Source organism: Hyperolius riggenbachi, chromosome 6 (genome assembly GCF_040937935.1).
Source record: "Hyperolius riggenbachi isolate aHypRig1 chromosome 6, aHypRig1.pri, whole genome shotgun sequence".
Taxonomy (NCBI): Eukaryota; Metazoa; Chordata; class Amphibia; order Anura; family Hyperoliidae; genus Hyperolius; species Hyperolius riggenbachi.
In genome coordinates, this window is record NC_090651.1 from 52,946,425 (window position 1) to 53,060,055 (window position 113,631).

A 113,631-nucleotide genomic window follows, 5' to 3' on the forward strand; every position below is an offset into this window, starting at 1 on the left:
ACAGCAGGGAGCACGGATGCAAACTTCAAGGGGGGGTTGCATATTCAGACTAGGGATGATTTGTTGAGTTTATGCAAAATTATGCAGCTTCAAAATGGACCAATTAATTTAAACTTGGGTTTAAATTGATGGGTCCATTGTCAAACTGCCTATATTTGAATAAAAATGTGCATAAACAGAAATATTTGCATCTCATTGATCATCCTAAACCAGACTCCCGATTGATTTGTGCTTTCCTAGTACAACCTACTATCCTACCATATTCACTCACTACGGACTTATCAGAGGCTGAGCTGAGGTTGCAGATCACACTAGGAGAACGCTAAGTAGGTAGATGCCTGGTTAACCAGTGAACAGAGATGATCCATGAATTGCAACTTCTTCTGACTCAATGCAAATTTGGTTGCAGTTTGTATGCAGATCGAAACTGGACCAATCAAAATCTGCTGCCAAAGCAAAAGATTGATCCAGTTCAACACTAAATAGATATTGTAACTAGATTTGCACAAGCTTTTCGATCAGCATCTCACTGACCGGTAAATAATCAAAATATTTTCCAAAGGAAGTGCTGAGCAGAATCGGCACAGGAAGTGGCAGGTGTACAGAGGCGGGACTTCTGTGCAGTCTGCTGCATGATCACAATGGAAGGCACCACATGCTCTTATCCAGCTTTTACAAGAAAAACCAGCAATGCAATTGCATTATCGAAGAATTGGGCGTTTGAACACATTTGCAAAATGTCTTTTAAGGCTGCAGTTGTTACACCTTAAACCAGGCTTATTAGTTTTACTGGCCCTTCAGCCCGACTTACAAAGCACTGATCTTCCTCGTTGTAGCACTAAAGCCACGACATTTACACTTGGAACTTTTTCTTCTGTTGGTAAAAGGCTGATGATCCCCAGTGCGGCGATTGGAACGCTTGCTCTGCAAAATAAAATCTATTCCGAAAGTGGGTTTAAAAAAAAAAAAAAAAAACATCTGGCTCTCGGTCTTTGTTTCATAGTTGTAAATTTGCCTCTGAAGTCCATTATGTGTGTGAACTGAAACTGTGAACCCGATCTGTCTATGGTGGATGCTTATTGAATTAAAAGTTAATTTTCATGCTCTCGCCGGTTTCATGACAGATACTGCAGCAGCTTTCTCTTTACATTTCATCTGTCGGCTTCAATACAGGTGACAAGCAGGGCTGATGAGCGGCAGTAGGAAGAGATGATGTGTGGCATAACTTAAAAGGAACCTTAAAGTGACCCAGAGACAAGAATTCGCAAAGATTTTTACTTATCCGGGGGCTTCCTCCAGCCCCATAAGCACGGATGTGTCCCTCCTCTTCCTCCATTAAGCTGCGGTCAGCTCCGGTATTCTGCTCAGTCGGCGCACCAGTCTGACTCAGTGACGTCAGCTGGGGTCTTCTGCGCTTGGAAGGTCCGCGCATGCGCAGAAGGCCACCTGCTAACGTCACTTATCCGATTATCGTAGCTGATTACCGGGTAGTGGAGGACTGCGGTAGAACGGCGAGAGATGCATCCCTGCTAATGGGGCTGGAGGAAGCCCCGGGTAAGTAGAAATCTTTAAGAACACTCGTCTCTGGTAGAATTTAAAGTAAACCTGAGATGAAGTAATAGAAAAAAAATGTACATGCCTGGGGCGTCCTCCAGACCCCTTCAGACTGATCGCTCCCTCGCTGTCCTCCGCCTCCTAGATTGTCCGGTAGAAGCCCTGTTAACCTCGCCATTAGAGACATACTGCACATGTGCTCCCCGTCGCGCTCACGTCGCCAGAGCATATTGCGCAGGTGCAGAACACTCCCAGTCGCGGAAGTGTACAACTGGACTGCGCCGACTGGTGAAGACAATGGGGGCATCTACCGGATGATCTAGGCGGAGGAAGACTGCCAGGGACCAATTAGCCTGAAGTGGGCTGGAGGTATGTATATATTTTTTCTATTACTGTACTTCATCTCCGGTACCCTTTAAGCAAAAGGGATATGGAGGCTGCCATAGTTATTTCCTTTGGAACAATACCAGTTGTGAAAGCTCCTATACAATATAGGATAACTACCGGTTACTTATTTTAGGGAGCTTAACTCTATAAAGCGTTACTTCTCCCAGAGACAGTTATACGGGTTACAAGAACACAGTAAGCCACAATATAGATTTGTAAACAGTTACAGGGGTGTAACTAGAAATCACTGGACTCCCCCCTGCAAAACTGTCGTTGATGGAGGGAGGAGCCCTAATGGGGGAGTTGGACCCCCCTACCAACTTCTGTTTGTGCCTGCTGCTGCTCCTTCCTGTGCTGCATTTTTCTCCCCCTAAAAATGGCCCTGGAGGGCCCCAGAGCAAGAGGCCATTTTCAGGTTTCTCCCCTTAAGGGCCCCCTTGCGGCTGCATCCCTTACGGGGGCCATTGTTACGCCCCTGAACAGTTACCCCTCTTTATAATATCGCCACCACTTAGACCAGAATAATTTTGATGTCAAAATATATTCCTGTAGTTACATACATAGAATATACAAAATCTACATAGAAAAGGGTTACAATCAGAATTCACATAAAAATACTGTATTGAAATACATTGGAAAAAGTATTGGTTGTTAAATATAACTACATTACCAGCCCCTCTGTTTCTCCCTCATTCTGTCTCTCTTATTTCATTTTCAGGATTAAGCAGCCCCCACTCAATCTAAGTTTCCATGTTTCTCCTCAGCAATGGACTTGCTCCTCCCATAATTGCAGACATATGCATATAGCCCTATCCATCACCAGAATACTTTCTGTTTCTAGTAGCAGACTGCCTGCTTTCATTTTCCTATTTTCCCACACTGTTGTCTTAATTATGAGTCATACAGGAATTCACTTACTTAATAAAGCCATGATTCCTACACTGTCTGGGAAAAGTAGAACATTTTTTTCAATGGCTATTTTCACACCATTAAAAAGACTCTTAACAAAATAAATCTCTGGGGGACACTTACCTTGGGAGGTGAAAGCCTCAGGGTCCCAATGAGGCTTCCCTGTCCCCTGTAGCTGCAGGGAATCCAGCACTGGCTCCCCCGAAAGTCCCTTGACAAATCCTGACAAGGACCGCGGCTGCACGACCAATATTTACCTAACACGATCCAGCGCAGTAGCGTCTCTTCGTTCGGCCTAAGGTGGAAATGGCTGAGCCCGATCGATCCACTACGGCACAGGCACAAAGGATTTGTGTCTGCACAGTAGAGCGGATACGATCGGGCTCAGCTATTTCTGCCTTACCCCGAACGAAGAGCTGCTACTGCTCCTGCGCTGGATTGCGGTAGGTATTAACCTTGCTGCTGTTCGGGGAGTCATAGAGCTGGATTGCCGGGACAGTGGAGGACGGGGGAAGACTTGTTAGGATGCCGAGGCTTACTCCTCCCAAGGTAAGTATCCCCCAAAGGGGTTTTTTTATGTTACAGGTTTTCTTCAAATAAATCAATTATACAGTATTTCAACACTATATGACATCTTGAAAAAAATCATAAAGAATAAGAGCCTTTTACACTTAATCAGTTGCTTTCAGTTATTACTGAAAGAAAACAGATTTTCAAAGTAATGCCCATGTTTTCCTATGGCTCAGTTCCCACTATACGGGTTTCAACTGAGATTTTTCACAATGCACTGCTATGGAAAAAACGCATTAAGTGTAAAAGGGCCCTTATGCAGTATTTTTACACATACCAAAATAGACGGACCCATCTATCCCTCACACACCATGCAATCTCTCACATCCACTCAAGTACCGGTACTTATGGCCAGCTTGTTATGAGAGGAGAGAGGGTAGCAACTATAGCGGTGCAGAGGCAGGGCAGAAAGGGCTTGCAAAGTGGACATGTCAGTTCACATGGTTCACCGCTCCTTATCACAGTCAGGCCCGTTAATTAGGATGTCGCATCTCTTTCTCTCCACAGCTTTGTGTCAATACAAATCTTCGGTGTACACCAGAATAGCAGTGTTCCGCTCAACCTGCGCGGCCACCAGAACGCCAACATGCCCGGGGAGCAAACGCACATGGCCGCTAACAATTTTCCCTTCACAGAGCAATCGACAAGAAACCCCGCCCACCTACGCGTTACGTCCGCCTTGGTGCAGACTTTGTCAGGGTGTGTGTATTTCTGACATTTGCTGGGCATTATGCTGATCTTTTATGCATCAGTAGTGTCTGAATCACACACCTGAAACGAGCATTCAACTAATGCAGTCAGACTTCATCCAGAATCATCTGATCCGCATGTGTTCAGGGTCTAAGGCTAAAAGCATTAGAGGCTGGGGATCAGCAGTGAATCCAGGCAATCTGCGTTGTTCACAAATAAATATGTCAGCCTCCACATCCCTCTCGCTTTAAGGATGCTGGACTGTACGGAGAAAATTATACGTAAAGCCTAAAGGCCCTTTTCCACTGACCATATTTAGTTACGAAAATCTGATTGCATACCAGTACATTGGTGATCACAGGGCACTATATATAATTCACTAAGCTTTATCAAACACTTTATCGAACGTTTGATAATTTACCTCACGGGTAAAATCTAATTTTGAATTCACTAAGGTGTTATAGCTTTATCGATAAAATGTTCAATAAATGTATAGGGGCGCGATTCCACTTGAGCGGCGCGCGTCTGCAACGCCGGCTCTTCCGGGTCTGCGGGGAAAGCAGACGAATCCCATCAGCCGTGCCATGTACGGCTATGGGATCCGCAGCCTCCCGCGCCAATTCGGATGGAAAAGCCGGCAGAATCGCTTGCGGTAGCGATTCGGCCGGCGTTACCATTGCACCCTATGGCAGAATTTCCCCGCACTATTCGACTGCAGGGAAACTGCGGATTCCGCTCAAGTGGAAACGCGCCCTAACACCTATACAGGCCCTTTGATCTCTGCAGGATACCAGCCACAGCCGTGAAAGTTCACACCTTGACTTTAAATAGGGCCTTTCTTAGCAGGAGCCCTGAGCTGTCTCTTGTCCATCCTAATATGTAAACATCAATATTCAGCACAGACACTTCTAGCTGTATACCAACTAAGAAATATATATCCAATTGACAAATCAACAATAATTCTACTTAAGTCTGTTGGAATCTACAGAAAGACAAAGAGAGGATCCAGGGGACGTGGGAAAAGACGTTCTTCACCGCAGAACCAAAATAACTTTGTGACTATATCTACAGAGTACACCCAGCCAACAACCCTAATAGCTCCAGCACAATCCAGCAGAGATGACAGCCACACATCTGGAGACTGTTCCCTCCTGGAGTCCTCAATCTCAGACCTCAGCTCCCAGGGTAGCCCCATCAAGGCTGTCCTCTGCAAGGTCAGATCAATAAACAACAAAACAGCAATCATACATGATCTAATAGAGTCTTCTGATCTGGCCTGCCTGACTGAAACCTGGCTTTCTGAACCTGTTGGCCCCACCCTGGAGGCAGCTGTGCCAACAAACTATTCCGTGATATACTGCAACAGGAAAGAACGCAGGGGAGGAGGGGTTGCACTTTGCTTTAGATCAGCTTTGAAAATCAGACTACTTACTGTAGGTCCTACCAACTCGTTTGAATGCTTGGGGGTGCAACTTTCAGCTGAGGAAAACATTAACATATTGCTGATCTACCGCCCACCAGAAAAATACTCAGACTTCCTTGAGGAACTTGTAGACCTCCTATGCAACCTAACACCGGAACACCCCAGATGGATTGTTCTTGGAGATTTCAATACATGGGTGGACGACTCCTCTTCACAATTTGGAAAAGAGCTACCTCGTGCCTTACATGAACTGGGCTTCCTCCAATCAATCAGCTCTGCTACTCACAGGAAAGGTCACACTCTGGACCTTATATTCCATACTGGGCTGTCAATAGCCAATGTGGAAATTAATCCTGTTGCCTGGTCAGACCATCACACTATCCACTTCTCCCTCTCAATACCAGCCGTCAAACACCAGGTCAAGAATCAAATAAAATATCGCCGCTTAAAAGGGCTAACACCTCAACATATCCGAGATAACCTTAGCTTTGATGAATTGACTGACTCCAGCTTGGACCCTGATACTCTGGTGTTTAAATACAACAAATGTGTGTCCTCCACCTTTGAGACCATTGCTCCTCTGCGCACCAAATATCTTACTCCACACCATCATGCACAGTGGTTTGATAACGCTATAAAAGAGCTGAAAAGACAAGGCCGAAAACTTGAGAGGCTGTGGCGCAAATCTCAGTCCCCAGAAGACAAACATGCCTTAATCTTCCACTTGAAGAGCTACCAAAAGGTAATCACGGGAAAAAAATCATCCTTTCTATCACAAGAGATTGCAAATGCAGTTAACAAACCAGCCCAACTGTTCCGCACAGTGGGAAAACTCTGCAACCCAGCATGTCAAAAACTTAATATCGAGTCTTCAAAGGACCTCTGTGACCAATTTGCCCATTTCTTCACAGACAAAGTCTCCGCTATAAGGCCCGGTTCACACTTGCGGTGGCCCTCCGGAATCGCCGTGCCGGAGCCGCACCGCCTGCAGAACGGACGGAACGGACGCACGGCATAGCAATTAAAGCCTATGCGTCCGTTCACATGGGTCCGTTCTGCAGAACCGGAGCCGGATCCGGGCCGGATCCGGACTCCGGCCTCCGTTCCAACATGCGCTATTTTTTCATCCGGCCCCTCCGGCAGCCGTATCCGGGGCGGAGCCGGACTGCACCATCCGGCCAATACAAACAAATGGGAACCGGAGGCCGCACAACACACTGGCTGAGAAATCCGGATGTTCTACCCCACTTCCTATGCGGATTTTTGTGGCGATATTGGCTGGGGACACCTGGGCAAGCATTTTGGAGTGGAGCAGCACGAGCTGGAGGTGTTGGCAGGATGTTGGCAGCATGTCGGAGGTGGAGGTGAGTGCTAAACAGCAGAGGGCCTGATTCCACAGGTCCCCCTTCTGCTGACCTCCCAGACCCCAACATTTTTTTTTTTTTTTTACGTTAACTTTGCCAAACGGATCCGGATCGCATCCTGATTACCACCTGATGCAACCTGACCGGATCCGGATCGGATCCGGATCAGAACCGTACGGTTCCGATCCGGTCAGGTCATCCGGTCCGTTTGGCAAACAACCGCTAATGTGAACCGGGCCTAAGGTCCGCCATCCAACTTACAGCATCTGAGCCTAATATAGCGCCGAAGACCATTAGCAGAGACAACGTAACACCTTGGTCAAACTTCAAAGAAATTGATGAAGAAGTCACATCAAGCATCCTCCTTCACGTCCGCCTAACTACCTGTGACCTGGATCCTGGCCCAACACAGTTCATGTTGAACTGCCCCGACCTGTTCGTACCGGTATTCCTCAAAATTGTTAACTGTTCCTTACAATCAGGGATATTTCCTGCTTTACTGAAGGAAGCAATCATCAGGCCTTTCTTAAAAAAACCCTCCCTGGACCCAGATGCAATGACCAGCTACAGACCTGTCTCTAACCTCCCCTTTCTGGGAAAGCTAATTGAAAAAGCTGTATACCTCCAGCTAGAAGCCAGAATCCTACAAAATAACAGTTATGACCCATTCCAGTCTGGCTTCAGGAAACACCACAGCACTGAAACTGCCCTCATCCAAATATGCAACCACCTGCTCATGGCAAGAGACAGAGGAGAGTGCTCGATCCTCATACTGCTAGACCTTTCTGCAGCCTTTGACACAGTTGACCATGACATCTTGATAAACAGGCTACAGGAATACTGCGGCATTGATGGCATAGTACTTCAGTGGTTCCAATCCTTCTTGAGTGGCAGAACCCACAAAGTGTCTATGGGGCCCTTCCTGTCCACCCCTGTAACACTTAAGTATGGGGTGCCCCAGGGCTCAATCCTCTCTCCCCTGCTTTTCACGATTTACATGCTACCGTTGGGAAAACTAATCCAAAAACATGGCCTGACATACCACTGCTATGCAGACGACACCCAACTATATCTTTCCTTCAAGCCTGGTGTGACAGACCCAACTCTAACTATAAACGCCTGCTTACGTGAACTACAGCAATGGATGAATGACAACTGGCTGAAACTAAATGCAGACAAAATTGAAGTCCTTCTGATTGGAGGGCAGAGCATGATAACAAAACAACTTAACTTGCAGTCTTCACCACTGGGAATAGGAGGCACGGATCTACGCAGCTCTGATCATGTGCGTAGCCTGGGAGTTCTAATTGATGGGGATTTAAACTTCAGAACTCAAATCTCTGCTGTGGTGAAATCATCCTATTTTCACCTGAAGAACATTGCAAAAATCAAGCACCTCATACCCCCAGAAGATCTGCCAACCTTAGTCCACGCCTTCATCACATCCCGACTGGACTACTGCAATGCTCTCTACACTGGCCTTCCAAAAAAGGCCTTGTACCGCCTACAGCTGATACAGAATACTGCTGCCAGACTGCTAACCAACCAACCCCGTCACTGCCACATAACGCCAGTCCTGCATTCCCTTCACTGGCTACCTATAGAATGGAGGGTCCTATTCAAGATCGGCCTACTGACATTTAAATCCCTGAATAATCTGGGCCCTGGATACATGAAAGATATGTTACAGCTGCGAACCATTCCTTGCATTCTCAGATCCATAGGTTCCAATAATCTAGTCATACCCAGAGTCCACTTAGAAACTTTTGGTCCCAGAGCCTTCTGTCATGCTGCCCCTACATTTTGGAACTCCTTACCTCAACAGATCAGGACAGCCCCATCCCTGGACGTGTTTAAATCCAGACTGAAAACCCACCTGTTCAGTCTGGCATTTGCAGAAATATAACTTTTGTTGTGTGAATACTTCATCCTACTAATTACTGAATCTGAGAGAGCCTAAGCGCTTTGAGTCCTATGGGAGAAAAGCGCTATAGAAATGTTATTGTATTGTATTGTATATAAAATTAGATTTTACCCATGAGGTAAATTATCAAACGTTTGATAAAGTGTTTGATAAAGCTTAGTGAATTGAGGCCAAATTTAATTTTGTTGTGATTCTCTCCCCCACCCCCCCTTTCTTTATGGGAAATTGCAACATGAAACCCTGCTGCTCACACAAATTGTGCCACAAAGGAACGGGAAATTGTGTGATGGAATCAGGTGAAACTCATTATTGCAGATCATCTGATCATCATCTTTCAGTGGAAAAGAGCCCCCAGTCTGGTCTCTGACAGGGTTATGGTTCTCCACACATCTCAGCAAATCTCTGAAGATGTAGTACACTACATGACACTAACTTGTGCAGGTGTCACATTACACCAGATACTCCAAGTCACCACCAGCCAGCTGCAATCCTCCCGGTCTCTAATGCTGGGCATACACGAGTCGACCCTGTGGCCCGATTAGCCGCCGGATCGACTCCCGACGCGTCCCCGCGGGCATTTCTTATCTTCCTTTCGTTTGTCTTCTATTGTTCACCTGTGGGGATCGAGCGCGGAATCGATCCGCCGCGTGATCGGACACGTCGGAAATTATCAACCGAGCCATCAGAGGCTCGATTGATAAGGGCCCGTCGACCTGTGTATGCCCAGCATAAGGCAAGGACCACTCTTTTCTACCCCAGAACCTACAGGTCACCACCAGCCAGCTGCAGTCATCCTGGTCTCTAAGGCAAGGACCACTCTTTTCTACCCCAGATCCTACAGGACACCACCAGCCAGCCGCAGTCATCCTGGTCTCTAAGGCAAGGGCCACACTTTTCAGTGCAGAAAATGAAAGTTGTTTCCACTATAAAGCGCTGCCGCAATTGCTAGTTATTTGTGGTAGGGCTTTGGGAGCGATTTCCCTGCTCCTATACAATACATTAGAATTGAAACGTTCCCAAAATGCTGCACGTCCTGCGATTGCGATCTCCCTAATCGCATTCCTTACAGTGAAATCTGCTTCATCCCCTTACATTGGCAAAGCGTTATAGGAAATCACTAGTGATAGAAAGTGATCCCCAAATTGCTGCCAAAAACTCTCTAGTGGGCTCCAGCCCTGAAAGTTGAAGCCAGCTCTGGCACAACCTGCTGCAGAATCTATATGAAGCGTCATTTGTTTCCCATGGTCCAACCACTTGGGTTGTATATATAGCAAGTGCACCCAAAGCTTAAGGGCCCGTTTCCACTATCGCGAATCCGCATGCGTGCGGATGCACATAGCCAATACAAGTGGATGGGCCTGTTTCCACTTGTCCGAAGTGCTGAGCGGTTTTCTGTGCGGTGAAAATCTGCACGTCAGAGCCGTTAGAATTCGCTCTCCGCATACCGCTATGTGAATCGCACGCGTTTTTGGCATGCGTTTTTTCCTGTGATTTCGCATAGAAACGAATGTAAATTAACACATGGTTAAAATCGCATATACCCTAACCTATGCGAAATCGCAGCAAAAAAAACGCATGTGTAATCGCATCCACATGCGATTTCGTCAGCGGTGAATTACCGGCGATTCCACACGGCAATAGTGGAAACGGGCCCTAAAGGAGAACTGAAGCGAGAATGATATGAAGGCTGCCATATTTATTTCCTTTTAAACAAAGCACATAGCCTGGCTATCCTGCTGATTCTGTGCTTCTAATATATTTAGCCATAGACCCAGGAAGTGATTTCACTGACCTTGCTATCGATGTTCTCTGCATTAGAAACTAGTATTCACAAATAAATACTCAAATGCAGAGTGCGTGCGGTAGGGTTTTTTTTATGATGTTCTTGGTTACCCAATTTGGTAGATAAAATACTGCAAAAGTTATCTATTTGACAATTGCATTGTTTTTATAAATGTTCAGGTGCATTGTGGGGATTTATGTAGGTAGGGACATTCTAGTCACATGAGCATGGTTTGACGCTAGATGTCGTGTGGAGAAGCTGAAGGAAGCACCCATCGGAGTGACGGAGAGAAGGGAGCAAGAACATTCCAAGATTGTTAAGACTACAGTATATACCGGTACTCAGTACAACGCTGTGGAAGATGTAGGTGCTTTGTAAATAATAATTATGGACGTTTCTGTTGATGCTATGGTACCTTACAGGGTACATGGAGGAAACCCACGTGCCCCGGGGGAACCCATGCAAATGGGGAGAGAACATACAAACTCTAAACAGATATCGTGTCAAAACCTGGGCCTCTTCCGCATCAAGGTGGGAGTGCCAGACAACATATGTGGCAGAGCCCAGGGTAGAGATGCCATAGCTCCCAACTGTCCCTCTTTGGGAACCCAATCCCTCTGTCCCTCTTTCTTCCTTATTTGTCCATCTTTCAGGACTCATGTAGAAATCTATGTAAATATATGTATTTTTATAACAGAAAAGGGGGTTTTCTTGACTAAACTATTCCCATCCTTTAAAATTATAAATTTATCTTTTTCAAATGTTACAACGAAGGAAAATGACTCAGGATAGAAAAGACCATTGTGGTTTAAAGTATAAAATATCATATTTTCCTATGAAAGCTTTATGGTATGCGTGACTAGGGGTGTGGTAGGGGGCGTGGCTTAAGTGCCCCTCTTTTCTTATATCAAAAAGTTGGGAGGTATGGAGATGCAGCATGCAGGCTTTGCATCTGTATGTATTCAACTCGGTCCACATGGAACACAACTGGAACCATGAATGGATTAAGATGAAATAAGGCCCTAGGCAAGATAGCAGTTTTTTTCCCACCGCTGATGGTCACCTGACTTTTTTAGTAAGATTTATTGGGTGCTAGCGTCCACCACACACCTAGACTCTCTCCAGGCCCTAGCCAGCTGCCTAGAATTGGATGATTGTAGATGATCCGGCTCTGACTGTAACTAGTAGTCAGGGGCGTAGCAATAGGGGTTGCAGAGGTAGCCACCGCATCGGGGCCCTTAGTCCAGAGGGGTCCCGAAGGGTCCTCCCTCAACTACAGTATTAGCTCTCTATTGGTCCTGTGCTGGTAATAATCACTTCTATAGATACTTTGAATAGTAGTAATCATTAACAAACTGTTCCCCATCCCCTTCTTGCTCCTCTGACACTGTAGTTGCCATTGGCAGGTTTTGGTGCGCCGTATCAATTGTGATGTATAGAGTGCTTGGGGGGACCCAATGTAAAACTTGCATCGGGGCCCACAGCTCCTTAGCTACGCCACTGCTAGTAGTTTTATAAACCTTTAAGTTATGCAAAGTGTGCTTTACACAAGCTGTGCTTGTAACACAACCTTGGTGTAAGCTGAGAGCACCCTGTATTCCCTTCTCATACAATCCAGCTTGCCTGACTCCTGTGCTGCTAATACTGGCTGTCACTGACCCAGAAACAATAATGCAGGGTAGATGAGCACAGACTGGAGCGTACACTGGCCTTAGTCCTTGGCATGATGGATCCTGGCATTTCCCTGGTTGGGCCCAGCAGTCAGTGTCTTCCCTCTGATGGTTCCGAGATTTATTGTATTTTTTTCACTGCAGCAGATACTGGCAGCCAGGTCCAAACAGGGAGATCATTGAGTTAATTTGCCTGAGGTGAGTATGGTATATTTTTTTCCCCCTAAATCGGACAGTGATACATGGACTATTCCCGACATCCCCCCTTCCATCCCCCACTTGTAGCTTTTCGACTGGATTCCTAACATTACCGTCCGTGTATTGTCTTTTTTAAACCAACACTGAGACAAGGTCTGGTAATTATTGAGCTCTTTACCGGAAAAACCTGTAAAACTGCCGGATTTGTTACGGTTAGAGGGATATGGAGGCTTCACAGCTGTATCTGCAGCCCACTCCACACACTTTTTTCAAATATTCTGTGGCTGCAGCAGGTATACTCGGTACCACCTCACCTGAATTGTACAGTCCAACCTTAAGGGCTCTTACTCACCGAATGCATTGCGCTACAGTAGCGGTAAAAAGAAGTTGCACCACAACAGTCCCAAAAAGTTGCATGTTACAACGCACAGCTGATCAATATTGGGTGGCAGTTACCCCTCTATATGTACGCAGGTGCCCCTTAAAAGGTGCAAGCTTCACAAACTGGGCATGCGAACTGCAAAAAGTGACATTATTTTCAGGCAAACGTGCATTGCCATTTGTTAACATTAGTGCGACTTGAGGCATAATGCATGACAACTGTGCATTGGGTCGCAACGCAATAAGTGTGGGCTGCAAACAGAAAAAGTCACATCGCTATGGCAATGTTCACACTTTATGGGGAGAGAAAGCACTATGGGCTTGATTCATCAATGAGAGGAGTGCACGCTATGCTGGCAAGTGACAGGCAGCCTACTGGGCCTATCAAAATGCCGGGAACACATCCTAGAAAGCCACTGGACCCGAAGGGGTTCAGGGCGGGACGAGTGGAGGGGCTGTTAGTTACAAGGAGCAAGTAAGTTAGCAGTGCTCACATAGCATATACATTGCGGTATAGCATATACATTGCCTCTACAGGGAGCCAATTTCCTGCTTCCTGTCTCTTCAAAGCAGCCGCAGGATGCGCTGCTGTGAGAGAAATCTATGACATCCCACTCACGGAGGAGAGGGGGGAGCTATACTGCAGCAACTATACTAGCTATACTGGGGGCAGCTATACTACCTATATACTAGCGGCAACTATACTAACTATACTGTGGCAACTATACTATCTATGCTGGGGGCAACTATACTAGCTATACTGCAGCAGCTATACTGGGGCAACTATACTAGCTATATACTAGCGGCAACTATACTATCTATACTGGGGGTGGCTATACTAGCTATATTATAGTGGCAACTATACTACCTATACTGCAGCAGCTATACTGGGGCAACTATACTATCTATACGGGGACGGCTATACTACCTATACTGCAGCAGCTATACTGGGGCAACTATACTAGCTATATACTAGCGCCAACTATACTATCTATACTGGGGGTGGCTATACTAGCTATATTATAGTGGCAACTATACTACCTATACTGCAGCAGCTATACTGGGGCAACTATACTATCTATACGGGGGACGGCCTCTACTACCTATACTGCAGCAGCTATACTGGGGGCAACTATACTAGCTATATACTAGCGGCAACTATACTATCTATGCTGGTTGCAACTATGCTATCTATACTGGGGGCTATACTATCTATACTGCAGCAGCTATACTGGGGCTACTATACTATCTATACTGAGGGCGGCTATACTAGCTGTATACTAGCGACAACTATACTGCGGCAACTATACTATCTATGCTGGGGACAACTATACTACCTATAATGCAGCAGCTATACTGGGGCAACTATACCTATACTATCTATACTGGGGGTGGCTATATTAGCTATATACTAGCGGCAACTATACTAGCTATACTGCGGCAACTATACTATCTATACTGGGGACAACTGTACTACCTATACTGCAGCAGCTATACCGGGGCAACTATACTATCTATACTGGGGTCGGCTATACTAGGTATATACTATCGGCATCTATACTAGCTATACTACTGCAACTATACTATCTATGCTGTGGGCAACTATATTATATATACTAGAGCAGCTATACTATCTGTGCTGGGGGCACCTATACTACCTATACTGCAGCAGCTATACTGGGGCAACTATACTATCTATACTGGGGGTGGCTATACTTGCTATATACTAGTAGCAACTATACTAGCTATACTGCGGCAACTATATTATCTATGCTGGGGGCAGCTATACTATCTATGCTGAGGACAACTATACTATATATACTGGGGGCAGCTATACTATCTATGCTGGGGGCAACTATACTAGCTATACTGGGGGAAACTATACTAGCTATACTGGGGGAAACTATACTAGCTATACTGGGGGAAACTATACTATCTGTGCTGGGGGCAACTATACTATATACATGGGGAGCAGCTATACTATCTATGCTGAGGGCAACTATACTAGCTATACTGGGGGCAACTATACTATCTATGCTGGGGGCAACTATACTAGCTATACTAGGGGCAACTATACTAGCTATACTTGGAGGGGGGTGGCACATCCTCACAAGTTTGCCTCGGGCAGCAGAAAGTCTAAACCAGCCCTGCCTTTAGTTGCACATTTCCTCAGGTATAAAGTCCTAATATGCGTAGTAATGTTTGTCACCAGGGTGAAATGAAAGGCTAGCCTAAATTCTGTTCCACCCAGTGGTCAGAGGTATTGACACGTCCTTAATGAAGCAAAGCAAGTGACCAACAAATGCCACATCTCCACCTGTTCCGGAACTATAAATCCTGGCTGACTCGTTCGCTTTGGGTGGCAGAAAGGGAACTTGGAAAGCCCAGCAATCCAGCTTCAGCTGTCGCAGAAGACCCAGGTGCAAAAATAAACTGACTGCTGAATGGAGTTGCACAGGAGGCAGCATGAAGACATTACTGTGGGAAAGGGTCATGCTCAGAACTTTCATGCAAAGAAAAAAATCCCTGCTGAAAACTGGCATGCAGAAACTATCATAGAGATGTGAGGAGCATTGCTATAGTTGGGGTGTGGTGAGAGCTGTGAGAAGACTGACAGATCAGCAGACACTGGTCCCAGCTGCACTGTGTATGGATACAGATGGTTGGTAAAGGGTAGAAAGTCAAGCCACAGCAGCCAGGTGAGTCTGATCTCTTCCAAGGGGTAAAATCAGGAATGTGTAAAGCCTGGTACACTTTCAAATATGATTGGCCAATCTTAGACCAATTTTACCACCTCCATGTAGTATGAGAGCTTACCTACACAATCTGCTCTTAGTATTCAAATCTGTTGACCTTATACTACATGGAGGTGATAAAATTGGCCAATCAGAATTGAAGGTGTATTCCAAGCTTTAGGCCTGTTTACACTTAAAGCATACATCTGGCAAACCTGAAAAAACCTGGGGCTTTTTCCAGCCCCTAGAAGTCAGTTAGGTCCCATGTGCAGCTGCACTCTCAGGCCTGCTCTCCCTCCGCTCTCCCGCCGTAAAATTGTGACCAGGGATGGGCTCACGAATAATCAGGAGTCCGTAAGTAAAATGAGCTGTAATTGCCGAAGCTGTACGGCTGGATGATAAGGGGTTATTTACACAATTCCGCCGTCCTGCCTGTGCTCCAAATAGCTTGCCTTGCACGCTTCCTATTTACTTTCAAAATAACATCTAATAACGAACAAGAAAAGGAGTACTTTATTACCTTGAGCAAATTCCATTTTTTTTTCACAGGTCAAAGTGCAAATCCTCCACCATCCTCCCAGGTTTGTGACATCATTACTTTTTTTCCTGCATCATCAACACTAGGAAATATTTGCTATAGAGAGGGCAATTCATCTTTGGTTGTAAAATTTCTACCACTATAGACAGTAGCTAAAAAGTATTTTTGCAATTTCGTTTTGATAAAACTGATGGTACATTTTTTTCATTACTCTCTACCTAAGAGAGTTAACTTAAACTTAAAACTGAAAAATCAAATTGCCAACAGCGCTCTGTCTACCCAATCTACTGCCTCTTTTTGGGGGCCTCCTCCTTCCCGCAAGCTAGCGCCGTGTCTGTACAAAACTTGCAATTCTAGTGGGCAACAGTTCTCATAGAAGATGTGTAGAAGGTTTATTATTATTATTATTATTATTTAAAAGGTTTAAAAGGAACCTAACATCCCCTTTACTCAAAAATCTATGCTAAATATCAAATTGCCTTCTAAAAACAGAAGGTACTTACAGGAGTTCCTTTTGTTCGCATAAAGTTTGATAACTGCGAGTTGGATTTTTAAATCATAAAAGTATGATTTGCATACTCTCACGCTGAGCGGAAGTGACACATCATGGGACAGTCCGTTCCATCACTGTCTCCGCTAGAAAACCATCAACAACGGCTTGTCAATGGCTGGCTCATGCGTAGTAGCACAAACTCAATTGGGCTACTGCACATGCATGAGCCCTCTGTGCATTAGAACGAATCCAACTGGCTTAGCTTTTTTCGCTGAAGCCTGAGCGAGTCCCTGCTAAGGCACATATGCAGTGCAGCTGCGCTTCGGGGCTCCCAAAGTTGGAAATGCCTAGCGTAGGTGGATGGGGAGGACTCTGGAGGACTTAGAGGCTTCCTCCTCACGAGGTAAGTATCTTAATTTGTCCATAGTTAATTAGTATATTTCCATAAATGTTATCTTTCAGGCAGGGGCATATCTGGGTAATATAGAGCCTTTGGCAAACACTGAAATTGCCCCCCCCCCCCCCACTTCACTTGGTCAGAGCCTTCTTCCTCTCTAAAATCAGCATGCTTTCTCATGTACATGTGTTTTCTGGAAATATCTCTGTCCTCTTTTCTAACACTAAGCCAACTGCACCTTACATACATAAATCAAGTTGCCATGCTCCCCAGATAACAGAATTAATGTGATCTGAGGTCTGAGTGACGAGGAGTCACAGAGGCGGGCATGGCAGTGCAGCATAAGGCAGGCATGGGGCATAGCACAGAGGCAGGCATGGCGCCCATGGTTCTGTGGCGCCCATGGCATGAGCGATGCCTGCACCCTGCTAGATACGCCTCTGCTTTCAGGCTATAATGCTGATCCTGTAACTGAGTTACTCACCTGGGACTAGTAAAGTGTTATGACTAGGAAAGACAGAATATGTGTCCCTGTAAGATAGTACTGTACAGCCTTACTATGGCATGGTGGCTAAGTGGTTAACAACTGTAACCTTACAGTGCTAGAGGTTTACCCTCGTATCCTGGCCAGGACCCTATCTTCATGGATGTTTCATATATGTACGCTGCCAGTGAGCTGGGCGCAGGGTGAACCGAATGTTGGCTCACCCTGCTGCAGCTCAAATCCCTGACGTTGTTAAATACTATTCCCTCTCTGAGTTATAGCAACTCAGAGGGAGATGTAATTCAGGGTCTGGTCGGAACCCAGAATTACCCGGGCCGTGGACTATACTGCTGCTGTTATAGTAGCGCCCAACTGCGGTGCTACGCGGCCGGTGTATGGCGCTGATACCACCTGCTTTGTGAATCTTCTCATATTTGGTCACTCCGGTAACATGCCAGAACCCAAAAAGATAGCAACAGGTTAAATGTCTCTCCACAAAATTGTCCCTAAAAAATATATAGTTACAGTAATCCATGTTCTCTCCACGTGAGGCTGACTTTTCTCTTGACGTTGGCTTCAAAGCCACATAGCCACATTCCTAGTGCTAATAACTGATACATTTCGGTTTCCATGGCAGAGCGGTTGCTATTAAAACAGTCAAATAAACACAGTCGCTTGGAATAAATTATCAATTTCTTGAGTTCAGGAGAAGTCGAGCCTTACAGTGTCCAGTCTGAGTGTCGCAGAAGTCTTAGCCAAAGATGTCAGGAAAAGTTGTGGTTGCAACTGGTCCTCTTCAATCTCTCTCTCACACTTATTCACGGTGTTTCTCTGCAAATAGTCCATAGTGATGACATGGTTGACTAAATAGTCTGTGGTTTGCTCTGTGATGCCTCCTCCAGGGTGAATGGCTAGCGACCTATACTGCGTTTCCTCTGGATGGTGTAAGGTCATGGTGGGCATCAGATCCTCTGACTCCACTTGATGAGGTATGTCCGCCACTATGGTTTGTACCGTGTTTATGGTGTATGTTGGGCAATAGTGAAACTCCTCTTCACTGCTCACCAACTCAATTTCTAGCGTCTCTGCTTCATCGCAGTCTGATGTGCTGGAGGGGTAGCTGGGAAAACTCCTTAATCTTTCCTGTAAGGAGAAGAATATACCAGCAGTTTTATCATACTTAAAATTACTAAATCTTACTAAAATGATACCGTACAAGCAGGGCCGGTCCTAGACTTTTTGCTGCCTGAGGCACACACTTTGGAATGATCGCCCCACACCCGACAATTTACTCCTGTCTCCCCCCTCCTCACTCACGGTCAGAATCCTCACACAGCACAATAAGCTGCTTTTCCCCAATGATGACCTCTTCACCTCGCTTGCTCTCCTCTTGCTTCTCCTACTACTCTGACTGCATGCTGTAAGTGTAAACACACAGTACAAACATGCCGCCCCTGGAATGCCTGCTCCTGATGCAAGTGTTTCAGCTTGCTGCATGAGAGAACCGGCCCTGTTTACAAGTCAATAAAGCACAGCTTCTAAACTGCATTAGTTTTAAGAAAGCACACTCTTTCTTGCCATGAATGAGCCTCAACTCATGGCCAGATTTCTGAAAAGGCCACAGAGGCCGGGCCTTGGGCGGCTGCAACTCAATGGAGCACCAGGACATGAAATAGGGGTTGCTACATGTGAAAGAGGAGGCTGAAACTGGAGAGCAACACACGACAAAGGCAAAGTGATGCTAAAGGGAGCTGTACAGGAAAGGAAGGAGCTGCAGTACATGGATGTTAGCACAAGAAAGGGGAGCCACAATATACTTGGCCTAGGGGCACAACAAGTATGAATCCGGCCTTGTCTCCACTTCAGGGGGTAAAGGAAGTCTGATATATGATGCTATTAAACCTTGTCTGGGGTGAAACAAAGCATACGCAATATGGCTGCCCCCTTCTACATACATTTAGTCAAAAGTAAGGAGGCGCCAGAAGAATAAAAGGAGGATCAGATTTAAAAAGTTAAAATTGTAGGTGGCAATGGTGGACTTGCTCACCTCACAAAGAGCACAAGCACTGGTTCAGTGTAATAAAATTATACAATTTAATTATTACTCCTTATCAGAAAAAACAAAATTGGCAATTTTGTTTTTTCTGATAAGGAGTAATAATTAAATTGTATAATTTTATTACACTGAACCAGTGCTTGTGCTCTTTGTGAGGTGAGCAAGTCCACCATTGCCACCTACAATTTTAACTTTTTAAATCTGATCCTCCTTTTATTCTTCTGGCGCCTCCTTACTTTTGAGTACATTTTGATCCACCTGGTGGATGGGTGTTGACACCCCTCGTTTTTTCTTCTACGGAGAGCGACTTTCTTAACCTGAGCGAGGACAGGTCTAATCTCCTCGCCTGCGATCGAAGTGGTTGCCCCTATTGGCAACCCATACTTGTGAGTATAAACTCTTCTTTTCCATAATTGTGCCTTATACCAAACGATAATACACCATTGGGGGCTCTCGATCTCTTCTCTTTTTCTTGTTACTACATACATTTAGGGTGAGGTCTGTAAAACTCGCCTTATAAGCCCTCCACATATTTTTTAAAGTCTGATACACATATACAATTTAATTTTGTTTGGCCAATTTTACCACCTCCATGTGGAATGAGAGCCATCAGGTTTTAAATACTATATGTAGAGACTGCGTAGATAAGCTCTCATACTATTGGTCAGTCAAAGTTGGATGTGTGTACCAGGCTTAAAGGAAACCTGTAGGGAAAATAGTGACCAATTTGGGTACTTATGTAGATCCAAGATAGACCTTATAGAATATTTATCTATAAGGTGTGTGTAACTTTTATGTTGCACTTTTCTCCTGGTGGACTCATGTGGCAGAGCTGAAGCCACTAGGGCACGCTCTGTAAGCAGTAGCAGTGTTAGGGAGTCTTGCGCAAGGACTCCTTACTGAATAGGTGCTGGTTTACTGTGTCAGAGGCAAAGCTCTTCCATTACACTATCCAGCCACAGCAGGAAAAGCAGAACTCTGAATACCATTCTAACAGACTAGGAACTATTGTTCGGATATGCAGTTTTCTCTGAAATTTTCCTCTGATTATGTATTTTTTCAGCCACTAGCTCTGCCTGCATTGTCTCACGTTATAGTTGCCTATAGAAGGTGAAGCACGATTAAACACATATGCTTGGTGTGTGTATAAGCCCCCCAAGTGTCCTGAATCCTGTGAGACTGTCCCAATTTGGGTGTCACCCTCCATGTGTCCTGTCCCGGCGGGCAGAGAGGGGTAAAAAATGATCAAGGCGCCACCCACAACAATGAGGTATGCAGTATGTGGGGCCGGCATCACATTAATTCCTCCCTCCCTTCCTCCAAATGCCCCCCCCCCCCCCCTCCTGCTTGCAGAGTAAGTGTGCGGCAGCGGAGCTGTCATCTTACCATTCATCCACGCATACCAGCAGCCGGCTTCACTCTGCTTCCTGTGATGTCACAGGAAGCAGAGTGAAGACGGCTGCCGGTAGGCGTGGATGAATGGTAAGATGACAACGTGCTCCGCTGCGCACACTTACTCTGCAAGCGGGGGGCACATTTGAAGGAAGGGAGGGAGGAATGTGATGCCGGCCCGGCCCCGCATACCGCATTGGCGTGGTTGGCGCCTCGATCATTTTTCTTCGCCTCCTCCCCACCCACGGGCACCTTCCTCCCCAACCACACACGTTTTCATATAAAATCTTTATGGTATGCATAACTAGGGGTGTGTCGGGGTAGGAGTGTGGCCTAAGTGACCCGCTTTCTGGTTTCAAAATGTTGGGAGGTATGTGTGTACCTTGGTGCTGATGAACTCCTTGGCCCACTCGCAGTTGGCTGGATCAGGGACGGTCTTCATGCACCACTTCTGCAGGATTCCAGAACTCAGCTTAAGAAGGCTGGAAAACAAGAGAGGATGGAATTGACTCCAAACATCAGCATCCACCATTTCATCAGGTCTCTATCATGGTGGCTACACGTGGGGCAATATCTGAAGGATCTCATCAGTGTGTAAGTCGTATGAAGGCACACTGAGATCTGGTAAATATTAAACTGCTCCCCTGTGCTACTGTGCAGAAGGGGGAGGAGCTGGCTCCCCATGGTCACTATAGTTAGTTTGAGTCTGTTCAATAAATGTTAACTCATAATAAACAACTTTTATTGATTATTGCAATTTTGTCCCCTTATGTGATTGAGTTTTACACGCCTGGTCTAGAGTCTCCAGCCAGGTGCCTCTCTCCTTTAAAGCAAGTTCTACCATAGCTCCCAACTGTCCCTCTTTTGGAGAGACTGTCCCTCTTTGGGAACCAAACCCCTCTGTCACCCTTTGAAGACTGATGTAGTACAGATCTATGTTTATATATGTGGTTGTCTACTGAAAAATGTGTTTAACTGACTCTAAACTTAAAGGATACCCGAAGTGACATGTGACATGATGAGATAGCCATGGGTATGTACAGTGCCTAGCACATAAATAACTAGGCTGTGTTCCTTTTTCTTTCTCTGCCTAAAAGAGTTAAATATCAGGTATGTAAGTGGTTGGCTCAGTCCTGACTCAGACAGGTATATGTAGAAGCTTTCCAGAGGCGCCAATAGAATAAAAGTCACTTAAACGAGCTTAAAACCGATGGGGCAGTGGTGGGCCTATCCCATCCATGCGGACAAAGCAAACAAAGGAAGGACTGTGGCATCAACAGTCAAACAACAATTTTATTTATACTCCACAGTAAAAATAGGCAACGCGTTTCACGGGCTCAATCCCGCTTCATCAGGCCAATCAAAAAGGAGCATACAGCTTAACAGCATCAAAACCACACTGAGCGCCTCTGTGCGTGAGTTTGTGAGTATTAAATTGTTATATTACTCATTATTAATTATCATCTATACAATATCACACTATTGGGCTCTTGGTGTCCCCCCTCCCTCTGACTCAGACAGGAAGTGAGTACAGTATGACCCTCACTGATAAGAAATTTCAACTAGAAAACACTTTCTTAGCAGAAAATGGCTTCTGAGAGCAGGAAAGAGATAAAAAGGCTCAACAGTTCATAGATTTTAGCTCTGGCATACTATAATGAATGCATCATTGAGCAAAAACAATAAAAACAATTAAAACTTAAAAAGTACATTTAAACATAAAATACAACTGTAATATCTTAAAAAATCATTCTTAGGAGAAGGAGGATAGATGCAATTGTTTATTTCATTAGTTTATTTTCCCTTCAGATGTCCTTTAACATTATTAGACCTGAACAAGGAAGGGAGCAGATAATGACTTGGGTGGGGGGGGGGAGTATTTGATGATGCTACAATGTTCGCACACTACCTGTTGATAAAAATGTATGGTAAATGGTTTATAGTTTTGGAAAAATGAATAAAATATTGTATAAAATTAAAAAAAAACCCTGACTCTAAACTTTATTCCCATTTTCAAATGACAAAGACCTGTGTGGTTTGAGGCCTCGTTCACATCATAGAGCGCAGATGGCTGTGCGATTGGAACGCAACGCGTACGATTGCACACCATCTGTGCTACTATGCGCTGCGCTGCAGATCCCATTCATTACAAAGAATGGGATCTGCGCTGCGATTCCCAAAAATGCGTGCAGCACGCGATAGCGCAATTACGCATATGATGGGAACTGTAGAAGGGCTGTCTATGCCTTTCTACCGTTCTTGCGTGTCCAGGAACGGATCTAGACCAAGTTGCGCCTGGGGCAAGGTCAGGTTTTGGCGCCTAAACTGCCATTCCCCATCCAAAGTTTGCTGCCTTTTTAAGAATTCAACAAACTGCGCCTGGGGCAAGTCTCCGCCCTAGATCCGTCCCTGTGTGTGTCGCACACTATACGCGCTGCCAAAATACGCACGGCAGCGCATATAGTCTGAACGAGCCCTCAATGATAAAACTGCATCTTTTGAATCCGAATTCTTTGTTATATGCATGACGAGCTGTGTGGTGGGGGCGTGGCTAGAGGTGTGGCAGGGGTGTGGCTTAAAGCATCCTTCTTTCTTATCTGAAAAAGTTGGGAGGTATGGTTCTACTGATAGAAATGTGCCTCACTGACTTAGAGCTCAGCCACACAATAATCGCTTTTCTGAGCGCTTTGTTATTGATTAGCGCTTTCTAAACAGTTTTTAAAAATCGCTCCCCTTCACTTTCATTAAAATCATGATAAAAATCGCCGCAATCGCATACACAAAAAAATCGCTTTGATTTTAATGAAAGTGAATGGTGCGATTTTTAAAAAGCGCTCAGAAAGCGCTAATCAATCACAGGCAGTCAGAAAAGCGCTTATAGTGTGGCTGAGCCTTAATTACCATGTAGGTCCTCCTTCAGAGCTGGGCCAAGGCAGAGGTGAGAGAGGCCCCGCCCTTGGGTGTGGCAGTGAGGAAAGATGGGGGGGAACAGACAGTGCATATGAATCAGTGCAGCCACCAACGGGAACAACTGTACAGCAGCCGCGATGCCCTGCATCACCCAGGATACTGAGATCCCTTATGTCAGTAAGTTGACCTGAATGAAAGGCTGGGGTTGACAGGTGGCACATGTGCTGCTGCGCCGTTGCTGCCCTTCTGTGATACACGTGGCACCATCAGAAGGGTTGGTGAATGCATGCACAGGTAATTCTGTGTTGGGGCAGAGGGGTTAAATGCAGAACATTTTTTTCTCAGTCAGCTGCAATCAGTTCTCATCTGAAGAAGGGAGGAGCACTGGCAAGCTGAGGAAATATTTGGGTGGGGTTACCTGAAGCAAGCAATCAAGGTGTGATGCGTTCATGTATTTGTTATGAAAGGGCGGAATGCAATTTAGCAATTCTGCCCCGGACACTAGAGGAGCTTTTCCTGGCCAACGCCTCCAGAGCGGGACGGTCAATGGGATGCAACTTGTTTTGAGTTGATGCAGGATTATTCAAATTTGGTGTGCAAATGTATGCAGCATGAAAATCGAATCCCTTCTTTGCAGAATAAGATTGGTCCACTTTCAAGATACATATATTTGCATACAAAATTAGCATAATCATACATCAACTCGTATCTCATTGACCATCACTAACACATACCTTCCTCTGTCCCTCTTTTGGAGGGGCAGTCCCTCTTTGGGAATCCTGTCCCTCTTAAGGGGCCCATACAGCTAAAGATTTTCCCACCGAAATACGGCCGTTTCGATCACAGTGATCGAAACGCCCGTGAAAGCGCCGTGCACACCGCTGACAGAACGATGGATTTCCATCTGAAATACATCGTTCCCGTCGATCCATCCGTGCGGAAGATTTTTCTCGGTCGCCGGCGGGTCGGGAGTGCGTCGATAGCGGCGTTCGAATGCCCGACCACCGACGCAATACAGCGGAGATACATTACCTGCTCCGCCGGCGCGAGTCCCCTGGTCTTCTTCTCCGCTTCGGGCTCCAGAGCTACACAGAACTTCCTGTCCCGGCAGGAAGTTTAAACAGTAGAGCGCCCTCTACTGTTTAAACTTCCCCTGGACAGGAAGTTCAGTAGCCGGAGCGGAGAAGAAGACCAGGAGACTCACGCCGGCCGGAGCAGGTAATGTATGCAGGGGGGGGGGGGGGGGGGCGGCGTCAGCTCCACAGATTGTGATCGGTTGCAGGCTGAAATCGATTCACAATCTGTTTGCAGTAAAGGCAGCCATACGATCCCTCTCTGATCAGATTCAATCAGAGAGGGATCTATTTGTTGGTCGAATCTGATGGCAAATCGACCAGTGTATGGCCACCTTTACTTCCTTATTTGTCCCTCTTTCTGGACTGAAATACAGATCTGTTTTAATATATGTATTTTTCGACAAAAAAAATTTGCTCAATTTACTCTAAACCTTTGTTTCCAACAATTAAATTTCTCTACTTCTTATTTTACATTTTAAAGTGAAGAAAAGCTAATGATGATAGAAATGATCAGTGTGGCCTGACTGATAAAACTACATGTTGCGGTTCTGAATTCTTTGAGAGATGCATGGCAAGGAGTGTGGTGGGGGCGTGGTTAGAGGTGAGGCGTGTCTTAACGGCCCTCTTTTTTATCTCAAAATGTCGGGAGGTATGCCTAACATACGAAATCAGCAAAATACGAAGCAAACCAGCAGCTCACCAGAGTGCTATACTGTATAAGGGCGTTTTGCTTAATAGAAAATATCACATGAAGGGGTAGCAGCTGTCACACACATACAAATGTAACTGTTGACAGCTGCAGCCCCTTGGAGAGAGATTTTGAAAACAAATAAAGTTCTCTTATATACAAGATTCCAGTGAGCTGCGGGTAAAGCTCCCCTCCACTAGAGTCACTGTGGGACATTTATCTAGAGTGTCTGAGACAAAATATTGGTAGGTTTTTAGAAATCCATGCAGAACAGTCTCAGAAGCATTAAGAAATCACTAGATAGGCCCAGTGCACACCGGGCGGATCCGCTGGCCGAATCCGCCTGAAAATCCGCGTGGCTAATGTATCTCTATGGGCTGGTGCACACCGGCGGTTTGAGGTTTTTAGCAAGCCGCAAACGTGCCTCTTGCTGCACGTTTGCGGTTTGCTTACAATCTCAAACCGCCGGTGTGCACCAGCCCATAGAGATACATTAGCCACGCGGATGCTGATGCGGATGCGGCCGGCGGATCTCATACAAAATCCGCTCGGTGTGCATCCGGCAAATATCGGCTCTCTGCTCCCAAAACCGCTAGCGTTTTGATGATCTGCTAGCGGTTTTGGTGTGCACTGGGCCATAGTGCAGATTCCTTTTTAAACTGTTAGGAAAAGGAGGAGTTAGGATGGTTTCTCAGACAGTGCAGTGTGTGAGGGAGATTGCTGTTGCTGGGGTAACCAATACATCTGCTGTATTGCATCAATGCCCAGCACTGGAAGGGTTAAGCACAGAACAGCTTCACAGGACACCTGGCAGCAGGGGGGAGGAGCCCTTCACAAATCATGTCTAGCCTGCACTGTTGCACTATCTGTAGAACTGTAGAAGTGCTGTAGAAAAGCACTTCTTAATCTGCGACAGTTTAGGGATGGATTTGCACTTTTCTTAACTGTAGTGCAGCTCTAGAAATTCACACTAAACTGCCCCTATCACATAGGGTTTTAGAAGTTTCTTATTATCATACCGCTGCTGGTTAGAACAGTTTAAGAAAAAAACTGTCAGTAATGCCTTGATAAATCTGGCCCTCTGATTCAAAAAATGTCAAATTATTTCCCAACTTTTACTCCCTAATCTATTTCCAATCATTTTGCCAATGGTACCTAGAGATGGCTCGAACCTCCGATTTTCGGTTCGCGAACCTCGAACGCGAACCTCCGCAAAAAGTTCAGTTCGCACGAACTTCCGTGAACCGCAATAGACTTCAATTGGGAGGCGAACTTGGAAAATTAGAAACATTTATGCTGGCCACAAAAGTGATGGAAAAGATGATTCATGGGGTCTAACATCTGAGTTTTTGCATGGGGGAGTGGGATACACGCCAAAAGTCCCAGGGAAAAATCTGGATTTGACGCACAGCAGCATTTTAAGGGCAGAAATCACATTGCATGCTAAATTGGAGGCCTATAGTGCTTTAAAACATCTTGCATGATAGTGACGGCCGTGCTGGACTACTGCGCACCATGGCCAGATTGCTCTTCCTCACTTAGTGATGTCAGGTAATGTCTGACTGCCTTATCAACTTTTTTTTTCGTTTAACACAAATTTTTATTGATGAAATTCACATAGCTTAAACAACTGAATAAGAGATAGTGCATGATCAATGTATTTTAAACACATACAAATGCCTCTTATGAGAAACAAAAGGGAAAGCAATGTGAGTAGTAAAAGATTATGACATATTGGTATCATTCTAATAGTAATTATTTCTGCTCATATCGAAATGATATTTAAAGCTATGGAGACTTATAGTACTCTAGCTCAAGGGAGAGCAATATAGAAAAAAAAAGAAAACTGAGTAAGAAGAGAAGAAAAAAAAAACAAAAGGGATAGAGAGATAGGTCTATTTATGTGGGTCTGTCCATTTGTCTATTATCTGGTATTTTAAGACGTAGTCTCTTCAGGTCCTGGTTGATAGAGCAGATATCTATTATAATCATGGAGGGTTGTAGTTCAGGAAGTATGTTTCCCATGGATCCCATATTTTATCATACTTGGATTCTGTGTCTCGCAGTATAGCTGTTAAAAGTTCCATCAGTTTAGTCCATCTAATTTTGGCCATAATTTCGGAAGTTGAAGGAATAGAGAGACTTCGCCAGTGTGAAGCCAGGGCGAGTCTGGTAGCCGTCAAAATATGGGTTATTAATCTCATGGTGTGTTTTTTGGTTTTAGGAATGGGTTTACCTAGCAGCATATATATAGGATCCATGGGAATATGAGTACCCGTTACGTTTAGGATCAAGGTTTGAATTTCTATCCATAGAGGTTGAATGACAGGGCAGGCCCAATAGATGTGTTCGAGTGTGCCTATATGTCCACAACCCCTCCAACAAGTATTAGGGAGTTCATGGTAGATCTTAGCCAATACTTCAGGGGTTCTGTACCATCTAAACAGTATCTTGTAAATGTTTTCTTTTATCTGTGTGCACATAGAAGTATGTTTGGCGTTTTCCCATATAGAGGACCAATCCTCCAAGCTTATGGGTCGGCCTAAGGCTTTTTCCCATCTTGTCATGTAAACATGTTTGGGTTTAATGGAGCCAGATTTATCAAGTAACAGAGTGTATATTGATGAGATGAGGCCTTTTTGATGCCCTTTGTGATCACATAGACGTTCAAATGGGGTATATTCGAGTAAGGGACTTTTGCCTTTGGAGAGGGATCTTAGAAAATGATAGGTTTGATTATATTCCATATTGAGCTTAGCTGTGAGTTGTATTTTGCCTTCTAGTTTTTCTTTAGTCACAATATTTCCCGATAGTACATCTATCCAATTGCTGAAGTTAGTGTATTTAAGAGTATACCATCTAGCCATAAAGTCTTCTGCCATCCCAGGGATAAAGGCTGGATTTCCCAATATGGGATATAGTGGAGATATGGGGGATCTAAGATTGGCCGTTTTTGCAGTTGCCCGCCATATTTGTAAGGTAAATTTGATGGTGGGGAGTAGCTGGTCGGTAGGGATCTTAGGTGGAATCTGGGGCCAAATTAATGCTGGGAGGGACATTGGGAAGATGCTCATTGCTTCAATGAGACCCCATTTGGTATATACCTTGAGGTCAGACCATTCAGAGAGTTGCCTTAAATGAGCCGCCTGGTAGTATAGTTTTAGGTTGGGTAATCCTAGACCTCCTTGCTCCCGAGATGCCATTAGAATAGTGGAGTTAATTCTGGGATGGGAATTATTCCAAACAAATTTTAAAAAGGCACGTTGTAGTATTCTGATTTGTGAGGGTGGTACTCTAACAGGGAGGGTCTCAAATAAATATAATAGCCGCGGTAATATGTTCATTTTGAGAGAATATATTCTGCCAATCCATGATATTTTAAAAGCAGTCCATTTGTGCAAATCTGAGAGTATAGACTGAATTAGAGATGGGAAATTTGCTTTATATAGGGTAGAATAAGAGTGGGTTAGGTTGATACCTAAGTATTTAATGGTCTGTGTCTTCCAATTATAATGGAAAGAGCTTTGTAAGATATCAAGTGAGTTTTGTGGGATCTTGATAGGGAGAGCTTCAGTTTTTTCTTGATTGAGTTTGAAGCCTGAGATGGACTCAAATTTCCTTAATATAGTATGTAGTATGGGGAGTGAGGTGAGAGGCTGAGTCAAGGTTAACAGGATGTCATCCGCGAAAAGCGAGATTTTATATTCTCTGGTTCCTTGTTTAACTCCTGTGATGTCCGGGTTCTGTCGTATTGCACACGCCAGTGGTTCGATACTAAGGGCGAATAATAAAGGGGAGAGGGGGCATCCCTGGCGTGTACCATTAAGAATGGGAAAAGGTATTGGGGATGCAAAGGGTAGTTTAACTGAGGTGGATAGGGAAGAATAGAGGAATCTTATTAAGGTTAGGAAAGGTCCGCTAAATCCCTGATGTTCCATAACTTTGAACAAAAATGACCAGGAAAGCCTATCAAAGGCCTTCTCTGCGTCCAAACCCAGGAGCAGAGAGGGCCGGTTTGACCTGTTCATTAGTTCTATCAGATTGATTGCTTTCCTCGTATTATCACCTGCTTGACGGCCCATTATAAAGCCCACCTGGTCATTGTTGATCATAGTTGTGAGGATCGGGTTCAGGCGATTAGCTAAAGTTTTTGTAATAATTTTAAGGTCAGCATTCAAGAGGGATATTGGGCGGTAGCTTTGTGGGAGTTGTGGATCTTTCCCTTCTTTAGGGATCATAGTGATTAGGGAGTTTAAGAATGACTGAGGAACAGTTTGTCCATCCATGAGTGTGTTGGCTAGTATGGTCAAATAGGGAGCAAGGATGTGTTTAAACTTTTTGTAGTAGGAGTATGTTAAGCCGTCAGGGCCAGGAGCTTTAGAGGAGGGTAGGAATTTGATTATTTCTGAAATTTCCTCTGTTGTAATAGGGGAGTTTAAGAGCCGGATATTATCTTCCGTTAATTTTGGTAGGGACAGTTGGCTTAGGAATTCATCAATTTTAAGTAAATGCGCAGAATGGTTGGGCGGTTGGGGGAGATTATAAAGTTGCTGATAATATTCTGTGAAGATTTGAGCAATCTTTTGAGGGTGAAAATGTGTAATTCCCTGAGGGTCTTTTACTGAGTGAATGAGTGGTTGGGATGATTTTGGGTTGAGTTTCCTAGCAAGAATGGTGTGGGGCTTATTGCCTCGTTCAAAAAAAAGTTGTCTGGTCCATCTCAGGCTTTTTTCTAACTGTGCGGATTGGAGAGTTTGAATTTCATATTTTACAGTTTGTAAGGCAGTGTAATGTGTTTGGGAGGGGTCGGCCCTATAGAGGTTTTGTGCCTGTTTGAGTTTTGAATGAAGATTTAGGAGTTTAGATGACATTGTTTTTTTACGCTTAGTAGCTTCTGAGATGAATAACCCTCTAATAAAAGCCTTGTGTGCTTCCCAGAGTGTCCCTACAGAGGAGACCGAACCATCATTTGTATCAAAGTATGCTTGCAGCTCCTTTGTAAATTTGGATAAGAGTTCTTTGTCTTGTAATAGGGTTTCGTTTAGTCTCCAGAAATTCGGCTTGTGACTATAGGAATATAAATCAATCTCTATGACAACTGCTTGGTGATCTGACCATGCAATGGGTTGTATTTCAGCCTCTCTCAGCAGGGGCAATATGGTAGCTGTTGAGAACAGGTAGTCCAGTCTGGAATGAGATGCATGAGGTGGAGAGAAAAAGGTGAATTCTATAGAGGTGGGATTGGAGATCCGCCATAAATCTAAAAGTCTATATTGTCTCAAAAGTGTTCTAAATTTGCGGGAGTTACGGCTATGTAAGGGTATGGTAGTTTTATTGGGAGGGATATGTCGGTCTTTTATATCCGAGAAGGCTAAATTAAAATCCCCTCCTATCAGCAAAGTGCCCTGAGTTACTTTAAATAGTTTCCTAAAGAAAGTTGTTAGGAATGATATTTGATCCTGGTTAGGGACATAAACGTTAGCTAGAGTAATGGGTTTTCCTAGCAAGGTGCCTGATAGAATTAAATAGTGGCCTTTAGGATCAGGGGTGATTTTAGAAATCTGTAGAGGGAATGTTTTTTTGTATATAATGGCCACCCCTGCTTTCTTCTTAGGACCTGAGGCCAAACACACCTCAGAGTATAGTTTGTTATAGAGACGTGGTGGGTCTTTTTTGCATATATGAGTCTCTTGTATAAAAGCTAGGTCAATATTTAGTCTCTTTAAGTCTTTAAATAAAGAGAACCTTTTCTGAGGTGTGTTTAGTCCCTTAGTGTTCAGAGTCAGAAAATTAACCATAGTCTAAGATGATGTGAAAGATTGCCGATAATCCAAGGACAGACCTAGTAGACCTAAAAACATAAACTAGCATATACGGAGAGATAACAATAATAAGAGAAACATTTAACATAACAATTGCAGTGAGCTGGTAAGAGATGCCACCGTTGTTCCAGTGGCGATGTATAAGGGCAACATAAAACTGTTGCCTGTATGGAGACCTCTTCAGGTTGACCAGCCGCGGGGGCGGTTGATCAAATTGAGGAAGGGTCCCCCGGAGGTACATGAGGAGTCCCAGAAGAAGGCAATAAACATCAGTCATTATCAACATAAATGGAAAAGAAATACTCATTCCACCGCCTGCATAAGAAGCATAATCAGTTCAATGTGGAATTTGAGGAGTAGACATTTAGTTAAGGTATAAAAGTCATAAAAGGGGGAGAACAGGGAGCCCAGGTATAAAAAATAAGTGGGCATGGTGAAGGTATTTTCATTTTTTCTATGAAAAACATATAGATTGGAAAGAGGCTGAGGCCTTTGGTCAAGTTCCAGATGGTTGGTCTTCCATGTTGTCAGCTCTGTCAGGGTAGGTGATACTGCGAACTGGAACTTTCGACCATTCTGAAATGTGTCGCACCTTCCGTGGGGGTGAAGACGTAGGTGATGAGCGAGATATAGCTGTGTTCGGAAGTTTTAGCCCCATTTGTTTGAGGAATAGAGGGGCATCATCAAAGTCAGATAAAGTGAGGATCAGGCCCTGTTTGTTTACAATCAGACGAAAAGGAAAGCCCCACTTATATGGGATATTAGCGTCTCTGAGAAGTTGTGTAACCGGTCTGAGGGCTCTGCGCTTTGCCAAAGTAATCAGTGAGAGATCATTGTAGATGGAAATATCATCTCCTTTAAATGAAATAGTGGCTGTATTTCTAAGAGCTCTGAACAGGGCGTCTTTAGCTTCATAATAATGTAGTTTCGCTATGATGTCTTTAGGCCTTTGAGCGCCAGGGCGTCGTTCACCTAGAGATCTATGGGCTCTGTCAATCCTCCACATTTCCTCTGGGATGTCAGGAAGAATGGTGTGAAACAGTTCTTTCAAATGGGCCTCAATGTGTTCATTTTTCAGAGACATGGATACCCCTTTAATGCGAACATTTTGCCTCCGTTCCCTGTTTTCCATGTCCTCCTGTGCTGTGCGTATTGATTTTATGTCATTCTGCATAAGTTGCTGCTCCTCAACTAAGTCGGCTTGCTTTAGAGTTATGGCTTCCATCCTATCTTCTAGTGCCTGTGTACGCTCCCCCAGCCCTGATATGTCAGCCCTCACCTCCTGTATAGCAGAGCGGATAACGTTTTGTAGGGAATCATGGAGGCTGTGGTAATGTCTGGCCAGTGTTTGTTCCAGCAAGGCTGCTGTGAGAGGCTGTGTGTCCCCCCCTGCACTTGCCTGATCAGAGGGATGTGTTTCTGGGAGGGCTGCGTGCTCAGCGCCATCTTGGCTGGGAGGAGGGCGGAGAAATTTCTCCATGGTCCCCGCTGTGGTCGCGGTTTTCTGGGCCCCTTTGCCGGTCATGTGGTGCTGGAGGTGTTGCGGGGATCGTCCCCTACGAAACCGCCCGTCTGTGAGGCTGGGGGAGCGGAAGGAATCGCTGTTAGCGGCGGCGGTGGACGGAGCTCTCGTCCTATGCGGCCATCTCCCGCGGCTCGCGCATGCGCCTCCGCCTTATCAACTTTTGATGATTCTTTCTCTACCATTGTTAAAGCTTACATCTATTTTTTTAAATACTTGTTCTGCTTGCTGTTCAGTACCTTTAACGAGAATCTGTTATGGAGCGCAAGTCTGCCATTCATTCAACTGTGTGACTGATAAACAAGTTTCCATATTACTTTCTCAGTACCATGGTGACCACTGGTAATGGCCGGGGAATCAGGGTTCGTTTCCAGTCCGGAGTGGGAGCCTGAGAAATGGCTACCACCACCACACATCCAAGGAAGGCAGCAGGCATGCTGTTGGCAAAGGAGCAGGAACGGCTACCACCACAAATCCAAGGAAGGCAGCAGGCATGGCACGCAAGTCCCGACTCAGGGAGGTATTGACAAAAAATAACAATACAGGAGGACTTTCGAGGCCCTGCTGTATATGAGACGAATCAACTTTAAATCCTTTAACGAGAATCTGTTATGGAGGGCAAGTCTGCCATTCATTCAAGTGAAAGGTATGCACTGACTGCCAGGTATAATACAATGTGCAGTCACAGATGCAGTGAAAGGTATGCAGTGACTGCAAACAGCTGTTTGTGAAGTGATGGCCATGATGGACTAGTGTGCACTCTGACGAGAGTGCAGGTGATGGCAGCTTTCCAGCCCATATGGTCGCCGGGCTGAGGTAGCTCAATGACAAAACAGTGACTGTCCAGCTGATCGAATTTGGTCTGTCCACAATGAAGCAACGACCTTAGTATCATGGGTGTGCAGCCCCCCCCCCCTCGAGACACTGATATAGCTGTCGGTCATTGCTTCTTTGTGATATACAAGCCCCTTCACTGCGGCAAGGTAACGATCACGAAGGGGAATTGACACATGTATATGCCTTTTGTTTTGCTGTTGCAGCTGCACTGCAGCCAGAAAAATTAGGCAGGCATGTACACACACCAGAAATTTTTTTATAGCAGCCGCTGCTAGCAGCGGCCTTAAAAATTCAGTAATCCGCCTGGACTCCTGGACCCTGTTGGTGGTGGCGGAGAAGGCAGTCAAGCGGCCTGCGGGCAGAGATGCTGTGTGGGGAGCGACTTGGTCTTGGGGCAGGCAGTCACACAGCATGCAGGCAGAGATGCTGTGTGTGAGGACTGACTTAGTCTTCGGGCAGGCCTGACCGTGCTTTGCAGACCACGTGGACAGATGGACCCTTGACCCAACGCTGTGTGCCAGAGATGACACCACTTGCCTTTCAACATCACGGTACAGTTTGGGTGTCACCTTTTTTTGAGAAATAATTGCGGCCTGGTATCTTCCACTGCGGTGTGTGGCTTTGCTTTTGTGTTTTGTGCTTTGTCATCATGTGCCTTCGTAAGGAAGTTGTCCCTACGCGGGTCTTGGTCTTTCCACGGCTCAATTCTTGGTGGCAGAGAGTACAGATGGCATTGCTCTCATCTGAGGCAGACACACCAAAAAATTTAGACACCGCTGAGCCCTGGGGTGATGGCACTTTGGTGGTGGCGGCCGACTGAGTGTTAAGTGGGGTGCCAGAATCACAGCAGGAGGAAGAAGATATGTCACGGTTCCGTGCGGAAGCTGAGGAAGATGAGGTGTTCTGTGTTAAATGGTCAACTACGTTCTGACAATCTTAGGGGTTGATGGCACGCGCCTTCTGAACACTGTACTTTGCTCCAGGGCCGCACGAAATCATGACAGCACAACCTCGAACAGACCTGCCGGGTGGCCTGCCTCTGCCTGTTTTTCCCATATTGGGGGGGATGAAGTGAAAGGTATGCAGTGACTTGACTAATACAATGTGCAGTCACACAGGTGCAGTGAACAGGTGGTATGCAGTGACTGGTATCAATACAATGTGCAGCTGTCACACACACAGGTACCGTGAACAGGTGCAGCGACTGACTGGTATATAACACTGCGTGCGCTCACGTAGGTAGGTAGGTGCACTGAACAGGTGGGTATGCAGTGATTGGTATTACAAATGTGCAGCTGTCACACACACAGGCACCGTGAACAGGTGCCGTGACACTGCGCGTGCTCACGTAGGTAGGTAGGTGCACTGAACAGGTGGGTATGCAGTAATTGGTATTACAAATGTGCAGCTGTCACACACCCAGTTAGTCACTGAATGTGCTGGGCCTGACAGTGGCACAGTAGGAATTACAAAGGGGCCAAGGTCCAGCAGCTGCGACTGACTGACAGGGCTGTTTATGCAACAAGTGTCTGTGTGGGACACACACACACACACACAAAAAAAAAAGATAGATCACAAGAACAACATTAGCTCTCAAAAGAGCTGTTGAGGATGAGGAGTGCTTTTTAGCAATAAGATCAGCAAGAAGGAGCAACCTAACAAGCCTAACACAAGAGCCTAACTAAGCTTTCCCTATGTCAGCAGCAAGGTTCTCTCCCTTCTCTAATTACTGCAGCCACATGAGTGAGTGAAATGGCTGACGCTGCCTGCGTTTTATAAGGGGGGGGGGGCTCCAGGAGGGAGTGTAGCCTGATTGGCTACCCTGTGTTTGCTGACTGTGATGTAAAGGGTCAAAGTTGACCCTAATGATGTAGTAAAGGGGGCGGGTCGAACTCGCATATAGTTTGCGGTTCACCGCGAACGCGAACCACCAAAGTTTGCGCGAATAAGTTCTCGGTCGAACCGTTCGGGCCATCTCTAATGGTACCTGTAGCCACATAAAAAAGTTACATACTCACCTCAGCAGAGAGAACTCTCTTCTTGTTCCCCTGCTGTCCCCTGTTCAAATTTCCAGCTGGCTGCGTCTTTGGGTCTCCTCAGAAGGCTCCAGAAGTACTTGAGTCTCCGAGTGCTTCTAAGGACAAGCGGCCCTGATATGCGCACAAGCAAGTCCGCGCTCATGTGTGCGCAGTATGGCACTGCTCGTCTTCGCACACCTCCACTATCAAATTTCTATCACCATTTTATTCAGCATTTGTAAAGTGCTTTTCTCCCGTAGGACCCAAAGTCCATAAACTTTTCTCGGATCATTACTTAGTTGCAGTTTGTGATGTGTTACAGAGAAACATGTACCTTATGTGATCATAAATGCCAGATTGAACTGGTGGCTTTTCAGTTTTGAATTAAGCACTCTAGGGTTGGAGCTGTCTTGATTGGATATGGCAAGGCGTTCCAAAGGGAAGATGCAGCATGACAAGTTTTTTTCGTCATTTGAGATATAAATTGAATTATAGATCTAATTAAAGGAAACTGGTGATGATTAAAAAAAAACAAAGAAACCTCCTACTGCGCTTGCACAGGACACTCCCAGCAACGGGAGCAGGAACGAGGACGTGCGTGGCCAGGGCCATGCAGGCGTAGTGGCCAGCGACGGAAGAAAACGAAACTTAGCCGCGGCGGGGGACCATAGAATTGTTAAATACCAGCGCAGGCACAAGGCAGCTGCAGGGGGCTGGCAGAAGCCCCAGGTAAGTAAAACTAACTAACTAAAATCATTACAGGTTTCCTTTAATTAGAAAAATCGCATAGTGGATGGGGTGTTTACTTCATTCCCTATGACTTAATGCTCTGCCCTGGATTTCAGGTATTTAGTTCACCTCTACTTCGTATATTCAGGATCAGTGGTGTTATAAAGGTAGATTAGATATAAAGGATGTTTATTTAGATCTATAGAGATGTTTGCTTACCCCTCGTTTATGACCAGGATTAACAAGAGAAGGAATGGAAAGATGCAGATGGAAATGATCACAGACAATACAGTGTAAAATCCTTCTTGTGTTCCTGCAAAGAAAAAGTGACATTTAGAAACAGGAACGCTATATATACCTGAACTGCCCAATGGTTTCACTATATTAGGAATACATTTTGAACCAAATATCCCCCTCCCCACACACACACCCTCACACACACCCTCACACACAGACACAGACACACGCACACATCTGACCTAGGTGGCCCCTAACACCCCAACACACCCTTACACTAACCTGCTGTTTCTGGTGTCCCTAATCTCACACCTGTGTCTTAGCTTTTTGCTTGTTTGCCCCTTGACTAAGAAACGAGCACTCTATAATTTTGAAGGTAGGTTCCTTTTAAACGGTGCTCTGAGCTAGACACATCTGTTGAGCAGGCTTATTCACCTGAGGAAGTGGATTCAGGCCACGAAACGCAATGTTTATGTCCTTATGAATAAACTGTCTAAACTATTGACTGTTTGTCATCATTGAAGGTAAACCTACATATACGTTTCTTGTAAGCAGTTTTTAGTCATTTACACTTTCATTGGGCGCCTCCAGCTACTGGCTACATTTTGAAATTTCTTATTTTAATGTTTTAAAATCCAGAAAATGTATTTTTATTTCGGAGAAGCCACCATACCTGACTGAGTAGGGATGCTACTTCCCCACATGTGAAATAACTGATTGCAGATTGAACAACCAGAAGAGTATGGGCCCGTTTCCACTAGGAGCGGTGCGATGCGGTTACATAGCCACATCGCACCGCAGGTGTCCTGAAACACATGCACAGCAATGGAAGCGTTTCCACTGCGTGCATGTTGTGCGGAGCGGTGCGGAGCGATCCAAGAATCTGCAGCATGGTGCAGATTCTCGCACGCCCGCATCCGCCCGTAGCCACGTCCCATCTCCTCCATTGGCTTCCGCATCGGGAGATGCGGAAGTGATGCGGGCGGCGGCATTCGCATCATTTAGCAGTGGAAACCGGCCCTTAGAGTATCCATTTGTCTACTTACACTAACTTAACATTTGAAATACTACATCAGATTGGGCTGTTAATGGGCACGATGGATCGTTTCAGATCAAGTACCGCAGTGATCGAAAAAAAAAAAAAAAGAATCGATCGAAAAAATAAAAATAAAATAGAATCGCTCTACTTTGAAAAGCGCTTTACAAAAAATCATAGCGCAAAGGTAAGCGCCGGGAGGGGGAAAAAATAACTCACAAAATCGCAAAACGCTGGCTTCAGCGATTGCAATTTTAGATGCGAACAAAGCCTTACTCTTTTTTTCTCTCTTCTAGAAACTGCACGGTCATATCTAGCTTGCTTTATAACACACATGACCACCGCATAGATCACATTTCAGCAGCTTCTGCAGAGGGGTGAGGTGTATTTCCCTTCTCAGACTCATGTTACACTGAACTGCCCTCAGCCAATCAGTGAGGAGCAGGAATGTAAGAGGGAAGATAACAAGCTTCCCTCTCTCTGGTAATGTACCAGAATAGAGCCAGGCTGACTGAGATAAGATTCATTACGGCAGACACATTTATGATTATATTGGAATGCTTGCAATGCAGGGTCAGGATGCAGACTACATAATAAACACAGAGCAGTGGGTAAATGGAATTGGATTTAGTGGCTGACGAGTGTTTGTCTCTCCAGACTTTTCTTACCATCCAGTGTAAAATATGCTTCCTGTCCAGCGACAGACTCCCCAGCCTCATTAGAGCAGGTCATCCACAGCATATATCGAACGCCATCTTCCAGGTCGCTTATCTCATACTGGTGAGTCAGTGACGGCCTGTGCAATACTGAGGACAACAACAAAGGCGTCATTTATATTTGCGCCACCATCCTCAGGGGCGCTGTACAGAGTAAGAAACACACATGGGCACATCAAAATGCAAATGCTAAATAAAGGCGCAAAGAAATATGGGCACCGGGAAATAGCGAATAATAGGATATCAGCAACATTAAAGGTGCCCATTAATGGTACAATTCCGTGGCTGATCGATTCGTAGCTGATCGATTGTTTCTGATCGCTTGATCTGAAACGATCCATCGTGCCCATTAACAGCCAAATTCACGCTAGCCAATTCGATCAAATTCATGAATCGATCTGTTTTAGGATTGTTCCCATTGATCTGATTGAATTGGTTAGAGGGAATTTGGCCATTAATGGACACACCCAATCCTTTCAATCGAATACCACAGTGATCAGAAATGATCGATTGGCCACGGAATTGTGCTTTTTAGTAAGTGTAATTTTATCTTGCTTGTTTTGAAAATAATAAAAAAGGTTATTACACTACGGAGCGCTCCTCCGTTTTTCTTTTATCTGCATTTGCAGAATGCTTGTTTCAGGTGTTTGATTCGGACACTACTGATGCATGAAAGACCAGCCAGGCAATTGGTAATTTTTAAAAGGAAATAAATATGGCAGCCTCCATACCTCTCTCTTTAAATTCCCATTAAAGAGCTCTGGGAATACCTTAGTAAGTCAGGCCCCTGGAATTATTAGCAGCATGTACACAAAAACATGGATATGGAATAATGGATGGTGAGAATCTATCCGGAATGTTCTTGTGCACTCCCATGTATCTGATCACTTTCATGGTTCTCACTTTGTATCTCTCTCATAAGGTTTGATGTGAGATCCTGCAGGTAGATGGTGTAATGCGTGAGGCATCCCATTTGCCGCTCTCTGGGAATCTCTCTCCACACAACCAGTACGGTGTTGTCTTTCTGTACATCATTCTTGAAGTCTGGAGAAGTGTCCGGAGCTGGAGATATACACAAAATACCGTCAAGAATGGGTCAGATAGATAAGACTATAACAGCAGAAGAACATTGGGAAAGCTGCACCCTTTAAGTGTACCAGAGACGAAGCACCCTCATGTATTTTACCATATATACCAGTGGGAACATTAGAGAAAACACCTACCCTGCTCTCTGTTTCATCCTTCACTGCTCAGCCTGTTTGTTATTAACCCTGATAAAATCCCCAACTGAGCATGGTCTGGCTTTGCTCAGGAATCATTATAGCTGAGTCTGTCTTCTCTGATGTCTTTTCAAGACGAAGCCTGCCCCCTTGTGGCTCTGATTTCCTGTTCTGCATACTGCAGCATCACAGAGAGCTGGGAGGAGCTGCTGGTGCCGAGGAAGGAGCTATGAAAAACGTTTTTTTTTTATCTATATTTGTTAGTCATAAGAGGTTTTTAGAAATGGTGATTTCATTTTGCACACAGCCCACTAAATAATATGCTTTTCTGATGAACTGTGTTTTGCATGGAGTTTTAGTAAAAAAAACACAAAAAATGGCACACCAAAGCGGCAAAATTACCAGATACAGTACTTATTTTGTACTGCAGCCAAAAAGATCAGCAGGACTGACAATTATCTGGTATTGTTTAAAAGGAAACATCCATAACCCTCTCAGTTTTTTTTTGTTTAACAGATGTATTTTATTGAATTTTTCAAAAATACAGACATAACATACATACACTATCCCACCCTAGCCCAACTCCCCCCCCCCTCCCCGCCCCCCCACACACAGGTGTGCATCGCAAGGATCGTATCCTAACTGTTAAAGTAGAACCTATATGTCGGGTTGGACATTCTAGCGAGAATAGTATACAAGTACAGAATATCAGCATTGAGTACACTTTAGAGGGACACAGTACTAGTAAGACACTATTAGAATTCACTGTAGTCTAGTTTAATAACAGCATGTTAGAGAACAGAAAGAGTTCATAAGTTGTGGCTTTTCTTTTAGCATTAGGCATCAGAGAGAACATCATGAGAGGTAAGGTAATCCGACCAGGGTAGCAATATCAAATCAAACTTCTGGGGGCAATTTCTATTTAAATATGTTAATGTATACCACGTCATTGCTTTGTTGATTTTCTTAATCCATAAGGCCTTAGAGGGAGGATCGTCAGAGAACCATTTGTGGAAGACTTCCTTCCTAGCATACATACACAGAATGTTGATTAGGGTAATATGATGTGTGGAAAGGGTGGCATCAGTATATAAACCCAAAAGTAGACTCCTAGGGTCTACCACAATCCTCTCTCCCAGAACATCAGTCAGTAGGGCAGCTACCTGTGTCCAGTAGTTATGAATCACGTCACAAGTCCAAGTCATATGGAAGAAGGATCCAGTTTCCCTTTTACATTTGGGGCAGAGCTCCGATCTATCTTCATAGATGGCGCGTAACTGGAGTGGGGTGCAATAGGTTCTATAAATTAGTTTAAGATGCAAAAATTTGTCCACAGCAGAGATCGAGACCCCATCCATGCAGCTTAGGAAGTCCCCCCATTCTGAATCAGATAAAGGGCCCACATCGGTCTCCCACTTAATTTTAGCTTTATCAGGTCTAGGGGTGGATTTTTGGGGCCAGTCTGGCGTAGACCTCAGAAAGGGGTCTGTCCAGGTGCTCCCGCAGGAGAATACTTTCTATTGGGTCGGATTCCCATGTCCAGGAGCCTGGGAACTGGGTCTGCCATGCATGCCGGACCTGAAGGTACCGAGAAAGCATTTTATTTGGGAGATGGTATTTAGCTTTCAATTGTGGGAAAGTTAGCAACGTCCCAGCTGGAGCCAGATGGATCACCTGTTTGATACCCTTGGAGGCCCATAGTTGAACGTCTGGGATGGAGGTGAAGTTTCCCAGCTTAGGGTTGCCCCAGAGTGGTGTAAAAGGGGAAAGGGTGTTCGGTCTCCGCAGGTCAGATCTGCTGATCTCCCATGCCCTGATGGTGGTTTTCATTGGGGCTGTAATAGTGGAGAATTTATTGATTCCCCTAAAGGGAAGATTTTTGAGAGATTCTTGAGAACCAACGATTGCAGCTTCCAGTAACGCCGCGGTATTGCGTTCGTCTTGACTGAACCACACCATCTTGTGGTTACAAGAACCGAGGCCAGAAAGTACCTTCGTAAATTGGAAAGAGCGAGCCCACCACCATCAATGGGGAGCTGCAGTGTGGCCAGCGACAGTCGCGGTGCACCCTCTCCCAATCCCTCTCAGTTTAGGTTCCCTCTAAAGTTGCCCATACACCTAATGATTTTCCCACCGATATACAGCAGATTCGATCACTGTGATTGAATCTGCTGTGAAATCGTTGCGCAAACGCTGACAGAACGATTGATTTCCATCCGAAATCAATTATTCCCATCGATTTCCGTCGATCCGTCCGTGCGGAAGATTTTGCTCGATCGCCGGCGGTTTGAGAGTGTGTCGATAGTGGCATTCGAATGCCCGACGACCGACGATGGCGGCAATACATTGCCTGCTCCGCCTGTGCGTGTCCCCGCTCTCTGCTGTCTTCTTCTCCGCACTGGGCTCCGAGTCCCGGCAGGAAGTTTAAAGCGCCCTCTACTGTTCCCCGGACAGGAAGTTCAGTGAAGCCAGCTGGACTCGGAGCCCAGCACGGAGAAGAAGACAGCGGAGACCGGGGGACTCGCGCCGGCGGAGCAAGTAATGTATAGCTGGCGGGGGGGCGTCAGCGGTAGCTTCACAGATGGTGAATCGATTTCATGCTGAAATCGATTCACAATCTGTTTGCAGTAAAGGCAGCCATACGATCCCTCTCTGATCAGATTCGTTTAGAGAGGGATCTATCTGTTGGTCGATCTGATGGCAAATCGACCAGTGTATGGCTACCTTAAGAGAGGTAAGCCCCAGGATCCTATTGAGGCTTGCCTCGCTACTCCAGTGTCCTGCATCGCTGAGCACAGCCCCCTGGAAGATTAATGACAAGGCAAGCAGCTTCTCTTCCTGGATCATGGGCGCACAATGGTTGACTGAGCCTGTCCGTGCATGCGCAGTAAGCCACAGCCATGGGCTCCGTGCTACTGCGCATGCGTGGGTAGGCTTGTGTGCCCACGATGCAGGAAGAGGAGCTGCACGACCCCGATGTGAAAGGTGGCCGCGCTCAGCAACTGGGGGATTCCGACCACCAAGGGAAGCCTAAATAGGAGCTTGATGCTTCCCTCTCTTCGGGGTAAATATCTGATTTTGAAGCTGAGCTTTGGCTCAGGTTCACTTTAAGCTCACCAACAGCCCAAGAAGTTGTCATACAGCACTGTGACTACTGCTGGTGATTTCTGCCAGTTTAGTTTTGGATAACCGGGACTCTACTGCACCCTGTGGGACAGAATCAACACTGTCCCTAGCAATGAGAGTCATTTAGCCACTAGAGAGGATGGAATTCCGAATAGTACCTTTCTGTTGTACTGCGGCCATTGTCGTTGCCGGGGCTCCAGCTCTTCCATCACGCAGGAAGTAGATCCGGAACACATAACACACGTAGGGCTTAAAGTGTCCTGCAGGAAGAGATTTAGTTAGTAAATGCACAATGAGCATAGAGCATTTTATTGGTTTAGTTAGCAAAAAACTGAAAGCCCTGCGCAGTTCTGTGCAAGATTTGTAATACAGGTTCTGCTCATTCGTTTCTTTTTTTGCAAATTGCAAAAACTGTGAGGATGGAAGAAAGTACACCAACTTTAAAGCAGTATGAAGGTTGCCATCTTTATTCCCTTTTAAAGTGGGCCTCAACTCTTGCACAGGACACAATGAAAACAGAAACATACACCCTGTGTGTTTTAGAGAGAAGAGCCTCGTCTTCTTCTAGTAATCACAAGTGTAATTTGAGCTCTCAACTATGTCAGCACATCCATTCGGAAGTCCCCAGCAGACACAGCGAATATGTAAACACAGGATGTTAACCCTTTGTTTGCTTCCATGAAAGCAGGAAGTAGGCACACTGCAGATTTATTGCAGGAGTGCTGGAAGCTGTAACACATATATGTTTGTCTTTAGAGGTTATTATGCTGTTGCTTATCTTTTAGAGCAGAAAGAAAGCACTGAGTTCAGGTCCGCTTTAAAGTGAATTTTCACCTTTAGGTGAAATTGCACCATTAAAAAGGATTTGGGAGCGGAACAGTTGTGGACCTTCTTCATCTTCATGGCCATGCGCCCCTTTGTGTATGAGTGCCGTTTCACTGAGCAGGCTCCAATAAGGCTCGATAAACAAACAGAAGAATCAGCACGCCTATATAGTGTATTACGTTTTAATAAGCACTTCACTGCACACACAGAGGCGTATCCAGAGGGGTGCAGGCATGGCTCTTGCTATGGGCGCCATGTCTGCCACTGTGATGTATTGCCATACATTCCGAATGCATTCAGCCCTCAGATCATATTAATTCTGTTATCTGGGGAACATTGCTAATTAACTTATGTATGTAGGGTGCACTTGGCTTAAGTTAGAAAAGAGGACAGAGTTAATAAGAAATATTTCCAAAAAAGTAAATTCAGCAATATGTGAGCCAAAAAAACATGGGTAACCATAACACATGTACACAAGAAAGCAGGGCTGTGGAGTCGGTCCAAAAATCCACCGACTCCGACTCCTCAGTTTAGGATTCCACCGACTCCGACTCCTCTAATTTGCATATTACAATTTTGTTGATTAAAAGTATGTAACATGAAATTAGTCTCTTAACTGCCAACGCTTAGGAATTTTACAAGACAACTGAAGTGAGAAGGATATGTAGACTACTATATTTATTCCCTTTAGACTAAAACTAGTCCTTGGTAAGAGTACTTGTAAAAGGTACAAACCGGAACAAAGAACATCTATCAGGCCCTAGGCAATGTAAGTGTGGGTACATGTAAGAGTGATGTGCAGGTACTCTGCAGGGGAATGAGGAGATTGAAAACAGACAACACCTCTGTGTTCAATGTGCACAGCATTCTCAGTGGATTCCCTGCAGCTCTGTGGGGAGTGCATATGTGGAGTATAGTACTCAGGGCCGGATTTGTACTCTTTACCACCCAAGGCCACTGTCACCAGCCGCCCCCTTCAGTATAGGTAGATAAATGACCCCTCCCCCAGTATAGGTAACCAGATAACCCCTCTCCCTTTCCCTCCAGTATAGGTAGCTAAAACACTACCTTAATCCCTCCTTTTCCCACCCCCCCTCCTTTCAGTATAGGTAGCCAGCTCGCCTTCACACCACCACAGCAGCCATCAGTGTCACTCATTTCTCTGCTCGTCTCCAGTGCAGAAGCTTCCATTTACTTTCCGTCTCCAATGCTGCCCAAGTCCAGAGCTGCTGGCCACAATGCAAACGTGCACAGAGAGCAAGGTGGCTGCTGCACAGGCGGATGGCAGCAGAGTATCGCAGTCAGGCGCTCGCCTGATCTCCCTGCATTGCAGCATTTGCAAACTTGCAAATGCTGCACCACTTTAGCCTGCTGCTTTGGTGCCCTTGCTCCTGTGGTGCCCTGATAGTACTACTGTGTAACAAAGTAAACCTGAGACAGATGAAATTAAAGTTTTATACATACCTGGGGCTTCCTCCAGCCGCCTTCAGGATAATCAGTCCCTCGTTGTCCTCCTCCAACACCTGGATCTTCTGCTATGAGTCCAGGTACTTGAGCCAGTCAGGCGTAGTGCGCATGCACACACTCCGCCGCCAGGAGCATACTACACCTGTGCAGCACTATTGTGCAGGTGCAGAATGTTCCTGGCTGTGGGAGCGGCATGCGGCCGGACAGCGCTGACTGGCAGAATTACCAGGACTCAGCAGAAGATCCGGGTGGTGGAGGACAGCGAGGGACTGATTAGCCTGAAGGGGGCTGGAGGAAGCCCCAGGTATGTATAAAACTTTACTTTTCATCCGTCTCAGGTCCCCTTTAATTTGTAGTCACCAAACCAAATTTTAACAACATATCAAATTATTTGATTTCATCAGCAAAGGGAGTGCATACATTTGCATAAATCAGCATCAGTGCAGAACTATTTCCATCTCATTGACCATCTCTATTAGTGACACAGCTACACATCAGGCTTTATTCTTACAGCATAGATGTTATTTAGTATATATAAGAGATTCCTGTGTACACATCATATATACAGTCGCAATCAGATATGTATATCTGACCTTAAAAATACGGGGACTGCTTTATTGAAGCAGCACAAGTAACTAATTTTGATTGGTTTATTTCATTTTTGTGGACTAAGCACAGCTATTACTGTATATATACTGTATATATACATTATTTTTAATGACTATTATCTGAGAAATAGAACATTTTATCATATTTTCTATTTTAATTACAGTAACAAATTCATTAGGAGTCGGAGTCGTTGCATTTTTTCCCGACTCCGACTCCAGGCACCCAAAATTGCCCGACTCCACGACTCCGACTCCGACTCCACAGCCCTGCAAGAAAGGATGCTGCAATTTTAGTGTTTGCCATAGGCTCTATATTACCAAGATACGCCCCTGTGCACATAATAGTGTAGGTCAGGACTCTCGGTGTGTGGGAGGAGAAAGTGACCTGCTGGTTGGAGCGCGCAGTTTGTCCGGCGATTGGGAGGCAGTTCAGCCACTGGCCACAGCTATTTTGCTGGGACATTACTCCTTATTGCGCAACCCCCATACTTCCACTGGAAGTTAAATATAATTCTATTGTGTGCAGTGAAGTGCTTATTAAAGGACAACTGAAGTGAGAGGTATATGGAGGCTGCCATATCTATTTCCTTTTAAGCAATACCAGTTGCCTGGCTGTCCTGCTGATCCTCTGCCTCTAATACTTATAGCCAGAGCCACAGATCAGGTGTTTCTGACATTAATGTCAGATTTGACAAAATGATATGCATGCTTGTTTATGGTGTTATTCAGACACTGCTGCAGCCAAATAGATCAGCAGGGCTGCCAGGCAACTGGTATTGTTCAAAAGGAAATCAATATGACAGCCTCCATATTCTTCCCACTTCAGTTGTCCTTTAAAACATTATATATATATATATATATATATATAATTGTATGTATTGTGCAGAGCGCGGACCCTAAGACGCACTAGACGCTGAGACCCTGTCGGGAGATGTACTAGTTGCTGTGGAGAGGACGTCCAACTTTTTACTTGTATGCACATGATTTTTTTAGGAAATGTGAGTGCACTACTATGTATTTTTTTTTGAATTGAAGCAGTATTACCCTATGCAGGCCTTGTTTTTGTTTTTTAAGGCATACTTGGGTACTGGATTGCATGTTACAGATCGCTGAGGACTGTCTCTGAGCGCTCATAGCTGGTCCTTGAATGTTCAGACATCCTATCGTGTTTTTTATCTGGGTATTGTAGTGTGACAGCACTGGGATCATGGTTACACACTGTTAACAGGTGTGGTGGTGGATGTATACCAGTTGAAGCAGGATTACGCTATGTACCCTTTTTTGTCTGTGTTTTATTGAGTTGCATCCAGGGAACATTGCTGGTGACAAGGGGAGACAACCGAAGATTGGTTGCTACTACAATATGCCTGATATGTTGATCTGTCATTTAATCAGCCATCACTGTTGGTGAGCGTACTTGCATATACTGTTCATTAGGCTGTGGAAGAGCCTACCCAGAGTGGATTGAAATTTTAGATGAACTATATGCTTTACATTTATATTTTTTATTCATGTATTGATGTTTTCTGGTCTGGTTCTATTTGCTTGCTTTGAGCTTAGTGTGTTTATCTATGCAATCTTAGGTGTTAGCGCTCTGCACAATACATACAATTGCTTATAGGGTATTGATACCCCCCATAGTGCATAGCGTTCCACCTGATTGCTGAATAGGTGGTCATTCCAGAGGAGCGCACTGACCACTTAAACTATATTATGTATATATACTAGTAGACTGAAGCTCGTTTCAAAACGGGCTCTAGGTCTGCTTTTTTAAACTTCTCATGCGCGCGCACCCGCCGCACACGTCCACCCGCTGCACACGTCCACCCGTGCGCCTGGCTCACTGGCCCCGTCCTCCAATCCCAACTGCTATCCAGTTCCATGCTGCGCACATGCACAAAAAGCGGTAGCGCAGAAGTACTTGTGCAGAGAGGAAACAGCAGTGCAGAGGGCTCCATGGTACTGCCCAGGTGTGGGTCATACTTTGCACCTGTGCTTATAAAAAAAGGATAGCGCGGCCATGAGCAACAGGGCCGGATTTACCATTAGGCACTGCAGGCACATGCCTACAGGCGCCTGATGATGGAAAGGCGGCTCACTCCCCTCCCTGAGTGCCTGCTTCCCTTCTTTCCTATGTCGAGTTCCAAATGGAGCGTAAATGAGCGGTTACTCACCCAGCTCTCGGCATTCCACTGACGAGATCTCCCTTCAGTCAGGGACACCTCTAACTGCTTAATACAGAGGGTACTTCTGGCTACCTAATACTAGTAAGGGACCTATGACAGGCAAGGGAAGTAAGGGAGAAGTGTCCAGGCCAACCAGCAGACTTGCACTGCGGTTTGGAGGGGGTTTGTAGGTTCATGGAGGACACAGTCTAGGGTTTGTATGACATCTGTGCCTATAGGCTCCTGTGATGTAAATCCGAGTCTGATAAGCAATGTTTAAAATGAATGTCAAATACTGCTAAGGGGGTCCAAGTGCAGGAACTGAGGGGAGTAGGAAGATAAGGGAAGCCTCTAGACTGCCCAGAGTCTTCCCTCCACTAGGGCAAGTTTCTGACTTTTGCCTCTTCACTTTAAAGAAATGTTAAACTGAACATGCTTGTTTTTAGGCGATTCGGCATTCAGCAGTTTTGGTCTTAAAAATGTTTCTGTGGGTACGCTTTAAGGCTCATACAAACGCTCAATCAATGATGCCCTTAAAGATTTTTGCTCAATCATTTGGGTGACATGCCAGTGAATGAGTGCTGTACGGACGCTGTGCTGTTCAATGGAGAGCTTAAGAAGGAGCATGGAGGCAGGGGATAAGCAAGTGGCATCTGTCAGTATTGGCAAGCACAATGGACCCAATCACCATTGTCATTCATTTGCCACAGCAGATCGCTAATTGACATAGTGGGGCAGCTGCACACTCGCAAGATTCTCAAGCTACGTACGTGCGATACTTGTAGTCTGAATTACAGCCGACAATCGTTATGTGTGTGCAGCGGACGCCGATCGATATTGTTCGGGCATCATTAAAGATTTTTGTTCCTCCGCTGCCCCCTCCATCGCAACAGAGCACATTGCTAGCCTCAAGGCTAGGGATGTGTCTTTACAGCATCGTTCCACAAATTGTCTCCCAAGGGATTGTTTCCCAATCGCATGTGTGTACTTTCGCTTCAGCCAAGAGTGCATCATACTATTGCTTTGGCCACACACACACACACACACACACACACACACACACACACACACACACACACACACACACACACACACACACACACACACACACACACACACACACACACACACACACACAGATACACACACACACACACACACTCTCTCTCTCTCTCTCTCTTTGCTTGATTGGGTGTAGCAGGACATAATTACTCGGCTTCAAGCCATCTACAGACTTGAGTTACCAGTCACCCATGTGTAAGGTAGATGTTGGATCACAGTTGATGCCCCTGGCACATGTATGGGCCACTCCCTCTCACCATTCTACAAACAGAAGTGCATGGCTGGGTTGAACGTTTCTGTTTGTAGAGCTGCCAGCAGCCTGCATGCCCCGAGGGTGCCCACACTGTGCCTACTGGTTCTACCACTCTCGTGTGTCCCCAGGGAGCATGGCTGTTCACCTGTCTCAGTACAAGCTTATGGGTCGGGTCTGATTCACTGATAACACAAGGTGACTCATGTATGAACAGATAGAAAAGGCACAATTATTACAGGTAGTCCTCGGTTAACAAACGAGATAGGGACTGTAGGCTCGTTCTTAACTTGAATCTGTTCTTAAGTCGAAACAGTGTATGAAATGCCTTGACGATTGCTCCGCCCAGTCGATAACGTCACGGCGAGCGCCGGATTGTGGCGATTTAAATATTTTAAAGTACATTTACAGTGATCTATAGACGTCATTTGTCTGTGGGGATGTGAGCAGATACATACTGCACACCTCCCATGTCCTGGCCTCACCTTCTGCCTCTGCAAAACACCTCCGTGTCGCTAAACAGATCCGCGCCCTCTGATGCAGGCCAGGAGGCGACCTGGCATACTGCGCATGCGCAGCGCAGTAACAGTATCCGTGTCAGAGGGGGCGCGGATCTGATTAGCAACACGGAGGTGTTTTGCAGAGGCAGAGGCTGACGCCAGGACATGGGAAGTGTGCGGTATGTATCTGCTCACCTCCCCACACACAAATGGCGTCTTTAGATCACTGTAAATGTACGTTAAAACAATTAAATCGCCGCAATCCGGCGCTCGCAGTGACGTCATCGACGGGGCGGAGCAATCGTCAAGGCGTTCGTAAAGAGGGCATTCGTAACCCGAGGACTACCTGTATTCTGAAATTTAGACTCCCCTTTTGTGACTAATGTAAAAAAACAAGCAAATTACAAATCGCAAACAAAATTACTCTATTAAAATGCTAATGGACAGGTAAATATCCAAAAATATCCAAAAATACCTAAAAACGAGTGAGGCCTATTCATTATTTCTTGAATTTTCTCTTCATGCTACTACACAGACACGGGTCTTACTTGCATATGCGAGGTATGGCTGTACTTGTGCACAGAGGGTAGGGTGACTACGAAGAAGAAGAGGGTCCCCAGCCAGCAGCAGTGGTGGGGTCAAAGAGCCTATAGGAATCCATCCAGGCTTCCCACTATCCCACTACAGTAAAACCTTGGTTTGAAAGTAACTTGGTTTAAGAGCGCTTTGGAAGACAAGCACATTTTTAATTAAATTTTGACTTGATAAGCAAGCAACGTCTTAATATAAAAGCACAGAATGTACACGCTATTTACAACTTTAAATATTACACAGCCACACCAACCCCACAGGTGTGGCTGTGTAATATTTAAAGCTGTAAGCTTGCTATACACCAGCAGTGCTGGATGCTTGTGTAGCTTACAGGGGCGAAAAGAGATAATTTGCATATTCAGCAGTGGTGCATCAATACCTGCCATGTACTGATGAGGATCAAAAGTAGAAACAGGCTGTCTACATGTGGGGTTGGTGTGGCTGTATAATATTTAAAGCTATAAGCTTGTTATACACCAGCAGTTCTGGATGCTTGTCTAGCTTACAGGGGTGAAAAGAGATCATTTGCATATTCAGTAGTGGTGCATTATGGGTAACCACAACTGTTCATAGCTGTTCATAGCTGAATTATTTCAAATTTCCTTCTGTTTTGAGAAGGCACATTTCACTTTTACAATTCATTTTACTTTCTTTAGTAATACAATACTCCACCTAGTGGACAAAAAGAATGATTACCTGATAGTGTTACACTTCTATTATCCCAAAGGCCGTCCACCCAGTTTACATGGCTAGGGTCTTGTTCTGTTGGATCCTCCCATTCTATGATCTGATCCTGGAACAAACCTTTCTTGCCTGCTGGAGACTCCCAGCTCAGGGTTACACTGTTATTGGGGCTGCTGGTTGTGGCGACAAGGTTTGTGGGACTTGATAAACTTTGAGCTACAAAGCAAAGAAACATGTCAAGACTCCATTTATACCTTTCTCTTAACTTCCCAAAATCGAAACAAAGGGAATCCTTTATTGCCTGTTAGGCAGGAGATGCAATGTCTAGTCCTGGAGTTATACTTTTATCATTTCAATTAAAAACTAATCGTATTGTGCTACTATTTAAAGTGGGATTTATCTCTGGTCACTGGCAAATGTAATCATTGCTGGCTGAAGCTCTCAGCATGTGTCTTCACTTTGCCTCCTCCCACTGCTGAATAGACACACCCCCTTGCAGCAGCTGAGTCGCTTCAGCAACAAAGGAGGGGGCGGAGTGAAGACACAAGCACAGGGGGATTCTTGCCTTTGCTGATGACCAGAGACAAGCAGGTTTCTACTGCTCTCTGCAGAGAAAAACATTTTTACGCACAGGAAATACTCGGGAATGCTTTCAAATTTTCTTTTATGTAACTAAGAATAGTTACTGAAATGATACTGAATCAAATATGTGAACTTTTATTAGTAATGAGTTCAGTTAGGTATTTGATAGCCAAAAATTGGAAAATGGATGCCAAATTGGGTGCTATAGATTTGGTGGAAGCCCTCAATGATACAATGAGGATGGAGGAACTGGTTCTGTCGGCACAGAGTCAAATGGCCAAGTTCCACAGCCAATGGGCAATATGGTTGGAATTTAGAGAGGGCCTTGGAACAGCAACCACTACTGGTGAATAGGTACAGATGTGGGGGGCCCTTTTTAGGTGCTAAAACATTTACTTGAGACAACAATATTAATACGCATTCCTTTTCCCTTTTTTTTCTCTCTTCTCTCTTCTATATCGGTCGGCAGTGGACCACTCCTCTATGTTAATATGTTCTTTAGGAGCGGGGGGATGGCTGGGTCAGTGGGGGTGGAGGGACCTTTGACCGTCCTGCTCATTTTCTATTTACTTGGTAATGGCTTGGGGGAATGGGGGAGTGAATGTATTGTTGTACTTACAGTTTTAGTATACATGTGTATTGGTGACAGTCTTTTTGTTGTATTAGCATATTGTATTAATAAAAATTTTGATTACAAATTTTTTTTTTTATTAGTAGCTGGAGTATGAGACCTTTAGGGCTCTTTTCCACTATGAAATGCGGTTGCGATCGGAATCTCGTTTTAATTTCCTCCATACGATTGCGATTGAGCTACTATACTCGGTATAGTAAAGCTCAATCGCATCCAAAACGCGTCAGGACGACGATCGCGTATTGACCAAAATCGCATCGCAATCGGATCGCACTAATGGAAATTGCTGCTGCAGTTTCCATTAGTTTAATGTACCTTGCGAATTGCGATCAGAATCAAATTCAAATCGCAGGGTAGTGGAAAAAGGCCCTTAAGATCAGGTTAGTATCAGGTGTTGGGGAGGCAAGAGGTTAAAACTTAGGGCATAGAGGAAGAGAGGTAAGAAGAGACTGATGTTAGGGTTGTTTCACATTGCAAGTGATTTGCTGCAATTTGTTATTCATTTCTGATCATTGGCGAATCTCAAAATGAAGGACACGATTTTGTCTGATTGCAAACGTCGGTCCTGCTGAATTCATTTAGCGTTTGTGCTTGTGTAGAAAGTACAAGTGCATAGGAAAAATCGCATAGGAATCGTGGTGCTATAATGCACTTTTTCTCCTTCTCTGTTCGAAATCGCAAATGCAACCGCTGCCCGAAACCCATCTGAACACCGGACAATTGGGTTGCAACCTTTGGGTCACATGATGCTTTGCTGCAGTTTCAGCAAGAATCAGCTGTGTGGGCGTGCACCTCACACAGAGCAGCTCCCATTTATTACACTGTGTAGGCGGGGCAGAGACCCAGTTCACCATCCTCAAAATGCGCAGCTCAGTCACGAGTCTCCCTTTCAGGAAGTGCCTGAATATGGAGCACATATCTATTTTTTCACATTTACTTTAGGACAACACTGGCAGGTTTTCACAAAACAGACTTTATTTATGAAAGAGTATTATACCTCCTCCACAAAGCGTGAAGTGAAATGGGTGCTTGGCATTCAGCACACGGCAGACGTCACTGAGTCCCTGCAAAGACAAAGTACTGAGAATAACCGTTACCTGAAAAGTCATGAGTGGTGACTTTGGCGAGTGTAGGAGTAGAGTTTCCTTTTGAGTTGTAAGCTGACACAGCAATGACGTACTCGCCCGCCTCAATGTCTGTGCTGAAGACTGTGGTTGTGGTGTTGTGTATGGATGCCGGGCCACTCCCACTCAGAGGCTGAAACGTAATCTGAAAAAACTGGATATGACCTTTGGCCTCCAGGATCTGCCAAAAACAGAATCATTATGAAGACCTTCCATTTTTTATACAAGTGATCATTGTTACAATGTAAATTAGTTAGTGTACAGCTTATCCAAAGAGGAACTCCAGTGAAAATAATGTAATAAAAAAAGTGCTTAATTTTTACAATAATTATGTATAAATTATTTAGTCAGTGTTTGCTCGTTGTAAAATCTTTCCTCTCCCTGATTTACATTCTGACATTTATGACATGGTGACATTTTTACTGCTGGCAGCTGATGTCAGTGGAAGGAGATGCTGCTTGCTTTTTTGGCAGTTGGAAACAGCTGTTGTTTCCCACAATGCAACAAGGCTCCCACAGTGTGAAGTCAGTATCTCAGTGCTGTGAGGCACTGACATCACACTGTGGGAGGGGTTTCACCACAATATCAGCCATACAGAGCCCCCTGATGATCCATTTGTGAAAGGGGGTATCAGCTACTGATTAGGATGAAGTCCAATTCTTGGTTACAGTTTCTCTTTAACAGTGTGAATTTGCTGTTTCATCAAAGTAACTCACCCCACAGCCATTAACCTTTTAGCAGTTTGAAACGAGATAATTTGTTTGAAAACTGCTCTGCATTTTGACGTCTGCCAGCAAATATAATTTGGCTGCCTAGTGCAGCCATGCAGAGTGGGCAGCAGGGAACGGTTATAGTTACCGGTTCCAGATGGCTGGATCGACGTTTTCTCTTTCTCCACCAAGGCTCTGAACTTCCGACATGTCTTCTGGGTCCCGAACACATTATATGACGTGGTTGGTCGAATCCAGGAGATGGGGTCAGCATTACAGCGCCACTCAGTGGTGGAAGAGGGGTGGTGAAAGAGACTCTTCCATCACCCCTCTTCCATCACGGAGGGGCGCTATAATGCTAACACGGTCTCCTGGAACGGTCTCCTGGAACCCAGAAGACATGTTGGGATTACATCGCCACCACAATGGAGAGGAACAGAAGTCGGTTCTGCCGTCAGGACAGGTAATTATGAAAGCTCCCTGCCTTCCACCCTGCATACTATGCCGAGCCTGCCAGGCTGGTTAAGGGCAGAAGGCACACTTTCTCAGCAGCAGGAAAAATTTGGCCCAGCAGCCACATAAAATGTTACTTTATTTGGCTGTTAAAAGGTTAATGTTTAAGCTGCTGTCAACAAAAGTAAGTACATCCCCAAGTTAAGAATGTCAAACTGTGCCCAAAGTGTCATCTTGTGTGCCCACCATTATTTTCCAGCACTGCCTCAACTCTCTTGGGTATAGAGTTCATTAGAGCTTCGCAGATTGCCGCTGGTAACCTCCTTCCACTCCTCCACGATTAAGCTGATGGATGTTAGAGACCTTGTGCATATCCACCATCTGTTTGAGGCTGCCCCACAGATGCTCCAAAGGGTTTAGGCCTGGAAACATGCTGCTAGGCCAGTCCAGCATCTTTACCTGAAATTTCTTTAGCAAGGCAGTGGTTGTCTTGGAGGTGTGTTTGGGGTCGTTATGTTGGAATGCTGCCCTGCAGCCCAGTTTCTGTAGGGAGGAGATCATGCTCTTCTTTATGTCGCAGTAAATGTTGGCCTTCATGGTTCCCTCAATGAACTATAGGTCCCTCTAATACTGGTAGCCCTCCAGTGTTTCTCATAGTTCAGCAATTAAAAGAAAGATGAATATTTTCAGGCAGACTAAACGGGTGAGCAGGAGGCATTGAGGTCGGAGGGGACTGTTAAGATTGGCACCTCAGTCAAATCCAGCCCAAACAAGTTGTCATAGGAGTCGGACCACAGAGCTTCCAAGAAGTCAGACGTAACTGCCATACATTTCTTACTAATGGGTAAGGTCATCCCACACAACCGCTGCACACTGGAAATGCAGTATAGAGGATGCTCTAGCAAGGTCACCTCAAACCAACCCTCCTCATTCTCTTCCTTTGAGTCATAGAGCAACAAGTTGGAGGTGAGCAATGGACAGGTTTCTTCTGAACACTCCAATGCCAAAACCCCTGGATTACATATAGGGCTTGATTCAGTAAACGGTGCTAACCTACTTAGCACACCTAAAGACTTTAGGCGTGTTAACCAGGGTGGGTTAGCACTGTTTCTAAAATCAGCGGTGCGCGCGGAAAGTCGCATAGATGTGAATGGGCACTTCGCGCGCACTGCGCTGTGCGCGTGCAAAACTTTGCGCGCTGATCTGTGTGCGCGATCTGATTTTAACACACCCAAACTGAGTTAAGGCGTGATAATGGCCTTTTCAGAAGTGTGCTAACAGTTAGCACTGCTTACTGAATCGAGCCCATAGTGTGTGTGTGTGTGTGTGTGTGTGTGTGTGTGTGTGTGTGTGTGTGTGTGTGTGTGTGTGTGTGTGTGTGTGTGTGTGTGTGCGTGTGTGTGTGTGTGCGTGTGTGTGTGTGTAATGTGTGTGTGTGTGTGTGTGTAATGTGTGTGCGTGTGTGTGTGTGTAATGTGTGTGTGTGTGTGTGTGTAATGTGTGTGTGTGTGTGTGTGTGTGTGTGTGTGTGTGTGTGCGGGTGTGTGTGCGGGTGTGTGTGTGTGTAATGTGTGTGGTGTGTAATGTGTGTGGTGTGTAATGTGTGTGGTGTGTGTGTGTGTGTGGTGTGTGTGTGCGTGTGTGTGTGCGTGTGTGTGGTGCGAGGTGTGCGTGTGTGGTCCGCGTGTGTGGTCCGCGTGTGTGTGTGTGTGGTGTGTGTGGTGTGCGTGTGGTGTGTGTGTGTGGTCCGCGTGTGTGTGTGTGTGTGGTCCATGTGTGTGTGGTGTGTGGTCCGTGTGTGTTTGTGGTGTGTGGTGTGTGTGTGTGTGCGTGTGTGTGTGTGGGTGTGTGTGTGTATAATGTGTGTGGTGTGTAATGTGTGTGGTGTGTGTGTGTGTGTGTGTGGTGTGTGTGTGTGTGTGTGTGGTGTGTGTGTGCGTGTGTGTGTGCGTGTGTGTGGTGCGTGGTGTGCGTGTGTGGTCCGCGTGTGTGGACCGCGTGTGTGTGTGTGTGTGTGGTGTGCGTGTGGTGTGTGGTGTGCGTGTGTGGTCCGCGTGTGTGTGTGTGTGGTCCGTGTGTGTGTGTGGTGTGTGGTCCGTGTGTGTTTGTGGTGTGTGGTGTGTGTGTGCGGGTGTGTGTGTGTGTAATGTGTGTGGTGTGTAATGTGTGTGGTGTGTGTGTGTGTGTGTGTGTGTGGTGTGTGTGTGCGTGTGTGTGTGCGTGTGTGTGTGCGTGTGTGTGGTGCGTGGTGTGCGTGTGTGGTCCGCGTGTGTGGACCACGTGTGTGTGTGTGTGTGGTGTGCGTGTGGTGTGTGGTGTGCGTGTGTGGTCCGCGTGTGTGTGTGTGTGGTCCGTGTGTGTGTGTGTGTGGTGTGTGGTCCGTGTGTGTGTGTGGTGTGTGGTGTGCGTGTGTGGTGTGCAGGTGTGCGTGTGTGTGTGTGCGTGTGTGGGCCGTGTGTGTATGTGTGTGTGTGCGTGTGTGTGTGTGTGTGCGTGTGTGTGTGTGGGCCGCGTGTGTGCGTGTGAGTGTGTGTGTGTGTGCGCCAGCGTGTAGCTCACCAGCTTTTTGAGGCATTAGTGGCCTATTTAGTGGCACAGAGAAACTGTGACACATATTATTTAACACAAATCTGAAGTGAAAAAAAAGCCTTATTATATGAATTGGTTGTGTAGTACAGATAATGAACATTAGTAGCAAAGAAAATAATTTCATATTTTTATTTTCAGTTATATAGCTTTTTTTTTTTTTTTTATAACTTTATTATTCTGTCATAGGTGCAGTTTTTAAAACCACACTCTGTCTTCTACACTATAAAATAAAGCAGAAATAATGACCCTTTGAACTTCCCTGCAGTAAAACATTATCTCAAGCTGTCTCTCACTGTTTCATGGCTGTTTAAGTGCTTCAGAAAACAGGACTGTATTCGACCCAGTGAGTCGAATAGCTCAGAGAAGCTCTTTCGCATAGAAGTGACATTTTTTTTAACTCTTCCTGTACTGGAAAAACAATATGAGACTCTTTTCTTTCCTACTAATGTTCTATGTCTTAGCTGTACTACACATACAAATCATTATCTCATAAGTTTATTTTCACTTCAGGTTTGCTTCAAAGCAGACTTCCTGTGTAAATTGCACATTCCTTTTCTCTTATAAAGTTATCTGCTGGGTCTTCTTCTTGAGAATCAGCCCCGCCCCCTGCTGAAAACCGCCATGGTGTTTTCTCTACACTTGATAACTTTATAAGTGAAGAGGGCCTGCGGGATGTGCAGTTTACACTGGAGGTCCACTTTCAATATGCTCCCTGGGAACCCTCTTCAAGCCAAAGGGGGAGGGGGCTGAGCGAGTGAGAGCAGAGATGGAACAAGATGAATCTGGGCACTAGACTAGGTCGTTTTGGTGATCTAAGATGAGAGAAAGTTCAGAGGAAGTGGCAATTGGGCTCTGACACATACTGAGCCCCAGGCACCTGCCTAGGTTGCCTTGTGGATGATCCTACTCTGGGTGAGTGGCATGGAAAGACTGTGAGACATATATTGATTCAAAATTTTAAATATTCCCCCTTCCAAAAGTTGTGAAATGGGGCCCAGTGATATCTAGCTACACCCCAACAGGAAGCCTCAGTCAAGAACCTGTGTGTACCAACCTTTAGTTTTAGATGAAGGTTAATGCTTTGCCTAGGCCATACAAGGCAAACTCCGGCCCGCGGGACAAATCTGGCCCTTAGAGCCATTAAATTTGGCCCTCAAGTGGTTTCCCTACTTTGCATTATGTTTGGCCCACTCTAGACCACCAGGGATGCTCTATTGGAGGTGAAGTCCTAGAACACCAGAAAAGCCATATGAGGAGGTAGGGGGAAACCACTAAACTCTAGGGAACTGTATAGGGGAGGGAGGGGTCCACTAGACACCAGGGAACTGTATGGGGGGAGGAGGACCAGTAGACACTGGGGAACTGTATAGGGGTTGGAGAGGGGCCATTAGACACCTGGGAACTTTATAAGATGTATTTGTATGGAGAGAGCAAAGAAGACCCAAGAGTGGCACTCCCTATATATATGAGCATTACCATATGAGTGAATAAAAAGCACTTAGTTCTCACCATACCATCTGTGGTCGCCTCTGTCAGTTGCTTTGACGTGTGCTCCACGGATATGAAGTGAAGAAAGCACCAAAATGGTTAATAACTGTAGAAAAAGAAAGATGAACTCCGGGCACCTTCCGTCCAGTGCTATTTATTGCAAAAAGTGACAGACATCCATCTGGATACCACATACAATGACTACCTCATCCTGGTGATGTTCAAAGGTGATGGTGCGGTGGAGGTGGGGGAGCCAGGGCACAAGGTGGGACAGGCGATGGCCGTTTCGCGTCTATACAGACGCTTGGTCACGCTGCGTACCACTTTGATGGGCGATGGGTAGATGTTCCGAATGGTGGTAGTTATAACCATCGTATGTGGCGTAATCTATCTGCCCTGTCCCTCTTGTGTTTTGTAATGTCCTAAGTTAAGGAACCATGCAACCTGCAACTTATAATATTGATATTTCTTGAGCTAGAAGTATGTACCAGTTATTGATAATTGAGGTAGTTCTGCTGTATGTAACATCTCCCAGACTTGTTAGTTTTTAGTGTCACCGGTTGTCACATAAACACTAGGGAGGATGGATGTAGGTATTATAAGTTGCAGGTTGCATGGTTCCTTAACTTAGGACATTACAAAACACAAGAGGGACAGGGCAGATAGATTACGCCACATACGATGGTTATAACTACCACCATTCGGAACATCTACCCATTGCCCATCAAAGTGGTACGCAGCGTGACCAAGCGTCTGTATAGACGCGAGACGGCCATCGCCTGTCCCACCTTGTGCCCTGGCTCCCCCACCTCCACCGCACCATCACCTTTGAACATCACCAGGATGAGGTAGTCATTGTATGTGGTATCCAGATGGATGTCTGTCACTTTTTGCAATAAATAGCACTGGACGGAAGGTGCCCGGAGTTCATCTTTCTTTTTCTACAGTTATTAACAACTTTATAAGATGGCCAGTAGACATTGAGGTTGGCTCATGACTAGGTCCCAGTGTTCAATTTTGGCCCACTTTGTATTTGAGTTTGACACCGCTGGCCTAGGCTTAATTTTTATTTTATTTTTTACATAAAAGGCCGCATCCAGTATGACCTTGCCTGTAGCAGGAAAGCATTGCCTAGTAACTTGTGGCATAACTGTATCATAAGAAGCAAATATCCTCACCTTCCAATAAAGTCTGATTGTCCACTTCTCATCCATGACCTTCTGTAACTTGTACCATACTTTAATCCTTGCCTGCGGTGCTGGAGCAAAACAACAACACATCCCATAATAAGTAGGACTATTGGCACATTACACACATATCAGAAATGAAGAGTAATTCTGTCCAGTCAGTCTTGGGATTCCCACAGCCCTGCCGGGATGCCTAGTCAGGAATCTGAGACCATGGATACCCCCTTTCAGCCCTGCAGTTACTTGTCTCACCAGACCAATTAATGGTGAAGGATTCAGCAAAATGAGGACACGGATTCACTGTGCAGAGCGGCTGGGTGTGGAAAACCATGGGCGGATTTGAGGCAACGCCACAAAGGCCATGGCCTAGGGCACTATGAAGCAAGGGGCGGGCAGTGGGCCGGCACACTGGCAGTTAAACTGGCAAACATGTAAACCACAGTGGTCACAGACCCATTCCGTGGCCACCCTGCTTCCAAAGGGCAGGGATCCCAGTGATGTACTTCCTGTCCTGCGCCAGAGCTGCAGCCACTAGGGCGTGCTCAGTAGGCAGTGGCAGCGTTAGGGAGTCTTGCCCAAGGTCTCCTCACTGAATAGGTGCTGGATTACTAAACAGGAAGAGCCGAGGTTTGAACCCTGGCCTCCTGTGTCAGGGGCAGAGCCCAGTACATTATCCACAGTGGCTGGATACATGGTACAATTTTTTTCAGGTTTTTTTCAATCAGAGAAATTCAACCAATTATTCTGTTTGGTCGAATAGTTTATAAAATTATTTTTGAGGTACTATACACAAACGTTCGATTTGTCTAAAAATATGAGAAAAACGATTGAATATGAAGAAAAGGTTGGTTAATCTAATAGCATTTTCAGATACAACCTACCATACACTATACAATTTCACAAACAAGATTTTCCAACATCAGATGTTCAGATCAGATGTTTATTGAAAAAACTGAAAAAAATCATTTCTCGATCGAAAATAAAAATATTTTCAATTTTCACTCTATTCGATCGTTTTGGTCGAATAATTGGGAAAATCGAAAATGTTAATTGTACCAAGTATGGGCACCGTTATTTGGGGTATAGGGGTGGGCATTTGAAGAGTGGATTTGGAAAATGTGTGCGGTATTTTTTTACTACTGTTGAAGGTGCAAATGTGTCACAGTGAGAAAATGAAAGTTCTACGTTGTTCGCACCTTTGTGAGCCGCTTCTCCAGGAACTTCACAGATTTCCTGAAACAAACTCAGTGATCTGCTATTTACACTGGTGCTGCCTCAGCTACAAAATCACCCAGCATGCCTGTGATGATACACCGGGTGACCTTTGTGGTGGGAGAGGAAATACAAGAAGTAGTAATGATTTCCAGAAAACGAACATCCATCTACTTGGCATGAAAACCTTCTATGCAGTGCACTAGTAAATGCAGAATAGGTCTTCCCTGCCCCACCTGATGTCACCTGTTCCATGAGGAAACTTTAAGAAGTACATAAAGTGTGATCCCGCACACACAACTTGCTCCTGTCCTTACCAGAGCACAGAACACACTGCGCAACTGGGAACCAGTGGCATAGTTACAGAGCCAGAACACACTGCACAACTGGGAACCAGTGGCATAGTTACAGAGCCAGAACACACTGCACAACTGGGAACCAGTGGCATAGTTACAGAGCTAGAACACACTGCACAACTGGGAACCAGTGGCATAGTTACAGAGCCAGAACACACTGCACAACTGGGAACCAGTGGCATAGTTACAGAGCCAGAACACACTGCACAACTGGGAACCAGTGGCACAGTTACAGAGCCAGAACACACTGCACAACTGGGAACCAGTGGCATAGTTACAGAGCCAGAACACACTGCACAACTGGGAACCAGTGGCATAGTTACAGAGCCAGAACACACTGCACAACTGGGAACCAGTGGCACAGTTACAGAGCCAGAACACACTGCACAACTGGGAACCAGTGGCATAGTTACAGAGCCAGAACACACTGCACAACTGGGAACCAGTGGCATAGTTACAGAGCCAGAACACACTGCACAACTGGGAACCAGTGGCATAGTTACAGAGCCAGAACACACTGCACAACTGGGAACCAGTGGCATAGTTACAGAGCCAGAACACACTGCACAACTGGGAACCAGTGGCACAGTTACAGAGCCAGAACACACTGCACAACTGGGAACCAGTGGCATAGTTACAGAGCCAGAACACACTGCACAACTGGGAACCAGTGGCATAGTTACAGAGCCAGAACACACTGCACAACTGGGAACCAGTGGCACAGTTACAGAGCCAGAACACACTGCACAACTGGGAACCAGTGGCATAGTTACAGAGCCAGAACACACTGCACAACTGGGAACCAGTGGCATAGTTACAGAGCCAGAACACACTGCACAACTGGGAACCAGTGGCATAGTTACAGAGCCAGAACACACTGCACAACTGGGAACCAGTGGCATAGTTACAGAGCCAGAACACACTGCACAACTGGGAACCAGTGGCATAGTTACAGAGCCAGAACACACTGCACAACTGGGAACCAGTGGCATAGTTACAGAGCCAGAACACACTGCACAACTGGGAACCAGTGGCATAGTTACAGAGCCAGAACACACTGCACAACTGGGAACCAGTGGCATAGTTACAGAGCCAGAACACACTGCACAACTGGGAACCAGTGGCATAGTTACAGAGCCAGAACACACTGCACAACTGGGAACCAGTGGCATAGTTACAGAGCCAGAACACACTGCACAACTGGGAACCAGTGGCATAGTTACAGAGCCAGAACACACTGCACAACTGGGAACCAGTGGCACAGTTACAGAGCCAGAACACACTGCACAACTGGGAACCAGTGGCACAGTTACAGAGCCAGAACACACTGCGCAACTGGGAACCAGTGGCATAGTTACAGAGCCATGGGTCCCGATGCAGACTCCCCCACCCCCAAAAAACAGATGTTTAAACGGACAGATTTACCACAAGGCAATGTAGGCATGTGCCTACAGGCGCCTGATGATGGAAAGGCGGCCCACTCCCCTCCCCAAGTGCCTCCTTCCCTAATCCCTATGCAGAGTCCCGAGCAGAGTGTAAATGAGAGGTTACACCCCAGGGTCTCAGCATTCCACTGACGTGATCTCCCTTCAGTTACCTTATACTCTTGCTATCTAATACTTGGTACACCTCTAGCTACTTAATATTGAGGGTACGTCTGGCTACCTAATACTAAGGAACACCTGTAGTTACCTATGATGGGCAAGGGAAATATAAGAGAAGTGACAGCTGGGCCAGCCAGCACACTTGTGATATTGTTCTGTGGGGGTTTGCAGGTTCATGGAGGATGAAATCTAGGGTGCCAGCCTGCCAGAGTCGGGAAAAGGTCCTCCAGCACCCAAGGCTGAGACACCAAAGTGCGCCCCTCCATCCCTCCCACCCCAGCTGTCACACACTGATTGTTATTAGACTAAGAGGGCCACAGGGATCCCAACACCTTAATCTCTAGTTATCTGGCTTGAAGTCACTGTCATGTATCCCCTTTTCTTATTTCTTTCTGCTTCAAACACAATAGGGGAATGAAAGCTCCTTCACTGTGCCCTGAGGCTGGAGCCTCTTTTGCCTCTGCCTCGGCCCTGCAACCTGGACATCTGTGCCTATAGGCTCCTTTTATGTAAATCCGGGCCTGTGTTTAAAGCAGGGCGGTTGCCTACATGGGGAAAATATGTGCTGCTTGTGGTGCGTTACACAGTGAGTTTGGTGTGTCAGTGTGAAGTAGTACTCTAATTACACTCCCTGATTGATGTATACACATGCAAGATGTTTTAAAGCACTTTAGGCCTGCAATTTAGCATTCAATGTGATTTCTACCCTTAAGCTTCATCTACACGGAGCGATCTGTCAGCTCGATTAGCTGCCGGATCGCCTCTTCCGCATCCCCGCCGCGTCCCTGCTCGGCCACGCGTGCGTCGGATTCGATCCGCCCTCGTCCCCGCCCTCGTCGCTTATCTTCCGCTCGATTCCCTGCCATTGTCCCCTCGTGGGGAACGAGCAGGGAATCGGCGGTGGGGAGATCCGTCCTGTCGGATCTTATCAATTGAGCAGCATCAGCGGCTCGATTGATGAGCCAAATCGCCGCCGGATCGCTACGTGTAGACGTAGCTTTAAAACGCTGCTTTGCGTCCAATCCAGATTTTTCCCGCTGACTTTTGGCATGTATCCCACTCATCCATGCCCCCCTCCAGATGTAAGACCCCTTGAAACATCTTTTCCATCACTTTTGTGGCCAGCATACATTTTTCTAGTTTTCAGAGTTCGCCTCCCCATTGAAGTCTATTGCGGTTGGCGAAAGTTCGCAAACCAAAAATCGGAGATTCAGGCCATCTGTAATCTTGAACTATGAAATGTTTACTTGTCGCTGCAGTCAGATGTGTGTCTCAGCCACACAGGAGTCTTACTAGCTTCAATTAGTTATCAGTGTGAATTGCTAGAGTCAGAGTGCTTAGAAAATGCTGTAGAGCCCTGGGATTCTTAACCTTTACAGTGAGAAAAAAAGAAATACAGGCCGGTTCTATGTGGATTTAGGACTATATAAATATATAATTCAATCTGGGGCAGTGATGCAAAGCGTTAGTGGCAGAACATCAGCACTGCAGTCAGGTAAGTAGCATTTTTTTTAAAGGAAATAAAGATGAGAGCTGAAAGTCTCTTGGTTTTCTTCAAGGCAAACTAGCACAGCTAGCCTGCTTTTCCCATTAGGAAGACCAGGGCCGGATTTACAACTCAGAGGCCTGTAGGCACAGGTGTCCGGGTGCCCTAAGCTCCGCCCCTGAATACAGGCCACACCTCCTAAGTAAAAATATTCTGAACTCTAATTCCTGCCTTATGTCACTAACTGTCCTTTGAATCGTACACTCTAATCATTGTCTCATATCATCCTTAGTGACATGAGGCAAGGATTAGGGTGTAAGTACCTGAGGTCAGCGATATAAGGCAAGGATCAGACTGTAAGTTCCTGAGGTCAGTGATCTGAGGAGAGAGAGAGACACCTCTCCCACATAAGGCGCCTGTAGGCACGTGCATACAGTGCCTTATGGAAAATCCGGCCCTGAGGAAGACACAGAAGTTTCTGCTGGAATAAGCATAGTAAGGAGCTGGAAGCAGGTTTGTGAAATGCAATGTATAGGACTGAGATTTTCTCTAGTGAGTTGTGTTGGTGACTTTGGAAACAGGAGTAAAATGACTCACCTCTCTCTGGGGTCTCTATGGTAACAGACTGGCTCCAGTTGCTCCATTTCCCACTTTCAGCCCGGTATTTGCAGGCAGTCTGGAAGAGGTAAGGTGTCGCTGCATCCAGATAATGGATGATAAAGCTTTTGTTATCAGAGTTGTCTACCTGCAAATAAATGTTGGATCAGAGTAATTTGTATTTACGACGAGCAGGGTCTGTTTTTTGGAATGGCCACAAAGGCCCAGGCCATGGGCGGCTGCAGCTCAAGGGGCGCCTTGATGTGAATTAGGGGTTGCTACATATGAAAGAGAAGACTGCAAATGGGAAACAACACATGAAAAGGGAAGCTGATGTCCAAGAGAGCCGTACAGGAAAGAAAAGGTCTGCAGTACAGGAATGATACACATGGAAGAGGGGGCTGCACATGGAATGGGATGGAGCTGCAGTACAGGGATGATACACATGGAAGAGGGGGCTGCACTTGGAATGGGATGGAGCTGCAGTACAGGGATGATACACATGGAAGAGGGGGCTGCACTTGGAATGGGATGGAGCTGCAGTACAGGGATGATACACATGGAAGAGGGGGCTGCACATGGAATGGGATGGGGCTGCTGTACAGGGATGATACACATGGAAGAGGGGGCTGCACATGGAATGGGATGGGGCTGCAGTACAGGGATGATACACATGGAAGAGGGGGCTGCACATGGAATGGGATGGAGCTGCAGTACAGGGATGATACACATGGAAGAGGGGGCTGCACATGGAATGGGATGGAGCTGCAGTACAGGGATGATACACATGGAAGAGGGGGCTGCACATGGAATGGGAGGGGCATTGCTGCACATGGAATGGGAGCCCCTACATACTTGGCCTAAGGGCAGAAAAAGTATAAATCTTGCCTTGTCGATGAGCAACTGATATGAAATTTACCTTCAATATCTCACCAAAAGCCCTCCCCATGAGACTGTCTATGGCAGAGCCTATAATATCGCCACTGATGGCACAGAAGCCTTATGGCACAGGCTAGACAGAAATTGGCCAATCAGGACTATCTCAGCTCAGATAGTCGGGTCCTACAGGAGTCCTCAGAGCTAGAGATGTGGCGAACTGTTCGCCCGGCGAACATCTCTGGAGCTCTTACTACTTCCGGGTCGCACTGACCCGGAGTAGTACGCCTGCGCTGCTCAGCTGAGAGCGTCCTAGATCGCGCTCCTGTTGCTGGGCACTCTCTGCGCATGAGCGTGACGTCATTCATGACGTCACGTACACGCGCATTAAGTGCCCGGCAACAGGAGCGCGATCTAGAACGCGCTCCCGCCGGGCAGCGCAGGCGTACTACTCCGGGTCAGTGCGACCCGGAAGTAGTAAGAGCCCCAGGGATTTGGAGATGTTCGCCGGCGAACGGTTCTGGAACCGTTCGCCACATCTCTACTCAGAGCATCTATATGTGCGCTATGTACTCGCAGAGAATGGAGCATAGGTGTTGAACTCCAGTCCTCGAGGGTCATGTCCAGGCCAGTGTTTAGGATGGACTGAGAAATGGAGAAATGTGTCCTACTTTATGAATCAATCCCATCAATTCATTAGAGCTAGTGAGAGCTCTACTTCCTTCTTCCTCCTGGGCACACTGCCAAGGCATGATACACTTCCTCTTATCTCTCAGGGATGTCCTGAGACACTAGAGGCAGCTGCAATCCCACACCTCTCTAAGGCTTTCATCACATGGACATACCAAGTATTGCGGAAGCATTTTGTTCTCACTGGAAGCTGCTTGCTCACTGCTGTGCTCTTGCGTTTAATATTTACAGACACACAGGCCCATATGCAAATCACTTTTTCTCCTGAGTTATCTCCTACGTGAAATTTTCACAACTTGTCATAAAATACCCTTTAAGCCACCAGCAAGCAAGAAAATAATCAAAATAAATTTGATTGTACCTTTTCACTAACTTTTGGGTACTTTTTGAATTGTAAAATGCTGAAAATTTAGTTTAAAGATAAGTTGAAAACTAGGAGATAACTCAGGTGAAAAAGTTAATTGCATATGGGCCACAACGTCATAAATGAGCCAAAAAAAAAAAATAGTAGACACTGACCTATGGAGAGGGAAGGCTCTGGATCCCATAGAGCCCTTCCGGTCCACTCTGCATCCCCTCGTTCCACCGCTGTCCCCTCTTTAATCTTTGCGTCTTTGGGACTCTATGGAAGGCTTTTGAAGATGGGCACATCTGTACTGTGCATGCGCAAGGCCAGACTCATGCATGCACTGTGCAGATCTGCTTGTCTTCCGAAGCACTCGAAGGCTGAGTACTTCCAAAGCCTTTCAAGGAGTCTAGCCCTCAGTAGATAGCCAGATGCCCATCTTTCAGTATATATAGCTAGATGACCCCTTAGTATAGTAGGTAGCCCCCGCTTTCAGTTTATGGAGCCAGATGACCTGTCAGTATAATAGGTAGCCCCCCACCCCCCCAAATCGGGAGCTGAGCAGTGACTTATCCTGTTCTCCTCCGGCAGGATGGTGGGGGCGGTGTTGCAGCTGATTAGCCGTTTCACCCTCTGTGTGTGGAGCCTTTTGTTTTACTACCGCTACCTGCCTGCTCCACTTGCCCACCCGCACAATGTTAATGAGAGACATGGTCTCCTCCACAAACATCCCCTCTCTCGCTGCACTGCATACACAGACTAGCCACTGACAGTAGCAAGAGCGAGCGGTGCCCAGTGACTGTGCGGTGTACTTCAAATACAGGACGTGAGCAGTGATGTCACTTCCTGTATATGGCTGTTAGCCACTGGCGCCGCTGATGATCTGCTGGTCTGTATATGCAGTTAAGTGAGCGAGGGGATCTTTGTGGAGGAGAGCACGTCTCTTATTAACATTGTGCGGGTGGACAAGGTGAGCAGGCAGGCAACAGTAGAACACAAGTGTCACATACAGAGAATTAAACAGCTGATCAGCTGCAACGCCGCTCCAGCCATCCTGCCAACCAAAGCCATGGCCCATGTGGCCTGTCCACAAATCTGGCCATGTCTGCAGGTCAAATGAATGAAACGGGGGGGACCGTGATGGTATGACGGCATGGTGAGATGACCTAGAAGGCTCTATGGCACAGGTGTCGAACTCCAGGCCAGGAGGGCCACGTCTATGCCAGTGTTTAGGATGGATTGAGAAAGAGTGGAAAGTGTTCTACCTGATGGACCACACCTTCAATTAATTTGAGCTGTGACAAAAATGTGTGAGGACCTCGGCCCTCGAAGGACCGGTTTGACATCCCTGCTCTATGGGATCCAGGGCTACCCTCTACATGGGTGAGTATTTAACAATTTTTTTTCCTCACTTCAGGATTGCTTCAATGTTTGGCCAACTTTGGCATGCATCTGTGAGTTGGTCTTTATACCCCAAATACGTAATGATGAGGTTTGCAAAGTTAATGCATTCTCTCCTGTGAAGTGTGATTCCTGTGACTGATATGATATAAGGGAAACAAAAATGTGCAGAAAGTATTTGCAATAATTCAGGTTGGAGTGAGCTCTGAGATTTCTCCCACAATGCATCACTGCTAAAATATGGAAATGACCCATTGTTGTACCTGGAAGCTAGCCACACCTCCAGATCCGCTGGAATGCAATGATGCGTCAGATTGTTAATATTACAGAGAAGATATAAAAAACGAAATAAAGAAACCATGGAACATTTACCTCCAGCCAGTCTCTGTCGGTGGAGGCGCGATACCTCAGCCTGATGATTTGCAGATCCCCATCACTGTGCACAGTCACCCAGCACTCCTCAGATGTCTCGTGACAGTTGACGGTTAGATTGGTTGGTGGTTGTGGCTTCACTGTGAAATCAGACAGAAATTCCTATAAGTATGACTCGTAGTCAGGCAGAGGGTATGAGCAGGTGTAGATATCTGCTCTGTGCACAGAGATACAGCAATGTGAAGGAAGGGAGGGGTGAGAACTGCAGTGGGAACCCCTTCCACTCCAACAGGCAGCTCAAATGCCCTCACTGCAAGCTTTTTTACCAATCTTACTACCTAGGCATCACTTTAGCAAGAGGCAATATGGATACTTTGAAACAGACCCATAAGGATTTAATATCTGCTTTTCTAACTTGCTGGTTTGCTTTCCATAAAAAAAAAAAACATCCTCAGTATTTCTATTCTTTTCAAAAGCATTCCCTGAACGGCAGTTGCTAAGTCTAACTACCAAAATAGTGTGCAAGTGAGTAGGGAAACTGGTTGGTATCTATTTTGTCATTTAGGCTTAGCAACTGCCATTTCGGGAAAAGCTTTTAAAAATAATAAAAGGAATACTGACCCCCATGAGGAATGGACTAGTCCAAATCCTGTCGGATTTTAACTGCTTAATTTTTTTAGCTATAGTGGTCCTTTAAAGAACCAATACAGCAAAAAGTAAGCAGTTAAAATCTGAAAGAACCGGCTGGTTTTGGACTTGTCCATCTTCTCAAGATTATAAGCATTTCCTAAATGACAGTTGTTAAGTCTAACTGCCGCTAGGGAGGCTGGCTGGTATCTTAAAGAGGAACTCCAGCCTAAACAAACATACTGTCATTAAGTTACATTAGTTATGTTAATTAAACTAGATAGGTAATAAAATATCTTACCCACACTGTTTTAAAAGAACAGGCAAATGTTTGATTTCATGATGGCAGCCATCTTTTTGGTTGAAAGGAGGTGACAGGGAGCATGAGACACAGTTCCAACTGTCCTGTGTCCTGAGCGCCTCTCCCAGTTGCTAGGCAACGTGAATAACAACATAGGAAATCCCATAATGCTCTGCACAGCATCAGGGGAAAAGTGGCTAAAATGCCACTAAAAATGATGCTTTGGTAGGAAAAACAAAGTTCTGATGCTGTGAAACTGTTAAAGAAACACCAAGCCTTTTCAGTTCTGCTGAGTAGATTTTTAGTCCGGAGGTTCACTTTAATAACCTCCTAATATTTTATTATTGGAAATGTAGCTAACCCTTTATATTTCATTTCTTTGAGAAAACATTTAAACACTTATCTAACACATCCCATAGAAGCAGTTCTGATGGAATCCTTGCAATAAACTGATGTAACTGCATTTCTCTTAAAGGACACCTGAAATGAGAGGGATATGAAAGCTGACATATTTACCGTACTTCCTTCCACCAATACCAGTAGCCTGGCTGTCCTGCTGATCTCTTTGGCGGCAGTAGCGTCTGAATCACATACCTGATACAAGCATGCAGCTAATCTACTTTTGGCAGAGTCGCCGCTGTTATGTAATTTGGAATGCAAAAACCGACAGGCAGAGAATGTAAACGTGGGGAAGGGTGAGTGAGAGGGGAATAACCAATTATACGTGGGTATGCTTTAATCAAATGCATGCCCAGTGCTACCACTCAGGGTCCTTTTAAAGGAAGGGAATAAAGTTTACAGTCAATTAAAAACATTTTCAGTAGAAAAATACATTTATTTTCACAGATCTGTACATCAGTCCTGAAAGAGGAACAGAGGGATTGAATTCCCAAAGAGGGACTGTCTTTCCGCAAAAGGGACAGTTGGGAGCTAGGTTCACTGTAAACTAAACTATCAGGAGGACAGATAGACAGCTAACATTTTCAGAAGGAGATAAGTGATGTTGTAACCAAGCAGCTCATGGTGACCCAAACCACTTGGTTACTCTGTTGTACTGGTCCAAGTCCTATCCCATACCGCCATATCAATCCATGCCATATACTAAGGAGGGCCGAAAAGTCCGAAATAGGCTGTCTACATGTGGGGTTGATGTGGCTGTGTAATATTTAAAGCTATAAGCTTGCTATACACCAGCGGCTCTGGATGCTTGCCTTGCTTACAAGGGCGAAAAGGGATAATTTGCATATTCAGTAGTGGTGCATTGTGGGTATCCTTACTTACAATACTGCAATACTTATTGCAAATTTCCTTCTGTTTTAAGAAGGCAGATTCCACCAAGCATAAGTGATGCTGGCCTCCCTATACCTTTCAATACATGTTTCTTTTAATAGATTTGACCATACACACTGCTGGCAAGACCTGGTCTGTCCAGATAGTTCCCCTGAAGCTCATCTCAAAAAGGAAGATGCATTTCTCTATTGAAAGAACTAAAATAGGGGTCATTGGGCAGAAACACCTCCTGCGCTGTGCAACACAAAGTGCTGGCCAGGTAGACAACAGGAAGTTATACTCAGGTTTCTCTTTCAGAGAAATAGCACAAACTCTTCCTGTCTCTGACCACAATCTGGCCATGTAGAGAAACGAAAGCAACAATGAATTACATCAAGTGAGGTTAGAACCGGCATGTCCAACCCAGAGATGGATTAAGCTGTAATATGGCCCTAGGCAAGATAGTAGATTCGGGGCTCCCATGTGGTCTTTTTGGTAAGCTGAAGTGGAGAGAGGTCAAAGAAAATAGCTGGTGGACCCCTTGACACCCACCAGGTACCAGGCACCTGCCTAGCCTGCCTGGTGGATGATTCTGCTCTTGTCCAACCTATGGTCCATGGGCCTCAGCCTAGTCCACAGCCACAGACTCTAGATAAAAGTTGTTGGAAACAGCCAATGACCAACGAATCATAAGAATCAGAGCAGCCAACAGAAAACATTGCTGACATCAGATGCAGACGAACGGCCCATCTGGTAAGGAGAATTGTAAAAACATTGGACTTTGGTGGAGGGTGAACTCTAGCTGTCGGCCTTAAAGGGAACCTGAAGTTTAAACAATACTAATTGCCTGACAGTCCTGCTGATATTTTTTGGCATCAGTAGTGTCTGAATCACACACCTGAAACAAGCATGTGGCTAATCCATTCAGTCTTCATTCAGAAACACCTGATCTTCAGGGTCTATGGCTAAAAGTTTTAGAGGTAGATGATTATCAGCAGGACAGCCAGGCAATGTGCATTATTTAAAAATAAATAAATGTGCCAGCTTCCGTATTCTTCTTACTTTAGATGTGCCTTAAGTGGACTCCTGCGACAAAAGTAAGCAATTATAATCTGACAGAACCAACAAGTTTTAGACTAGTCCATCTCCTCACGGGGGATTCTCAGGGTTTTCTATGTTTTCAAAAAGCATTTCCTCAACGGCAGTTGCTCGGTCTAACCGACAGAGTATGCAAGTGAGTAGGAAGGCTGGCTGGTATCTTACTATTTTGGCAGTTAAACTGCCATTCAGGAAAAGCTTTTGAAAACAAAGAAAACCCTGAGACTCCCCCATGAGGCGATGGCCTAATCCAAAACTTGTTGGTTCCGTCAGATCTTCCCAGGACCATCAACAGCAAAGCACAAATTAACAGTTTAATGTTCTTATAAAAAACAAACAAAAACAAATCCATGTTATTTCCCAAAAAGTTATTTTAGTAGGTGCATCATCGCATACCCGATCTCTCTGATCTTAAAGAGGAACTGTCGCAAAAATCCTAAAATTTAAAAACACATACAAATAAGAAGTACATTTCTTCCAGAGTAAAATGAGCCATACATTACATTTCTCCTATGTTGCTGTCACTTACATAAGGTAGTAGAAATCTGACATTACCGACAGGTTTTGGGTTAGTCCATCTCTTCATGGGGGATTTTTAGCAAAGCTTTTATTCTTTAGAAAGACATTCCCTGAAAATGATTAATACAATGATGCTGGCCAGCCTCCCTGTTTACTGTACACTTCTTTGGCAGTTGGACGGAGCAACTGCTATTCACAAAGTGCTTTTAAAAATAAAGAAAACCCTGAGACTCCCCCCCATGAGAAGATGGGCTAGTCCAAAATCTGTCTGTAATGTAAGATTTCTACTACTTAAGCCGGCCATACACTAGCCGATTACCCGCCAATCGACAGCAGATTCGATCACTGGGATCGAATCTGCTGTCACATCGTTCACGCTAAAAGCTAAATTTCGATCTATTTCGTCCCAAAATAGATCGGTCCCGTCGATCGCTCCGTGCGGGAAATTACCGTCAATCGCCCGCGGGTAAGGAGCGTGTCGCTTGCGGCGTACGATCGATGCAGGTATACATTACCTGAAGCTGGCTCCCGGCATCTTCTCCGCATCACCTCCCGGCTCCCGGCTGGCATCTTCTCTGCATCACCTCCCGGCTCCTGGCTGGCATCTTCTCCGCATCACCTCCCGGCTCCTGGCTGGCATCTTCTCCGCATCACCTCCCGGCTCCTGGCTGGCATCTTCTCTGCATCACCTCCCGGCTCCTGGCTGGCATCTTCTCCGCATCACCTCCCGGCTCCTGGCTGGCATCTTCTCCGCATCACCTCCCGGCTCCTGGCTGGCATCTTCTCCGCATCACCTCCCGGCTCCTGGCTGGCATCTTCTCCGCATCACCTCCCGGCTCCTGGCTGGCATCTTCTCTGCATCACCTCCCGGCTCCCGGCTGGCATCTTCTCTGCATCACCTCCCGGCTCCCGGCTGGCATCTTCTCCGCATCACCTCCCGGCTCCCGGCTGGCATCTTCTCTGCATCACCTCCCGGCTCCCGGCTGGCATCTTCTCTGCATCACCTCCCGGCTCCTGGCTGGCATCTTCTCCGCATCACCTCCCGGCTCCTGGCTGGCATCTTCTCCGCATCACCTCCCGGCTCCCGGCTGGCATCTTCTCCGCATCACCTCCCGGCTCCTGGCTGGCATCTTCTCCGCATCACCTCCCGGCTCCTGGCTGGCATCTTCTCCGCATCACCTCCCGGCTCCTGGCTGGCACCTTCTCCGCATCACCTCCCGGCTCCCGGCTGGCATCTTCTCCGCATCAGCTTCCGGCTCCTGGCTGGCATCTTCTCCGCATCACCTCCCGGCTCCTGGCTGGCATCTTCTCCGCATCACCTCCCGGCTCCCGGCTGGCATCTTCTCCGCATCACCTCCCGGGTCCCGGCTGGCATCTTCTCCGCATCAGCTTCCGGCTCCTGGCTGGCATCTTCTCCGCATCAGCTTCCGGCTCCTGGCTGGCATCTTCTCCGCATCACCTCCCGGCTCCTGGCTGGCATCTTCTCCGCATCACCTCCCGGCTCCCGGCTGGCATCTTCTCCGCATCACCTCCCGGCTCCCGGCTGGCATCTTCTCCGCATCAGCTTCCGGCTCCTGGCTGGCATCTTCTCCGCATCACCTCCCGGCTCCTGGCTGGCATCTTCTCCGCATCACCTCCCGGCTCCCGGCTGGCATCTTCTCCGCATCACCTCCCGGGTCCCGGCTGGCATCTTCTCTGCATCACCTCCCGGCTCCTGGCTGGCATCTTCTCCGCATCACCTCCCGGCTCCCGGCTGGCATCTTCTCTGCATCACCTCCCGGCTCCTGGCTGGCATCTTCTCCGCATCACCTCCCGGCTCCTGGCTGGCATCTTCTCCGCATCACCTCCCGGCTCCTGGCTGGCATCTTCTCCGCATCACCTCCCGGCTCCTGGCTGGCATCTTCTCCGCATCACCTCCCGGCTCCTGGCTGGCATCTTCTCCGCATCACCTCCCGGCTCCTGGCTGGCATCTTCTCCGCATCACCTCCCAGGTCCCGGCTGGCATCTTCTCTGCATCACCTCCCGGCTCCTGGCTGGCATCTTCTCCGCATCACCTCCCGGCTCCCGGCTGGCATCTTCTCCGCATCACCTCCCGGCTCCTGGCTGGCATCTTCTCCGCATCACCTCCCGGCTCCTGGCTGGCATCTTCTCTGCATCACCTCCCGGCTCCTGGCTGGCATCTTCTCCGCATCAGCTTCCGGCTCCTGGCTGGCATCTTCTCCGCATCACCTCCCGGCTCCTGGCTGGCATCTTCTCCGCATCACCTCCCGGCTCCTGGCTGGCATCTTCTCTGCATCACCTCCCGGCTCCTGGCTGGCATCTTCTCCGCATCACCTCCCGGCTCCTGGCTGGCATCTTCTCCGCATCACCTCCCGGCTCCTGGCTGGCATCTTCTCCGCATCACCTCCCGGCTCCTGGCTGGCATCTTCTCTGCATCACCTCCCGGCTCCTGGCTGGCATCTTCTCCGCATCAGCTTCCGGCTCCTGGCTGGCATCTTCTCCGCATCAGCTTCCGCATCACGGCATCCGGCGGCATCCGTGTATAACTTCCTGTGTCACTGCAGTGACAGCGGAAGTACAAATAGAGGGCGCTCTATTTGAACTTCCGCTGTCACTGGAGTGACAGAAAGTTATACGCGGATGCCGGGATGCGGAAGCTGATGCGGAGAAGATGCCCGCCAGGAGCCGATGCGGAGAAGATGCCCGGGACCAGGCTTCAGGTAATGTATGCGAGGCCCCGGGGGGCGACAGCGGCAGCTCAGCAGATGGTGAATCGGTTTCAGGCTGAAATCGATTCACAATCTGTTTGCAGTAAAGGCAGCCATACGATCCCTCTCTGATCAGATTCGATCAGAGAGGGATCTATCTGTTGGTCGAATCTGATGGCAAATCGACCAGTGTATGGCTGCGGTAAGTGACAGCAACATAGGACAACAGTAATTTATGTATCATTTTACTCAGGAAGAAAGGTACTTCTTATTTGTATATGTTTACATGTGTTTTAAATTTTTAGAGTTGCAAATAAAATTTGAATGAAAACAGAAAACCTGTGATATCGATACTGAAAAATCACTCACCTACATCATAGAAGCTGAAGTTGTACCACCGCGAGATGTTGGTTCCCAAACTATTTTTTGAAATCACCCAAGCCAAGTAGTCACTGCCCGGCTGCACAGCTACAGGCAGAGTGAGAGAGTGTATTCCATTCGTGCACCCGCTCTGAATACTCTCTGTACTGCTGTTCCCACCCATCCTGCAATACACACACACACGCATTATAAACCAAAATCTTCCTCTGATGCATTTCACTTTACACACAGCTTACTTATAGTATAGTAGAGAGCTGGTCAATTAGATTTAAAAAAACCTTATGGCCTCAATTCATCAAGACTTATCGAATCAATTACCGACAGCTCGGTAAAATACCGAACTCGATAAGTTGATTTCAGGATTCATCAAAGTTATCTACAGCTGTTAGCGAGCATTCGGTAATCATTCAGTAATGATGCAGTAAAGCGGAAGAAAGCGCAATTCATGAAAATGGAAGTGGGCGTGGTTTTGCGTTATATTTAGGATTAGTTATCTCCTTCACTGCTCTGTCGTTATTCCTGTCAGATCATTGCTGACAGAGAAGATGGAGCCATTTGAAGTAGTTATGTATCAGCTAAGAGTGATTCAAAGGCGCAGAAGGGCAATAAGGTCTAGAACTACATCAATTTGCAAGAGAATGGATTTATTTGCTATACCAGGACATCAGCATTTCTCTTGAATCATCTTGTAAGAGAACACAGGCAGTGGCAGGGTTAACTAAATTGCTGCACTACATTTTTTCAGAAAAGGCTCCTATCAAGCCATAGCTGGCAAAATTGTGGGATTGTCCCAAACCACTTCCAGAATCCTGGTCCAGGTGTTAAGCCCTATTCAGAATGTTGCTATGTGGTGTTCAAAGGACTGCCTTTTTACCCACAATTCCATGGGAATCTTATGGCCTTGTGTTAAATTACCGCTGTAAAATGGAAATATCGACACGTTACCGAATTCACACCGATTGCGGAAATCCTTGATGAATACAACTAGAAATCAATAAACTTCGAATTCGGTAATTTAACGAACTAGAAAAAGCTATCGCAAAGACAATGATGAATCGAGGCTTATGTCATTTTATGCAAATTTATGTAACTTGAAAATGGGCTAGTGCACAAAAAAACACAGGATTATGAATATGCTCTGTACAATATGTCATAGTGTAGGAATAGGGAAAAGTTCTGTACAGAACACAACTTGGTATAGTCCTATGAATGAAGGTGCATTGCATGAAATGTGACGTATAACAGTACTATAGATAAACTCTGTACTGAGTGAAGTACCTCAATTCTATGCTTTGAAATATTTCACTGTATACAGAGCTAATTCACCCTGGGTTGATCTTGTGACATGTTTGCAGTTTTCCTTACAAAAAATGAAGATCACTTTAAACGAATCTATCGGGGGGGGGGGGGGGGGGGCATCAGTACTTTTATAAGATTCCATGGCCCATATGCAATTACTGTAACTTTTTTTCTTAGTAGATCATTTTACATCTTCTGTTTAGAATAACTTTTCAGCACTTTGTAATTGATAAAGTACCAAAAAGTAAAGGCATTTTTTTCAACAGATCTGACCATACATGTTAACCTTTACAAAAAGCTCTGTACAAAGTTAAATGGTGTAGCACAAGGGCAACCAACAGAAAAAGCACAGAAACACTGGGGTAGCAAGCAAAAGCCATAGCAGCCGTAGCAACTGCTGTGGGACCCTGGAGAAGAGGGGGCCCAGGTTGTACTTGATGTGTTCACTATTAACTTTCCTTTGTTGCTCCACCCTCTGAGATTGGCCTCATTTCACTAAGCTTAACACCTGTCTTTAATAACTCTTCTGAGCTGTTTTACAGTTATCACAATTATATCACCATGGTGATAACTGTAAAACAGCTCAGAAGAGTAATTAAAGACAGGAGTTAAGCTTGGTGAATTGAGGCCAAATGTCTCTAAGCTTATAGACTATACACAGTGTAGATTGCATGAGAATGTAAATTGCCCATCCAACTCATATCCATAGGGTAGGGGCAGGTGGCATTGCTCAAGACTTCAAGACTGCCTAGTTCTGAGGGCCTCTGAAAATGTTGCTATATGGGGCATCATCATTTTTTAGCTACGCCACTGCACTTGAACAATATCTTATTACAGTACTGTGAATATTATCTATATAGTGTGACATGTGCCTTATTATGGTACTGTAATGTGAATCATCTGTCTCTAGAATGAAATGTGTCTTATTATAGTACCGTCTTGAATGAAATAGCAATATTTACAGTATTGTGAGTAAGCTCTGTACAATGCATAAGAAAGAATGATGTCTGTTCTGCACAGGGGTTTACTGTTGGCTGAGGCTGCCACGGGCATCAGGTTGTAGTCATCCTTGTACCAGACAGATGTAAATAGTTCATGTACTCCTTAAATCTAGGAAGAATTTGGTGCTGTTATATCAATCAATAAATTCATAACCAGAGATACTCAACTGTAATAGCAAGGTGCAGGAGGTGTCAATGCCGCTGTCTCTTCCCAGCAGAAATGAGCAGGAGATGTTCCCAAACTCTCCCTCCTGTTCACATGAGAGCCTTGTCGGCTGATCTGGGGGGACTTAAAGAGGAACTCCAGTGAAAATAATGTGATAAAAAAACTGTTTCATATTTACATTAATTATGTAGAAATGATTTAGTCAGTATTTGCCCATTGTGAAATCTTTGAAATCCCTGATTTACATTCTGACATTTTTGTGATGTCACTGGAAGGAGATGCTGCTTGCTTTTTGGGCAGTTGGAAACAGCTGTAGACAGCTATTTCCCACAATGTAACAAGGTTCACAGGCAGGAAACTGCCAGGATCATGGTCCTCAGAGTTTCTTGTGGGAGGGGTTTCACCACAATATCGCCATACAGAGCCACCTGATGATCCGTTTGTGAAAAGGAATAGCTTTCTCATGTAAAAGGGGGTATCAGCTACTGATTGGGATGAGGTTCAATTCTTGGTCACGGTTTCTCTTTATTTAATTAATGCTTTGCTATACACTATATGTACATAGAAAAGTTTTTTCTTTAAATATAAGTGCTTTATAGATCTTTTTTAAGTGTTATTATATGTATGTATACGTAAGTGTTCTTAAAGGATACCCGAGGTGCCATGTGACATGAAGAGATAGACATAGGTATGTACAGTGCCTAGCACACAAATAACTGTACTGTCTTTCTTTTTTTCTTTCTCTGCCTGAAAGAGTTAAACATCAGGTATATACCGGTAAGTGGCAGTTCTTGTCAGTTCTTGTCTACAGTGTGACCCTCACCGGTAAGAAATTACAACTATAAAACTCTTTCCTAGCAGAAAATGGCTTCTCAGAGCAGGAAAGAGATAAAAAGGGTCAATAATTCATATATTTTTGCTCTGACGTACTTCAATGAATGTGTCATTGAGCAAAAACCATAAAACAACAGTAAAAACTTAAAAAGTAGATTTCAATATAAAATAAAACTGTGGAATATCTTAAAAAGTCATTTTTAGGAGAAGGAGGATAAATACAATTATTTATTTAATCAGTTAATTTTCACCTCCGGTGTCCTTTATGGTGCCTCAGGACCCTGATCTATACAGTATGTGCATTATTGGTTTCAGTCCAACTTCATATATATATACCGGTAGCTCCCAACTGTCCCTCTTTGGGAACCAAATCCCTCTGTCCCTTTTTCTTCCTTATTTGTCCCTTTTTCAAGACTGTTGTTCAGATCTGTATTATTAAATGTATATTTCTATTGAAAAATGTGTTAAACTGACTCTAAATGTTATTCCCATCAATTAAAGTGAAGTGAAGAAAAACCACTGATGATAGAAAGGACCAGTGTGGTTTGAATGATAAAACTACATCTTTTAGCTCTGAATTCTCAGACTTTAGTAATCCCAGCCAGGGCAGCCATCAGGGGGGCACAACTGACACTGCAGTGAGGGGCCAGGGCTTCTGGGGGCCCTGCCCCCCCCCCCCCCCCCCCCAAAGTGCTGGAAGGGCTGCATATGCTGGCTGCGGGCCGTTGACTCATTAACCAGCACACCGCGTTCCAGCACTAAGAGAAGAGTGACATCAGCGCTTGAACGTGGGGAGCAGATGAGACCGCTACTATACTATAATGGGGAACCTATACCTGGCTACCTATACTGGGGGCACCTATGCCTGGATACCTATACTGGGGTCTGGGGGGACAAAAGAGAAGGGATAAAGGATAAGAACGGACATACAAGTCCCTATCTCATTTGTTAACGAGGGACTACCTGTATCTTGCTAGTATTTGGCTCCACCCACAAAATGCCATGGCCACGCCCAGTTTTTTTGCCGCATTATACTGTGCAGGTCGCTTTCTTCAGTGTCAGAGCCATGCACATTTTTCGCCGCAGTGCACAGACATGGAGTAGCTAGTGGCCGAGCACAGAAACCAGTGGGTGGGCCTAGGGAGGGGGGGCCCAGGCTTGATGATGTGTGAGGGGCCCTAAAATTTCTGATGGCGGCCCTGATCCCAGCTGAGAGTGATATGGAGGCTGACATTGTGCCTCTTTCTGATCTCAATAAGTTGGGAGGTATGTATGTATAGAAGGAGTAGAAATTATAGTTGCATATGTCTGATGTAAACATTAAAAAACAACTCTGATGTAAACATTAAAAAACAACTATGTAACCTTTACACCACATAAGTACAAATAGCATTATAAAAAGAAGTCCTGTGAATAGAATGGCTTTTCTGTGTCTCCACATGTAGGCCATGACCACAGGAGATGTGAATCTGTATCCTGTGTGTGTCTGTGGCCAGCCGCACTGTGTGCCCATTAACGTTTTTTTAAATAGACGCAGTCCATAAATCTCCAGCTGTTTGGCTACGCGGGCAGGAGTTCCTGTGTGGTGAGATGCTGCCTGTGCAAGGGGGTGCTTCCTCACAGGAAAATATACCTCATAACAGAACTAAATTTAAATAAAGAAAGCAGCCCGGAGTATAGCAAAGCAATATGGCAACAATGTTTAAATAAAGTTTTTTCTTCTAGATGTTAATAATGTCCTCAGTAATGCCTATTTCACTGGGAGTGCATCACTGAATGACCTCTATCCACCCTACTGACTTGTTAGCCTGCAGATGAGCCAGACCCCCTTTTATCCAGAGGCCCGATTCATATTTTTTACATCCCTGGGACATCTTTCTTGTGGCAGCTTTCCTTCTCCATTTGCAGCCTCTTGTTCCATATGCACCAACCCAACTTCCATGTCCAGCCAACCGCTTGGGAGACATCTACACAAGGCCAGACTCATGTAGGCTTTCCAGAAATCCAGCCCTGGGTGGAGGCATGTGACTACTTAGTTCTTTTAGCTGGAAATGTGACTAGTACAAATGTGATTCATTCATCTTGAGGCACTTCAGGTTTGATACTTACCTAGAAAAGGGAAAACTCTGAATACGATAGTGCCTTCCCGTTCCTCCATGCTGGCCTTCATTCCTGCGCCATTGCCCGGATATACGTCTTTGACCTGCTAGGTCGAATAGACCTTCGGTCACCTTTCGCATCCTCCAGTATTTCTAAAGATGAGTGCATTTGTACTGCTGGTGTGTAGTACAGATGTGCTGGTCTTTGGAAGTGCTCTTGGACCCAAAATCTTCAGTAGCCTGAAGACTACCTAAACGCTAGCAGATCGTCGATATAGTTTAGCTGGGCATGGGGGAAAAACGTTTTAGCCATTTATTTAGGAAAGGGTTCTTTACAGTAACATGTGGAATGCATTTCCACAGGAAGTCATTATGGCAAACTCTATACCTGCATTTAAAGGGGGCTTAGATGCTTTCCTTGCGTTGAAAGACATCCATGGCTACATTTACTAGGTAATGCCTAATGATGTTGATCCAGGGATATTATCTGATTGCCATCTGGAGTCGGGAAGGAATTTTCCCTTTTGGGGCTAATTGGACCATGCCTTGTAAGGGTTTTTTCGCCTTCCTCTGGATCAACAGGGATATGTCAGGGAGTAGGCTGGTGTTGTACTTTGTTCTCTGGTTGAACTCGATGGACGAATGTCTTTTTTCAACCAAAATAACTATGTAACTATATGGTGGAGAAACAGTGGGTTAGAACAGAGCCCTTTTCTAACTAAACCACTGCATGCACTGTACCTGCACTACACGCACGCACCACACACACACACACACACACACACACACACACACACCTTAAACACTCCCTATTCACCCTTCCACTTCAGAGTCCTGTGACCCCACCTAGTAGCCATGCAGCCTATAGCAGTCACAAAGCCACTTATGCACCAATCAGAACCGTCCCATCTCCCCCTACTCCCACATCCCTCTGTGTGACAACCTAGAAGTCCCACATCACTCCCTCCCCTCCACCCCCCCCCCCATTTTCCGGACTCCCTCCCATTTGTCATCTGCAGCTAAAACCCCTGTTATGTACTGGGAGGAAGTCAGTAGGTGTAACAGCCATGCCTCCCTTCCAGTCACCAGGATAGGAAGGGGGTAAGTGGCACGATGCTTCCTTTCAGAACTGACTGTAAAATGCTGAACCACTGCAATGGCACAGCAGCCACCTCCAACAGATGGACGTCCTGCCACGATGTAATTGCCGAAACCTTCAGGAGTCCCAGTGAGTATGAGGACGATTCTGGACAAGGCTGGTCCATCTTAGTTAGTTGGGGAGGCCAGGGCCGGAGCTACCATAGGAAAAAATAGGCAGCTGCCCCAGGGCCCCAGAGCCTGTAGGGGCCCCCAAGATGTCCCTCCCCATCTTAACTGTTGCTCCCCAGGGACTCTGCAAAGTCTGTTAAGTTGGGAGGTGATTGGGGGAGGGTCAGCAGCCAGCTCAGGGGCCCAGGGGGGAAGTTTGGCTGCAACAAAGGGCCTCTAATCATGCTTTTTGGTCAGGGGGGGGGGTCTGTTGGGGGGGCCCCCAGGCTAATTTTGCCCTAGGGCCCCATTGTTACTTGAACCGGCCCTGGGGGAGGCAGTAGGTAGGGAGGACCAGACTTTCTAAAAACGCATACAGACTTTACAGGAAACTAAAAGGTGTTGGCAGTAGCCAAGAATTTTCTCTTTTTCAAGCCCAACCAAGAGAAGAATATTATCATTTGGATAATATAGGGAAAGGTAGTTGAGGTTTTTAACCCCGTTTGGATTTTCAGTCCTATCTGTGGCCCCATTCGCCTTGCCAGGAAGTGGATAAGTATCTCCAGCTGAGACAGAGACAGCAACAAACTAAACGTCGTTGGGGCCATCAGGACACTCAACAAGTTTATATTGCTGTCCCTCAGACCAGATGGGATCAAAATAAAATCATATAGGTCCGTGGAGGTCCCAGGAGACAGGAAATGAGAGGATGTGTATTCAGTGGACATAATTCCCTTTCTGTAGGACCCATAACTAATTTTATCCATGGCGTAGCCCTTTAAGTTAACCCCAAACACTCCATGACATAATAATAACAACCTACATCCAAAATGTACTTGTAATACACAGATGAGTCTTCCGTGTCTTTCGTTTGTGTTGCACCCGTAGAATGCTTCTCCCGGGGTCAGACTGGTGTCCTGAATGGTGATAGACTTGCCCAATTCGTTCCGGCCTTTAGTAATGTGCGCCTTACTGATGTTGATCCCAGACTTGTTGTCGGTCCTGTTGCATGTGATGGTGACAGGGGATCCCACGTGTACCACATTGCTGGGTTTCACCTCCATCACGGCTTGCGGACAAGTCACTGCAAATAAGAGGTTGTTAAAGAGGAGCTGTCAGTCATACTTATTTAGAAAAAAAACACGAATATAAGGAGATAAATACTTGCTCTACTTACATAACATATGTATTGCACTGTCCACGTTTTGATTTTAGTGATTTGTCTACAGTAAAAAAAAAAAAAAAGAGAAAATCCTTCTTAGCATTTCCCATTTTAACTGTGGCTATTTTGAAGCCAATCCTGATGTCCTTTCCTCCCTTACTCTCCTCTGCCTGATTTTCTCACCCTTCACTATAGAAAGTGCATTGTCTCAGCATGAGAAATATTGGCCAATCAGAGAGGAACAGGGGTGTAGGAGGGGAAAAAAGGAGGGAAAGAGGCTTCAGCCAATCAGGCTGCATTAGTTAAGTCTGAGGGGAAGTAGAGAAGCAAAAAAGGACAACCCAGCATGCCCTGCAACTTACTTTTTGTGTAGCAAATTTTGTTTGTGCCGAATAAGAGTCAGGTAAACTGGGGAATGATCATTTATCAACTAGTAAAGCAATATAAAAGTAAATAGTGATTTTAATTTTGGATTGCCCGGTTAGCATCCTTATTACTTGTTTACCAGATAAAAATAAAGAATTGATTTTTTATTTGATGCCCGACAGTTACACTTGAATGCACTGTCTACAACATTCTCATATCTCCGCTTCCTCATTTTAGCATTTACAACCCAACCCCAGCAGAGTAGCCTATACCATCTAAGGATTTAGTATGCAGACGGCCTAAATACAGTTTCTGTGTTTATCCAGCAAGACTTCTACAGCTGAAGATCCTGTTTTACGTGACCAGAAGGAGCTTGTCTGGAGCAGTAACAGATTGGGTGGCTTCAGCGCGGAGTAGCTTCACTAGGTTGTTCAGACTGCAAGGAGGTGGAGCACAGACAGAGCAGTCTGGGAAAATTAGAGTTTGCATCCCTGGGAGTCTGTGCTACAGGAAGTAGCAGGTGGGTGACTGATTGGTGACATTCACCAATCAAGAAGCAAGATCAAAACATGCTCTGCAACTAAGTACCTACACAGGACTAGGAAAACACATTGATTGGAATTTTGAATTTTGATTTTGATTGGAATATATGGGACTTGGTCTTGGATTATTTTTAAAGGGGCAAGTGCAATCTACTACCACAAAAAAATTGTAGCAAAATAGCATTGAAGTTTGTTCAGTGGGAAGCTCCTTGCTTTAGTGGGCAGCTTCTGGCCACATCCGAAGAGATGATAACATTATCTTTTTGTTTACATTCCTTTGTCATATACATTTAGTAAACATTATCAAAGTGCTGAAACCGAGCTCTCCCTGCTTCTAGTATGTGTGCAGTTGAGAAGTGATCTCTAGGTAGATTTTAATATATAAATACAGCAAATATGCAATAAAATACAATGGCAGCTTTCAGAGCAGATAAACTGAACTTTGGGAATTTCTAATTTGTAGACAGACAATATTAATTGTGCACAAAGGCAAATATAATAACTGTATGGGTAATACAAAGTAGGAAAACACAAAACATAGTTGCTTTTTAACTGACCGGAAAGTGAGTGAATCAGATGATACAGAAAGGAGACATGAATAGCTGTGCAGTATAGCCAGGCCTGTTTCTCCATAGGCAGAACACTGAGGGAGGTTCAGCAATCTTGGGATGGATGCATATTGGGCTCCTCCGCATAGAACCTGAAATAAAAAGAACATTATTCCAATACAATACCTATAAAAGGACTATTTATTTGTGTTTGCTTATTAGGTTTTATGCCATTATTTTATTTATTCAATAGGTTTAACAATAACTTTTTTTTCCGTCAGGACCAATGAAAACATCACAAATTAATGTTTCTTTCATCCAGCTGCATAAGCAATGACTCCTGCACAATTCCTGAAAGGACTTTTTTTTAGGGGGCAGAAAATCAGGGAGGACCACAGTTCTCCAGCCAATCACAGTAAGTTTAGTCGTAAAATAGGGGTGAGTCAAGCTTTCTAGATTATCTGTGACTGCCATACTCTGTCAATATTTTATATACAATCTTCTTTGCTCCATGATTCGTACTGGGAACATGATAGAAAGCCGAAAATAAGGAAGGATTACATAAAGTTATGGACTTGATTGCAGATACCTTATGTGATATCTGACAGTCCTTGTCTTGCCCTGTAAACTGCTTTGTCTGCTGCCTTAGCAGTACGATGCAGTACCCTGTTTAGAAAAGCTCACAATGCAATGCCACTTGTCTGTTTATCAACAGGATCGATTGTGTGTTTATCAGGAGCAGTGCTGCTCATCCAGATTCCGGATATCCGACCATTTTTCAGCTATCCGGACGGATTCGGATTCCGGATACCTGGGCCTAAATCCGGATAGCTATCTGCAGATAGTTGCCTGGGCAATGCGGATATCCATGGATACTGCGGATATCCGACTATTGAGATACTGTAAGAGGTCCAGGACGTCATTGAGCCAATCAGAGGGCTCCCAGCCTAAGCCCTAGCAACCAATCACAGAGGGGAACCCTGGCCAGCCCCACCTGACCTCATTGATCCAATCAGATGGCTCCCAGCCTAAGCCCTGGCACCCAATCACAGAAAGGAACACTGGCCAACCCCCTGTATAATAATGAGGGCTGCCATGATGAGATATATCGTCCCTTGCTTGTGAATGTTCACTGAGAGACATGCTCCAGTGCTGCTGGCCTAGCAAGTGCTGTACACAGTGATAAACCTAAAGCTGTTCAGTGATTAACCCCTTCACTATCACTACACTATTGTTAAATCGTTAATTAGCTTGATTTCATTGTGTGAGAGACAGTCAGAATGTGTGCTCCAGTGCTGCTGGCCTAGCAAGTGCTGTACACAGTAACCTAAAGCTGTTCAGTGATTAACCCCTTCACTATCACTACACTATTGTTGTATTGTTAATTAGCTTGATTTCATTGTGTGACACTCAGAGCATGTGCTCAGGGCTGCTGCAGCTGCTATGTGTCTGTGCTGTGCTGGCCAGCTATTAGCCTTAGCTAGTTACAGTTTAGGTTAGGTTAGGGATTAGGGAATTGGAGGATTACTGTGTTATTGTGTAGTTAGTACTGTAGTACTGCAGTCAGTGCTAGTAGTTGTTAGAGTAGTAGTACTACTGCGTTAGCTTTCTACAGAACTGCTGTGCTGCTGAGCAGTGCCAGTGTGACAGTTAGTGTGCACTAGTGTCTTCTCCTCTGCTGTCTGACTGTCACTCGGCACTTGGCACGTGTCACGTGGCACTTGGCACGTGCCAAGTGCCACGTGACACATGCCAAGTGACACGTGACACATGCCAAGTGACGAGTGACAAGTGACACGTGCCAAGTGCCATGTGACACATGCCAATGTGACACGTGCCAAGTGCCACATGACATGTGCCAAGTGCCACGTGTCAAGTGCCAGGTGACAAGTGACACGTGCCAAGTGCCACGTCCGGCATGCTCCTGGCACACGTTACACATGCTGCTGCTGCACTGCCCTGCTCCTGCTGCCTTTGCTGCTCCCGCTGCCAGGCCAGGGTGCCACAGGCAACTGCTGCTGATACCACCTATATTTAACCCAAAACACAATTGCTGTGTCATTTTTTGGAGGTGTCTGGGCTTAAAACTGTCATGTCGCAGTTGTGCGGTTGGACTTTTGACACAATGTGGGCTGCACGACCGCTGCCTGGAACCTAGGCCTTATGTTAATTGACAGCCATTTTTTTTTGAGGGGAGGATTTTAAGTCCCCACATCATCAATTAGTGTTTCCCATTAAAAAATAATGATCATACATGCCTCATTTACCCTAAAAGCCCCTTTTAAAGCAATTTAAAGGCCACTTCCGGTTTTTCTATCCAGATATCCGAATCCACCAGATACTCTGGATACTGAGGTTGGATATCCGACCCGTATTTTGAAAAGGGGTATCCGAGTAGCACTAATCAGGAGCATTGCCTGTTGAGAATAGGACTACTGCAGGGGGGGTAGGGGGAAAAAGAGTTGAACTTACCTGGGGCTTCTAATGATCCCCCACAGACGTCCTGTGCCCGCGCAGCCACTCACCGATGCTCCGGCCCCGCCTCCGAATCACTTCTGGAATTTCCGACTTTAAAGTCGGAAAACCACTGTGCGGCCGTGTCCTTGCTCCTGCTGACGTCACCAGGAGCGTACTGCGCAGGCGCAGACTGTACTGGTCCTGCAAAATACACTCCTGGTGACATCAGCGGGAGCGAGGGTGCGGCCGCGCAGGCGGAGTGGTTTCCCGAGTTTAAAGTCGGAACTTCCAGAAGTGAACTGGAGGCCGGCATGGGAGCATTGGAGAGTGGCTGCGCGGGCACAGGATGTCTGCGGGGGACCATTAGAAGCCCCAGGTAAGTTCAACTCTTTTTTCCCCGACCCCCCTACAGTACTCCTCTAGGGCCTGCCCAATTATCAACAGGAGTGGATAGTGTAAATCAAACGGCCCTGACACACCGAAAAGCATTTTGCGGATCGTTTTCTGTTTTAAAAAACGCATCCATTGACCTACATCAAAATTGCGGCAACATTTGTAGAAAAATCCCAGCTATGATTTTACCGTGATTTTCCTGCATGAGCAGGAAATATTTGCACCTCATTGATCATCCCTAACTTGCTAGCACTGAACAGAATGCAGAAACAGACAACTATTAGCACTACTTCTGCTACCAAATAGACAAGACATATAACATTTATATTGCGCTTTTCTCCTGGCAGACTCAAAGCGCCAGAGCTGCAGCCACTAGGACACGCTCTATAGGTAGTAGCAGTGTTACGGAGTCTTGACCAAGGTTTCCTTACTGAATACTTAGGTGCTGGTTAACTGAACAGGAAGAGTCGAGATTTGAACTCTAATTGCCTGTGTCAGAGGCAGAGCCCTCAACCAGTACATCATGCAATGCAATCCTAACAGTAAATTATCTTTAAAATATGTAGTCTGGGTTGCCGGACCACACAGACTCTCTGCTGTTCTCCCAGCTCAGTAAATCAGGGACAAAAACTTGCCTAGTTTAAAGCACCTAATTTTCTCCCTTGAAGCTGGGTGCACACATAGCATAAACGTCATCGTTGCGTAAAACGCGTTTTCCATGCGTTTTTTTTTTTTTCTCAAAAAATCAGTTTTTATTAAGAAAAGGTAGGTTACAACAATAGGGATATCCAGCCAAGATTAGAAATGCAATTACAGGACAAGTCTTATTGTAACATACAGAGCAAACATTTCTTACCAACTGGGCCGACATAAAAACTCACGACCAGGAGGGAAGTGGTTAGGAGGAGGAGAGGGGTGTTAGGTGGTGTGGGGAGAGGGAAGGACGGGGGGGGGGGGGGGGGGGTAGGGAAGGGAGTGGAGGAAAGGGGATTAAACACATAACAGGTAGAGAGCCAAGTGTCTCAGATAAGCAAACTTAACAACTATTACATGACATATTCGATTTTGAGATAGGTGCGAGATTCACACTTTGACCAAGTGCTAATTCGATATGAGGTATGTTGCATAAAGGGTTGAGTGTTCCATGCGTTTTTATATGCGCTTTTCCCAGAAAAAATTTTTTGGGGCTGTATTTCCGCTTCCTGTTGTCTTCCTAGTGATTTGCATCAATGGATATATAAAAATGCAAGGAAAACGCATACAAACCGCATATGCGTTTTGTATTTGCGAATCACAAATGCATTAAAACGCACACAAAACGCATTGCAAACGCAGTGAAAATGCACAAAAAATGCACATAACATACACATAAAACGCAGCCTTTCCCGTTATGTTATGTGTGCACTCAGCCTGTGGATGCCTTTGTAGATGTATTTTCTGGTGAAATTGAAAGTCTGGCTGTCTGACCACTATTCCCGTTTCCCTATTCGCTGCAATAGACAGTAGTGGGGAGAGACCACCTCTGCCTTCTCGTGTTCCATTTTCAGCACCGTGAAAGCTGAATTACAGGACATACCTCTGAATACACGGCTGAAACTGAACATTTCACACGTTTCACCTGATAAAAGAAGTACAGGTTTGTGATAGCGTAGTCAGAGGATACTTAAAAAGCCCATCCAGCAGCCTGAGGGGTACACTTTAAAAAAAGAACCTGGAAAAAAAGGTTGCAAGGATTGCTGCTAGCCGCTAGTAGAATATCAATGCAATTAGCAATACTCTACTGCTGGATTCTGATAGTGAAATATTGGTAATATTTACCGATATTTTACTATGGCTAAACCTAACCTTACTCTCACACAGAACCCTCCCTCTACCGATGCCTAACCTTAACCCCCCCAGTGGTGCCTAACCCTAAAACCCAACCCCGGTGCCTAAACCTAAGACCCCCTCCCCCCCCCCCGGTGCCTAACCCTCCCCTCCCCTGTTGATGCCTAACCCAGCTCCCCCTCCTAAACACTAACCCCCTCCTCTGCCGCAAAGCTATATGTGGGAAGGAAGGTAAATTTCAGCGGTCGGAGGTGCCTGATTAGCAGCAGACATAGTACATTTTGGCACCCGATAGCACTGCAGGTACCTTATGCAATGCCACAATTTACATTTCTGCACTGAAATGCGCTGCGGGCTTGCTCTTTGGGATCCAGCGCAGACGCAGTAGTGGATCTTTGTTTGGGTGAGGCGGAAATAGGACTCACTCCTGCGCAGTAGAGCGGATCCAACGGGTTTGGCTATTTCCGCCTCACCCAAAGGAAGAGCAGCTAGAGCACCTGCACAGGATCCTGGTAGATAATATTTACCTCGCCGCACTTCGGGAGACCCGGACAGGCTAACGGAGGGACGGAGGAGAACGGAGGAAGCCTCGTTAGGATCCAGAGACATCCCCCTCTCGAGGTAAGTATTCCCAGGGGACGTTTTTAAAAAAAAAACAGATTCTCTGTCTGAAGCGAGAATAAATCTCGCTTCAGACCTCATAGTTAGCAGGGGCACGTGTGCTCCTGCTAAAACGCCGCTATCCTGCGGCTTAACGAGGGTCCCTTCACCTCCAAATCCCCCTCCGTGCAGCGGGGGAGCGCTTCCTGGTTGGGGCAGGGCTAACCGCCGCAGCCCTGCCCCACGCGCGTCTGTCAGCGCGTATGTCCGCCTCTCCCCCGCCCCTCTCAGTCTTCCTTCACTGAGAGGGGCGGGGGAGAGGCGTCGATGCGCCGCTGATAGACGCGACTGGAGGCAGAGGTGCAGCCGTTAGCCCTGCCTCCAGGAGCGACCAAGTCTGCGACCAAGTGTTGCAGTGGGGGGTTTGGGGGTGAAGGGACCCCCGTTTAGCGGCGCGATAGCGGCGGTTTAGCAGGGGTACACGTGCCCTGCTAACTATGAGCTCTGAAGCGAGATTTATTCTCGCTTCAGAGTCTCTAAGCAGTTTGAAAGTGGAGCCAAGTTGACAGTGGATTGACCATCGCTACTTTTGTAACAAGGTCTCAATAAACAAAAACCTAGAAATAACGTCTGTAAAATAATAAAATGATTGAGATACTCAGCTTTTCGACAGAATGTCCTTTTTTTTTTTACCCTACTCATATGGAAGAGAATTCCATTAATTTCCTTATGATCAATGAGATGTAAATAACTGAGAGTTGGCAAAAGGATCATGCAAATTCGGAACGATTTGCATCACATGACCATCCCTAAGGAGTCTGTACTGCTGGCAAATTCAATCAACGTGATGAAATCTGCCAGTGTTAGGTTGGCCCCAATACGTGAAGTAGCAATCGCCATAGCCCAGGAGTACAGGGGGCAGCTCGGCTCTAACTTGCTTGCTAATGTTTATCGCAGTATAACATTTGATTGTAAGCTCCTATGATTAAAGTGGTCTAAAACTCCGACATAACATTCAATAAAAATGGGTTTTCCTACTTTTTATTACTCATACAGTTATCATATTTGCTTTTGTGCATAAGTAATATTGTCTGTTTACTAATTACAAGTTTCCAAAGTGTAGTTTATCTTGCCCTGAAAGCTGGCATTGCCTTTTATTCAAACTGCTTTTTATTATATATTAACATCTTCTAATGAGCTATTCTGAACTGTGTTTGTGTGTGTGTGTGTGTGTGTGTGTGTGTGTGTGAAGAACAGAGCGATTCCTAGCGAGAGCTCTTTTTCCCGTTACACTGTGTTTACACACATTGTGACAACATTGGAAAGTAAACAAAGATACTACTGTCATCTCCAGTTTGGATGTGGATTTGAAGCTGAATAGCAGGACTAAGTGCTTTGTTTAACCCTTTCGGTGATGTTCTGCTAAAAAAAAAAAAAGTCTGCGATCGTAGCTTTCAAGCTGTGAGGAATCTTTTAGAGCAAAGTAGAAATGCTGACTTTCAGACCACTTTAAAATAAATACCGAAAAAAGTTTTCTTTATGTAGTCATTTGTTATTTAGAAACTGAGTTTTAGCATTATCACTTTCGTAACTCAGAATCTCATGTTGAGTGTTCCCTCTGATGTCATGCTGGTCTGAGAACTGGTGATGGCTGACAGGCTCATTCATCCCCAGGCTCTGCAAAAAAATTCAAAAGGGACATAAATTTCCAATAGGAAGGGAGGTGATATGGGGTTTCCATGTAAGAATGAACTGCCATATTTTCAGCTTGTGGGAATGGACCACGGAATACTCCTCTGAATTGCACAGTGCACTATGGAATGCTGGGAATACACTATGAGATTTTTTTGAGAGGTAGATGGTTCGATAGATAATTTCCAACATACTTGAGGCCCTGTTCACACCTAGGATCGCAAAAAGCTAGCGATTACCACTAGCGTTTTGCGGGAGTGATTTTTCCGCATTAAATGTTAAAAAAAAAATTACTGGATGAAGTAGCGTTTTGGGAGCGACCGCGATTAGCGGTTCTATACTGAATCGCCAGCAAAACACTGCATGTAACGCGTTTGGGGTTAACGCAAACCGCAAAATGCTGCGATCGCGGCAGTGAGACCACTGCCATAAGATTACATGGGCTAGCGGTTTCTAAAAACCGCTAGCGGTTTGCGGTGAGCTGGAATCGCGCGATTCCAGCTCAAGTGTGAACGAGCCCTTACATTGACTTTATGCCTCACTGCACCTAATGTAACATTAGGAGAACATGCGGCGCGGCTGTTTCGTTCTGTTGCTGCTGGTACGCAACAGCCATTTATACGCGGCCTAAAGGCGGGATCACTCGTGTGTCTGTGTGAAAACGCAGACGATTCCTGGCAAGCATTTCTCCACATGATATGTGCATTTTTCTGTGATTAAAAGCAGACTTTTTTTTACACTAGCCAGTGATTTTCAATGAGGAAACACATGCATTAAGTGGAAAAGTAGTGCAGGTTGTATCTTTTTTAAATGCTATTCAGAATCGCAGATGGCTCCTGAAATCCAGCAGTCTGATAGGAAAGCATAAATAAACTCCTTCGATTTCAAGTTTGACCACTGCCTGTAACCTTGCTAGTTTAATTGGCCAATCTTATTAGACATTGGGATAGGTTAACACTATATTAATTGTTAACACTACATTTCTGAATATTAATCCCAGTCCTTGCCATTAACAGTGTAAGAATAGTTGCAGTTTATATTTTTCCATGTAAAAAAATCTAGTTCTTGGCTCCGCCCACTTTTTGTAACCTTATTACACAGTCACTCAATGACCAAGTTTGTGAGCTTTGGGGTCCTTGACATCAATAATTTGTATTTTCCCAGTGCAATGAAACAAATCTGACTTGTTGTTTGTGGCTCCGCCCCTTTTCTAAATTTGAGCCTCAGTCATCCAGTGACCAACTGTACCAGGTTTGAGGCATCTATTAACAGTGTAAGAATGGCAGCAATTTAAATATTCCCCTCAAAAAGCAACAGGTGAATTTTGATTTGGCTGTTGTAGGCTCCACCCATTTTCCTGAATATTAATCCCAGTCACCCAGTAACTAACTGTGCAAAGTTTGAGAACCCTGCCATTAACAGTGTAAGAATGGCTGCAGCCCACAGATTTGTTTTTGGCTCTGCCCACTTTTTGTAACCTTGACACACAATGTCACTTGTCACTCAATGACCAAGTTTTTCAGCTTTCAGGTTCCTGGCATCAAAAATGTATGAATGGAAGCAGTTTATGCGCCAATGAAATCTGATTGGCTGTTCGTGGCCCCGCCCCTTTAGTGAATTTGAACATTAGTCACCCAATGACCGACTGTAGCAGGTTTTAAGCCTCTGCCATTAACAGTGTAAGAATGGCAGCAGTTTAAATATTCCCCTTGAAAACAGGGGCGTAACTAGAAATCCCGGGCCCCCCCTGCAAAAAAAGATCCGGGGGGGAGACAGGAGGGGTCGCAACATAAGAGGAGAGCGCTTGGCCGCAGATCGGTGGGGAGGGGGGACATTCCCCCCCCCCTCACCTCGGGCTCTCCTCTCAGAGCGCCCCCCTCCTGCAATCAATAGGGGCAGCGGCGGCAGACTGGACACATACCTCCTTAGCGCTGGAGGTCTCCGATCTCTAAGAGCTTCATGTTACTTCCTGTTTACACAGGAAGTAGCATAAAGCACTTACTGATGGGAGACCACCGGTGCTAAGGAGGTATGTGTCCAGCCTGCCGCCGCCCGCCCGCTGCCCATATTGATTGCAGGAGGGGGCACACTGAGAGGAGAGCCCAAGGTGAGGGGGGGGGAATGTCCCCCCTCCCCACCGATCTGTGGCCACGCTCTCCTCTTATGTTGCGACCCCTCCTGCCCCCCAAAGAGTCCCTGAGCGGGCCGTAGGGGGGCCCCGTGCTCCCCACGGGGGCAGGGGTCGCATCCCCTATTGTTACGCCGGTGCTTGAAAATCAATAGGTGAATTTTGATTGGCTGTTGTAGGCTCCACCTATTTTCCTGAATATTAATCCCAGTCACCCAGTGACCAAGTGTGCCAAGTTTGAAAACCCTGCCATTAACAGTTTAAGAATGACTGCAGTTTATAGTTTCCCATTGAAAATGAATGGCTGAAATTTGATTGGCTGTTTTATGCTACACCCACTTTTTCTGGATTTGTAACCTCAGTCACCAAGTGACCAACTGTGCCAAGTTTGGGGACTCTGGCTTGATTACTGTGAGAATGACAGCCTTTTCCATTTTTTCCATTGACATGAATGGGTGAAATCTGATTTGCCGTTTATAGCTCCGCCCAGGTGTGTAGGGGGGCCGTGAGAGCCCCAGAACATATCATCCCAGGTAGTAAGGGATCTGTATACCAAGTTTCGTTCAAATCGGTCAAGCCGTTTTCGAGTGATCGTGGCATATACACATACACGCACACATCCGATTTTATATATATAGATTGGTTCAGGTTGATCTGTTTTTCGATTGTTGTGGAAGTCCTGCTGTTTCCATTTTCCCAGATAGCAGATTGCGTTGCCATTCATTAGGTAAACAGTACGCCTACACGCCAGATGGCTAGCAGACTCTGCAACAAACGCAGGAGCATTATGATAACATGTAATGCCAACGGTTGTGTCTAATGTGAACCTGTTCTTACTAAAGCTATGTACTGCAGTATAAAGATTACTAGAAAATAAATTATGCCTGATAAACACCATGCAATTTCCTGTCAGATCTATGGGTTGAATCAATAATTTCTGATCTACTCCCAATCAGTACCGCACAAAATCGATCCCGTTAATGATCGGAATCAGATCGGGACTAAAGTAAAAATTTGAATTCATATCTCTATGATCAACAGAATAAATATACTTTGCATTTGAATTTGTTTAGGCAAGACCTTAGAAAAAAAGTCCTAAACACACTTGACTAAAGTTGGCTGAGGTGGCCGATAATGAGTATGACCCGATCACTGATGGGCGACATACATCCCAGGTGCAGACACACTTTAAGGCCTCTTTTCCATGGACTGTTAAGCTGTGTGCTCAACAAGCAGTTGCCAGGCAGCAGTGAGCAGTTACCAGGCAGCAGTGAGCAGTTGTGAGAGTTTGAGAGGCATTTTACTGCCTATCAACAGTCCATGGAAAAGAGGCCTTAAAGGGGCACTATGGTGAAAAACTGTACAATTTAAAATATGTGCAAACATATACAAATAAGAAGTACATTTTTTCCAGAGTAACATGAGCCATAAATTACTTTTCTCCTATGTTGCTGTCACTTACTGTAGGCAGTAGAAATCTAACAGAAGCCACAGGGTTTGAACTTGTCCATCTTTGCATAGGGGATTCTTAGCAAGGCTTTTATTCTTTATAAAGATATTTACTAAAAAGGATTTAAACAATGATGCTGGCCAGCTTCCCTGCTCGCTACACAGTTTTTTGGCAGTTGGACAGAGCAACTGCCATTCACTAAGTGCTTTTGAAAATAAAGATATCCCTGAGAATCCCCTATGAAGAGATGGACTAGTCCAAAACCTGTCGCTTCTGTCAGATTTCTACTACCTACTGTAAGTGACAGCAACATAGGAGAAAAGTCATTTATGGCTCATTTTACTCTGGAAAAAATGTACTTCTTATTTGTATATATTTTAAATTTAAAATGTTTCGCCATAGTGCCCCTTTAAAAAGTATATCCCCAAAACATACAAACAAGTGAATTGGTTCCCTCCCAAAATTGGGCTTAGTTTATTTACAATAAGGACAATTGACTATGGTAGGGATTAGATTGTGAGCTCCTCGGAAGGACAGTCAGTGACATGACTCAATGCTCTGTGCAGCGCTGCTGAACATGTCAGTGCTATATACAGGTGAAACTCAAAAAATTTGAATGTCGTGCAAAAGTTCATTTTTTTTAATTAATTTTAAGGGAAACTAATATATGAAATAGGAACCCTTTTCAGGTGTTTTGCATGAATAGGCTCATTACAGTCTGAGACGTTGAGCCTAGCATATTGAACCTTATTATATTCTAATGGTCTGAGAGTTTGATTTTGGGGTTCTCATAAGCTGTACGCCATAATCATCAAAATTATGACAAATAAAGGCTTGAAATATCTCGCTTTGCATGTAATGAGTCAATTTCACATATTAGTTTTACCTTGTAAGTTAAATTACTGAAATAAATACACTTTTGCACGATATTCTAATGTTTCGAGTTTTACCTGTATATACTGTACATAATAATAATAATATGGTAGTGATTAGAGCTCCTCTGAGGACAGTCAGTGACATGACTATGTACTCTGTAAAGTGCTGCGGAAGATGTCAGCGCTATATAAATACAGAAAAATAATGGTTGTACAATAAAGCTGTTTAGTGTATGATCAGCTTAAAGTAAAAATAAAAAGGAAATATTTGCATTTGGCATGGTTTTGTCAATTGATATTATAACAAAATGAACAGCATTGTTCCATTTTCAATGCCCTGGTTCCATCAGTTGTGGGATGTGACATTCCTTTAGAGGTGACAAAGGACAGTCACTTACCTGCAGCTCCTCTTGCTGTACAGGGAGGCTGGAAGTAGCTGCAGTTATCCGTTCAGGACGTACAGGCATGTATGGCACAGATCCTCGCACACCGGCCCCATTCAGCTCGCAGTCTTGTACTATCCTATATACAGCCTCCTAGAGGCGTTCTTGCAGAGCAGCACTGGTGGAGATTGGAGAATCAGCCTCTTGCCTATAAACCACAGACAAAAACTCCACCTTCCCTAATGCACAGCTCTGTATATGTCTCATACAGTCATTTCTTGCTTCAGTTTGTGGTGATGTCTACATCAGCAATTGCAGGCTGGACATATTCGCTGCAGCCTACACAGCTGGGATAGAATGCAATTTAAACTGTGTGTGCATGACCTTTGCCCCTGCGCAGACCATTTGGTTTGAAAGCCAACTGTGAGCTTATTCCTGTGATCACAGCTAGAAGGGATGTGTGAATAAAGTGTATGTAGTGGAGGGAATGGTGGCATAGTGGGCAGGACTGTCTCCTTGCAGCACTTGGGTCCCAAATCCCTAGTGGAAATCTGGGCCAAAACACTATCTGCATGGAGTTTGTATGCTGTCCCCGTGTTTACCGTATGTGCATTTCGTTTGGTTTCACATATATGCTGTGCACTCTGCAATTAAAAAAGTACCAGAAAAAAGTTGAAAAAGTACTGTCAATTAAAAAAAAGTACCAAAAAGAAGGCGAAAAAGTAGTCAAAATTATTCTGAGCATTTTATTACTAACTGGTGGCTTAATAGGCATTTTAGAGGGTTAAACAAAAGTTGTTTTAATTTTTTTTCCTTTCAGTGTAGTGGCAAGTAATTTGATTGTATGTGTGTACCCTGGTTTTCTCAGCTAGCACATAGATAGTGGTCCTGCAAGCATGATACAGCCTTAAAGGGGCACTATGGCGAAAAAAATTAAAAATACAGTATGTGCAAACAAACAAATAAGAAGTATGTTTATTCCAGAGTAAAAAGCCATAAATGACTTTTCTCCTATGTTGCTGTCATTTACAGTAGGTAGTAGAAATCTGACAGAAGCGACAGGTTTTGGACTAGTCCATCTCTTCATGGGGGATTCTCAGGGATTTATTTATTTTCAAAAGCACTTAGTGAATGGCAGTTGCTCTGTCCAACTGCCCAAAAACTGTGTTGGGAGCAGGGCAGCTGGCCAACATCATTGTTTAAATCCTTTTTAGTAATATCTTTATAAAGAATAAAAGCCTTGCTGAGAACCCCCTATGAAGAGGTGGACTAGTCCAAAACCTGTCGCTTCTGTCAAATTTCTACTACCTACTGTAAGTGACAGCAACATAGGAGAAAAGTCATTTATGGCTCATTTTACTCTGGAAAAAAACGTACTTCTTATTTCTTATATTTATTATTATTTATTTATAAAGCGCCAACATATTCCATGGCGCTGTACAATGTAAGAAAACAAACAAGGTACCGGTATACATAATGATACAGACAATGATATACATCAAATATGATCACTAGTACAAAACACAGAACAGGTGATTACAATAGCAAATTTAACATGATGACTAAAATGTATAAATGTATAACAGAGTGCAAGCAATTCAAATAACATTCCATGATACAAAAGGGTGAGAGCCCTGCCCTTGCAAACTTACAATCTCGCAAGGGCAGGGCTCTCACCCTTCTGTCTATGTTTGCACATATTTTACATTTTACAATTTTTCGCCATAGTGCCCCTTTAAGGAACTGCTCGTGTGCAGAATGCTCCCGGCTCCAGGAGTGTGATCTGGGGGTGCGCAAGGTCAGGACTGTGCATGCGCAGTGGCCTGTGACTCAGCTGAGCGGGCCCAGTGATATTTTAACACCATATCAATAAAATACCTTTTTAAGCCACCAGAAAGCAAGAAAACAGTCAAAATAATTTTGACAGTAGTTTTTCTCTTTTTGGTATTTTTTTTTTAATTTAAAGCGAACCTGAACTCAGAACTTCCTCTCTGCTCTAAAAAATAAGCAATGGCATAATAACCTTTAGAGAAAAACATTTTCTTGTTATAGCTAATAGAACTCCTACTGAGATTCTGTAGAGTAGTTGCTCCCTGGTATCCTGGGAGCACAGAAAGGGTTAATCACCGGTATTTACATGTTACCTCAGAATTCGGCAGAGTCGGCAGTCAGCTAACTCCATATTACTACACTAGCTCATTACTTGCTGAGACGGGAGAATTAGACAGGCTGTTCTCTATAAATACACACAGGGTGAATTTCTCTGTGTTCTCCTTGTCTCCTGTGCAAGAGTTCAGGTCCGCTTTAAGTGCATCTTAAACAAAAGATGAACATTTTCCTCCAAGGTGAAAGCTTAGGAGAAAAAGTGAATGGAATAAGGGCAAGTGTGTCTAAAATAAAATAAAATGTTTATTTGATTAAATGAAAGCGGCTTTTACTTTCTCGATGACTCTACTATTTATTTATTTAGTGTGACAATCAACTATATGCACTTTTTTACGTGATTAAAATTCTTGTATACAAATTTCTGCACGATTTTGCAAATTAAAAAGAAAAAGTATTTTTTCAATTTTTTGGTTTCCTGTGTTCTCAGTACATCCCTGATAATTATTTAGATCTGGTAATAGGCTCAGTCGGGTCCGGTATAGATCTTCTGCGCATGTGCGGGCCTCCGTGGGACTCAGACGGGTTTATGCTGCAGGAGGAAGCAGCGGGTGAGTATCAAATCTTTTTTTTAACAGCTCTGGTTTACTTTAAGGGGGCCAGTCCTGAAGGGGTACAGATGTGTCTCAATAAATTAGAATATCATTAAAAAGTTAATTTATTTCAGTAATTCAATTCAAAAAAGTGAAACTCCTGTTGTAGAGATCCCTTACACATAGACTGATATATTTCAAGCATTTATTTCATTTCATTTTGACGAATTTGGCTTATATGAAAACCCAAAATTCAGTATCTGAGAAAATCCGAATATTGCATAAGACCAGTAAAAATGATAATTTTTTTCTTTCCAATCTTTTTTTTTAATTGAAAATTAAAAAAAGAGAAACACAGTAAACAGTACATTAACTCATGTTATTATATACATAACTTGTATAATCAGTGCAAATGGTACATTACTAAGTCAGTACGTAAACATACACGTAATACACATTAACGGGAGAACTGAATGAACAATACCTGTAACTTGTATTAGCGGGGGGAGGGCTGGGGGGTTATGGAGAGTGAGTATGATCCGTAGTTGGTCTAACGTTTAGGGCTTTGAATATCTTGGACATTATAGGGTTGAAATTGGTTGGGGGGTATTAGGGATAGCTTGTTAATTTTAATAGTTGGAGGAGACATCCACCACCCATTAGCTGGACCGTAAAGATGATTTTTAATACAAAAAAGTTGACCTACTGAAAAGTATGTCCATGTACACACTCGATACTTTGTCAGGGCTTCTTTTGTGTGGAGGTGATCAGCCTATGGCACTGCTGAGGTGGAATGGAGGACTATGATGCTTTGATAGAAGCCTTCAGCTCATCTGCATTTTTAGGTCAAGTGTCTCTCATCTTCCTGTTGACAATACCCCATAGACTCTCTATGGGATTTAGGGCAAGCGAGTTTGCTCTCCATTGCCAAGCACAGTGATACCATGGTCAATAAACTAAGTAGTGGTACTTTTTGGCAGTGTGGGCAGGTGCCAACAACTCCTGCTGGACAATGAAATCAGCATCTCCATAAAGCTTGTCGGCAGAGGGAATCATGACATAATCTATGATTTCTTGATAGACAGCTGCACTAACTTTGGACTTGATAGAACACAGTGGGCCAACACCAGCAGATGACATGGCTCCTCAAATCATCACTGAGTGGAGACTTCACACTGGACCGCAAGCATCTCCACCCTTCTTCCAGACTTTAGGAGGTTGATTTCCAAATGAAATGCTAAATTTACTTTCATCTGAAAGGAGGACTTTGGACCACTGAGGATCAGTACAGTCTGAGTCTGTCTCCTGCTTAATGCAGGTAAGAGGCTCCTGACTTTGACTCTGGTTCAGGAGTTGCTTGACACTAGGAAAGCGACAGTAGTAGCCCATGTCCTGGATGCGCCTATGTGTGGTGGCTTTGGAAGCACTGACTCCGGCCGCAGTCCACTCCTTATGAATCTGCTCCAAATGGTTGAAAGGGTTGTGCTCAACAATCTTCTCAAGGCCGCTGTCATCCCTTTTGCTTGTGCACCTTTTTCTGCCACATTTTTTCCTTCCACTCAACTTTGCGTTGATATGCTTGGATACAGCACTCTGTGAACAGCCAACTTCTTTAGCAATGACCTTTTGGGACTTACCCTCTTTGTGGAGGGTGTCAATAACTGTCTTCTGGGCATCTGTCAAGTCAGCAGTCTTCCCCATGATTGTGGGCCTACTAAACCAGACAGAGAGACAGTGACGTCATGTGGGCGGTGCTGGAGAGGTGGACTGCACCATGTGTTACCCGCAGCAGGGATGGCTCCGGGGTCCAGGCTAAAGGGGAAGCTGGTAAATACTACATAAATAAAGAGCTGGCTAGTGCCTGATCTCTCCCGCTTGCTCTTCTTCCTACGGGCAGCTTACAGTTCTGTGTAGAGCCGATAACAGCGTTCAGAAGAGAAGAAAATTCCAGCAGCCCCCCTCCTCTCCAGGAAAGTCAGCACCGCAAGAGGAGAGAGAATGACAGAGCTGTAAAGATGGCGAGGGAAATGAAAGAGATTGCTGGCAGGTGGCTATACTGCCTCTGTGCATGCAGTGTGCGTGATGTGTGTATATGTATGGAGTAAGTGTGTATATGTATGGAGTATGTGTGTAATGTGTGTATATGTATGCAGTATGTGTCTGGTGTGTGTATATGTATGAAGTATGTGTGTAATGTGTGTATATGTATGCAGTATGTGTCTGATGTGTGTATATGTATGGAGTATGTGTGTGATGTGTGTATATGTATGGAGTATGTGTGTAATGTGTGTATATGTATGCAGTATGTGTCTGATGTGTGTATATGTATGGAGTATGTGTGTGATTTTCTCCCTTGGGACTAAAAGCGCTGTGACTCGCATTATGCAGTCTCAAAGGCTATGGAAAAGAGGTGAGTTTTTAGCCTTTTTTTAAAGCTGTCCAGAGAAGGAGCCTCTCTCACTGACTGTGGAAGTGAGTTCCATAGAGTAGGGGCTGCATAGGAAAAGGCCCGAGCACCAAATGTTAAGTGTATCCTGGGAATAACCAGCTTCATCTTGTTGGCAGAGCGGAGGGTGTGTGGAGGGGCATAAAGTTCCAATGGATCCGCTATGTATTTGGGGCCCATGTGGTTTAGAGCCTTGAATGTCAGCAGGCAGATCTTAAAGAGAGTCTGAAGCGAGAATAAATCTCGCTTCAGACCTCAGAGTTAGCAGGGGCATGTGTGCCCCTGCTAAACCGACGCTATCCTGCGGCTTAACGGGGGTCCCTGATCCCCCAAATCCCCTCCGTAATGCGAGGGAGCGCTTCCTGGTTGGGGCAGGGCTAACCGCCGCAGCCCTGCCCCACGCGCGTCTGTCAGCACGAATCTCCGCCTCTCCCCCGCCCCTCTCAGTCTTCCTTCACTGAGAGGGGCGGGGCGGCGATGCGCCGCTGACAGACGCGACTGGAGGCAGGGCTGCAGCCGTTAGCCCTGCCTCCAGGAGCGACCAAGTCTGCGACCAAGTGTCGCAGTGGGGGGTTGGGGGTCAAGGGACCCCCGTTTAGCGGCGCTATTGCGGCGGCTTAGCAGGGGCACACGTGCCCCTGCTAACTTTGAGCTCTGAAGCGAGATTTATTCTCACTTCAGAGTCTCTTTAAAATTAATTCTTCATTTTACTGGCAACCAGTGAAGAGTTTGCAGTACTGGGGTGATGTGTGAGCTGCGGGGGGTATTGGCTAGGAGTCTGGCTGCAGCATTCTGTACTAGCTGTAAGGGGTGCAGAACCTTTTCTGTAGATCCGATGAACAGGGCGTTGCAGTAGGCTAGGTGGGAGGATACAAATGCATGAACCAGGGCAGGTAGGTCTTCAGCTGGGATAAGGTGTTCGATTTTCGCTATATTTCTTAGAGGGAAGAAGGAAGCCTTGACGACAGCTGATACCTGCTGTCTGAGTTTTAGATTTCCATCCAGGATCACCCCAAGGTTTCGTACAGAGTCTTTATACTGTACGGTATCTCCCATAATTGCTAGTTTGAGGCGGTGAGCGTTTTGAACTTTATCCATGTGTGGACCACCTACCACCAACACCTCTGTTTTGTCAGAGTTCAGCCTCAGCCAGCTGGTGTTCATCCAATTTTGTAATTCCACTAGACACGCATTTATGGATGCTGATGGGTCTTGTGTGCCAGGCTTGAAGGACAGATACAGTTGTGTGTCAGCTGCATAACAATGGTATCCTAGGCCATAGTTCTGGATTATTTTGCCCAGTGGGAGCATGTAGACTGCAAAGAGTAATGGTGATAGTACAGAACCCTGTGTAGTATGTGTGTGATGTGTGTATATGTATGGATTATGTGTCTGATGTGTGTATATGTATGGAGTATGTGTCTTTATATAGATGGAGTAGGCGTATTAATATATGGATGGAGTAGGCGTGTGCTGTGTGTATGGAATAGGTGTGTGATGTGTGTATATGTATGGAGTAGGTGTGTGATTTGTGTATTTGTATGGAGTAGGTGTGTGCTGTGTGTATATGTATGGAGTAGGCATGTGATGTGTGTATATGTATAGAGTAGGCATGTGATGTGTGTATATGTATAGAGTAGGCGTGTGATGTGTGTATATGTATGGAGTATGTGTGTGATGTGTGTATATGTATGGAATATGTGTGTGCTGTGTGTATTTGTATGGAGTAGGTGTGTGATGTGTGTGTATATGTATGGAGTATGTGTCTGATGTGTTTATATGTATAGAGTAGGTGTGTGATGTGTGTATATGTATGGAGTATGTGTCTGATGTGTGTATATGTATAGAGTAGGTGTGTGATGTGTGTATTTGTATGGAGTATATGTGGGATGTGTGTGTATCTATATGGAGTATCACATAGCCACATATTCCATATTATGCCACTGTGCATACAGTGTATGTGCTGTGTGTAAATGTATGGAGTATGTGTGTGTATCTATATGGAGTGAGCATATATATATATATATATATATGTGAGCATGTAGGTGGTATGTGAGCATGTAGGACCTACAGTGTAGGTGATGTCTATATGTGTATGGAGTATGTGTGTGAGTGTGTATGTGAGTGTGTATGTGAGTGTGTGTGTGTGTGAGTGTGGTGAGTGTGTGAGTGTGTGTGTGTGTGTGTGTGTGTGTGTGTGTGTGTGTGTGTGTGTGTGTGTGTGTGTGTGTGTGTGTGTGTGTAGTATTCATATATAGGGAGTATGTGTGTCACAGTCACACCCAGCCACACAATCCCACAGTCATACCCAGCCACAAAATTACACAGCCACCCAATCCCACAGCCACGCAATCTCACAGTCCTACCCAGCCACACAATCCTACAGTCATACCCAGCCATACAAACCCACAGCCACACAATTCCACAGTCATACCCAGTCACATAATCACACAGTCTTACCCAGCCATATAACTGCACAGTCATACCCAACCACACAATCCCACAGCCACACAATCTCACAGCCTGGCCATACCCAGCCACACGATCCCACAGCCATACCCAGCCACATGATCCCACACTCACACCCAGCCACACAATGATACAGTAGTCACACCCAGCCACACAATCACACAGTTACACCTAACCACGCAATTACACAGTCACACCCAGCCACGCAATTACACAGTCACAGCCAGCCATGCAATTACACAGTCACACCCAGCCACGCAATCACACAATCACACCCAGCCATGCAATCACACAGTCACACACAGTCACACCCAGCCACATAATCACACAGTCACTCAATCCCACCGTCATACCCAGCCACTCAAAACCACAGTCACACAATCACACAGCCTAGTCAGCTACACAATCACAAAGTCACACCCAGCCACACAATCACACAGTCCCACCCAGCCACACAGCCATACCCAGCCACACAATCACACAGCCATACCCAGCCACACAATCACACAGCCATACCCAGCCACACAATCACACAGCCATACCCAGCCATACAATCACACAGCCATACCCAGCCACACAATCACACAGCCATACAATCAGTCACACAGCCATACAGCCACACAATCACACAGCCACACAATCACACAGTCACACCCAGCCACACAATCACACAGTCACACCCAGCCACACAATCACACAGTCACACAATCAGAGCAGGGACAAGGTCCTCCAGCACCCAAGGCTGAGACACCAAAGTGCGCCCCTCCATGCCTCCCACCCCAGCCGTCACACACTGATTGCTATTAGACTAAGAGGGCCACAGGTCCCACAACCTCCCCAACACCTTAATATCTAGTTATCTGGCTTGCAGTCACTGCTATGTATCCCCTTTTCTTATTTCTTTCTGCTTCATACACAATTAGGAATGACAACTGAATGAATTGTGCGCCCCCTACTACACTGCGCCCTGAGGCTGGAGCCTCTCCAGCCTATGCCTCGGCCCGGCCCTGCACACAATTATACAGCCATACCCAGCCACACAATCACTGGCGTAGGGCCCGCGGTCGCAGGGGTCACCGTGGCGACCGGGCCCGCCTCCTGAAGAGGCAGGGGAGGGGCCCGGGCCCCAGGGGCTGTGTGTTGGAGGACCCGGGTCGCCCGCTCTAGTCGCCGCTCGCTCCCTCCCTCTAGCCGTCAGACCTCGATCAGGCGGCGCCGCGGCGACCAATAGTGCAGGCGCTAGGACCCAGCGCCCGCACTGATATGCGGCAGTGACATCACTTTCGCATATAGAGCGTGTGCGTCCGGCGCCCGCTCTTACTGGTCGGGTCGCCGCTGATCCTGAGGTTTGACACGCCGCAGCCTGCAAGGTAAGGGGGAAGCGGTGGCTGGGCGGGCTCCCTGTCACTCACTGGCTAAAGGGGCTCCCTGTCACTCACTAGCTCAAGGGGCTCCCTGTCACTCACTCACTGCCTAAAGGGGCTCCCTGTCACTCACTCACTGCCTAAAGGGGCTCCCTGTCACTCACTCACTGCCTAAAGGGGCTCCCTGTCACTCACTCACTGCCTAAAGGAGCTCCCTGTCACTCACTTACTGCCTAAAGGGGCACCCTGTCACTCACTCACTACCTAAAGGGGCTCCCTGTCACTCACTCACTACCTAAAGGGGCTCCCTGTCCCTCACTGCCTAAAGGGGCTCCCTGTCACTCACTCACTGCCTAAAGGGGCTCCCTGTCACTCACTCACTACCTAAAGGGGCTCCCTGTCACTCACTCACTACCTAAAGGGGCTCCCTGTCACTCACTGCCTAAAGGGGCTCCCTGTCACTCACTCACTACCTAAAGTGGCTCCCTGTCACTCACTCACTACCTAAAGGGGCTCCCTGTCACTCACTGCCTAAAGGGGCTCCCTGTCACCCACTCACTGCCTAAAGGGGCTCCCTGTCACTCACTGCCTAAAGGGGCTCCCTGTCACTCACTGCCTAAAGGGGCTCCCTGGCACTCACTCACTACCTAAAGGAGCTCCCTGTCACTCACTGCCTAAAGGGGCCCCCTGTCATTCACTGCCTAAAGGGGCTCCCTGTCACTCACTGCCTAAAGGGCTTATTATGTGCATTTACTGGTGAAAAGCGGTCTCTTATTATGTGCATTTACTGGTGAAAAGCTGTCTCTCATTATGTGCATTTACTGGGGAAAAGCTGTCTCTTATTATGTGCATTTGCTGGGGAAAAGCTGTCTCTTATTATGTGCATTTACTGGTGAAAAGCGGTTTCTTACTATGTGCATTTACTGGTGAAAAGCGATCTCTTATTATGTGCATTTACTGGGGAAAAGCTGTCTCTCATTATGTGCATTTACTGGGGAAAAGCTGTCTGTCATTACGTGCATTTTCTGGTGAAACAGTGTCTCTTATGTGCATTTAGTGGGGAAATTTTGTCAGTAAAAATAATCTTTGTCAGTAAATTTTTAGGTATTTGTCAGTAAAAAATAACATGAAAGGTTGGCTACACTGGCAGGCTGCGCAGCGCAACGGGAAAGATACAGGCAGCCCACCTCACGCTTGGGCTTGGCGTAGGGAGGAGCCGACGACAGCGAGCGAGAGTAGGGTGGCCGCAGGCAGCCATAAATACGCAGTGTGTGACTGTGTCGCACTCGCAGAACCTCTCAGCCTGCGTCAGTCCAGAGACTAGCAGACTCGCAGGCAGCCAAAGCCAGCCAGGAGCAAGCCCATGGAAGAGGGGTAGGAATGGGGTATCACATGCATGCGTAAAGAGGTGGAAGGTGTGGGTGTGATTAGGCAGGACATGGGTGTGGTTATGTGGTTGGGCGCGGTTAATTTAAACACTCCCATAGGCGCCAGAGAAAATCTTGCACCCAGGTGCCAGGCACCCCAGGCTCACCCCTGATTGCCTGGGTATGCTTGTTGTGTTGGTCCTATAATCTGTCCAGGGAATTTATGCTTTATAATGTAGCATTTTATTGCAGTGTTTTTAGTATTCTGGAGTGTTTAAGCACTTGTATTATTATCCTATATAAGTGTGAAGTTTAATTAGGCATGTTTGTATAATACAAATTGGTATTACCAGTCAGCTTTGTGACCCAGTGCTAAGGTGTGTGTGTGCGTGCGTGCGTGTCAGTCAGCAGCAGTGTGTGTGTGTGTGTGTATATATATATATATGTGCGTGTTGGCAGCAAAGTTTTTAAACGTAAGTGTGAGCCGGGCCTTATGCTGGGAATACACGGGTTGATTCTGGGGCTCGATTCTGCGCCCAATCGTTTTTGCCACTCAAATCTGTGGGCGATTCTCTTATTTTCCGCTTGTTTTTCTTATCTTTTTCCATTGTACCTAATGCAGAATCGAGCGGCAAAACGATCGGACGTGTCGGAAATTATCTATCGAGCCATCTTATCAGCTCAGAATCGAGCCGTGTATTCCCAGCACTAGGCTCGGGCTGATCTCTGCTACTTTCAATGTGTACAGTATAAGCTGTTATTCTGTGCCTGTACTGATAGTAAACTAGCTGCAGTGTGTACTGATCTCTTCTACCTCCAGTATGTACAGTATAAGCTGTTACTCTGTGCCTGTACTGATAGTAAACTAGTTGCAGCGTGTGCTGATCCTTGCTACCTCCAGTATGTACAGTATAAGCTGTTACTCTGTGCCTGTACTGATGGTAAACTAACTGCAGCGTGTGGTGATCTCTGCTGCCTCCAGCATGTGCAGTATAAGCTGTTACTCTGTGCCTGTACTGATAGTAAACTAGCTGCAGTGTTTGCTGATCTGTTACCTCCTGTATGTACAGTATAAGGTGTTGCTCTGTGCCTGTACTGACAGTAAACTAGCTGCAGTGTGTGCTGATCTGTTACCTCCTGTATGTACAGTATAAGGTGTTGCTCTGTGCCTGTACTGACAGTAAACTAGCTGCAGTGTGTGCTGATCCCTGCTACCTCCAGTATGTACAGTATAAGGTGTTGCTCTGTCCCTTTAGGGCTAGTTTCCACTAGAGCGAATCTGCATGCGTTTCCTGCATGCAGATTAGCTCAAACAATACTAGTGGATGGCGCCGTTTCCACTTGTCAGGAATTCTGTGCGGCTCGCTCTGCAGAAAAAATCTGCACAGCAGAGCCGTCATAATTTGCACGCCGCACACCCGCACGCGAATCGTCGGTCATGTAACTAAATAGGAAAACCGCAAGCACTTGAGTCTTGCGGTTTTCCCGGCGTTTCCGCACGCGATTTTGTTAAAAAACCCATGTCAATGCATTGACATGGTTAAAATCGCGTTGTTAAAATCGCGAACGATTCCGCGTGAAAATCTGCATGAAAACGTCAACGAATCCGCAACCGTATGCGGATTCGTTGACGTGTTTTCCGCGAGCAAATCGCGCCGCACAAGTGGAAACGTACCCTTACTGATTGTAAACTAGCTGTTTTTTATGTACAGTATTAGCTGTAAAGCCTGGTACACACATACAATTTTGAATAGACAATTTTACTACTTATAATGAGAGCCCAGCTCTGTTCACAGTATTCAAAGTCTCTTGGCCCTCATACTACATGCAGTGGTAAAATTGGTCAGTGATTGACCAATCAAAATTGAATGTGTGTATGCATCTTTATTCTATGCCTATCCTGATAGTAATCTATTTAATTAAAGGCATCTTGCTACTAATTGCCCTATTTCCTCTGGGTGCTGCGTATGTCTGCAAATTGAACGTGGCACCCATGCTGCTGCAAAGCTGAATTGATATAGCCATGCCATGCACAGCTATAGGGATTCGGATATGTGTGTGCGTACAATCACACAGCCATACCCAGCCACACAATCACACAGGCACACAATCACACAGCCATACCCAGCCACACAATCACACAGTCACACCCAGCCACACAATCACACAGCCATACAGTCACACAATCACACAGCCATACCCAGCCACCAGTGTTGCCAACTCATCCCTTTAATTACTGACATCTAAGTTATACAGGTTCTGGAGCTACTTACACATAATCAGTGCCTTAACTGCATCTACCTAGCCACAAAACCTGTTTAATTCATGTGTGTCAGTAATTAAAGGGATGAGTTGGCAACACTGCCAGCCACACAATCACACAGTCACACCCAGCCACTCAATCACACAGTCACACAATCCCACTTTCATACCCAGTCACACAATCCCACAGTTTTACCCATCCACAGTCACACAATCCCAGTCAAAGAGCCATACCCAGCCACACAATCATACAGCCATAACCAGCCACACAATCACACATTCATACTCAGCCACACAATCACACAGCCATACAGTCACACAATCACACAGCCATACCCAGCCACACAATCACACAGCCATACCCAGCCACACAATCACACAGTCACACCCAGCCACACAATCACACAGTCACACCCAGCCACACAATCACACAGTCACACCCAGCCACACAATCACACAGTCACACCCAGCCACACAATCACACAGCCACACAATCACACAGCCATACACAGCCACACAATCACACAGCCATACACAGCCACACAATCACAGTCACACCCAGCCACACAATCACACACAGACACACAATCACACAGTCACACCCAGCCACACAATCACACAACCATACAGTCACACAATCACACAGCCACACAATCACACAGTCACACCCAGCCACACAATCACACAGTCACACAATCCCACTTTCATACCCAGTCACACAATCCCACAGTTTTACCCATCCACACAGTCACACAATCCCAGTCAAAGAGCCATACCCAACCACACAATCATACAGCCATAACCAGCCACACAATCGCACAGCCATACAGTCACACAATCACACATTCATACTCAGCCACACAATCACACATTCATACTCAGCCACACAATCACACATTCATACTCAGCCACACAATCACACAGCCATACCCAGCCACACAATCACACAGTCACACCCAGCCACACAGTCACACCCAGCCACACAATCACACAGCCATACCCAGCCACACAATCATACAGCCATACCCAGCCACACAATCATACAGTCACACCCAGCCACGCAATCACACAGTCACACCCAGCCACGCAATCACACAGCCATACCCAGCTACACAGTAACACCCAGCCACACAATCACACAGCATATACAGCCACACAATCCCACAGCCACAGTTTTGCTGTGGGACTCTATTATTTGTATTGATGCTCCTGAGTGTTATTAGATTAGCATTTCCCACTATTGAAGCTTGAAGTCAGGCCTTGTCCTCAGAGTGAGTGCACAGCACCTCTGTCCATGTGACGCAGGTTTTGTCCTGTTTCCACTTTCATTCCTGTCCACATTAGAGGAATCACTTCCATGTGAGGAACTGTGCAAGTGATGTAGGAAGAGGTAATGAGAGCAGCAGGTGGTTAGAGGTAAACATAAACATGTGGTATAATGGAGGCTCTCTGACATGCAAGTGTCACATTGCATTCTGCCTGTGCTGGAGTACATATGCCACCGGTATAAGTTTCCAGATACGCTGGCTGGTCTTATCCCAAGACACATGGGGGGCCTGATGCAGTAAACTGCTGTAATCTTGCCCTGCACAGACACCGCACAGCACAGACATTGCAGAATAATGTCTGTGCAGTGTGCATGCCAAAATTCCTCTGCATGACTTAAAGAGACACTGAAGCGAGAATAATTCTCGCTTCAGAGCTCATAGTTAGCAGGGCACGTGTGCCCCTGCTAAAACGCCGCTATCCTGCGGCTAAACGGGGGTCCCTTCACCCCCAAACCCCCCCCCCCCCGCAAAATCAACGACCAAATTGGTCGTAGATTTTGCTGCTGCTGAAGGCAGGGCTAACGGCTGCAGCCCTGCCTTACAGCGCGTCTATCAGCGGCGCATCGCCGCCTCTCCCCCGCCCCTCCCAGCGAAGGAAGACTGAGAGGGGCGGGGGAGAGGCGGAGATATGCGCTGACAGACGCGCGTGGGGCAGGGCTGCGGAAGCGCTCCCCCGCTGCACCGAGGGGGATTTGGGGGTGAAGGGACCCCCGTTAAGCCACGGGATAGCTGCGTTTTAGCAGGGGCACACATGCCCCTGCTATCTATGAGGTCTGAAGCGAGATTTATTCTCGCTTCAGACTCTCTTTAAAGGGATACTGTAGGGGGGTCAGGGGAAAATGAGTTGAACTTACCCGGGGCTTCTAACGGTCCCCCGCAGACATCCTGTGTTGGCGCAGCCACTCACCGATGCTCCGGCCCCGCCTCCGGTTCACTTCTGGAATTTCAGACTTTAAAGTCTGAAAACCACTGCGCATGCGTTGCCGTGTCCTCGATCCCGCTGATGTCATCAAGAGCGCACAGTGCAGGCCCAGTATGGTCTGTGTCTGCGCAGTACACTCCTGGTGACATCAGCGGGAGCGAGGACACGGCAACGCAGGCGCAGTGGTTTTCTGACTTTAAAGTCTGAAATTCCAGAAGTGAACCGGAGGCGGGGCCGGAGCATCGGTGAGTGGCTGCGCCAACACAGGATGTCTGCGGGGGACCATTAGAAGCCCCGGGTAAGCTCAGCTCATTTTCCCCCGACCCCCCTACAGTATCCCTTTAAAGGATATCTGAGCTGAAATGTAAAAATTTTATTTTTACTTACCTGGGGCTTATTCCAGCCCCTAGCAGTCTATGTGGTCCCTCGCTGCAATTCTGTTCAGTGTTGCACAATCAGGCCAACATCTGTTTTTCTACTTGTCTGCCCTCTTTTCTTTCTTACTTACCCAGCTATCTTCCCTTTACCAGTGGCACTTTAGTTTTTTAAACCACTCTGGGTCACCATCTATTAATATTGAAATGTTGGCAGGTTCTAATGCCTCAGGATATGTGAAATATATAATATACTGACACTGTTTGAGTTTGCTGTATCTGACACAAGCCAGTTACAAGGCTTTTGCTTGACACAGGGGGAGATTACAGCTGCCCAGAATCCCCCCTCAGACCAGGGCCAGTGCAGTGTCTGGGGATAGGCACAAGTTGAGACACCAGAATATCTGCAGGTATCCTACAGCTCACAGCACTGCCCGCTTTCTTTCCCTGCCACAGTTGACTTTGGATGGAGCAGCAGCATGTGTACAGAGTATGGAGCAGCAGTGTGTGTACAGAGCATGGAGCAGCAGCGTGTGTACCGAGCATGTAGCAGCAGTGTGTGTAGAGCATGTAGCAGCTGCGTGTGTACAGAGTATGGAGCAGTGGTGTGTGTACAGAGCATGGAGCAGCAGCGTGTGTACAGAGCATGGAGCAGCAGTGTGTGTACAGAGCATGGAGCAGTAGCGTGTGTACAGAGCCTGGAGAAGCAGCATGTGTACAGAGCATGGAGCAGCAGCATGTGTACAGAGCATGTAGCAACAGTGTGTGCACAGAGCATGGAGTAGCAGCGTGTGTACAGAGCATGTAGCAACAGTGTGTGCACAGAGCATGGAGTAGCAGCGTGTGTACAGAGCCTGGAGAAGCAGCGTGTGTACAGAGCATGGAGCACCAGCGTGTGTACAGAGTATGGAGCAGCAGCATTTGTACAGAGCATGGAGCAGCAGCATGTGTACAGAGCATGAAGCAGCAGTGTGTGTAAAGAGCAGGGAGCAGAAGTATGTGTACAGAGCATGGAGCAGCAGCTTGTGTACAGAGCATGAAGCAGCAGTGTGTGTAAAGAGCAGGGAGCAGAAGTATGTGTACAGAGCATGGAGCAGCAGCGTGTGTACAGAGCATGGAGCAGCAGCGTGTGTACAGAGCATGGAGCAGCAGCGTGTGTACAGAGCATGGAGCAGCAGCGTGTGCACAGAGCATGGAGCAGCAGCTTGTGTACAGAGCATGAAGCAGCAGTGTGTGTAAAGAGCAGGGAGCAGCAGCGTGTGTACAGAGCATGGAGCAGCAGCGTGTGTACAGAGCATGGAGCAGCAGCGTGTTTACAGAGCATGGAGCAGCAGCGTGTTTACAGAGCATGGAGCAGCAGCGTGTTTACAGAGCATGGAGCAGCTCTGGGGAACTTAACCTTTCCGGTGGTATAATTAATGCGGATTTTAGGGTCTTTTCGGAATGTTTCAGTCTCTAAACTAGGAAAAAATCATGCTGCCAGAAAGCCAGCCGCAGCCCCAGCACTCACTCACCTCCCTGGGCTCCAGCACTACAATTTTCCCTCTGTCCTCCGGGTGGCGCTGACGGCGATCTCACCAGAGTGATTCAAAATCTCAGAGGAAGTAGAATGGCTGTCTGCGTCTGGATCCCCCGGGAGGAGAGTAGAAATGCCCGCTGCGCTCCATGGCACTGGATTGAGCTCCCGGT

At 45.8% G+C, this 113,631-nt stretch overlaps 1 protein-coding gene across 1 annotated transcript; it reads right to left on the reverse strand.

Moving 5' to 3' along the window:
- Window positions 1-18,175: 18,175 nt before the first annotated feature.
- LOC137522426 (interleukin-12 receptor subunit beta-2-like) lies at window positions 18,176-96,815 on the reverse strand. The gene is made up of 16 exons (XM_068242481.1): window positions 96,730-96,815; window positions 84,919-85,061; window positions 83,115-83,375; window positions 78,113-78,233; window positions 75,633-75,808; window positions 68,742-68,881; window positions 65,057-65,204; window positions 59,793-59,872; window positions 53,348-53,555; window positions 51,050-51,253; window positions 43,044-43,145; window positions 39,443-39,601; window positions 38,492-38,629; window positions 36,770-36,863; window positions 21,331-21,430; window positions 18,176-18,643 (listed from the first exon to the last, which is right to left on the reverse strand). Exons 2-16 carry the CDS (start codon window positions 84,992-84,994, stop codon window positions 18,203-18,205), a joined length of 2,448 nt encoding a protein of 815 aa, XP_068098582.1. The 5' UTR covers window positions 84,995-85,061; window positions 96,730-96,815; the 3' UTR covers window positions 18,176-18,202.
- Window positions 96,816-113,631: the final 16,816 nt, after the last annotated feature.

Bases quoted from the DNA above. Each gene is read 5' to 3' on its own strand.
- LOC137522426 (XM_068242481.1), bottom strand. From the start codon at position 84,994: ATGGAGAAACAGGCCTGGCTATACTGCACAGCTATTCATGTCTCCTTT. The intron at 75,809-78,112 runs GTTGAGTATCTC...TGTGTATTGCAG, and splicing joins TCCTGCACCTTGCTATTACA to GATGGGTGGGAACAGCAGTA. The intron at 65,205-68,741 runs GTAAATGTTCCA...ATTTATTTGCAG, and splicing joins CCGACAGAGACTGGCTGGAG to GTAGACAACTCTGATAACAA.